The 128,026-nt window shown below is 45.3% G+C and overlaps 6 protein-coding genes across 10 annotated transcripts in view; 2 read left to right on the forward strand and 4 right to left on the reverse strand.

Annotated features, from left to right (window-relative positions):
• The window catches only part of YLPM1 (YLP motif containing 1), a 41,704-nt gene extending 32,312 nt beyond the window's left edge, over positions 1-9,392 (reverse strand). The window contains exons 1-4 of the mRNA XM_063439996.1: positions 8,964-9,392; positions 4,283-4,477; positions 3,051-4,198; positions 1-716 (exon numbers count right to left, since the gene is read on the reverse strand). The exon at positions 1-716 is cut by the window's left edge and continues 2,299 nt beyond it. Of these exons, the coding sequence (XP_063296066.1) occupies positions 1-716; positions 3,051-4,198; positions 4,283-4,477; positions 8,964-9,392 (2,488 nt within the window). The remainder of the gene's footprint in view (positions 717-3,050; positions 4,199-4,282; positions 4,478-8,963) is intronic.
• Positions 9,393-22,681: 13,289 nt separating this feature from the next.
• Positions 22,682-31,709, reverse strand: FCF1 (FCF1 rRNA-processing protein). 3 transcript variants are annotated; one of them, XM_063440492.1, is made up of 8 exons: positions 31,640-31,709; positions 28,772-28,839; positions 28,185-28,256; positions 27,458-27,606; positions 27,241-27,313; positions 26,588-26,675; positions 23,863-23,957; positions 22,682-22,857 (listed from the first exon to the last, which is right to left on the reverse strand). In XM_063440492.1, exons 1-8 carry the CDS (start codon positions 31,640-31,642, stop codon positions 22,809-22,811), a joined length of 597 nt encoding a protein of 198 aa, XP_063296562.1. In that variant the 5' UTR covers positions 31,643-31,709; the 3' UTR covers positions 22,682-22,808. The 3 variants fall into 3 exon arrangements, with proteins under 3 accessions (XP_063296562.1, XP_063296563.1, XP_063296564.1); XM_063440493.1 differs by lacking the exon at positions 31,640-31,709 and adding an exon at positions 28,990-29,010; XM_063440494.1 differs by lacking the exon at positions 28,185-28,256.
• Positions 31,710-31,803: 94 nt separating this feature from the next.
• AREL1 (apoptosis resistant E3 ubiquitin protein ligase 1) lies at positions 31,804-61,190 on the forward strand. 2 transcript variants are annotated; one of them, XM_063439579.1, is made up of 19 exons: positions 31,804-31,947; positions 40,000-40,158; positions 41,558-41,784; positions 41,971-42,208; positions 42,319-42,482; positions 42,803-42,974; positions 43,896-44,104; positions 45,836-45,913; positions 45,996-46,137; positions 47,991-48,112; positions 53,370-53,445; positions 53,560-53,669; positions 53,829-54,008; positions 54,193-54,318; positions 58,614-58,743; positions 59,588-59,646; positions 59,788-59,877; positions 60,373-60,548; positions 60,641-61,190. In XM_063439579.1, the coding sequence occupies exons 2-19, from the start codon at positions 40,143-40,145 to the stop codon at positions 60,741-60,743; spliced, it is 2,418 nt and encodes an 805-aa protein (XP_063295649.1). In that variant the 5' UTR covers positions 31,804-31,947; positions 40,000-40,142; the 3' UTR covers positions 60,744-61,190. The 2 variants fall into 2 exon arrangements, with proteins under 2 accessions (XP_063295649.1, XP_063295650.1); XM_063439580.1 differs by having other exon boundaries at positions 31,804-31,943.
• NPC2 (NPC intracellular cholesterol transporter 2) lies at positions 61,150-67,983 on the reverse strand. Its single transcript, XM_063439585.1, has 5 exons — positions 67,901-67,983; positions 62,728-62,819; positions 62,541-62,648; positions 62,258-62,430; positions 61,150-61,441 (listed from the first exon to the last, which is right to left on the reverse strand). Exons 2-5 carry the CDS (start codon positions 62,810-62,812, stop codon positions 61,352-61,354), a joined length of 456 nt encoding a protein of 151 aa, XP_063295655.1. The 5' UTR covers positions 62,813-62,819; positions 67,901-67,983; the 3' UTR covers positions 61,150-61,351.
• Positions 67,984-68,027: 44 nt separating this feature from the next.
• Positions 68,028-78,237, forward strand: ISCA2 (iron-sulfur cluster assembly 2). Of its 2 annotated transcripts, none has more exons than XM_063439586.1 (4): positions 68,028-68,125; positions 73,888-73,978; positions 77,229-77,344; positions 77,982-78,237. In XM_063439586.1, exons 1-4 carry the CDS (start codon positions 68,079-68,081, stop codon positions 78,154-78,156), a joined length of 429 nt encoding a protein of 142 aa, XP_063295656.1. In that variant the 5' UTR covers positions 68,028-68,078; the 3' UTR covers positions 78,157-78,237. The 2 variants fall into 2 exon arrangements, with proteins under 2 accessions (XP_063295656.1, XP_063295657.1); XM_063439587.1 differs by lacking the exon at positions 68,028-68,125 and adding an exon at positions 73,410-73,775.
• Positions 78,238-80,581: 2,344 nt separating this feature from the next.
• On the reverse strand, positions 80,582-86,078 carry VRTN (vertebrae development associated). The gene is made up of 2 exons (XM_063439997.1): positions 86,016-86,078; positions 80,582-82,292 (listed from the first exon to the last, which is right to left on the reverse strand). Exon 2 carries the CDS (start codon positions 82,289-82,291, stop codon positions 80,582-80,584), a length of 1,710 nt encoding a protein of 569 aa, XP_063296067.1. The 5' UTR covers position 82,292; positions 86,016-86,078.
• Positions 86,079-128,026: the final 41,948 nt, after the last annotated feature.

Below are 128,026 nucleotides of genomic sequence, written 5' to 3' on the forward strand. Positions count from 1 at the left end.
ACCTATCTTTTAGAGATCGTTCACGACCACCCCAGCTACCCTCCAAAGATTGGCTAGGTTTTTCTTGTGGTCCACTTGGAATGTTTGATGGTCTATCCCACCTGCCACTACGGACACCCTGCTGCATGCCCATCCTTTCTTGCCCGTGTAGTGAAGGACCTAACTTCTTATCCCATGTTTGTTCTGAACATTTCCCTGACCTTTCCAAATTACCCTTTAGATGAGGCTCAGCCTGATCCCACCTACGCAGACCAGAACCATCTGAAGCTCTCTCCAAAGTAGTGCTCAAGCTGGAAGAATCTTTACCAGTTGCAGCAGACTGAGCCGCATTGTCATCGCTCTCTTTCTCAGATTCTTCCCCTAGCGATAGTCCAGGTATTTGATCAACATTATCTTTGTCATTTAGTGCTTTCACGTTTCCAGGGGCAAAACATTTGGATGCCTGATTAACCACAGATGGTGGTGCTGACATATCAGAACTGTCTGATTTCATCCAACTGGACTCAGGAACTTGTCCCAAGTTATTTGCAGTGCTTGGGCCCTGGCTGGATCGAACATCAGTACTTTGCGATTTGGGTTCAAGATTTGGAATGCTGGAGGCCTGACACCCAAAAGCTTTCCCATCAAATGTTGGACGAGGATCACGGAAACCTTGCGCTCCTGAGTTAGGCGTTTCAACTCTTTGTGATGAAAATCCATGGCCTTGGGAAGAAAATCTGCAATAAAACAAAATATATATCTAATGTATCAAATATTAATACGAATAAACAACATTTATGAATTAGGGACATCAATTTTATCTACTGCTAGACAAATATTAAAGGGACACTCCCTTTAGCTGGACAATCACTAAACTTAAAGTAACGGTTATACACAAACTCTATATTTAAAATTTTTAAAAATAAAGTTTTTGAAAACCATTTCCAACCCCCCAACAGACCCTATTTTAAAGTTTCATTAATGCAGAGAGTAGAATTGTGACAACTCCTGTTCAATTAAGTCTCCCTGAACAGAAGTTGCATTGTAGCAAGAAAATGATGGTGGTGCATGGAGAGGCAAGTATATAACCCATTATCTGCTCCCCTTTCTGCAACAATGTGGCTTTAAATAGTGCTACAGATTTCAAATATGTTATGATATTATGTGGCAAGATTCTACTTTGTAGCACAAGTTTATAGAAGTATATGGGGACTGTACAGAGTAAAGAATGCACAAGCAGCTTACACCCTAAATGGTAGTGAATTAGGGTTAACACAATAGAAAGATTACAGACAACACACTAGGCAACTATGTGCAATGTCAATAAGTAGTTGCCAAGGCCAGTAAGGTTTTGTCATGTATAAATAAGGGCATAAATTCTTTACATATCAATTGTAGGATCACACCTTGAGTATGCTTTGCAATTTTGGGCACCTGTTCTAAAGAAGGATATCATGTCACTAGAAAAAGTGCAAAGACGAGCTACATAATTAAAGGAAAGGAACATTTTAGTTATGAAGAAAGGTTAAATTTAGATCGGTTTAGTTTGGAAAAACGGCGCCTCAGAAGGCATACGATAGCATTATACAAATGTATTTAGAGCCAATACAAACCATTGACTGAAAATATTTTCATAAATATGACTATACATAAAGTCACACGTTTATACTTGAATAAAAGAGATTTAGTCTAAGGCAAAGGAAAGGTTTTTTGTTTTTACCGTAAGAACAATAAGGATGTGGAATTCTCTGCCTGACGAGGTGGTTTTATCAGAGTCTGTACAGTTGTTTAAATAGCTACTGACTGAATACTTGCAAAATATAATTTTTAGTGAGGTCATAACTTCTTGATCCAAGGAGAAATTTAACTGCTATTCTGGGGTCAACAAGTAGTTTTTTTTATAATTTGTTGCAAAGAGATTTAAACAGGTTTTAAACTTGATGGGCAGATGTGTCTTTTCAGCCTATGTAACTATCTGTAGTGACTTTGTATATAGGATTAAGAGTTTATTTTAATTTTAGGATTAATAGGGAAATCTAAAAAACACTTATTTTTGTCTTTTAGGTATAATTCTCTTTACCCATTTTATGGTAAAATTGTATATATTGAGCAATCACTCTAATTTTAAGTTCTTGCAGTGCTGAACTTTTTATTTACATTTCTTTACGACAATATCAAGCTTGACATTCACTGGGTACATATGCAAATGTTGACAAGTCACTCAGTTTCTTTAACACAAATATTTAGTGTTTCTGTCCTGTCCACCACTGCCATTAAAATTAAATGAAAGCACTGAATCAACGCTATTCTACAGGGGCTTCTGTGTCACATGCTTAAATGGACATTATAGTTACCAGAAGCCCAACTGATTCATATAGTGGTTCTGGTGTCTATAGCATGCAAAGTAAACATTGTCTTTTCAGAGAAAGACCAGGTTTACATTGCTGGCTAGTATCACCTCTACTGGCTGTCACTCCGTTATCTAGTTCAGTGTAGCAATGTGTGCAGAACCTACGTTCAGCTTCTCCAGAACACTCCCCATAGAGATGCATTGATTCAATGCATCTCTATGAGAAGATGTTGATGGATGTTTTCCTATAGGAAAGCATTGGATTGGCTGAGATCATCAAGAATGATCTCATCCATGGAGGCGGGGACAGCCACGGCAAGAAATAAGTGTTGGTGGAGAAAAGGTAAATAAACTACCTTTTAACTCCAAAGGGGCAAGTCACCTAAAAATGTAATCCAGCACTATAGATATAGTAATACATGTTTGTTTTCCTAGCTATATGTATTCATTTAATTTTACTTTGTCAGTGCTGCAGACACACCTCTAGTGACTGTACACAACTTCTCTTTACTTTTTCCATGTTTGGTGTACATTTCAATTCTTAATCACTTTTCATGGGATGCACTGCACATATTTTTATCTGGATAGGATGAATACATTAAAAACTAAAATAACCACCTTAGGAGTTTTCCTTTAGACTTTCAACAAAACCTATTAATGCATATCAACTACCGTGCAAAGAAATGATCAATAAATATAAACCATGATTCAAGAGCCTTACCTGGGTCCTCCTGGTCCTAAAAATTGCATTGAGTTAATAAGCTGATGGGGAGGAGGAGGAATGGCCTCAGATTGTCCAGCTGACTTGTTATGATCATTAGGTTTCTGATTGTTCACTTCTGCAGTAGGGAGGACTGAAGAAAAATCCGGGACAGTCTTGGCTGGATCAGTCATGTGAAATGGTGGATAAGTCATATTTTGGGATTGCGGTGTCTGAGCAGAAGGGATAGGTGGCAAGTACTGTCCAAATTGAGTCAAGTATGTGCTTGTGGAAATGGGCGGATTGGCTGGCATGTGTTCTGGCAGATAGGAAGTTGATGAGGCAGATGTAATATAGCTGAAAGTATCCAACTGAGGAGGAGGGGCAGGTGGATAGTGTATATTAGCTGGAGGCATAGGAGGGGGGCCGGGGTCAGACACAGTGGATAAAGAAGAAGAAATAGTAGTGGATGTATTTACGGACACAGGATAGGAATAGGTTGAAACTGAAGTTGGTGGTTCAGTACAAGCGGCACATGTGACAGGTGGCAGAGGAGGCGGTGGAAGCTCAGAATATGAATCAGACGGTGGTGGGGGAGGAGGAGCTTGATCAAGTGTTATGGAGTTATCTGGAGGAAGAGGAGGAGCCTCTGAAAAAGTAGCTGTGGTCACAGGCGGTGGTGGTGGGGGCGGTGGAGGTGGTTGTTCAGAATACGAGCTAGCAGTTACTGGAGGTAATGGGGGAGGCACTTCAGTAAAAGGAGTGGCTGTAACTGGCGGGGCGACTGAATATAGTGAGGTATCTGCTGTAAAAGGTGTGGGTATGGTCATTGCTGTTGGCAGAGATGGTTGAACTGGCGGAGGGATAAGCTGAGGGTATGCTGGATATGGCGGGATCATTGGAACCCCTCCCAAGTAGTGACTGCCTCCATACTGCTGCTTCATACTTTTCAAAGACGAAATTCTTTCCTTATAGTAAGATCTGGTGGTTTTCATTTGTGTATGCCATGACTTCCACTGCAATTGGTACTCCTGCATGTTGTCCTTGTGAGGATACGTCTGAAGTAATTCCTGCCACTTCTTGAACTGGGTCTCCCATTCCTGCTGCAGGGACTGGAACTGCTTATATTGCATTTCAAAGTTTTGCAGTTGGACATCCACAGACATAGCCTGAACAAAAAAAACAAACACTGTCAATACAAAATAATCTTACAGCAAGCACAGATCGCCTTACAGCAAATCGCAGTGACTCACCGCAAGGTGTGGTGGCTGCTGGGTAATCTGTTGGTAGCGCTGCAGAAGCTGCTGTAAAGCGGCATTCTTCTGCATTATTCCTTGGTACTGAAAACCCAGTCTGTGTTGTTCATGTTGCTGCCAGTGAGCTGCAGCCTCTTGTAGAGTTTTCAGCCTCTGCGCCTGTTCGGGATCCTCAGGTGGATTAATGTTTGGCTAGATGGAGAAGGGAAATCATATTGTATCATAATGAAACAGTATATGAAGCAGTTTTATGGCTCTATTGACACGCAAGCAAGAAAACGATTTTACATTTCTTAAACAAAACACTTACCGTATATACTCGAGTATAAGCCGACCCGAATATAAGCCGAGGCCCCTAATTTTACCCCAAAAAACTGGGAAAACTTATTGACTCGAGCATAAGACTAGGGTGGAAAATGCAGCAGCTACTGGTAAATTTCTAAATAAAATTAGATCCTAAAAAAGTTATATTAACTGAATATTTATTTACAGTGTGTGTATATAATGAATGCAGTGTGTGTGTGTATGAATGCTGTGTGTGTATGCAGTGTGTGTATGAATGCAGTGTGTATATAATGAATGGAGTGCAGTGCGTGTATATGAGTGCAGTGCGTGTATGAGTGCAGTGCGTATGCAGTGTGTATATAACGAATGCAGTGCAGTGTGTGTATATGAGTGCAGTGTGTGAGTGCAGTGTGTATATAATGAATGCAGTGTGTATGTATGAGTGCAGTGTGTATGTATGAATGCAGTGCAGTGTGTGTATGAGTGCAGTGTGTATATAATGAATGCAGTGCAGTGTGTGTATGAGTGCAGTGTGTATATAATGAATGCAGTGCAGTGTGTGTATGAGTGCAGTGTGTATATAATGAATGCAGTGTAGTGTGTGTATGAGTGCAGTGTGTATATAATGAATGCAGTGTGTGTATGAGTGTATGTATGAATGCAGTGTGTATGCAGTGTGTGTATGAATGCAGTGTGTATATAATGAATTGAGTGCAGTGTGTGTATGAGTGCAGTGTGTGTATGAGTGCAGTGTGTGTATGAGTGCAGTGTGTGTATGAGTGCAGTGTGTGTATGAGTGCAGTGTGTGTATGAGTGCAGTGTGTGTATGAGTGCAGTGTGTGTATGAGTGCAGTGTGTGTATGTATGCAGTGTGTGTATATAATGAATGCAGTGCAGTGTGTGTATGAATGCAGTGTGTGTGAGTGCAGAGCATTGGTGGGGGTGGGCATTTTATTAATTATTATTATTTAATTATTATTGTAATATATATTTTTTTTAATGTTGTTATTTTTTTTTTTTTTTTCGTCCCCCCTCCCTGCTTGTTAGCTGGCCAGGGAGGGGGGCTCTCACTCCCTGGTGGTCCAGTGGATGGGCTGTAGGAGGGGGGCTGTCAGGAAGCTGTAACTTACCTTCACCGCAGCTCCTGTCAGCTCCCTTCTCTCTCCTCCGTCCGTGCAGCTCCCAGGTCAGCTTCCTCAGCAACTCTCGCGGCCGCGCGGAGCGTTGCCACGGTAACCCGTGGCAACGCTCTGAACCCGCGGCTCTCGCGAGAGTTGCAGAGGAAGCTGACCTGGGAGCTGCACGGACGGAGGAGAGAGAAGGGGGGTGACAGGAGCTGCGGTGAAGGTAAGTTACAGCTTCCTGACAGCCCCCGGTCCTTGTCTGTATTATGGCAATGAAAATTGCCATAATACAGACAACTGACTCGAGTATAAGACGAGTGAGTGTTTTTCAGCACAAAAAATGTGCTGAAAAACTTGTCTTATACTCGAGTATATACGGTATGTTTCTAAACCATTGAAGACAAAGGACCACTATATAGTGCCAGGAAAACAAACTTGTTTTCCTGGCACTATAGTGCCCTGAGGGTACCCCCACCCTCAGAGTCCCACTCCCGCCGGGCTGAAGGGGGAGGAAGGGGGTTAAACACTCACCTTTCTCCAGCGCATTTAGCAAGCCCATATCCAATTGAGAATGCTTTCCTATGGACGCTGGTGTCTTCTCACTGTGAAAATCACAGTGAGAAACGCTGAAGCGCCTCTAGAGGCTGTCAATGAGACAGCCACAAGAGGCTGGATTAACCCATTTGTAAACATAGCAGTTTCTCTGAAACTGCTATGTTTAAAGCAGGCAGTGTTAATCTGAGATGGACCTGGCACCCAGACCACTTCATTGAGCTGAAGTGGTCTGGGTGCCTATAGTGGTCTTTTAATAATAATTTTTTAAAACATAAGGGTGCACAAAATAAAAATATATATTTTCATTTAAAATATTTATTTTCATTAATACTACAGGTACAATCCAAAACTCTGTTCACCTCAAAGAACGGGAATAGGTAAAGTTGCACAAGGAAAATATGATGATTCGATCGAGGAACACTGAAGCGAATGACAGATTGCAGTAATATCACTAACTAGAAATGTAGTGAAATACTTCAACTGATCAACAATAAAGAGAGTGAGTTCAGAAAACATACACTTCAATGAAAGGAAAAGAAAACACATGTGCACATCCTTTTTTCCATCTTAATAAAAAAAAAAAAAATCATCAGCAGCTCATAGATTGCATAAGTACTTATAGCTTTAGAGACTTTAAATTGGTGCTTGTTTTTTCCGTTTATAATGCTAGAGTTGTAAGTGGTTCACAAACATTTTAGGTTCAAGGCACCCTTAATATTTTTCCAAGGCGCCCCACGTCAAACAATGTTTTAGGTAATATATAACGCTGCGGTATATACTGGGCCCCTGTTCATCAAAAATGTTAACCGGTCAGGAGCGGATCTAGAAACTAATCTTTGGAGGGGCACTGGTAGATTATTTAAATCAACAACCTAGGCACAATAACCATTACACTCTGTGGGGCTGCGTTCTATCGGGGGCGCGGGGCTGCGTTCTATCGGGGGCGCGGGGCTGCGTTCTATCGGGGGCGCGGGGCTGCGTTCTATCGGGGGCGCGGGGCTGCGTTCTATCGGGGGCGCGGGGCTGCGTTCTATCGGGGGCGCGGGGCTGCGTTCTATCGGGGGCGCGGGGATGCGTTCTATCGGGGGCGCGGGGATGCGTTCTATCGGGGGCGCGGGGATGCGTTCTATCGGGGGCGCGGGGGCGCGTTCTATCGGGGGCGCGTTCTATCGGGGGCGCGTTCTATCGGGGGCGCGGGGATGCGTTCTATCGGGGGCGCGTTCTATCGGGGGCGCGGGGATGCGTTCTATCGGGGGCGCGGGGATGCGTTCTATCGGGGGCGCGGGGATGCGTTCTATCGGGGGCGCGGGGATGCGTTCTATCGGGGGCGCTGGGATGCGTTCTATCGGGGGCGCGGGGATGCGTTCTATCGGGGGCGCGGGGATGCGTTCTATCGGGGGCGCGGGGATGCGTTCTATCGGGGGCGCGGGGATGCGTTCTATCGGGGGCGCGGGGATGCGTTCTATCGGGGGCGCGGGGATGCGTTCTATCGGGGGCGCGGGGATGCGTTCTATCGGGGGGGCGGGGATGCGTTCTATCGGGGGGGCGGGGATGCGTTCTATCGGGGGGGCGGGGATGCGTTCTATCGGGGGGGCGGGGATGCGTTCTATCGGGGGGGCGGGGATGCGTTCTATCGGGGGGCGGGGATGCGTTCTATCGGGGGCGCGGGGATGCGTTCTATCGGGGGCGCGGGGATGCGTTCTATCGGGGGCGCGGGGATGCGTTCTATCGGGGGCGCGGGGATGCGTTCTATCGGGGGCGCGGGGATGCGTTCTATCGGGGGCGCGGGGATGCGTTCTATCGGGGGCGCGGGGATGCGTTCTATCGGGGGCGCGGGGATGCGTTCTATCGGGGGCGCGGGGATGCGTTCTATCGGGGGCGCGGGGATGCGTTCTATCGGGGGCGCGGGGATGCGTTCTATCGGGGGCGCGGGGATGCGTTCTATCGGGGGCGCGGGGATGCGTTCTATCGGGGGCGCGGGGATGCGTTCTATCGGGGGCGCGGGGATACATTATATTGGGGTGGACCCCATTATATGCACCCCATTATATTGGGGTGCAGGGATACATAATATTGGGGTGCATTATATTGGGGTGCAGGGATACATTATATTGGGGTGCAGGGATACATTATATTGGGGTGCAGGGATACATTATATTGGGGTGCACCATATTATATTGGGGTGCACCATATTATATTGGGGTGCACCATATTATATTGGGGTGCAGGGATACATTATATTGGGGTGCAGGGATACATTATATTGGGGTGCATTATATTGGGGAGCAGGGATACATTATATTGGGGTGCACCATATTATATAGGGGTGCACCATATTATATAGGGATGCACCATATTATATAGGGATGCACCATATTATATAGGGATGCACCATATTATATAGGGGTGCACCATATTATATAGGGGTGCACCATATTATATAGGGGTGCAGGGGTACATTATATTGGGGTGCAGGGATACATTATATTAGGTGCAGGGATACATTATATTGGGGTGCAGGGATACATTATATTGGGGTGCAGGGATACATTATATTGGGGTGCAGGGATACATTATATTGGGGTGCAGGGATACATTATATTGGGGTGCAGGGATACATTATATTGGGGTGCAGGGATACATTATATTGGGGTGCAGGGATACATTATATTGGGGTGCATCATATTGGGGTGCATTATACTGCGTTCTCTTACCTCCGATGCTGCCTGGGTTGATGCCGGTTGCTGGGGATCCTCCGGGGCGGGCGGGGGAGGTGGAGGGGGGGGCTGGCTGGGAGGGGGTGCCGGTTCCGGGGGCTGGGCGGGAGGCTCCGGGGGCGGGGGGAGCTGGGGATCCGGGGGAGGGTAGGTGGGGTAGACGGGCGGTCCGTAGGGCGGGGGAGGGTAGTTGTAGTACGGCCGGGGGGGTAGGGCGGCCGGGGGGGCCCCCGGGGGAGCTCCCGGTAACACGCTCTCGAGCTGCCGCTGGTGCATGCGCTGGAGCTGCTCGAGCTGGGCCCGGTGCTGGTCCCGGAAGCTCTCGAAGGCGCTGGGGGGCGCGGGAGCGGTGTCTGGAGCCGGCGCGGGCGGGGGGGCGGCAGGCGGGGTGGGGAACGAGCCATAGCGGCCCCAGACCGGATACATGGCGGCAAATCCTCTCAGTGTCCTCTCTCCGCCGCGAGCTCCGAGCAACTCGCACCACGTGACTCCGCCCGCCAATCACAGCTCGGGGGGAGGGGCCGAGCGTGACGTCAACGGCCGCCATCTTAGCAATGCCGAGAGTTAGCCAGAGGGGGCGCGCGAGAGAGAACCCTCACCCCATTCACTAACCCAGAGAGAGAACCCTCACCCTATTCACTAACCCAGAGAGAGAACCCTCACCCTATTCACTAACCCAGGGAGAGAACCCTCACCCCATTCACTAACCCAGAGAGAGAACCCTCACCCTATTCACTAACCCAGAGAGAGAACCCTCACCCCATTCACTAACCCAGCGAGAACCCTCACCCTATTCACTAACCCAGAGAGAGAACCCTCACCCTATTCACTAACCCAGAGAGAGAACCCTCACCCCATTCACTAACCCAGAGAGAGAACCCTCACCCTATTCACTAACCCAGAGAGAGAACCCTCACCCCATTCACTAACCCAGAGAGAGAACCCTCACCCTATTCACTAACCCAGAGAGAGAACCCTCACCCTATTCACTAACCCAGGGAGAGAACCCTCACCCCATTCACTAACCCAGAGAGAGAACCCTCACCCCATTCACTAACCCAGAGAGAGAACCCTCACCCTATTCACTAACCCAGAGAGAGAACCCTCACCCCATTCACTAACCCAGCGAGAACCCTCACCCTATTCACTAACCCAGAGAGAGAACCCTCACCCCATTCACTAACCCAGAGAGAGAACCCTCACCCTATTCACTAACCCAGAGAGAAAACCCTCACCCTATTCACTAACCCAGGGAGAGAACCCTCACCCCATTCACTAACCCAGCGAGAACCCTCACCCCATTCACTAACCCAGCGAGAACCCTCACCCCATTCACTAACCCAGAGAGAGAACCCTCACCCCATTCACTAACCCAGCGAGAACCCTCACCCTATTCACTAACCCAGCGAGAACCCTCACCCTATTCACTAACCCAGAGAGAGAACCCTCACCCCATTCACTAACCCAGAGAGAGAACCCTCACCCCATTCACTAACCCAGAGAGAGAACCCTCTCCCCATTCACTAACCCAGCGAGAGAACCCTCACCCTATTCACTAACCCAGAGAGAGAACCCTCTCCCCATTCACTAACCCAGAGAGAGAACCCTCTCCCCATTCACTAACCCAGCGAGAGAACCCTCACCCTATTCACTAACCCAGAGAGAGAACCCTCACCCTATTCACTAACCCAGAGAGAGAACCCTCTCCCCATTCACTAACCCAGCGAGAGAACCCTCACCCTATTCACTAACCCAGAGAGAGAACCCTCACCCTATTCACTAACCCAGCGAGAGAACCCTCACCCTATTCACTAACCCAGAGAGAGAACCCTCTCCCCATTCACTAACCCAGAGAGAAAACCCTCACCCTATTCACTAACCCAGGGAGAGAACCCTCACCCTATTCACTAACCCAGCGAGAGAGAACCCTCACCCCATTCACTAACCCAGAGAGAGAACCCTCACCCTATTCACTAACCCAGAGAGAAAACCCTCACCCCATTCACTAACCCAGCGAGAACCCTCACCCTATTCACTAACCCAGAGAGAGAACCCTCACCCTATTCACTAACCCAGAGAGAAAACCCTCACCCCATTCACTAACCCAGAGAGAGAACCCTCACCCCATTCACTAACCCAGAGAGAGAACCCTCACCCTATTCACTAACCCAGAGAGAGAACCCTCACCCTATTCACTAACCCAGAGAGAGAACCCTCACCCCATTCACTAACCCAGCGAATACCCTCACCCCATTCACTAACCCAGAGAGAGAACCCTCACCCTATTCACTAACCCAGAGAGAAAACCCTCACCCTATTCACTAACCCAGAGAGAAAACCCTCACCCCATTCACTAACCCAGCGAGAACCCTCACCCTATTCACTAACCCAGAGAGAGAACCCTCACCCTATTCACTAACCCAGAGAGAAAACCCTCACCCTATTCACTAACCCAGAGAGAAAACCCTCACCCTATTCACTAACCCAGAGAGAAAACCCTCACCCCATTCACTAACCCAGAGAGAGAACCCTCACCCTATTCACTAACCCAGAGAGAAAACCATCACCCTATTCACTAACCCAGCGAGAACCCTCACCCCATTCACTAACCCATAGAGAGAACCCTCACCCCATTCACTAACCCAGAGAGAGAACCCTCACCCTATTCACTAACCCAGAGAGAGAACCCTCACCCTATTCACTAACCCAGAGAGAGAACACTCACCCCATTCACTAACCCAGAGAGAGAACCCTCACCCTATTCACTAACCCAGAGAGAGAACCCTCACCCCATTCACTAACCCAGCGAGAACCCTCACCCTATTCACTAACCCAGCGAGAACCCTCACCCTATTCACTAACCCAGAGAGAGAACCCTCACCCTATTCACTAACCCAGCGAGAGAACCCTCACCCCATTCACTAACCCAGCGAGAACCCTCACCCTATTCACTAACCCAGCGAGAACCCTCACCCTATTCACTAACCCAGAGAGAGAACCCTCACCCCATTCACTAACCCAGAGAGAGAACCCTCACCCTATTCACTAACCCAGCGAGAACCCTCACCCTATTTACTAACCCAGAGAGAGAACCCTCACCCTATTCACTAACCCAGAGAGAGAACCCTCACCCCATTCACTAACCCAGAGAGAGAACCCTCACCCCATTCACTAACCCAGAGAGAGAACCCTCACCCTATTCACTAACCCAGAGAAAGAACCCTCACCCCATTCACTAACCCAGCGAGAACCCTCACCCTATTCACTAACCCAGCGAGAACCCTCACCCTATTCACTAACCCAGAGAGAGAACCCTCACCCCATTCACTAACCCAGAGAGAGAACCCTCACCCTATTCACTAACCCAGCGAGAGAACCCTCACCCCATTCACTAACCCAGCGAGAACCCTCACCCTATTCACTAACCCAGCGAGAACCCTCACCCTATTCACTAACCCAGAGAGAGAACCCTCACCCCATTCACTAACCCAGAGAGAGAACCCTCACCCTATTCACTAACCCAGCGAGAACCCTCACCCTATTTACTAACCCAGAGAGAGAACCCTCACCCCATTCACTAACCCAGAGAGAGAACCCTCACCCCATTCACTAACCCAGAGAGAAAACCCTCACCCTATTCACTAACCCAGAGAGAGAACCCTCACCCTATTCACTAACCCAGCGAGAACCCTCACCCCATTCACTAACCCAGAGAGAGAACCCTCACCCCATTCACTAACCCAGAGAGAGAACCCTCACCCCATTCACTAACCCAGAGAGAGAACCCTCACCCTATTTACTAACCCAGAGAGAGAACCCTCACCCCATTCACTAACCCAGAGAGAGAACCCTCACCCCATTCACTAACCCAGAGAGAAAACCCTCACCCTATTCACTAACCCAGAGAGAGAACCCTCACCCTATTCACTAACCCAGCGAGAACCCTCACCCCATTCACTAACCCAGAGAGAGAACCCTCACCCCATTCACTAACCCAGAGAGAGAACCCTCACCCCATTCACTAACCCAGAGAGAGAACCCTCACCCTATTCACTAACCCAGAGAGAGAACCCTCACCCTATTCACTAACCCAGAGAGAAAACCCTCACCCTATTCACTAACCCAGAGAGAGAACCCTCACCCTATTCACTAACCCAGAGAGAGAACCCTCACCCCATTCACTAACCCAGCGAGAACCCTCACCCTATTCACTAACCCAGCGAGAACCCTCACCCTATTCACTAACCCAGAGTGAGAACCCTCACCCCATTCACTAACCCAGAGAGAGAACCCTCACCCTATTCACTAACCCAGAGAGAGAACCCTCACCCCATTCACTAACCCAGAGAGAGAACCCTCACCCTATTCACTAACCCAGAGAGAGAACCCTCACCCTATTCACTAACCCAGAGAGAGAACCCTCACCCCATTCACTAACCCAGAGAGAGAACCCTCACCCCATTCACTAACCCAGAGAGAGAACCCTCACCCTATTCACTAACCCAGCGAGAGAACCCTCACCCCATTCACTAACCCAGCGAGAACCCTCACCCTATTCACTAACCCAGCGAGAACCCTCACCCTATTCACTAACCCAGAGTGAGAACCCTCACCCCATTCACTAACCCAGAGAGAGAACCCTCACCCTATTCACTAACCCAGAGAGAGAACCCTCTCCCCATTCACTAACCCAGAGAGAGAACCCTCACCCTATTCACTAACCCAGAGAGAGAACCCTCACCCTATTCACTAACCCAGCGAGAGAACCCTCACCCCATTCACTAACCCAGCGAGAACCCTCACCCTATTCACTACCCCAGCGAGAACCCTCACCCTATTCACTAACCCAGAGAGAGAACCCTCACCCCATTCACTAACCCAGAGAGAGAACCCTCACCCTATTCACTAACCCAGCGAGAATCCTCACCCTATTTACTAACCCAGAGAGAGAACCCTCACCCCATTCACTAACCCAGCGAGAGAACCCTCACCCTATTCACTAACCCAGAGAGAGAACCCTCACCCTATTCACTAACCCAGCGAGAGAACCCTCACCCTATTCACTAACCCAGAGAGAGAACCCTCTCCCCATTCACTAACCCAGAGAGAAAACCCTCACCCTATTCACTAACCCAGGGAGAGAACCCTCACCCTATTCACTAACCCAGCGAGAGAGAACCCTCACCCCATTCACTAACCCAGAGAGAGAACCCTCACCCTATTCACTAACCCAGAGAGAAAACCCTCACCCCATTCACTAACCCAGCGAGAACCCTCACCCTATTCACTAACCCAGAGAGAGAACCCTCACCCTATTCACTAACCCAGAGAGAAAACCCTCACCCCATTCACTAACCCAGAGAGAGAACCCTCACCCCATTCACTAACCCAGAGAGAAAACCCTCACCCTATTCACTAACCCAGAGAGAGAACCCTCACCCTATTCACTAACCCAGCGAGAACCCTCACCCCATTCACTAACCCAGAGAGAGAACCCTCACCCCATTCACTAACCCAGAGAGAGAACCCTCACCCTATTCACTAACCCAGAGAGAAAACCCTCACCCTATTCACTAACCCAGAGAGAAAACCCTCACCCCATTCACTAACCCAGCGAGAACCCTCACCCTATTCACTAACCCAGAGAGAGAACCCTCACCCTATTCACTAACCCAGAGAGAAAACCCTCACCCTATTCACTAACCCAGAGAGAAAACCCTCACCCTATTCACTAACCCAGAGAGAGAACCCTCACCCCATTCACTAACCCAGAGAGAGAACCCTCACCCTATTCACTAACCCAGAGAGAAAACCCTCACCCTATTCACTAACCCAGAGAGAGAACCCTCACCCTATTCACTAACCCAGAGAGAGAACCCTCACCCCATTCACTAACCCAGAGAGAGAACCCTCACCCTATTCACTAACCCAGAGAGAGAACCCTCACCCTATTCACTAACCCAGAGAGAGAACCCTCACCCCATTCACTAACCCAGAGAGAGAACCCTCACCCTATTCACTAACCCAGAGAGAGAACCCTCACCCTATTCACTAACCCAGAGAGAGAACCCTCACCCTATTCACTAACCCAGAGAGAACCCTCACCCTATTCACTAACCCAGAGAGAGAACCCTCACCTTATTCACTAACCCAGAGAGAGAACCCTCACCTTATTCACTAACCCAGAGAGAACCCTCACCCTATTCACTAACCCAGAGAGAAAACCCTCACCCCATTCACTAACCCAGAGAGAACCCTCACCCTATTCACTAACCCAGAGAGAGAACCCTCACCTTATTCACTAACCCAGAGAGAAAACCCTCACCCTATTCACTAACCCAGAGAGAAAACCCTCACCCTATTCACTAACCCAGAGAGAGAACCCTCACCCTATTCACTAACCCAGAGAGAAAACCCTCACCCTATTCACTAACCCAGCGAGAAAACCCTCACCCCATTCACTAACCCAGAGAGAACCCTCACCCTATTCACTAACCCAGAGAGAGAACCCTCACCCCATTCACTAACCCAGAGAGAGAACCCTCTCCCCATTCACTAACCCAGAGAGAGAACCCTCACCCCATTCACTAACCCAGAGAGAGAACCCTCTCCCCATTCACTAACCCAGGGAGAGAACCCTCACCCTATTCACTAACCCAGAGAGAGAACCCTCACCCTATTCACTAACCCAGAGAGAGAACCCTCACCCTATTCACTAACCCAGAGAGAGAACCCTCACCCCATTCACTAACCCAGAGAGAGAACCCTCACCCCATTCACTAACCCAGAGAGAGAACCCTCACCCTATTCACTAACCCAGAGAGAGAACCCTCTCCCCTCATTCACTAACCCAGGGAGAGAACCCTCACCCTATTCACTAACCCAGAGAGAGAACCCTCACCTTATTCACTAACCCAGAGAGAGAACCCTCACCTTATTCACTAACCCAGAGAGAACCCTCTCCCTATTCACTAACCCAGAGAGAAAACCCTCACCCTATTCACTAACCCAGAGAGAGAACCCTCACCCTATTCACTAACCCAGAGAGAGAACCCTCACCCTATTCACTAACCCAGAGAGAGAACCCTCACCTTATTCACTAACCCAGAGAGAAAACCCTCACCCTATTCACTAACCCAGCGAGAAAACCCTCACCCCATTCACTAACCCAGAGAGAACCCTCACCCTATTCACTAACCCAGAGAGAGAACCCTCACCCCATTCACTAACCCAGAGAGAGAACCCTCTCCCCATTCACTAACCCAGAGAGAGAACCCTCACCCCATTCACTAACCCAGAGAGAGAACCCTCTCCCCATTCACTAACCCAGGGAGAGAACCCTCACCCTATTCACTAACCCAGAGAGAGAACCCTCACCCTATTCACTAACCCAGAGAGAGAACCCTCACCCCATTCACTAACCCAGAGAGAGAACCCTCACCCCATTCACTAACCCAGAGAGAGAACCCTCACCCTATTCACTAACCCAGAGAGAGAACCCTCTCCCCTCATTCACTAACCCAGGGAGAGAACCCTCACCCTATTCACTAACCCAGAGAGAGAACCCTCACCCCATTCACTAACCCAGAGAGAGAACCCTCACCTTATTCACTAACCCAGAGAGAACCCTCTCCCTATTCACTAACCCAGAGAGAAAACCCTCACCCTATTCACTAACCCAGAGAGAGAACCCTCACCCTATTCACTAACCCAGAGAGAGAACCCTCACCCTATTCACTAACCCAGAGAGAGAACCCTCACCCTATTCACTAACCCAGAGAGAAAACCCTCACCCTATTCACTAACCCAGAGAGAGAACCCTCACCCCATTCACTAACCCAGAGAGAGAACCCTCACCCTATTCACTAACCCAGAGAGAAAACCCTCACCCTATTCACTAACCCAGAGAGAGAACCCTCACCCTATTCACTAACCCAGAGAGAGAACCCTCACCCCATTCACTAACCCAGAGAGAGAACCCTCACCCTATTCACTAACCCAGAGAGAGAACCCTCACCCTATTCACTAACCCAGAGAGAGAACCCTCACCCCATTCACTAACCCAGAGAGAGAACCCTCACCCTATTCACTAACCCAGAGAGAGAACCTTCACCCTATTCACTAACCCAGAGAGAGAACCCTCACCCTATTCACTAACCCAGAGAGAACCCTCACCCTATTCACTAACCCAGAGAGAACCCTCACCTTATTCACTAACCCAGAGAGAGAACCCTCACCTTATTCACTAACCCAGAGAGAACCCTCACCCTATTCACTAACCCAGAGAGAAAACCCTCACCCCATTCACTAACCCAGAGAGAACCCTCACCCTATTCACTAACCCAGAGAGAGAACCCTCACCTTATTCACTAACCCAGAGAGAAAACCCTCACCCTATTCACTAACCCAGAGAGAAAACCCTCACCCTATTCACTAACCCAGAGAGAGAACCCTCACCTTATTCACTAACCCAGAGAGAAAACCCTCACCCTATTCACTAACCCAGAGAGAAAACCCTCACCCCATTCACTAACCCAGAGAGAGAACCCTCACCCTATTCACTAACCCAGAGAGAGAACCCTCACCCCATTCACTAACCCAGAGAGAGAACCCTCTCCCCATTCACTAACCCAGAGAGAGAACCCTCACCCCATTCACTAACCCAGAGAGAGAACCCTCTCCCCATTCACTAACCCAGGGAGAGAACCCTCACCCTATTCACTAACCCAGAGAGAGAACCCTCACCCTATTCACTAACCCAGAGAGAGAACCCTCACCCTATTCACTAACCCAGAGAGAGAACCCTCACCCCATTCACTAACCCAGAGAGAGAACCCTCACCCCATTCACTAACTCAGAGAGAGAACCCTCACCCTATTCACTAACCCAGAGAGAGAACCCTCTCCCCTCATTCACTAACCCAGGAGAGAACCCTCACCCTATTCACTAACCCAGAGAGAGAACCCTCACCTTATTCACTAACCCAGAGAGAGAACCCTCACCTTATTCACTAACCCAGAGAGAACCCTCTCCCTATTCACTAACCCAGAGAGAAAACCCTCACCCTATTCACTAACCCAGAGAGAGAAACCCTCACCCTATTCACTAACCCAGAGAGAGAACCCTCACCCTATTCACTAACCCAGAGAGAGAACCCTCACCTTATTCACTAACCCAGAGAGAAAACCCTCACCCTATTCACTAACCCAGCGAGAAAACCCTCACCCCATTCACTAACCCAGAGAGAACCCTCACCCTATTCACTAACCCAGAGAGAGAACCCTCACCCCATTCACTAACCCAGAGAGAGAACCCTCTCCCCATTCACTAACCCAGAGAGAGAACCCTCACCCCATTCACTAACCCAGAGAGAGAACCCTCTCCCCATTCACTAACCCAGGGAGAGAACCCTCACCCTATTCACTAACCCAGAGAGAGAACCCTCACCCTATTCACTAACCCAGAGAGAGAACCCTCACCCCATTCACTAACCCAGAGAGAGAACCCTCACCCCATTCACTAACCCAGAGAGAGAACCCTCACCCTATTCACTAACCCAGAGAGAGAACCCTCTCCCCTCATTCACTAACCCAGGGAGAGAACCCTCACCTATTCACTAACCCAGAGAGAGAACCCTCACCCTATTCACTAACCCAGAGAGAGAACCCTCACCTTATTCACTAACCCAGAGAGAACCCTCTCCCTATTCACTAACCCAGAGAGAAAACCCTCACCCTATTCACTAACCCAGAGAGAGAACCCTCACCCTATTCACTAACCCAGAGAGAGAACCCTCACCCTATTCACTAACCCAGAGAGAGAACCCTCACCCTATTCACTAACCCAGAGAGAAACCCTCACCCTATTCACTAACCCAGAGAGGAACCCTCACCCTATTCACTAACCCAGAGAGAAAACCCTCACCCTATTCACTAACCCAGAGAGAAAACCCTCACCCTATTCACTAACCCAGCACCCTATTCACTAACCCAGAGAGAGAACCCTCACCTTATTCACTAACCCAGAGAGAAAACCCTCACCCTATTCACTAACCCAGCGAGAGAACCCTCACCCTATTCACTAACCCAGAGAGAATTAAGGTGGGGGAGGCGAATTAACACTCTATACACCTACCCCTCCTGTTCCTTGTAATCAGACTCTACTAATATACCAGTTTACTTCCATTATCTCTATCATTGTATCTACCCCTACCTTTTATTCACCTTTTTGAATATCTCCAATATCTATAATCTAAATGCCAAGCGTTATTGTTCTGATCCCCATAGACTGCTGCTATTTAATTGGCTACATTCTAGCCTTCCACTTGGAATAATATTTTATTACTAAACAGCTGTCTTTCTGGATACTATATTTCTACTTGTGTTGATCAAGAAATGAGTGTATTTTCTCACACTTGCTGTGATTGATTTATACAAGCCAGATAGGCAGACCCCCTCGGTTTCTCCTTTTTAATATTACACTTTCAGAAGTCACTTTTGTGTTTTTCACTTTGCCCTTTTTTTTTTTTCTTTTTCACTTTTATGTAGATATGCCCTTTAAGTACTAAAAGTTTTTATATTTTAATTTTGTTTCTTACTAATTATAGTGGGTTACATGTTATATGTGGGTAATCTAATTTTGAGAATCGTTAACCATAGTCTTTTGATTTGGGACTTTCAAAGAAAGATTTCGTTTTTTTTCAATTTTGTATTTTCTGGGTTAAGCCCATATTACCCATTTAGTCCACTCTTGACTATGGGGTCAGGTTTTTCCTGACCTCTAGTTGTGTAATTATCTAACAGTACCATATGTCTATTATATGTGTAACAACGTATTTAGAACTGTACTGTCATGTTTATAACAATGCATCTATAATGGTACTGTATGTCTCCAGTTAAATGTGTAACAATGTTTCTATAACTGTACATGTCTATTATGTGCAGCAATGTATCTATACTGTGTATATGTCTATTATATGTAGCAATGTTTCTATAACTGTACTGTATAGGTCTATTATGTGTAACTGCATCTATAGTTATACTGTACGTATATTTGTAACAATTAATTTATAAGAGTACTGTGTCTGTTACAATGTCTCTATAATCATACATTGTTACACACAGACACAGTATCTATAATCATACATTGTTACACACAGACACAGTATCTATAATCATACATTGTTACACACAGACACAGTATCTATAATCATACATTGTTACACACAGACACAGTATCTATAATCATACATTGTTACACACAGACATACAGTATCTATAATCACACATTGTTACACACAGAATCTATAATTGTACTATGTATCCTATTGTATAACAATATAGCTAGACTTCTATTGTATAGAACGTAGTTTTAATTGCACTGTACAAGTCTATGCCAAGATGCATTTTGCCCCTCATTGCATCTTAACCTGTGTCTTGTAAACCATCCTTTGAATGTCTTAACCTCTTTAGAATATCTTACACTCTTTAGTGTATCCTATCCCAACTTTTGTGTGCAGTGGACCCGCTTGCATGTCTTACTCCCCTCCGCCCCTTTTTTCTATCTTTCTACTCCCATCTCCCTTGTGTCTCATACGTGAGCCCTGGCCCCTTTGTGCGTTTCATATTTAATCACAAGCTCTTTATGTATCCCTTACTCCCCCAGTCCCTTTGTGTGTCTTTCCCTTTTTCTGTCTTTCTTCCCCAACCCCTTTTGCGTGTCACTTTCCTCCCTAGCATAAAGATATACAGACAAATAGTCAGCCATGCAGTACCAGTTATTCAGGCACACAATCATGCAAACCGCACACAATCATGCAAACCACACACACACACACACACACTGTCATACAGACACAAGCAGAGAGTCAAACATACAGTCACAATTATATATTTACTCAGCTCTGTACAATCTGGTCCCTGGGGACCATGCTGTCTGGCTAGGTAAAGCCATGCTCCATGGAGTTACTGGAAGGAGGGAGTGACGCTCCAGCCAGTCATCTAGACATTGTGCCCCTGGGTTGGTGCCACCTCATGTCAGCGCTGGCCCTGTCTAATATGTTTAACTGTACTGTTAAGAACGCTGGTATATTAAGTACCTTGTTCGCCTCTTCCTCCCGAACAGCTAAGCTGTAGTGATTATAGTTGCAGTTTGGGTGTAGATAAGAATAGTTCCAGAAGAATGCAGCATCCGTAGTTTCTCCCCAGCAAGTAGATAGTTACCCAAACATGAGCCTAAACTTCATGAAGGGTACACCAGGAATGAATATTTATTGTGCCACACTGGCTTTTATGCAATTTTCCAGGCCAGAGGAACACCTCCCTGGACCTGATGGAAAACAGGGACATCACTTATTACAGCCAATGGCAATGAAGGGACAAACAGTGACACTCCCAGTACAAACAGTTAATTCCCTTCTCTCTGCCTGGAGATAATTGGGTCAGGTAAAGTAATGACTTAATTATCTACAGGCAGAGGGAACACAATTTTCACAAAACTTGGAAAACACCCCAAAACATACCCCCATAAATGTCACATCCCCTGATAGCCCTGATCTGGGTGACCAACATATCAAAAACTCACCCAGATCAGTTCAGGTTTTTTTTTTTTTAATTTCATGGAAGTCACATTTGACCGACCGCACACAAGGCTCCTGCCCAAAACAGTTCCATGAGTTTAGGCTGCGCGGTTGGTCTATTTCGAAATTGCCAATAAACAAATAAAAGCACAAACGAATTTTAGTTCCAGACACTCGACGACCAAGCCTCTTTTCGTGCAAACAAGATGGCCGCCGTTTTCGCTCACACGTGGCATCGGTTATACGAACAGCCACCCAGAGAGAGTTCCATTTGTACATAATGAGCCAGGGTGGTGGTCGGTGTTTGGTAGTTTCAACTACTAAACTAATAAAACATAAAAGACACAAATGGCCATAGAAGTCTCGAATTTTCTACACATGTACTTTATAGTTCTCATAACATTAAAGTGTCTGGATAACTGGTGTATATGTATGTTGTCAATACGTGTAATTACATTTTACCTATATGTGCAACAATGTATCTATAACTGTTCTGTATATGTGCCCTTATATTTATAACATCTAGAATTATGTATGTCTCCCCTTGTATTTGTACTGGCCAAAAACGTCCACTTACCACTAGTGTGACAAGTCAGCCATGGTAAGTGTGTTTTTAAACCTCCAACCTGCAGTGACAAAACGTAATACCTGGCTTAGGACTTTAACTTTTCATCTCTGCACTGTGTGTAAAAAATGGTTTCTCAATGACATACATGAAAACGAGTTATTTATACTTGATAAAACATTTATAAATGAATCGGGCGCCTACGGGTCCTGACTATTTCATCCAAACAGTAAGACACACGACAGGAATATCTACAATTGTGACATGCTGATCTGCTTAATGACAATTTAAAAATAATACATGTTCATATCTAGCTTAGCAGACAGTTTCCTAAAAAAAAAAAAATATATATATATATATTACAAATAAAATCTCACCATTCAGTCCAAAGATCTTTTTATTTTCCCTATTTACAAAATTTTCTAAGCAGTATTATAAAGATAATCATTTTTTTTTGCCTGTGTCAGAAGTGAAGAGATGTTCATTACACTGGAAAAACAGTCCGTATAGATTGAAGTCTTTTCATTGCTCCAGGGCTTGTAAAAAAAAAAAAATATCTACCAACACTGCAAATCATTTCAATAATAGGCACATAGGACAGTGTATTGTATAGATAGGCAAAAGAACATATAATATCTATGTAAACAGTTCACCAGAATGAGCTACTGCTGTTTATAAAAATATTAGGTTTAAAGAAATCTTAAAACCGAGGCGCTCCATAATCATCTGGCATTCTTTCTATATTATACCTGCGGAGTGGAGAGACACATAATTAGCATGTAAAGCAGATAATCATAGCATGGCTTCTGAGAACCCCAGAAGCAACATGTGCAATAACATTTTAATGGAAGCACGCATTATAAAACAATGATGTATAGCAAGGCACTCAGACTGTCATAAAAGGTAAAGGCAACATTTCTCGGTGCTCACTCACAGATGAACATGAAATGCAAACAGATGCAACAAACTCAAATTATCGTGTGGTTTAATTTCTCCCCTAATTTTTGGCAGTTTTTTTTAATAAAATGTTTTTTTGATATTCATTGGGATCTTTTTGTTTCAACAAATTCAACCATTTTCACATGGTTCAATTCAATATGGCAAAAAACAAAAATATTTTCCGCTGACCAAAATGAAAGCGTACTGAGCTGAATGGGTCCTGGCTCTTATCAATTGGGTCTGATGGCAGCAGTTAGATAGGTTTGAAATCACTCCAGCCAAAAGCAGATTAAATGGTTGCCTTATGTTCATGCTAAAAGAAATCATGGAAAAATACAAAACCACACTACTAAAGCAAACAATATGTGTAGGTTAGGGTAGTGTTAGGGCTCATATTTATGGCGACAAAATGTAATTATTCACTTGCCATTTTTTCATCTGTGAATAGCCAAACATATAGAGATTTAGCAGATTTAAACTGCAGGCAGAATGAAGAGCAAATACAGCTGTAAAATGGAATGTGCCAAATTCATTTCAATGACTAATCTTATGTTCAAAGCAGCTGAATTTGGACCAATAGATGTTTGGTGCTTCGTGAATGGACCCCAATTTCTTGCTAAATCACTGAATTCTAAAATAAAACCGATATAATATAATCTAAAGTGAAATGACTTTTTTCTTATTTTTTTTATTTGAAAAAGTCATAAGGTTGCATATTCTCCCAATGTTTAATTTGTCCATGACCATCTATATCAGACACAGAATTTAGACAAAGCACACGGATGGTTGCACACAGATGGTTGCCCACGCCTTACCTGTGGTTTGAGATGTACATGATGGGAACCCCAGGGATCTTCCGAATTCTCCTTTTAAGGTCTCTGTCCACTGTGGCTACAATGTAACATTTGTGCTGTGGAAATCAAGATGAGTTAGGGCCCATAACTGTTCCCAAACATGTCTCTCCAAGTTTCCAATAGAATCTAAAATCACATGAATGGATTCTAAGCCAAATATATTATTGGCCTTATACTCTCACACCTATTATTGGTCAACGATGAATAGAATATATATTTTGTCCAAAAGCATTTTTTTTTTTTTTTTTAATTCTTTATTTTTATTGTGCACAAAATGAACAAGTAGCCTTGCCGCGCCACAACAGCGACACCTGGGTGAATCGGCAGACATTTGCAATACAATGTGTGGCATTAGTTAGTCTGGCACATTTTTTTGTTAATTATCCAAGATCAACAATGTAGTTTACATTAATAAAGAAGTAATAGACAGAGGACACAAAACAGCTAGGCTAGACACAATACACTTTTGTCAGTAAATGAAGAAACAACAACAGTCCATGCTAACTGACAGCTTGCGACTGATTAGCCAAGGTGGGTATTTCAAGATGTGTATGCATATTTTTATGGCAGTCAAGACAGATGCTCATTTTTATGAATATAGTAACATAAGCTATGGTTTTTCAGGTTTGACTTGTGGCTAAACGTTTCATAATTGGTAAATTACAGTGTTGCTATAGAGTGAGCATAAACGATTGTCGACTGCATTGCCTTAGGTTACAGTATATTCTAAACTAACATGTCAGCTAGAGAGGCCCAGCAGTATGTCAAAATAGTAGTTATAGGGTTAAACTAAAGGTTATAATATGTCACAGCTCGACATTTTAAACGTCTTACACAAAACAAGATGGGAGAACTAAATCAAAAGAACTAACAATGTTTAAACGGCTGGATCTGACATTAATTGAGTATACTTGTTAGCAATGGCAATAAGAGCGTCTCAAGTCCTATTGTGTATCCAGGCTGGTAGTTGGGCAACGGGTATTTGTAAGTCCTCACCCGATGCCGCTGGTGTTCAACCTACGCCTGTGCTCTGGATCTCATTGAAGCAGCTGTGGGGCGGTAGAAGGCAGGGGCAGAGATCAGCGTCCCTCCAGCCCCAGGCTCTGCAGAGAGCTCGCATCTCAGCTCCACGGATTCGGTAGCTCGTGCTGGAGTCCGGATCCTTCCCAGGTTGGGGATAGCTGGAGCTCCTGGTGTTTCTACGCCGCCTGCGGCGTCAGAGCCTCCGCTTATGTGGACGATGCCGGGAGTGTGCCTCCCTGTGGGCTCTCAACCCAGGTGGGCCAGTGTATGCTGGTTCTTGCTGAGACGTGGTAGTTGCATCCTGAGGGGGCCTGCTTGCTCCCCGCTTCGCTCCGCCAGCCCAGGATCAGCCCAGCTAGAGTATCTCGTTGCGTCTGTGCTTTGACGGGCAGCTGCCGGGTTGAGAGTTCTTCTGCACCTTTGGTAGGTGAATGACTGTGTTGGCAGGGGAAAGCCTCTTAGCCTCAGCTCCAGACGGAGCCAAAAGGCTGCGAAGATGGCGTTGATACTGTCGAGTGTAGCGCGTGGCTGCGCTTCTGCAGGAGGCCCACGTGAGTGCTCCGCCATGCCAGGAGTAGTGAGTTGCGGTTGTTGCTTTAGAGCATGCGAGCGACCTCCTGGGACCGGGATAACCCCCTCCGATCCATACGGGGGAGGACAAGGGCCCGCAGTCAGCCTTCCAGCTTCGTTGGGCAGTGGGAGAGCGGCCGTCTCTCCCGTGACTGCCTTGCTTGTAGGCCTCATAGTACAGTCGGGCGGTTCTCGCTGGTAGGATAAAAGAGACATAGGCTGCGCCAAAATAAAACTAAATAAAATACAGTAAAATTAGTCCCAATAAAAAATGAAAGAATAATAAAATGTCTGTTTCACACGTTCCACTGGTAGGGTGTTCTCTCTTTCTATGATGCTTTTCTGCCACGTATCCCATACACTCTGCACAATTGGTCCTTTTCCCTTTTGTGTTTTCCATATCACGTGAGGATCCAAAGCATCATAGAAAGAGAGAACACCCTACCAGTGGAACGTGTGAAACAGACATTTTATTATTCTTTCATTTTTTATTGGGACTAATTTTACTGTATTTTATTTAGTTTTATTTTGGCGCAGCCTTTGTCTCTTTTATCCTGTACATTCTCACTCCAGAGGGTTAGAGGGTGACCCTCTGTAAGGTTGCTGCCTACTTTTTATATTATTAGCGCTAACCTATCTTCCACTTTGGTTCTCGCTGGTAGGGCTGCATGAGTGGTACCGTTGGATGCCCCTTAGTGTCACCGATTGCTTGGCAGCCTTATATGTCGAGTATAGACAATTTTGGAGCAGTTATGCCACAATCTTTGCCTCCGTGAGAAGAGCTGCTCTGCTTAGTGTCTGCTCAGCTCGGCGGTCAGGCCCCGCCCCCTTTCCAAAAGCATTTTAATAGCAGAATAAAAAAAAAAAAAAAAACTAATAAAATCCAAACCACAAACTGACAGACACTAAGCATAAATTTAGCCAGTCACTATTAGAACCTATTAAATAGAGCACTACATATGTTTAACATACACAACATTCCCCCTGGCTTTTTTCATTCCAATTACAAAGAGAGCCATGATTACATAGGACACTGAGCCCAGCAGTCACCACAGTAGTCCCTAGGCAACCCTCTGTGCAAAGTAGTAATTACCTGTGTGACCCTTTGTACCAAGCAGTCATCTGCGTAGGTTCCAGAGTGTGTGCAAGGCAGTCGCTCAAATGTTGGGTCCTTAGCAATCCTAAAGAACAAGAAGTATTATAGTTACAAGTTTAGCACCCCCTCCCATCATACACTGTTTTAATGATATCCAAATGTGTTCTTAGAGACAACAATAATTCACCATTTATAAAAGAGCATATTGATTACACAAGTAGGTGTTATATCCACCTCTCAAGCATTGGCTACAAAGCTTCTGTATGAGAAGCAATCCTACAATTCTAGAGTGAAAGAGTTGCTGTACATGTGATGTATGTCCCCAGTGCTTCTCTAGAGCAGAAAAGAGACTGTTTGTGAACTAGAATAAAAAGTATGTTTTATGTCTTATTGTTTTGTACATCTTAGAAAAACAAACAGAACACAAGTATGGATTATGAGGTTTAGCAGGAAGACAAAGTCCAGCAAATATTATTGTTTGTTCCTGATATTTAGCAGAATGAATAGAACCGTTTGCAACAGGCAGTGCATGCGGACATGCCAAACCTGCTCTGTTTGGAGTCCATGTGAGACTTACTCAGCAGAAATGAACCTAGCACTTACCCCCCAGAATACAGCACACATAATATGTATGTCCCTCTGCTACTCACCTTAACGCCACTCTGTATTTCTGCCCAAGTTTCTCTAGCTCTGCCATAACACAGTCTGTTATACAGGGGACACCTGAGAGGTGAATGGTATTAAGTCAAGCAAAAAGGTCACAGGGAGATCCAAGTATGTAGGAAAACATCGCTCATAATGAATACTTCATTCAGGATTAATTCCCCACAATCAGTGTTCTAATAGGAAAGTGACAGTGGTACTCACATTTTGCATAAAGGCAGTCCATCATGGATTGCACTAAGTCCAGCTTGGCTTTAATTGAGAAATTGATGAAGTTAGTATCCACCAGGATATGATAAGGAGGTCCCAAATTTGTGTTGTATTGGAAAAATAGACATGATGGTATCTGAGGTCTACGGAAGAAAAAAAAGGCATAAAAAAAACTGAAATTAAACATTGTTGGATACAGTTTCTCTTCAAATACCAGTGCCTCTCACAACTTCGTCATTATGTTTAAGATCGTCACACACTGCATCGTCAAGTCTTAATAATGCCGTCGCATTCTATGTTTCCAGAATGATTATGGATCGTCTGTTTATTTCTTTAAATGTTTTATGTATTACTGGTATTTATAAAGGTGTTCCTCCCTCCTTTTAATTTTAGTCAGATGGAAATGTGACAGACAACGCTGTCATTCTCCACATTTCAGAAGCACTGTGTAGGACATTGGTCCTCAAACTCCGCCCCCCCCAGATGTTGCTGAACTACAACTCCCATGATTCTTTGAATTACATAGATAGACAGAGATTCATGGGAGTTGTAGTTCAGCAACATCTGGGGGGCCAGAGTTTGAGGACCCCCGGTGTAGAATAACAGTGTCTTTATCTGTGGTAAAGAATGTAGCTAGTCAAAGACCAAACCTGGGTGTACAAAGAAGGACCTCCTCATAGTTGCAGATCTAGTGCTACCCTACCCCATCTCAATTACTCACACTTCTCTCTCCTTTAAAGCACTGGCATCTTCCTTCTTCTTTTGTTGCGTCTTTGCTCGATCCGCAGCTTTACTAAAAATGAAAAAAATGAGACTCTTTACAGCATTTACCACCTCAGGGCAGGATTTACAAGTAATTAAACATAATTAAAATAAATGCCTTCATTGCTTTAGAGGAGCAATATTGGGTCGCTCAAACAGACGTCACCAAGTCTTATTCACCATGTAGGTACAAGGAAACCGGTGAGGGAAGGTTCCTATTGTGCACAGTGCAAATATATAAGTGGGTGTTGTGGTGAAAAACACGACTTGCTCCAAAAGGTTCCAGAACAGATATCTCCATTTATACAGTAAGCTTTTTTTTCCCCCAGAGACGGGACACACGTAGAAATTATTCTAAATCTAGGCTTTAATTTCCATAGGTATCCGTATGTAGACATCGCTAATGACCTCAAGTGTGTCATTCAGTCTCTCCATCATGGTCTGACTGGGGCTCATGCGCAGATTAAATTCTGCCAGGGACCTTCTGTCTCTTAGAAACTGCTTTTAGAAATTTTGTGCCATAGCATTATATGATATTTTGCTTACATGCGCTCGTCTTTAGGGTTAATCCTCCGTTTCATTGTAGCATATTTCTTTGTTTTCTTTTGCTTTCCCTAAAAATAAAAACAATCACATGTACATAAGTGTGCCAAAGTGGTTGCTGTGGATTTGGAGAAGAAAAAATAGCCAAGTGTGTAAGTGTTAACAAGCAAGGAGATTGCAACAGTTTATAATAGCAAGTCAGCCCAACTCAGAACACATACTTTGTTTGCTACTGAGAATAGGAGACCACTACCAAGTATCCTCAAGTTCGCTGCTTGGTACACCTCACAGCTCTCAACAAATACTCAAATAGTTCCACTAACTTTTCAGGGGGTGTGCTCAGTAGCAAGCCCAGGACATTTTAAGCTGCCTTCAAAAAGTACAGATAATGGCCACGAGTGGGACTGGGATAGAATGGAGAGGTGATGGATATACTAATACACATTGCTGTGGAACTCTGTGATACACTCATCATAATTGAATATTATTGTGAGTTTTATTCCTGTGGAGCTCTGTGATAGTCCCATTGCTGGGAGTGTTATGGCTGGGGAGCTCTGTGATAGTCCCATTGCTGGGAGTGTTATGGCTGGGGAGCTCTGTGATAGTCCCATTGCTGGGAGTGTTATGGCTGGGGAGCTCTGTGATAGTCACATTGCTGGGAGTGTTATGGCCGGGGAGCTCTGTGATAGTCACATTGCTGGGAGTGTTATGGCCGGGGAGCTCTGTGATAGTCACATTGCTGGGAGTGTTATGGCCGGGGAGCTCTGTGATAGTAACATTGCTGGGAGTGTTATGGCTGGGGAGCTCTGTGATAGTCACATTGCTGGGAGTGTTATGGCTGAGGAGCTCTGTGATAGTCACATTGCTGGGAGTGTTATGGCTGAGGAGCTCTGTGATAGTCACATTGCTGGGAGTGTTATGGCTGAGGAGCTCTGTGATAGTAACATTGCTGGGAGTGTTATGGCTGGGGAGCTCTGTGATAGTCACATTGCTGGGAGTGTTATGGCTGGGGAGCTCTGTGATAGTAACATTGCTGGGAGTGTTATGGCTGGGGAGCTCTGTGATAGTCACATTGCTGGGAGTGTTATGGCTGGGGAGCTCTGTGATAGTAACATTGCTGGGAGTGTTATGGCTGGGGAGCTCTGTGATAGTCACATTGCTGGGAGTGTTATGGCCGGGGAGCTCTGTGATAGTCACATTGCTGGGAGTGTTATTGCCGGGGAGCTCTGTGATAGTCACATTGCTGGGAGTGTTATGGCTGGGGAGCTCTGTGATAGTCACATTGCTGGGAGTGTTATGGCTGAGGAGCTCTGTGATAGTCACATTGCTGGGAGTGTTATGGCTGAGGAGCTCTGTGATAGTAACATTGCTGGGAGTGTTATGGCTGGGGAGCTCTGTGATAGTAACATTGCTGGGAGTGTTATGGCTGGGGAGCTCTGTTATAGTCACATTGCTGGGAGTGTTATGGCTGGGGAGCTCTGTGATAGTAACATTGCTGGGAGTGTTATGGCTGGGGAGCTCTGTGATAATCACATTGCTGGGAGTGTTATGGCTGGGGAGCTCTGTGATAGAGTCACATTGCTGGGAGTGTTATGGCTGGGGAGCTCTGTGATAGTCACATTGCTGGGAGTGTTATGGCTGGGGAGCTCTGTGATAGAGTCACATTGCTGGGAGTGTTATGGCTGGGGAGCTCTGTGATAGTCACATTGCTGGGAGTGTTATGGCTGGGGAGCTCTGTGATAGTAACATTGCTGGGAGTGTTATGGCTGGGGAGCTCTGTGATAGTAACATTGCTGGGAGTGTTATGGCTGGGGAGCTCTGTGATAGTAACATTGCTGGGAGTGTTATGGCTGGGGAGCTCTGTGATAGTAACATTGCTGGGAGTGTTATGGCTGGGGAGCTCTGTGATAGTAACATTGCTGGGAGTGTTATGGCTGGGGAGCTCTGTGATAGTAACATTGCTGGGAGTGTTATGGCTGGGGAGCTCTGTGATAGTCACATTGCTGGGAGTGTTATGGCTGGGGAGCTCTGTGATAGTAACATTGCTGGGAGTGTTATGGCTGGGGAGCTCTGTGATAGTAACATTGCTGGGAGTGTTATGGCTGGGGAGCTCTGTGATAGTAACATTGCTGGGAGTGTTATGGCTGGGGAGCTCTGTGATAGTAACATTGCTGGGAGTGTTATGGCTGGGGAGCTCTGTGATAGTAACATTGCTGGGAGTGTTATGGCTGGGGAGCTCTGTGATAGTAACATTGCTGGGAGTGTTATGGCTGGGGAGCTCTGTGATAGTAACATTGCTGGGAGTGTTATGGCTGGGGAGCTCTGTGATAGTCACATTGCTGGGAGTGTTATGGCTGGGGAGCTCTGTGATAGTAACATTGCTGGGAGTGTTATGGCTGGGGAGCTCTGTGATAGTAACATTGCTGGGAGTGTTATGGCTGGGGAGCTCTGTGATAGTAACATTGCTGGGAGTGTTATGGCTGGGGAGCTCTGTGATAGTCACATTGCTGGGAGTGTTATGGCTGGGGAGCTCTGTGATAGTAACATTGCTGGGAGTGTTATGGCTGGGGAGCTCTGTGATAGTCACATTGCTGGGAGTGTTATGGCTGGGGAGCTCTGTGATAGTCACATTGCTGGGAGTGTTATGGCTGGGGAGCTCTGTGATAGTAACATTGCTGGGAGTGTTATGGCTGGGGAGCTCTGTGATAGTCACATTGCTGGGAGTGTTATGGCTGGGGAGCTCTGTGATAGTCACATTGCTGGGAGTGTTATGGCTGGGGAGCTCTGTGATAGTAACATTGCTGGGAGTGTTATGGCTGGGGAGCTCTGTGATAGTAACATTGCTGGGAGTGTTATGGCTGGGGAGCTCACCATGCTGCTGCTGGTAGTGCTGAGATCACAGCTGGTCGCACAGTGATGTCGTCAGACTCTGAGAGCCGGTTTCCGGTCCTGTGACCATGGGAAGTTAGAGCGATAAACGCTAGAGAAGACGCACTGTAGGCGTTTCCCTGCTCTCTGGCCAGTGACAGGGTGCTGGGGAGATTGTTCACGGACTCGAGCGCTTAGATCTCTGACCAGAAAACCCCGCCCAGCCGGCTCACGTGACTGGCTCCCACACAGGAAAAACACTCAGAGTCCCCAGGATAATGGGACAGAGCGAGGGATCCTACTGTGTGTTGGTAAATAAGGGGGAGGGATGGGGGGGCACTGACTGACTGGGGGGGGGGTGCTATAACTGACTGGGACTGAGTGAGGGGGGCTATGACAGACTGACTGGGACTGAGTGAGGGGGGCTATGACAGACTGGGACTGGGACTGAGTGAGGGGGGCTATGACAGACTGGGACTGGGACTGAGTGAGGGGGGCTATGACAGACTGGGACTGAGTGAGGGGGGCTATGACAGACTGGGACTGAGTGAGGGGGGCTATGACAGACTGGGACTGAGTGAGGGGGGCTATGACAGACTGACTGGGACTGAGTGAGGGGGGCTATGACAGACTGGGACTGAGTGAGGGGGGCTATGACAGACTGACTGGGACTGAGTGAGGGGGGCTATGACAGACTGACTGGGACTGAGTGAGGGGGGCTATGACAGACTGACTGGGACTGAGTGAGGGGGGCTATGACAGACTGACTGGGACTGAGTGAGGGGGGCTATGACAGACTGGGACTGAGTGAGGGGGGCTATGACAGACTGGGACTGAGTGAGGGGGGCTATGACAGACTGGGACTGAGTGAGGGGGGCTATGACAGACTGGGACTGAGTGAGGGGGGCTATGACAGACTGGGACTGAGTGAGGGGGGCTATGACAGACTGGGACTGAGTGAGGGGGGCTATGACAGACTGGGACTGAGTGAGGGGGGCTATGACAGACTGGGACTGAGTGAGGGGGGCTATGACAGACTGGGACTGAGTGAGGGGGGCTATGACAGACTGGGACTGAGTGAGGGGGGCTATGACAGACTGGGACTGGGACTGAGTGAGGGGGGCTATGACAGACTGACTGGGACTGAGTGAGGGGGGCTATGACAGACTGACTGGGACTGAGTGAGGGGGGCTATGACAGACTGACTGGGACTGAGTGAGGGGGGCTATGACAGACTGACTGGGACTGAGTGAGGGGGGCTATGACAGACTGACTGGGACTGAGTGAGGGGGCCTATGACAGACTGACTGGGACTGAGTGAGGGGGGCTATGACAGACTGACTGGGACTGAGTGAGGGGGGCTATGACAGACTGGGACTGAGTGAGGGGGGCTATGACAGACTGGGACTGAGTGAGGGGGGCTATGACAGACTGGGACTGAGTGAGGGGGGCTATGACAGACTGGGACTGAGTGAGGGGGGCTATGACAGACTGGGACTGAGTGAGGGGGGCTATGACAGACTGGGACTGAGTGAGGGGGGCTATGACAGACTGGGACTGGGACTGAGTGAGGGGGGCTATGACAGACTGGGACTGAGTGAGGGGGGCTATGACAGACTGGGACTGGGACTGAGTGAGGGGGGCTATGACAGACTGGGACTGGGACTGAGTGAGGGGTGCTATGACAGACTGGGACTGAGTGAGGGGGGCTATGACAGACTGGGACTGAGTGAGGGGGGCTATGACAGACTGGGACTGAGTGAGGGGGGCTATGACAGACTGACTGGGACTGAGTGAGGGGGGCTATGACAGACTGGGACTGAGTGAGGGGGGCTATGACAGGCTGGGACTGGGACTGAGTGAGGGGGGCTATGACAGACTGACTGGGACTGAGTGAGGGGGGCTATGACAGACTGGGACTGAGTGAGGGGGGCTATGACAGACTGACTGGGACTGAGTGAGGGGGGCTATGTCAGACTGACTGGGACTGAGTGAGGGGGGCTATGTCAGACTGACTGGGACTGAGTGAGGGGGGCTATGACAGACTGACTGGGACTGAGTGAGGGGGGCTATGACAGACTGACTGGGACTGAGTGAGGGGGGCTATGACAGACTGACTGGGACTGAGTGAGGGGGGCTATGACAGACTGACTGGGACTGAGTGAGGGGGGCTATGACAGACTGACTGGGACTGAGTGAGGGGGGCTATGACAGACTGACTGGGACTGAGTGAGGGGGGCTATGACAGACTGACTGGGACTGAGTGAGGGGGGCTATGACAGACTGACTGGGACTGAGTGAGGGGGGCTATGACAGACTGACTGGGACTGAGTGAGGGGGGCTATGACAGACTGACTGGGACTGAGTGAGGGGGGCTATGACAGACTGACTGGGACTGAGTGAGGGGGGCTATGACAGACTGACTGGGACTGAGTGAGGGGGGCTATGACAGACTGACTGGGACTGAGTGAGGGGGGCTATGACAGACTGACTGGGACTGAGTGAGGGGGGCTATGACAGACTGACTGGGACTGAGTGAGGGGGGCTATGACAGACTGACTGGGACTGAGTGAGGGGGGCTATGACAGACTGACTGGGACTGAGTGAGGGGGGCTATGACAGACTGACTGGGACTGAGTGAGGGGGGCTATGTCAGACTGACTGGGACTGAGTGAGGGGGGCTATGTCAGACTGACTGGGACTGAGTGAGGGGGGCTATGACAGACTGGGACTGAGTGAGGGGGGCTATGACAGACTGGGACTGAGTGAGGGGGGCTATGACAGACTGGGACTGAGTGAGGGGGGCTATGACAGACTGACTGGGACTGAGTGAGGGGGGCTATGACAGACTGACTGGGACTGAGTGAGGGGGGCTATGACAGACTGACTGGGACTGAGTGAGGGGGGCTATGACAGACTGACTGGGACTGAGTGAGGGGGGCTATGACAGACTGACTGGGACTGAGTGAGGGGGGCTATGACAGACTGACTGGGACTGAGTGAGGGGGGCTATGACAGACTGACTGGGACTGAGTGAGGGGGGCTATGACAGACTGACTGGGACTGAGTGAGGGGGGCTATGACAGACTGACTGGGACTGAGTGAGGGGGGCTATGACAGACTGACTGGGACTGAGTGAGGGGGGCTATGACAGACTGACTGGGACTGAGTGAGGGGGGCTATGACAGACTGACTGGGACTGAGTGAGGGGGGCTATGACAGACTGACTGGGACTGAGTGAGGGGGGCTATGACAGACTGACTGGGACTGAGTGAGGGGGGCTATGACAGACTGACTGGGACTGAGTGAGGGGGGCTATGACAGACTGACTGGGACTGAGTGAGGGGGGCTATGACAGACTGACTGGGACTGAGTGAGGGGGGCTATGACAGACTGACTGGGACTGAGTGAGGGGGGCTATGACAGACTGACTGGGACTGAGTGAGGGGGGCTATGACAGACTGGGACTGGGACTGAGTGAGGGGGGCTATGACAGACTGGGACTGGGACTGAGTGAGGGGGGCTATGACAGACTGGGACTGGGACTGAGTGAGGGGGGCTATGACAGACTGGGACTGAGTGAGGGGGGCTATGACAGACTGGGACTGGGACTGAGTGAGGGGGGCTATGACAGACTGGGACTGAGTGAGGGGTGCTATGACAGACTGGGACTGAGTGAGGGGGGCTATGACAGACTGGGACTGAGTGAGGGGGGCTATGACAGACTGACTGGGACTGAGTGAGGGGGGCTATGACAGACTGACTGGGACTGAGTGAGGGGGGCTATGACAGACTGACTGGGACTGAGTGAGGGGGGCTATGACAGACTGACTGGGACTGAGTGAGGGGGGCTATGACAGACTGACTGGGACTGAGTGAGGGGGGCTATGACAGACTGGGACTGAGTGAGGGGGGCTATGACAGACTGACTGGGACTGAGTGAGGGGGGCTATGACAGACTGACTGGGACTGAGTGAGGGGGGCTATGACAGACTGACTGGGACTGAGTGAGGGGGGCTATGACAGACTGACTGGGACTGAGTGAGGGGGGCTATGACAGACTGACTGGGACTGAGTGAGGGGGGCTATGACAGACTGACTGGGACTGAGTGAGGGGGGCTATGACAGACTGGGACTGGGACTGAGTGAGGGGGGCTATGACAGACTGGACTGGGACTGAGTGAGGGGGGCTATGACAGACTGGGACTGGGACTGAGTGAGGGGGGCTATGACAGACTGGGACTGGGACTGAGTGAGGGGGGCTATGACAGACTGGGACTGAGTGAGGGGGGCTATGACAGACTGGGACTGGGACTGAGTGAGGGGGGCTATGACAGACTGGGACTGAGTGAGGGGTGCTATGACAGACTGGGACTGAGTGAGGGGGGCTATGACAGACTGGGACTGAGTGAGGGGGGCTATGACAGACTGACTGGGACTGAGTGAGGGGGGCTATGACAGACTGACTGGGACTGAGTGAGGGGGGCTATGACAGACTGACTGGGACTGAGTGAGGGGGGCTATGACAGACTGACTGGGACTGAGTGAGGGGGGCTATGACAGACTGACTGGGACTGAGTGAGGGGGGCTATGACAGACTGACTGGGACTGAGTGAGGGGGGCTATGACAGACTGACTGGGACTGAGTGAGGGGGGCTATGACAGACTGGGACTGAGTGAGGGGGGCTATGACAGACTGGGACTGAGTGAGGGGGGCTATGACAGACTGACTGGGACTGAGTGAGGGGGGCTATGACAGACTGACTGGGACTGAGTGAGGGGGGCTATGACAGACTGACTGGGACTGAGTGAGGGGGGCTATGACAGACTGACTGGGACTGAGTGAGGGGGGCTATGACAGACTGACTGGGACTGAGTGAGGGGGGCTATGACAGACTGACTGGGACTGAGTGAGGGGGGCTATGACAGACTGACTGGGACTGAGTGAGGGGGGCTATGACAGACTGACTGGGACTGAGTGAGGGGGGCTATGACAGACTGACTGGGACTGAGTGAGGGGGGCTATGACAGACTGACTGGGACTGAGTGAGGGGGGCTATGACAGACTGACTGGGACTGAGTGAGGGGGGCTATGACAGACTGACTGGGACTGAGTGAGGGGGGCTATGACAGACAGACTGGGACTGAGTGAGGGGGGCTATGACAGACTGGGACTGAGTGAGGGGGGCTATGACAGACTGGGACTGAGTGAGGGGGGCTATGACAGACTGGGACTGAGTGAGGGGGGCTATGACAGACTGGGACTGAGTGAGGGGGGCTATGACAGACTGGGACTGAGTGAGGGGGGCTATGACAGACTGACTGGGACTGAGTGAGGGGGGCTATGACAGACTGACTGGGACTGAGTGAGGGGGGCTATGACAGACTGACTGGGACTGAGTGAGGGGGGCTATGACAGACTGACTGGGACTGAGTGAGGGGGGCTATGACAGACTGACTGGGACTGAGTGAGGGGGGCTATGACAGACTGGGACTGGGACTGAGTGAGGGGGGCTATGACAGACTGGGACTGGGACTGAGTGAGGGGGGCTATGACAGACTGGGACTGGGACTGAGTGAGGGGGGCTATGACAGACTGGGACTGGGACTGAGTGAGGGGGGCTATGACAGACTGACTGGGACTGAGTGAGGGGGGCTATGACAGACTGACTGGGACTGAGTGAGGGGGGCTATGACAGACTGACTGGGACTGAGTGAGGGGGGCTATGACAGACTGACTGGGACTGAGTGAGGGGGGCTATGACAGACTGACTGGGACTGAGTGAGGGGGGCTATGACAGACTGACTGGGACTGAGTGAGGGGGGCTATGACAGACTGACTGGGACTGAGTGAGGGGGCCTATGACAGACTGACTGGGACTGAGTGAGGGGGGCTATGACAGACTGGGACTGAGTGAGGGGGGCTATGACAGACTGGGACTGAGTGAGGGGGGCTATGACAGACTGGGACTGAGTGAGGGGGGCTATGACAGACTGACTGGGACTGAGTGAGGGGGGCTATGACAGACTGACTGGGACTGAGTGAGGGGGGCTATGACAGACTGACTGGGACTGAGTGAGGGGGGCTATGACAGACTGGGACTGAGTGAGGGGGGCTATGACAGACTGACTGGGACTGAGTGAGGGGGGCTATGACAGACTGGGACTGGGACTGAGTGAGGGGGGCTATGACAGACTGGGACTGGGACTGAGTGAGGGGGGCTATGACAGACTGGGACTGGGACTGAGTGAGGGGGGCTATGACAGACTGGGACTGGGACTGAGTGAGGGGGGCTATGACAGACTGGGACTGGGACTGAGTGAGGGGGGCTATGACAGACTGGGACTGAGTGAGGGGGGCTATGACAGACTGGGACTGAGTGAGGGGGGCTATGACAGACTGACTGGACTGAGTGAGGGGGGCTATGACAGGCTGGGACTGGGACTGAGTGAGGGGGGCTATGACAGACTGACTGGGACTGAGTGAGGGGGGCTATGACAGACTGACTGGGACTGAGTGAGGGGGGCTATGACAGACTGACTGGGACTGAGTGAGGGGGGCTATGACAGACTGACTGGGACTGAGTGAGGGGGGCTATGACAGACTGACTGGGACTGAGTGAGGGGGGCTATGACAGACTGACTGGGACTGAGTGAGGGGGGCTATGACAGACTGACTGGGACTGAGTGAGGGGGGCTATGACAGACTGACTGGGACTGAGTGAGGGGGGCTATGACAGACTGACTGGGACTGAGTGAGGGGGGCTATGACAGACTGACTGGGACTGAGTGAGGGGGGCTATGACAGACTGACTGGGACTGAGTGAGGGGGGCTATGACAGACTGACTGGGACTGAGTGAGGGGGGCTATGACAGACTGACTGGGACTGAGTGAGGGGGGCTATGACAGACTGACTGGGACTGAGTGAGGGGGGCTATGACAGACTGACTGGGACTGAGTGAGGGGGGCTATGACAGACTGACTGGGACTGAGTGAGGGGGGCTATGACAGACTGACTGGGACTGAGTGAGGGGGGCTATGACAGACTGACTGGGACTGAGTGAGGGGGGCTATGACAGACTGACTGGGACTGAGTGAGGGGGGCTATGACAGACTGACTGGGACTGAGTGAGGGGGGCTATGACAGACTGACTGGGACTGAGTGAGGGGGGCTATGACAGACTGACTGGGACTGAGTGAGGGGGGCTATGACAGACTGACTGGGACTGAGTGAGGGGGGCTATGACAGACTGACTGGGACTGAGTGAGGGGGGCTATGACAGACTGACTGGGACTGAGTGAGGGGGGCTATGACAGACTGACTGGGACTGAGTGAGGGGGGCTATGACAGACTGACTGGGACTGAGTGAGGGGGGCTATGACAGACTGACTGGGACTGAGTGAGGGGGGCTATGACAGACTGACTGGGACTGAGTGAGGCGGGCTATGACAGACTGACTGGGACTGAGTGAGGCGGGCTTTGACAGACTGACTGGGACTGAGTGAGGCGGGCTATGACGGACTGAGTGAGGGGGGCTATGACGGACTGAGTGAGGGGGGCTATGACGGACTGAGTGAGGGGGGCTATGACGGACTGAGTGAGGGGGGCTATGACGGACTGAGTGAGGGGGGCTATGACGGACTGAGTGAGGGGGGCTATGACGGACTGAGTGAGGGGGGCTATGACGGACTGACTGGGAAAAGAAACCTCCACAGTTTAATCCATAGAAAAAAAAATACTGTGAGACAGATTATTCATTTATAACATATAATCACTCTTTTTGCCCAACAAACCGTAAAATCGGTTAAGGAACACACTAAAAGAGGGGGTTTGAAATATTCGATAGCAATTACCCTTTTCTCTTTACGATGTGGATATATCAAAGACTCCTCTAAGTCTTCATAATATATAGAACACACATCAATATCTACAATAAAAAAAACACTAAAATATCCTAATACAGTTAGGTATAGACCTCAGGGTAAAATTCTATATTGCACTCACAAACACAAATTGATATGTTCCAAGGAAGAGAGAAGAGTCCTGTATTTGAGGAGCTGAAGGCCTACTATCAATTCGTGTTTGTGATTGCAATATATCATTTTATCCTGAGGTCTATACCTAACTGTATTCTGCTATTTTAGTGTTTTTTTTATTGTAGATATTGATGTGTGTTCTATAGATTATTCCTTATAATATCCTATATATTTTTTTACATTCTTCACCTTTAGGGGGTGCTTTTGTTTCTTAGCTTAGCGGGGAATATATGGGACAAGCTAGTTTAAATTTGAGAAGGTTTTATCACGTATTGGTGTAATCGAGGATTCAGTCAAGATGTTTTTCCATTTTATTTTCTGATAGGATCCTATTTCTGTCTCCCTGTAATTTGACTGAAGTTTGGTTTATTGGATCCCTCTTGGCATAACATCTCTGGTGTGGCAGCTGGGGAAAATGTCAAGGTGGAGATGCTGTAAGAAGAGGATCAGATCTCATACTGCACACTCATGTTTTACATTATCGGTAAGAACCCTGTTTTCCTTGCCTGTTCTTTCTTCACATAGTAAGTGTGTTCTCTTTACCTGTCTTTTTATTGTTGGTTAGATTTTATTATCCCAGCCATCAAAGCAGTGATAAGTTTATTAGCGCCAACTTCAGATATGGCATCATGATTATACACAGAGAAGAGCAGGACATCTCCCTGAGCCGGGGCCCCTCAGTCTCCTGCAGGTCTCTGTGAGCCGGGGCCCCTCAGTCTCCTGCAGGTCTCTGTGAGCCGGGGCCCCTCAGTCTCCTGCAGGTCTCTGTGAGCCGGGGCCCCTCAGTCTCCTGCAGGTCTCTGTGAGCCGGGGCCCCTCAGTCTCCTGCAGGTCTCTGTGAGCCGGGGCCCCTCAGTCTCCTGCAGGTCTCTGTGAGCCGGGGCCCCTCAGTCTCCTGCAGGTCTCTGTGAGCCGGGGCCCCTCAGTCTCCTGCAGGTCTCTGTGAGCCGGGGCCCCTCAGTCTCCTGTTGGTCTCTGTGAGCCGGGGGCCCTCAGTCTCCTGCAGGTCTCTGTAAGCCGGGGCCCCCCAGTCTCCTGCAGGTCTCTGTGAGCCGGGGCCCCCCAGTCTCCTGCAGGTCTCTGTGAGCCGGGGCCCCCCAGTCTCCTGCAGGTCTCTGTGAGCCGGGGCCCCCCAGTCTCCTGCAGGTCTCTGTGAGCCGGGGCCCCTCAGTCTCCTGCTGGTCTCTGTGAGCCGGGGCCCCTCAGTCTCCTGCTGGTCTCTGTGAGCCGGGGCCCCTCAGTCTCCTGCTGGTCTCTGTGAGCCGGGGCCCCCCAGTCTCCTGCAGGTCTCTGTGAGCCGGGGCCCCTCAGTCTCCTGCTGGTCTCTGTGAGCCGGGGCCCCTCAGTCTCCTGCTGGTCTCTGTGAGCCGGGGCCCCCCAGTCTCCTGCAGGTCTCTGTGAGCCGGGGCCCCCCAGTCTCCTGCAGGTCTCTGTGAGCCGGGGCCCCTCAGTCTCCTGCTGGTCTCTGTGAGCCGGGGCCCCTCAGTCTCCTGCTGGTCTCTGTGAGCCGGGGCCCCCCAGTCTCCTGCAGGTCTCTGTGAGCCGGGGCCCCCCAGTCTCCTGCAGGTCTCTGTGAGCCGGGGCCCCCCAGTCTCCTGCAGGTCTCTGTGAGCCGGGGCCCCTCAGTCTCCTGCTGGTCTCTGTGAGCCGGGGCCCCTCAGTCTCCTGCTGGTCTCTGTGAGCCGGGGCCCCTCAGTCTCCTGCTGGTCTCCGTGAGCCGGGGCCCCCCAGTCTCCTGCAGGTCTCTGTGAGCCGGGGCCCCCCAGTCTCCTGCAGGTCTCTGTGAGCCGGGGCCCCCCAGTCTCCTGCAGGTCTCTGTGAGCCGGGGCCCCTCAGTCGCCTGCAGGTCTCCGTTAGCCCCTTTTTCTGTTTTCCTCTTTCAGGCAGTGTTACGGGCTTGATGTGTGTGTTTTTGATCACCATTAAGTTCCTGTGTGAGCTCAGTTCTCGAGTTCTCACTTTCTGGCACCATGAGGGGCGTGAGCGTGGGACAGAACGTACTATCTATAACTATGTTCGTGGGAAATACCTGGAGCCCCGCTCCTGCTATGTGTCCTGGGACTGGAACGAACCATGTGAAGTGGGACAGTCCATGAGCTTTCGTGTACATGTAAGTATTTCATAATTTCTGCCTCGCATCTTATCACTCCTGCAACCATTTCACTACTTCCTAAGACTGTATTACCCCCTCCATCACATCCAGTTTCTACTTTCTCTCCTTTCTCTGCCACCCCACGGTATATCTTTTTCTTTATCTCTCTGTTTGGTCTCACCTCCCACGTGTCCCTCTGTCTAGTTATTTTACAGGAACGGTCACCCATACCCTCTCAGTAGTACTGTGTCTCTCCGGGTTCGGATGACACACACAGAGCTTGCTCTAGAGGTTCCAGTAACCCTGGAAGTTCTTCCAGATCCAGCTAGGAATGTGGTGAAAGGAGCTTTCACAGTCAGGAAATCTGGAAGGTACCAGATCAGCATCAGCATTGGCCGACTCAATGTGGGTCATAGCCCTTACTGCAAATTGTTCCACCCAGGTAAGCATCAGGAGCAGATGAGTTCGATGAGAACAGAAGGATGGTTTTATGTGGTTGATTAGTATAGTGGCTTTCATGAAAGGCATGTATCACTGTCCTCTCTTTGACAGGTGTGGTAGTACCAGCAAAGACACAGATTGTGTCTCACTTCTCCACACTAGTCCTGACATGCGGACAGCAGCACACGTTACAGATTGCACCATGTGACCAGTACAGCAATCCCACCGGTGACAATTTACAAGATCATGAGAACTACACCCTGAGCCTGAGCGAAGTGAGTCTCTCTTCTTTCTCTGGCCCTTTGAGCTTCCTCTATCTTTTTCCATGGACCCTTGTCATGGTGTTAATTTAAAAAAAAAAAAAAATCAATACCTTCTCTTTAAAGCCTTTAATGTTAATTTTAGGTGCACATGAAGAATGCAGCAATTTCATGTATAAATTTTAGCTCCGATTTACCAAAAATTATAATGTAAATTTACAGGTTTTTTTCTTTCTATTTCTGTCCTATTTATATATTTTACAATGCTCCTGTTACAATATAGCCTAGTGTTTCTCATATGAAATTGTAAAAGGGCTTTCCATTTCCTCCCTTAGCTTGGCGTGGTGGGCATGGCTGATGGATGCTGTCAATTTACCGTCTGTAATGGAAGTCAGAATCGTGTCCTCTTACACCTCATCCTTCTCCAGACTGGGTGCTTTCAGGCTACGTTACGTTACCTAGGACAGCCAATAAGCAATGGAAACTTTAATATCATTGTGCTCAGTGGTATGCTATCTCCACTGTTCTACAGACCACTGTACCATGTGTGCTGTGCCTCTTATTACTCTCTGTCTATAGACCCCTGTACTATGTGTGCTGTGTTTATTTCATTACTCCCTTTCTAGAGACCCCTGTACCATGTGTGTTGTGCCTCTTATTACTCTGTCCAGAGACCCCTTTACCATGTGTGCTGTGACTCTCCTTACTCTCTATATAGAGACCCCTGTACCATGTGTGCTGCGGCTCTCATAACTCTGTGTCTAGAGACCCCTGTACCATGTGTGTTGTGCCTCTTATTACTCTGTCCAGAGACCCCTTTACCATGTGTGCTGTGACTCTCCTTACTCTCTATATAGAGACCCCATTACCATGTGTGCTGCGGCTCTCATAACTCGGTGTCTAGAGACCCCTGTACCATGTGTGCTGTGCTTCTCATTACTCCCTGTCTCGAGACCTCTGTACCATGTGTGCTGTGCCTCTCATTACTCCCTGTCTGGAGACTGCCTGTACCATGTGTTCCACTTTCCTTGTTACTTTTTGTCTAGAGACTGCTTGTACCATGTGTTCTGCTCTCCTGGTTACTTTTTGTCTAGAGACTGCTTGTACCATGTGTTCTGCTCTCCTGGTTACTCTCTGTCTAGAGACTGCTTGTACCATGTGTTCTGCTCTCCTGGTTACTCTCTGTCTAGAGACTGCTTGTACCATGTGTTCTGCTCTCCTGGTTACTCTCTGTCTAGAGACTGCTTGTACCATGTGTTCTGCTCTCCTGGTTACTCTCTGTCTAGAGACTGCTTGTACCATGTGTTCTGCTCTCCTGGTTACTCTCTGTCTAGAGACTGCTTGTACCATGTGTTCTGCTCTCCTGGTTACTCTCTGTCTAGAGACTGCCTGTATTATTTTCTTACTGGAAACATTCATTTCTTTTAGAAAGTGAGAAAGCTGCTGTAGATAACAATGTGTCACGGTCAGGGGTTGGAGTTTTCTTTGAAGGTTATTTATACCCACCGAGTCCCCCTAATGTACCTGGGCAGCAATCCTCTTCTCCAGTTACTGATGAATGTGAAGTTTCCCCTATTGGACTCGCATTTGAAAAAATGAAGAAACCGAAAAAAGTATATTTTTACATTTCGCCCAAGGTGAGTGGGTGGGTTGTGTGCGCTTACACGGAGATCAGACCGTGTGTATAATGTGTGCGCTTACACTGAGATCAGACTGTGTGTATAATGTGTGCGCTTACACTGAGATCAGACTGTGTGTATAATGTGTGCGCTTACACTGAGATCAGACTGTGTGTATAATGTGTGCGCTTACACTGAGATCAGACTGTGTGTATAATGTGTGCGCTTACACTGAGATCAGACTGTGTGTATAATGTGTGCGCTTACACTGAGATCAGACTGTGTGTATAATGTGTGCGCTTACACTGAGATCAGACTGTGTGTATAATGTGTGCGCTTACACTGAGATCAGACTGTGTGTATAATGTGTGCGCTTGCACTGAGATCAGACTGTGTGTATAATGTGTGCGCTTACACTGAGATCAGACCGTGTGTATAATGTGTGCGCTTACACTGAGATCAGACTGTGTGTATAATGTGTGCGCTTACACTGAGATCAGACTGTGTGTATAATGTGTGCGTTTACACTGAGATCAGACCGTGTGTATAATGTGTGCGCTTACACTGAGATCAGACCATGTGTATAATGTGTGCGCTTACACGGAGATCAGACCGTGTGTATAATGTGTGCGCTTACACGGAGATCAGACCGTGTGTATAATGTGTGCGCTTACACTGAGATCAGACCGTGTGTATAATGTGCGCGCTTACACTGAGATCAGACTGTGTGTATAATGTCTGAGCTTACACTGAGATCAGACCGTGTGTATAATGTGTGTGCTTACATGGAGATCAGACCGTGTGTATAATGTCTGAGCTTACACGGAGATCAGACCGTGTGTATAATGTCTGAGCTTACACGGAGATCAGACCGTGTGTATAATGTCTGAGCTTACACTGAGATCAGACTGTGTGTATAATGTCTGAGCTTACACTGAGATCAGACTGTGTGTATAATGTCTGAGCTTACACTGAGATCAGACTGTGTGTATAATGTCTGAGCTTACACTGAGATCAGACTGTGTGTATAATGTCTGAGCTTACACTGAGATCAGACTGTGTGTATAATGTCTGAGCTTACACTGAGATCAGACTGTGTGTATAATGTCTGAGCTTACACTGAGATCAGACTGTGTGTATAATGTCTGAGCTTACACTGAGATCAGACTGTGTGTATAATGTCTGAGCTTACACTGAGATCAGACTGTGTGTATAATGTGTGCGCTTACACTGAGATCAGACTGTGTGTATAATGTGTGCGCTTACACTGAGATCAGACTGTGTGTATAATGTGTGCGCTTACACTGAGATCAGACTGTGTGTATAATGTGTGCGCTTACACTGAGATCAGACTGTGTGTATAATGTCTGAGCTTACACTGAGATCAGACTGTGTATAATGTCTGAGCTTACACTGAGATCAGACTGTGTGTATAATGTCTGAGCTTACACTGAGATCAGACTGTGTGTATAATGTCTGAGCTTACACTGAGATCAGACTGTGTGTATAATGTCTGAGCTTACACTGAGATCAGACTGTGTGTATAATGTCTGAGCTTACACTGAGATCAGACTGTGTGTATAATGTCTGAGCTTACACTGAGATCAGACTGCGTGTATGTCTGAGCTTACACTGAGATCAGACTGTGTGTATGTGTATTCATAAATTTGTGTGTAAATGTATAGTGTGACCTTATACTGTAATTTGGCAGTGATCCATTAATGTGTTTTTTTTTTTTTACTAATACAGCAACTATCAGTGAAAGAATTTTATTTGCGGATAATTCCTTGGCGATTGTACACGTTTCGAGTGTGCCCAGGTACCAAGGTTAGTGTTTTTGCTTTACTGATGATCGATATCATGTATGCTGCTGTTTAAGTGACTTAATTTTTCTCATTTTGTTGTTCAGTTCCTGTATCTGCCCCCAGACCCCCTGCATGGATTGCTGTCTTTGCAGGTGGATGATGGGCTACAGCCTCCCATAGAAATCAGCTGCAAAGAGAGAAATATAATGGCTGCAACCTTCACACGATTCTTGCATCTTAATATCGGTGAGGAGGGGCAGTTTGATGGTGTGAGGAGGGCCTGTGTGTGTATGTGATATGGTGTTAGGAGGGGTGGTGTGAGTAGGGACCGTGCGTGTGATGGTGCGAGGAGGGACCGTGTGTGTGTGTGTGTGTGTGTGTGTGATGGTGCGAGGAGGGACCGTGTGTGTGTGTGTGTGTGTGTGTGTGATGGTGCGAGGAGGGACCGTGTGTGATGGTGCGAGGAGGGACAGTGTGTGTGTGTGTGTTATGGTGCGAGGAGGGAACGTGTGTGTGTGTGTGTGTGTTATGGTGCGAGGAGGGAACGTGTGTGTGTGTGTGTAATGGTGCGAGGAGGGACCGTGTGTGTGTGTGTGTGATGGTGCGAGGAGGTACCGTGTGTGTGTGTGATGGTGCGAGGAGGTACCGTGTGTGTGTGTGTGTGATGGTGCGAGGAGGGACCGTGTGTGTGTGTGATGGTGCGAGGAGGGACCGTGTGTGTGTGTGTGTGTGTGTGATGGTGCGAGGAGGGACCGTGTGTGTGTGTGTGTGTGTGTGATGGTGCGAGGAGGGACCGTGTGTGTGTGTGATGGTGCGAGGAGGGACCGTGTGTGTGTGTGATGGTGCGAGGAGGGACCGTGTGTGTGTGATGGTGCGAGGAGGGACCGTGTGTGTGTGTGTGATGGTGGTAGGAGGGACCGTGTGTGTGTGTGTGTGATGGTGGTAGGAGGGACCGTGTGTGTGTGTGATGGTGGTAGGAGGGACCGTGTGTGTGTGTGATGGTGGTAGGAGGGACCGTGTGTGTGTGTGATGGTGGTAGGAGGGACCGTGTGTGTGTGTGATGGTGGTAGGAGGGACCGTGTGTGTGTGTGATGGTGGTAGGAGGGACCGTGTGTGTGTGTGATGGTGGTAGGAGGGACCGTGTGTGTGTGTGATGGTGGTAGGAGGGACTGTGTGTGTGTGTGATGGTGGTAGGAGGGACCGTGTGTGTGTGTGATGGTGGTAGGAGGGACCGTGTGTGTGTGTGATGGTGGTAGGAGGGACTGTGTGTGTGTGTGATGGTGGTAGGAGGGACCGTGTGTGTGTGTGTGATGGTGGTAGGAGGGACCGTGTGTGTGTGTGTGATGGTGGTAGGAGGGACCGTGTGTGTGTGTGTGATGGTGGTAGGAGGGACCGTGTGTGTGTGTGATGGTGGTAGGAGGGACCGTGTGTGTGATGATGGTAGGAGGGACCGTGTGATGGTGGTAGGAGGGACCGTGTGTGTGTGTGATGGTGGTAGGAGGGACCGTGTGTGTGTGTGTTTGTGTGATGGTGGTAGGAGGGACCGTGTGTGTGTGTGTTTGTGTGATGGTGGTAGGAGGGACCGTGTGTGTGATGGTGGTAGGAGGGACCGTGTGTGTGATGGTGGTAGGAGGGACCGTGTGTGTGATGGTGGTAGGAGGGACCGTGTGTGTGTGTGATGGTGGTAGGAGGGACCGTGTGTGTGTGTCATGGTGCGAGGAGGGACCGTGTGTGTGTGTCATGGTGCGAGGAGGGACCGTGTGTGTGTGTGATGGTGCGAGGAGGGACCGTGTGTGTGTGTGATGGTGCGAGGAGGGACCGTGTGTGTGTGTGATGGTGCGAGGAGGGACCGTGTGATGGTGCGAGGAGGGACTGTGTGTGTGTGATGGTGTGAGGAGGGACTGTGTGTGTGTGTGTGTGTGATGGTGTGAGGAGGGACCGTGTGTGATGGTGCGAGGAGGGACCGTGTGTGTGTGTGTGTGTGTGTGTGTGTGTGATGGTGCGAGGAGGGACCGTGTGTGTGTGTGTGTGATGGTGCGAGGAGGGACCGTGTGTGTGAGCAAGGATTATTAATTTTTCACTGGTTTCCTAAACTCCAGGTGGGTCTGAGACATTCCAGGATAAAGTCCTTTTTTTCCAAAAAGAATTGAGACTTCTTCACTGCAGAAAGACCCGCTGTAAAGTTACACTAAGAATCAACAGACACTTGCTGCTGGAGAGTGTGAGTATCTGTGAGGTTGAGCAGTCACTCACTGCTGGAGGGTGTGAGTATCCATAATGTCCCATGTGACCTTAAACCACTCCTCTTTCTTAATGAGCCGACGAATATCCCAGCAAAACCGAAAACTGTATGTCCAACTCTGTGCGAAGAACCATCGCCTACAGGACAAATCAACACTAGAAACTCCAACTAGGAGACTTGTATGCATCTGCTCGACCGTGTAGAAATTGATGTTGACTGGTGTGCAAACCAATTAGGAGGCTGTAGGAGATAGAGTTGGGGGAAATTGTAAAATGTGTTCCTGGACATAGGATTTATCGACAATGTATCAATAAACATACAGTATGTCCAATGTTTCAAACATTAATATCAAACAGACTTGTTCATGAAAAATAACAAGCAGAACCAAAGGACTGTAAACCCTCAGTTCATGGAAATATAAAATGTATATCTATACTCTAGTGAGGGTGCAACATACCTTTATCGGGTGGGATTATACACGCCTCGGTGTCCGTGTAGGGTCGCGTAATGAAGAGGTCCTCTCTTTATATTCCTTGAGACAGTACACTGGGCATAGGTTGATATTATGTGGGAAAGCTTGGTTGAAGTCTGAGGTAATAATGTCTTCGTGCGTCTTGAAATGTCAAAAGAAACTCCATTTGGAGTAAAGGAACGTGTCGAAATATCCATGGCACGAACATCTGAGACACATTTACAGGAAATGAGACAAAACAGAACTAGTTTTGCTGTAAGCTGCTTAAACGAAAGGTCTTTATTCTGAGGCCAATTTGCAAAAAGTCTGAGAACTAGGCCCACATCCCATAAGGAGAAATATCTAGGATGTGGCGGGCGTGCAAATCTGATGCCACAAAGGAATCGACATACAAAGATATGTTTACCTGATGGAAATCCGTTCCAACCCTAAAGACCTGCTGAGATGGCTGATCTATATTGGTATGGTGTATTGTGTTTAAAAAAACAAAGTTAGGAAACTCAAGACATATAACTCACAGGTGCAGAAATGGGTTTCACGTGTTGTTCCATGCACCAACCGTTCCATGAGTTCCAGGCATGGAGGTAGGATTTCCTTGTTCCCGGTGCCCAAGCTCCCGCCAGGAGATCCAGAGTTGCTCTTGGAACGTTTGGGACGAAACAATATCTCCGGAGAGGAGCCATGCCAGTTATTTGAGATGTCCCTGAAGTAGAAGGGGATGCGAGTTCCCGTTGGGGTCTAGTAATCTTGGGTAGTCCATGGACATTTCCATGAGTGTAGGGAACCATGGTTGAGCTGTCCAAAACGGGGTTATGAGGATCAAGGAAGTCTGATAATGTCTGAGGTGTAGTAGATTCCGGGCAATCAGAGAGAATGGTGAAAAAGAGTAATGGCACCTGTTCGGCCATGGTTGCAGGAAGGCATCCAATGCCAGGGCTTCTGGATCTGGTCTCCAGCGGAGAAACTTCGGTAGTTGGGAGTTCAAACGAGATGCGAATAGGTCAATGTCCAGAGGGCACCAAAGTGGCTGCAAACGGAGGAAGACGGAGGGATCCAGTTGCTGGCATCCCGCAGGTGTCTGTAGTCCCAATCCAGCACATTCCCTAAAGGTACTCCACATGAACTTCCCTACATAGGAGCCTAACTCCTTAACAAAATTGTCTCCAAACAGGAGGCCTTTTGCCTTTCAGGCTCTGAGATCGTTAGATTTACTAGCTTAGGTTCTATCTTAATAAGTATTGCCTTCCGTCTCTCTGTGGCTAATGCTGTACTGGTGTTGCCAGGTAAGCATACGGACCGTTGGATCCACCCCCTGATGGCTAGCAAGTCTGCAGGGGTCCCATCTGCTAAGGCTGTCTCGACCATATTAAAAGTCTTTGCACTTGGCCCCAGGGCGTCCAGGATTTTATCCTGCTAGTTGCGCAAGGAAAAATCCAGTCCTTTCTTGGCCTTCCACTCTTTTTTTCCCAGGAATTGGGCGATTTTTGGGTCCACATCTGCCGTGGTGCAGACCATATCAGGGAGTGTGGGCCGTGGGCATTCAGCCCTAAGTTTGCTAACCACAGCATCTCTAACAGGACGTACCCTTTCGGTCTGAAAATTTTTAAAGCATCCTCGTCTAAGTGACGGGAGTTTTTTGGGCGCATTTACACCCACTGGGAGCAACCGGTTTACTCTCTATAAAGGGGTTAGGAGAAAGGAGAGTAGGTGGCTTCTAGGTGGACGTTGGGGCCCATGTAATATGTTACCAGACATAGTCCCTATAGCGGCAGAAATATCTTGTTACTGATTTTGCCATCATGGCTTCCAGGAGAGAATTAACCTCTTCAGAGTTCATTTGCTCCTGTGACGCTTCATCTGACACGGTTTGTCAAAGGAAATAAGAGAATTAAACAGTGTTCCCAGAAGAATAACAAAGGAAAACCGCAAAAGTTGTTATAACAAACACTAAAATAAATAGTTAATATCTGAAAATCCTACAATTAATACAGAGGGTTTGGAAAATTTTACTTAGCTGAGGAGGCAGCAGCAAAGAAAGAGGAGTGACTTAAGGTCACATGGGACATTATGGTGCTAGGAACCATCTCATTGGATAACATGTTTATATTGTCGTTAACCTCTTGGGGTACATGCTTTATTTTTCTTGTGAATATTAAGTATCCTTTATTTGCTGCTGAGGAATAAAAGGAAGAGATAAGCACAATGAGCCTCCGTGGCCTTTAACCCCTTAAGGATGTGTGACATGTCATGATTCCCTTTTATTCCAGAAGTTTGGTCCTTAAGGGGTTAATAAAATCATAACTTACTAACTAAAAGCACCCCTCCAAGGGAAAAAAACAAACAAACAATTTCACTCACACACTCAGTCCCCCCTCCCCCCCCCACCCCATTCTTATTCAATCTCATACCTTCACCCTTCTTCCTGTCATTTCCCCATCCAACTGCTTTCTCTGCCAGTTTCTTCAACTCACACCACTTCTATTTACCCCCTTCACTCTCACTTTCCTTTATTTGCCCCCTTTCTCTGTGGTTCTCCTTCACTCTCCCTTTTCTCTGTGGTTCTCCTTCATTCCCCCCTTTTCTCTGTGGTTCTCCTTCATTCCCCCCTTTTTCTGTGGTTCTCCTTCATTCCCCCTTTCTCTGTGGTTCTCCTTCACTCCCCTCTGTCTCTGAGGTTCTCCATCACTCCTCCAAGGGCCATCTTAACAGCACCATAGGTCCCCCCTTTTTCTGTGGTTCTCCTTGACTCCCCTTTTTTCTGTGGTTATCCTTTACTCCCCTCTTATTCTGTGGTTCTCCTTTTCTCCCCCCCTTATTCTGTGGTTCTCCTTTACTCCCCCCTCATTCTGTGGTTCTCCTTTACTCCCCCCTCATTCTGTGGTTCTCCTTTACTCCCCCCTCATTCTGTGGTTCTCCTTTACTCCCCCCTCATTCTGTGGTTCTCCTTTACTCCCCCCTCATTCTGTGGTTCTCCTTTACTCCCCCCTCATTCTGTGGTTCTCCTTCACTCCCCCCTTATTCTGTGGTTCTCCTTCACTCCCCCCTTATTCTGTGGTTCTCCTTCACTCCCCCCTTATTCTGTGGTTCTCCTTCACTCCCCCCTTATTCTGTGGTTCTCCTTCACTCCCCCCTTATTCTGTGGTTCTCCTTTACTCCCCCCTTATTCTGTGGTTCTCCTTTACTCCCCCCTTATTCTGTGGTTCTCCTTCACTCCCCCCTTATTCTGTGGTTCTCCTTCACTCCCCCCTTATTCTGTGGTTCTCCTTCACTCCCCCCTTATTCTGTGGTTCTCCTTCACTCCCCCCTTATTCTGTGGTTCTCCTTCACTCCCCCCTTATTCTGTGGTTCTCCTTCACTCCCCCCTTATTCTGTGGTTCTCCTTCACTCCCCCCTTATTCTGTGGTTCTCCTTCACTCCCCCATTATTCTGTGGTTCTCCTTCACTCCCCCCTCATTCTATGGTTCTCCTTTACTCCCCCCTTATTCTGTGGTTCTCCTTCACTCCCCCCTTATTCTGTGGTTCTCCTTTACTCCCCCCTTATTCTGTGGTTCTCCTTCACTCCCCCCTTATTCTGTGGTTCTCCTTTACTCCCCCCTTATTCTGTGGTTCTCCTTCACTCCCCCCTCATTCTGTGGTTCTCCTTCACTCCCCCCTCATTCTGTGGTTCTCCTTTACTCCCCCCTTATTCTGTGGTTCTCCTTCACTCCCCCCTCATTCTGTGGTTCTCCTTCACTCCCCCCTTATTCTGTGGTTCTCCTTTACTCCCCCCTTATTCTGTGGTTCTCTTTCACTCCCCCCTTATTCTGTGGTTCTCCTTCACTCCCCCCTTATTCTGTGGTTCTCCTTCACTCCCCCCTTATTCTGTGGTTCTCCTTCACTCCCCCCTCATTCTATGGTTCTCCTTTACTCCCCCCTTATTCTGTGGTTCTCCTTCACTCCCCCCTTATTCTGTGGTTCTCCTTTACTCCCCCCTTATTCTGTGGTTCTCCTTTACTCCCCCCTTATTCTGTGGTTCTCCTTCACTCCCCCCTCATTCTGTGGTTCTCCTTCACTCCCCCCTTATTCTGTGGTTCTCCTTTACTCCCCCCTTATTCTGTGGTTCTCCTTCACTCCACCCTTATTCTGTGGTTCTCCTTCACTCCCCCATTATTCTGTGGTTCTCCTTCACTCCCCCCTTATTCTGTGGTTCTCCTTTACTCCCCCCTTATTCTGTGGTTCTCCTTTACTCCCCCCTCATTCTGTGGTTCTCCTTTACTCCCCCCTCATTCTGTGGTTCTCCTTCACTCCCCCCTTATTCTGTGGTTCTCCTTCACTCCCCCCTTATTCTGTGGTTCTCCTTTACTCCCCCCTTATTCTGTGGTTCTCCTTCACTTCCCCCTTATTCTGTGGTTCTCCTTCACTCCCCCATTATTCTGTGGTTCTCCTTCACTCCCCCCTTATTCTGTGGTTCTCCTTTACTCCCCCCTTATTCTGTGGTTCTCCTTTACTCCCCCCTCATTCTGTGGTTCTCCTTCACTCCCCCCTTATTCTGTGGTTCTCCTTCACTCCCCCCTTATTCTGTGGTTCTCCTTCACTCCCCCCTTATTCTGTGGTTCTCCTTTACTCCCCCCATATTCTGTGGTTCTCCATCACTCCTCCAAGGGCCATCTTAACAGCACCATAGGCTCCCGCGCAAAGCAGTGCTCTGGGCCCTGCCTACACAACCACTCACAGGGGGAAAAAAAGTGAATTATCAATAAATATTAAATCTTCTTTCTCTTTCAGTCTCTAAGAGCAACAAGGAATTTCTCTGCCTCTGATTGGACTAAAAACTTTGAGGTCATTTTTCAGGATGAAGAAGGTAAGTAGGATAAACGAGTCAGGAATCGGGGTCTGTGCAGAAAGGTTTTGTAAGAGTCCTTGTAGCTGTTTTTGAGAACGGTTATGTAGGGTCTTTGTATGTTTCTGTCTGCAGCTTTGGACTGGGGTGGGCCACGCAGAGAGTGGTTTGAATTGATCTGTAAAAGTTTATTTGACACAAGCAACCAGCTCTTCACTCGTTTCTGCGATACTAATCAAGGACTGGTAAGTGTTCTGTCTCGTTCTGACTTTTCAATTACCTAACTATTATTCTATCCATTCTCCTATCTTGCTGCCTTTTGTGTCCCCAATGTCAAAAATGCCTGGTATGTTTCAGATTAGGTACTTTTTGTTGATTGTGGATTTTTATGATCCTTGTTTAAGGTGCACCCAAACCCTAACCGCCCAACTGGGGTGCGATTAAAGCTGTATGAGTTTGCAGGCCGGATAGTGGGAAAGTGTTTGTTTGAGTCGTCACTCGGGGGAGGATACCAACAGCTTGTGAGAGCCCGATTCACACGCTCTTTCCTTGCCCAAATTATTGGTCTGCGCATGCACTATAAGGTAAGCCTGGCATCATATGTGACCATGTAATATTTTGTATGAAAAGCTATAATGGACATCCTATGTACACAGTGCATGGAGAGTTATATTGACCAAATAGCACCCAGGACCTCTGAAACCCTTGTATTCCAATGGCATTATCTATTGCTTCCAGTCACTTTGTTCCATGTTCTTTTCTTCCCAGTACTTTGAGACAGATGACCCTGACTTCTTCCAGTCTAAGGTGCTTTATCTCCTATCAAATGATATTTCAGACACAGACCTCGTGTTTGCAGAAGAGAAATACAGTCGTCAAGGCCAACTAGAGAAGGTGAATACTGTCTATAGATTTATATACAATGTTATTTACTAAAATGAAAATGCAAACTGAATTACGCATTTAAGGCCAGAGTAGCTGAATGGAAAGCATTACTGGTTTAGAGAATTGTTCTAGTTCAGCTCTTTTCACCTTATGAAATGCTCACTTTAGTGAAAAACTGATAGTATTTAAACAGAGCAAGCCCTGCTTCTTTCTATCTATGGATTTTTATAGTGTATAAACAGAGCGAGCCCTGCTTCTATCTATCTATGGATTTATATAGTGTATAAACAGAGTGAGCCCTGCTTCTATCCATCTATGGATTTATATAGTGTATAAACAGAGCGAGCCCTGCTTCTATCTATCTATGGATTTATATAGTGTATAAACAGAGCGAACCCTGCTTCTATCTATCTATGGATTTATATAGTGTATAAACAGAGCGAGCCCTGCTTCTATCTATGGATTTATATAGTGTATAAACAGAGCGAGCCCTGCTACTATCTATCTATGGATTTATATAGTGTATAAACAGAGCGAGCCCTGCTTCTATCTATCTATGGATTTATATAGTGTATAAACAGAGCGAGTCCTGCTTCTATCTATCTATGGATTTACATAGTGTATAAACAGAGCGAGCCCTGCTTCTATCTATGGATTTATATAGTGTATAAACAGAGCGAGCCCTGCTTCTATCTATCTATGGATTTATATAGTGTATAAACAGAGCGAGCCCTGCTTCTATCTATGGATTTATATAGTGTATAAACAGAGCGAGCCCTGCTTCTATCTATCTATGGATTTATATAGTGTATAAACAGAGCGAGCCCTGCTTCTATCTATCTATGGATTTATATAGTGTATAAACAGAGCGAGCCCTGCTTCTATCTATCTATGGATTTATATAGTGTATAAACAGAGCGAGCCCTGCTTCTATCTATCTATGGATTTATATAGTGTATAAACAGAGCGAGCCCTGCTTCTATCTATCTATGGATTTATATAGTGTATAAACAGAGTGAGCCCTGCTTCTATCCATCTATGGATTTATATAGTGTATAAACAGAGCGAGCCCTGCTTCTATCTATCTATGGATTTATATAGTGTATAAACAGAGCGAACCCTGCTTCTATCTATCTATGGATTTATATAGTGTATAAACAGAGCGAGCCCTGCTTCTATCTATGGATTTATATAGTGTATAAACAGAGCGAGCCCTGCTTCTATCTATCTATAGATTTATATAGTGTATAAACAGAGCGAGTCCTGCGTCTATCTATCTATGGATTTATATAGTGTATAAACAGAGCGAGCCCAGCTTCTATCTATCTATGGATTTATATAGTGTATAAACAGAGCGAGCCCTGCTTCTATCTATAGATTTATATAGTGTATAAACAGAGCGAGCCCTGCTTCTATCTATGGATTTATATAGTGTATAAACAGAGCGAGCCCTGCTTCTATCTATCTATGGATTTATATAGTGTATAAACAGAGCGAGCCCTGCTTCTATCCATCTATGGATTTATATAGTGTATAAACAGAGCGAGCCCTGCTTCTATCTATCTATGGATTTATATAGTGTATAAACAGAGCGAGCCCTGCTTCTATCTATCTATGGATTTATATAGTGTATAAACAGAGCGAGTGCTGCTTCTATCTATCTATGGATTTATATAGTGTATAAACAGAGCGAGCCCTGCTTCTATCTATAGATTTATATAGTGTATAAACAGAGCGAGCCCTGCTTCTATCTATAGATTTATATAGTGTATAAACAGAGCGAGCCCTGCTTCTATCTATGGATTTATATAGTGTATAAACAGAGCGAGCCCTGCTTCTATCTATCTATGGATTTATATAGTGTATAAACAGAGCGAGCCCTGCTTCTATCCATCTATGGATTTATATAGTGTATAAACAGAGCGAGCCCTGCTTCTATCTATCTATGGATTTATATAGTGTATAAACAGAGCGAGTCCTGCTTCTATCTATAGATTTATATAGTGTATAAACAGAGCGAGCCCTGCTTCTATCTATGGATTTATATAGTGTATAAACAGAGCGAGCCCTGCTTCTATCTATCTATGGATTTATATAGTGTATAAACAGAGCGAGCCCTGCTTCTATCCATCTATGGATTTATATAGTGTATAAACAGAGCGAGCCCTGCTTCTATCTATCTATGGATTTATATAGTGTATAAACAGAGCGAGCCCTGCTTCTATCTATCTATGGATTTATATAGTGTATAAACAGAGCGAGCCCTGCTTCTATCTATCTATGGATTTATATAGTGTATAAACAGAGCGAGTGCTGCTTCTATCTATCTATGGATTTATATAGTGTATAAACAGAGCGAGTCCTGCTTCTATCTATCTATGGATTTATATAGTGTATAAACAGAGCGAGCCCTGCTTCTATCTATCTATGGATTTATATAGTGTATAAACAGAGCAAGTCCTGCTTCTATCTATAGATTTATATAGTGTATAAACAGAGCGAGCCCTGCTTCTATCTATCTATGGATTTATATAGTGTATAAACAGAGCGAGCCCTGCTTCTATCTATGGATTTATATAGTGTATAAACAGAGCGAGCCCTGCTTCTATCTATCTATGGATTTATATAGTGTATAAACAGAGCGAGCCCTGCTTCTATCCATCTATGGATTTATATAGTGTATAAACAGAGCGAGCCCTGCTTCTATCTATCTATGGATTTATATAGTGTATAAACAGAGCGAGCCCTGCTTCTATCTATGGATTTATATAGTGTATAAACAGAGCGAGCCCTGCTTCTATCTATCTATGGATTTATATAGTGTATAAACAGAGCGAGCCCTGCTTCTATCCATCTATGGATTTATATAGTGTATAAACAGAGCGAGCCCTGCTTCTATCTATCTATGGATTTATATAGTGTATAAACAGAGCGAGCCCTGCTTCTATCTATCTATGGATTTATATAGTGTATAAACAGAGCGAGCCCTGCTTCTATCTATCTATGGATTTATATAGTGTATAAACAGAGCGAGTGCTGCTTCTATCTATCTATGGATTTATATAGTGTATAAACAGAGCGAGCCCTGCTTCTATCTATCTATGGATTTATATAGTGTATAAACAGAGCGAGTCCTGCTTCTATCTATCTATGGATTTATATAGTGTATAAACAGAGCGAGCCCTGCTTCTATCTATCTATGGATTTATATAGTGTATAAACAGAGCGAGCCCTGCTTCTATCTATGGATTTATATAGTGTATAAACAGAGCGAGCCCTGCTTCTATCTATCTATCTATCTATGGATTTATATAGTGTATAAACAGAGCGAGCCCTGCTTCTATCTATGGATTTATATAGTGTATAAACAGAGCGAGCCCTGCTTCTATCTATCTATGGATTTATATAGTGTATAAACAGAGCGAGCCCTGCCTCTATCTATCTATGGATTTATATAGTGTATAAACAGAGCGAGCCCTGCTTCTATCTATCTATGGATTTATATAGTGTATAAACAGAGCGAGCCCTGCTTCTATCTATCTATGGATTTATATAGTGTATAAACAGAGCGAGCCCTGCCTCTATCTATCTATGGATTTATATAGTGTATAAACAGAGCGAGCCCTGCTTCTATCTATCTATGGATTTATATAGTGTATAAACAGAGCGAGCCCTGCTACCATCTATCTATGGATTTATATAGTGTATAAACAGAGCGAGCCTTGCTTCTATCTATCTATCGATCTATCTATGAATTTATATAGTGTATAAACAGAGCGAGCCCTGCTTCTATCTATGGATTTATACAGTGTATAAACAGAGCGAGCCCTGCTTCTATCTATGGATTTATATAGTGTATAAACAGAGCGAGTCCTGCTTCTATCTATGGATTTATATAGTGTATAAACAGAGCGAGTCCTGCTTCTATCTATCTATGGATTTATATAGTGTATAAACAGAGCGAGCCCTGCTACCATCTATCTATGGATTTATATAGTGTATAAACAGAGCGAGCCCTGCTTCTATCTATCTATGGATTTATATAGTGTATAAACAGAGCGAGCCCTGCTTCTATCTATCTAGTACTGCATTAAACCAATTATCTCCAGGCAGAAAAAAAAACACAATTTACAAAACCCCAAAAGTACCCCCAGACGTGCTGTTCTATTCTGCTGCTTGTCTGTATGGGTATACTTTTCTTCTAACACAAACTGCAGTTGGTCTCGTACATTAGTTTATAATGAAGGCAGATTAAAATGTCTCCTATACTACACCTGGGTTTACTTTTTAATTTTACCAAACAGGTGATTGAGCTCATCACAGGCGGTTCCCAGGTTTCAGTTACCAATGAGAACAAGATTTATTACCTCAATCTCTTGGCTCAGCATCGACTGTGCAATCAGGTGCGAGAGGAGGTGGATCATTTCCTGAAGGGTGAGTGCGATGGGCAACTATGGGAATCTGCAACCAAACTGGATTGTGCAGCAAATGCTACCCACACCACCTATAACCCACACTACCTGAGCAGCACACTCACTGCACCTCCCCACACCACCTATAACCCACACTACCTGAGCAGCACACTCACTGCAGCTCCCCACACCTCCTATAACCCACACTACCTGAGCAGCACACTCACTGCACCTCCCCACACCACCTATAACCCACACTACCTGAGCAGCACACTCACTGCACCTCCCCACACTACCTGAGCAGCACACTCACTGCAGCTCCCCGCACCTCCTATAACCCACACTACCTAAGCAGCACACTCATTGCAGCTCCCCACACCGCCATTAACCCACACTACCTGAGCAGCACACTCACTGCAGCCCCCCACACCTCCTATAACCCACACTACCTGAGCAGCACCCTCACTGCATTTCCCCACGCCACCTATAACCCACACTATCTGAGCAGCACCCTCACTGCAGCTCCCCATGCCACCTATAACACACACACTGCACTTTTCATTACGGACACCAACAAGGAAGCAGGTCAACAAGCATCTTCTATATTGCTTCTTGAATAAACTTTTATAAGCTTCAAACATTTGTCTCACAGTATTTTTAATCAGAGCGCTGCATTAACTGATGCTATTGTACTGGATACAGTAATCCTATTTTAAATATGAAACATTGTATTTTTATGTTTTTTGGTGCTCTTAGAACGTCCTGGTTCTTTACTATATAAATATTAGAGTGCCTCATATCTCTAGCTAATTCCGGTTTATTAATAGATTAGCATTGCCAATGAGGATATTTGGTTCTCTCCATAGGACTCAATGAGCTCGTTCCTGATAACTTGCTTGGGATATTTGATGAGAATGAATTGGAGGTGAGTATTATAAGGGCATCATGGACAGTCCAAAGGTTGGGGAATGCGGTATTGGGGTATGATACAGTAATAGCTGCTCTTTACTATTGGGGATTGTTGCCAATATTGGAGATTCTAATACAGATATGATCTGTTCCTTAGCTCCTGATGTGTGGCACAGGACACATCGCAGTGCAGGACTTTCACGCACACGCAGTTATCATTGGAGGGTCATGGCATTTCCGTGAAAAGGTGAGAATCTGTTCTACAGTGCTTGCCACAGATAGTGATAATTTTGGGAGTTGAAAAACCTCAGGGAGGCTGCCATGAGGTCTCCTCCTGTGTATAGGAAATGTTCATTTAAAGCAGATTGTCCAAGAGTAACACAAAGCCTCTCCAGCATGGCAAGTATGTGAAGAGGGAAAGCCAGTCTGATGGGATTCATGCTTTACATTATTGAATACATTGTAGGTAATCAGCAGGTATACACCCTGCTTCAATGGAGCCACACATTCCCTGATCCTCGGAAATTAATGTATAGGGCCTGGCTCAGTGTCTTAGTCATTGAAATACCTAAATTAGGTAGTTGGCTGCTGTTAAGCGCATATTCTCAATCTAAAACCTGCCTGCTTTGGTGACTAATCTTAAATAGCAAAGGATTCCAGTCCCAAGCATTCACAGCGAAATAGCGGGTAAGTTTTTCTTGCCCATACAGTATTTTGACTGGCTCTCTTGTCCCCTGTGCAGGTGATGAACTGGTTCTGGGCTGTGATTTGCAGTCTGACTCAGGAAGAACTAGCCCGACTTCTGCAGTTTACAACTGGTTCATCGCAGCTGCCCCCTGGAGGCTTTGCTGCTCTGTGTCCCAGCTTCCAAATTATCAGTTCACCAGCCCACGGGACACTGCCTACTGCTCATACATGGTGAGTAAACAACCCTACTCTGCAATACACACAACCGTACTTACATGTGCATGGTGACTCATTTACAATCCGGTAACACTTTACCTCTCTAGTTTTAACCAGCTTTGTCTACCGACCTACGACTCTTACGAAGAAATGCACAAGATGTTGAAACTTGCCATCAGTGAAGGCTGCGAGGGATTTGGGATGCTCTGATGCTCATTGCACTATGTGCTCTGGAGGATTACCCTACATGCGGCCGGTTACTCTAATATTTGGACTAAATCAGCCCTCCCACAATGGACTGAAACAACTGAAGGTTACAGAGTGCACACTGGATCATTCCCTGCACTGGATGGAATACAATAGTGGTGGTTAAGGATCATTCCCTGCACAAATTCACCCCCTTTTCTACTGTGACAGATGATATACATTGTGATAATGGGTGGAATCCATAACTTAATCATTCACACACAAGGACCAAACTTGCTTCCATTTTAATGGCCTCTATTCAGTGAGTCCCCAAAAAGGTTCACATTATAATTTGTAAGTAAATCAATACTTTATTTTTTTTAAAGAGGTATCAGGGTGGTTTGGCACACTGTTAATAAGCAGCTAGTAGCAGGGTGAAAAGGCCTTTATTAAAAACATAAGCAAAGACAATCAGTGGTGTATCTTATTTCTGGAATTACCCTAAAATTTAAGTTACAACTGCACAGCAGTTAGAGGAGGAAGATTAGAATAGAATCACGGGAAGGAGTCAATCAGGGAACTCTTCTCCACCAGCTCAGTGCTTGTCTGATCCGAGATTAAGGAATATTGCCTCAGTTGTCAGTGATTTTGACAGGAATGGCCCAGCAGAAGAGGTCTTTTCCACTTGAATCCTTCAGCTGCCATTGGACAACCACCTCTAACTGTAAATATAAAAATGGGTAAATAATAACCAATCTCTGAAAATGTGCAATTTAGCACTCAATGCAAGGAGGAATGTGCTCATGTTAATATATTGGGGGAGAGTTATACTCCGTATTAGAGGGTTCAAGATGTAAGACTTAAAACTCTTTGTACGTTCTGACACATTTGCAATTTCGTTATGTTCCCTTAATAATTTGCGCAACCCAAAAGTAAGTGGGAAATAAACCTATAATTTAAACCAAAAGAAAAGCACAAGATTTATCAATAAGCAAACTCTCTGCAGAAACTGAAACAAAGGATATAACACTCACCATGCCAAGGACCACCACAACATAACAGGGAATACAAACATTCTGCACATAAAATCTAGTGGATGCACAGAATTGGAGTTTACTGGCTTGCAGTTAAAACATGGACAAGACTCACTGAAGGAATATAGATATAAAGCTGCCAATGTAACAGCCACGGTATCCCATGTTTTTACAGAAGTCTCTCCTACAGTTGTAGATTTTTTTTTTTAGAGAAATGTTAAATAAAAAGTGTATTTCCACACTGAAAAGGGTATTTTCCCCAGACAAAATAGGTGCTATTCTAAGTACAAAATGTTACGTGGCCATTGACATTCTATTGGCTTCCATGAACATCTAGAACAGCATTATTTATGCCTTGGCAAATCTCCCCATGTCTTAAAGTCCTTCATAGGAAACTTCAGAGTGTGAACGGTAAGAGATTGGCATGATTTGTGACTATTCTATGAACCTCCCGCATGCATTATACATCTCATAGTTTAAGGACATTAAAGAGTAAAAACTCACAGATGGGTATTTGGTGCTGATTGGCATCTTGGTAACGTAGCTGTAAGTCTGCCCGCTCTTGATTGGGCATGAGATTCCACTTTTACATCCATCTGGTTGTGGAATAGGAAATGGAACTGGAACTATACCCAATATGCCATGAACTACAGCAGTGCAGCTGTCACTGTCCTCCTCTGCAAAGGGAAACGGGCAGCCATTATAGGAGAGCAAGCATGGGGGTGAGAGACTGGGCATAGTTTATACATATCAGGAGCAACAAGAGAGATATGATTAAACTGCTCACTGCTTGTGAAGGTCGCATTGACAGTATACGTTTGCCCTTTCACCAAATGACATGGTTGCATTTGGCATGGAGACACATCCACGGTTATTATTGTTCCTTCTGTGCATCCTGCAAACAAACAAACAAAAAAATTGAGTTGAGGATGGAATATTATTTCTAACCCCTAACAGGAATCCCCAATACGTACCACAGTCCTTAAACACCAAGGGCTCTGCCAACACAGTAGGCAGAAGACACACTGCCAGCAGCCATGCCAGCTTTCCCAACGCCATGGTCACCCTGAAAGAGGAAAATGCCCTAATTAGAATAAAAGGTGTCCGTTGAATATCTCTCTAGATGTCAGAATTAGCACAATAATCTAACATTAACGCCCTCCACGTGTGTACACACACAAAATCTATTGTGGCCTTCCAGCACGTCAATGTGTATATTAAACATCAGATCTCTCAATTAAAGCATGCTACATGTGCAATCTCCCACACAGTATATTTATAGGCTGCATGACCGTATCTGATCCAGACACAGAGTCGAACAGTCCATAGATTACTTTGCTGTATATGAAAGGGACAGTTTCTAACAATTAGGCCATCCACATCTAGCATCTCACGGGATGTATTGTCAATGGACACAGCTTGTTTTGGTTTTCTTTTAAATACCTGTAAACAGGTACACCTGGTGAGAGGATATAAATGCCAAGTAGAAGTTGTACCACCACAGTGTATAATTCAACAATTAATGTATATTTAATTATAAAGTATTTTACCAGGAAGGAAACATTGAGATTTTCTCTTGCTTTCAAGTATGTCCTGGGCCCACAAACATTGCATTGATATAATAGGGTACAATCAAATACAAACCCAAAATTAATACAAAATGTAACATAGAACAGGTAGGAAATATAATCAACCATGACAGGTGCATTCTGTTTTGAGATATGTAGAGAGGGATCTCTTACAGGATTTTAGGTCTGGGGAAGATTTGAAAGTGTGCGCGGGAGGTTGTTCCATAATTGTGGTGCTCTGTAGGAGGAGGAGGATCGGGCTGCTTTTTTTTGTATTGAGGTAGACTAAATAAAGTGCTGGTACTGGATCGGAGGTTATAGGAGGTGGGAACAGCCGAGGACAGCATTCTGCTTAGGTAGGGTGGGAGCTTCCCAGAAAAGCTCTTAAACACAAGGCTGGAAAGATGCAGGGTGCGTCGGGATTCCAGCAATAGCCAGATTAGCTCTTTGAGCATGTCACAATGGTGGGTCATGAAAATACATTGTAGCACAAAGAGTTATACAATGTATTTTTTTTACGGTGGGGTTGCAGTGAAGGGGCATATACTACATCCCCATAATCAATGATTGGCATCAACATTTGCTGTACAATCTTTTCCTTTACTGTAGGGCTAAGGCAGGATTTATTTCTGTACAGGGCACCTAGTTTTGGATAAAGTTTTTCTATGTGGAGGCCAAAAGACAGATTGGGGTCTAACCACATACCCAAGTATTTGAAAGTGTATTGGTAGTGTTTTACATTAAGACATAGGAGCTCTGCAATATCAATAGTATGATTAGCCGATTACAGGCAGTGTGCATTATAAATGGTTATGTAAAGTCAGAAATAGGTGATCAGATCTCTGAACATATCAGCTAGCACTGTCTAAGGGTAGTAGGTAAAGAAAGAGGAACTTCAGAAAATACCATTCCTTTATTATCCCACTTCCTCTCACAAGACTATAGTCAGTGGGGTAAATCACATGACCGACCACTAGAAGAACTATGGTCACAACTCATGACATCATTCCTCCTGCTGTCACCCACTCCCATCACACTAGCCAGCCATTCCCAATCCCACTTTGTATCATGGAATCCATTGTGATTCACTGCAGCCTAAACAAGTCTATTTAAAGCATTAGTCAGTAAGAATCGATTTAAATCATGAATTTTAAACAAACATGGCTATTCACTGAAGGGATAGTTCTGAGTGAATTTTACTTTCACGGCCAAGATAACCAAACTGGTGCATAGCAGGCGTAAAAAAATGGTTTGGGCCTTAAAATTAGTGATTAACTTTGAATTCTCCCTTTGATAAACAACCCTGTCAGACTCATTCTTGCAGGATGTTATACTTCTTGTTACTGTTTACAAACAGATGAAGATTCCAATGTTAGAATAATAACTATTCAGATTAGTTTAACAGTTCTATTAGTACGAATTATGTTAAATACTATTAGATATACATGGACAATTCTGAAAACATCTCCAGTTTATTAGGCTAATCACTCATGTTTGGAGAACAACTTTTATAGAAGTCTTCATTGTGTCTACATAGATTTGAAGAACAACAATAGAATTAAAGCTTACTCTACCTTTTTTAGGTCCACACCCCCCCCCCCCCCCCCCCCCCAAAAAAATATGACGTCCTACCTCTCCATGGTCTAATCAAAGGCTTCGCATAGAGAAGCATTTCATGGTTGGTTGGTATTTTTATTGAACTTTGTACGTTCATTAAATTTTTGGCTATAAAAAGGTGCATGTTATCTCACAGACACACGTTCAATTAATTTGGATTAATGAAATTAATTTATCAAGAATGTACCAAATACTGCAAAAAAAATAAATAAAAAACCCAGCCTTATGCTGCATAACGAATACATATTGCTTGCTGTATAACTCCTTTTCTTCCTCCAAAATCGCTTTATTAAGAAATCTGCTTTAATATATATATATAAAAATGAATACAAGTTTGTTTTATTTTATATAAAGAATTGATTTGTATCCAACCAATTCTGATTGGACAGCAAGAAGCAGGGCCCCAATCACTAATTTCTATAGCAATATACTGTAAAAACAGACTTATTCAGCAAACAGTGACCTGATAGAATAATGGAAATCACAAATTTACACCAAGATACGGAGCTGGACAGGGTCATTCCCTTCTCTCTGCCGCAAATCAGAGTTTAGTAAATCAAGCCCTGTATGTGTTTATATTGGTAAACAGAGGATATGGAAGGAAAAACAGGAACTTGATTAGTCAACAGATTCTCCTACACATATCCAAAGCAACGACTGAGTAACCTACTTAGAGCACAAACATCTCCTTGACCCAGGGTTATTTAACTAATCCTCCCAGCACAAACTGCAGGCTTCTTATCTCTCTATCAGCCTGGGGGGCCCCACACATGCAGGGAGTACCAATGGCAGACAGGCAGGAACGGGTTTTCATGTTTGTTCCCTCTTGAAGAAGGAGAGGAATGTGTAGTGAGGGCCGGGAGGGGCCATAATTCAGGACAGACACCTTACAGGTCCCACAGGCTGACATTCTGAGGAACAGAAACTGGATTCAGCCATTTTTAACCAACTAGTAGTTTAATGTTCATGAACTAAACATTCCTTAGTAGTCACTATGACACCTGCCATCTCCTCAATGCCTGGATCCCACCTCTCCACTCCCTGGACCCACTCCCCACCCTCCCCACTCCCTGGACCCACTCACCACCCCCCCTCTCCACTCCCTGGACCTACTATCACCCCCCCTCCCCACCTCCCCCCTCTCTCCAATCCCAGGACCCACTCACCACCCCCACCCTCTCCACTCCCTGGATCCACTCACCCCTCTCCACTCCCTGGACCCACTAACCCCCCCCCCTCCTCCTCTCCACTCCCTAGACCCACTATCCCCCCCCCTCCACTCCCTGGACCCACTATCCCCCCCCCTCCTCTCCACTCCACTCCCTGGACCCACTATCCCCCCCTCCTCTCCACTCCCTGGACCCACTATCCCCCCCCTCCTCTCCACTCCCTGGACCCACTATCCCCCCCCTCCTCTCCACTCCCTGGACCCACTATCCCCCCCCCCCTCTCCACTCCCTGGACCCACTATCCCCCCCCCCCTCTCCACTCCCTGGACCCACTATCCCCCCCCCCCCCTCTCCACTCCCTGGACCCACTATCCCCCCCCCCTCCTCTCCACTCCACTCCCTGGACCCACTATCCCCCCCCCCTCCTCTCCACTCCCTGGACCCACTATCCCCCCCCCTCCTCCTCCACTCCCTGGACCCACTATCCCCCCCCTCCTCTCCACTCCCTGGACCCACTATCCCCCCCCCTCCTCTCCACTCCCTGGACCCACTATCCCCCCCCCTCCTCTCCACTCCCTGGACCCACTATCCCCCCCCCTCCTCTCCACTCCCTGGACCCACTATCCCCCCCCCCCTCCTCTCCACTCCCTGGACCCACTATCCCCCCCCTCCACTCCCTGGACCCACTATCCCCCCCCCCTCCTCTCCACTCCCTGGACCCACTATCCCCCCCCCCCCTCCTCTCCACTCCCTGGACCCACTATCCCCCCCCCCCCCTCCTCTCCACTCCCTGGACCCACTATCCCCCCCCCCTCCTCTCCACTCCCTGGACCCACTATCCCCCCCCTCCACTCCCTGGACCCACTATCCCCCCCCTCCACTCCCTGGACCCACTATCCCCCCCCCTCCACTCCCTGGACCCACTATCCCCCCCCCTCCACTCCCTGGACCCACTATCCCCCCCCCTCCACTCCCTGGACCCACTATCCCCCCCCTCCACTCCCTGGACCCACTATCCCCCCCCTCCACTCCCTGGACCCACTATCCCCCCCCCTCCACTCCCTGGACCCACTATCCCCCCCCTCCACTCCCTGGACCCACTATCCCCCCCCCTCCACTCCCTGGACCCACTATCCCCCCCCTCCACTCCCTGGACCCACTATCCCCCCCCCTCCACTCCCTGGACCCACTATCCCCCCCCCTCCACTCCCTGGACCCACTATCCCCCCCCCTCCACTCCCTGGACCCACTATCATCCCCCCCCCTCCACTCCCTGGACCCACTATCCCCCCCCCCCTCCACTCCCTGGACCCACTATCACCCCCCCCCCTCCACTCCCTGGACCCACTATCACCCCCCCCCCCTCCACTCCCTGGACCCACTATCACCCCCCCCCCTCCACTCCCTGGACCCACTATCACCCCCCCCCCTCCACTCCCTGGACCCACTATCACCCCCCCCCCTCCACTCCCTGGACCCACTATCACCCCCCCCCTCCACTCCCTGGACCCACTATCACCCCCCCCCTCCACTCCCTGGACCCACTATCACCCCCCCCCTCCACTCCCTGGACCCACTATCACCCCCCCCCCCTCCACTCCCTGGACCCACTATCACCCCCCCCCCCCCCTCCACTCCCTGGACCCCACTATCACCCCCCCCCTCCACTCCCTGGACCCACTCACCCCCCCAGCCCAGATCCCCTGGACTCACTGTCCCCCCCCTGGACTCACTGTCCCCCCCCTGGACTCACTGTCCCCCCCCTGGACTCACTGTCCCCCCCCTGGACTCACTGTCAGCCCGGATGTCTCGGTGGATGTTGCGTTCCGTCTCACTCTCGGTCTTGTGATAGTCTGAGAACTAGTGCAACTGACGTCACTGGTAGAAGCAGCCAATAGGGGCCGAGCAGGGTTTGATGAGGCGTTAGAGCGTCAACCAATAAGCTCTGAGTGGGCGGAGCTAGGCAGGAAGATGGCGGCGGTGAGGCTTCTACTGTCACTGACGGCAGCGGGGCGGCGGTGAGCGACTTCCGGTCACATGACCGTGTTACTGCCCTGCGTCTATTCCCATCATCCCCAGCCTGTATAGACACCAATACCTATCATCCACCGCCTCTATAGACACCAATACCCATCATCCCCAGCCTGTATAGACACCAATACCCATCATCCACCCCCTCTATAGACACCAATACCCATCATCCACCCCCTCTATAGACACCAATACCCATCATCCACCCCCTCTATAGACACCAATACACATCATCCACCGCCTCTATAGACACCAATACCCATCATCCACCCCCTCTATAGACACCAATACCCATCATCCACCGCCTCTATAGACACCAATACCCATCATCCCCAGCCTGTATAGACACCAATACCCATCATCCACCCCCTCTATAGACACCAATACCCATCATCCACCCCCTCTATAGACACCAATACACATCATCCACCGCCTCTATAGACACCAATACCCATCATCCACCCCCTCTATAGACACCAATACCCATCATCCACCGCCTCTATAGACACCAATACCCATCATCCACCCCCCTCTATAGACACCAATACCCATCATCCACCCCCTCTATAGACACCAATACCCATCATCCACCGCCTCTATAGACACCAATACCCATCATCCACCCCCCTCTATAGACACCAATACCCATCATCCCCAGCCTCTATAGACACCAATACCCATCATCCACCCCCTCTATAGACACCAATACCCATCATCCACCCCCTCTATAGATACCAATACCCATCATCCACCCCCTCTATAGACACCAATACCCATCATCCACCCCCTCTATAGACACCAATACACATCATCCACCCCCTCTATAGACACCAATACCCATCATCCACCCCCCTCTATAGACACCAATACCCATCATCCCCAGCCTCTATAGACACCAATACCCATCATCCACCGCCTCTATAGACACCAATACCCATCATCCACCCCCTCTATAGACACCAATACACATCATCCACCCCCTCTATAGACACCAATACCCATCATCCACCCCCTCTATAGACACCAATATCCATCATCCACCACCTCTATAGACACCAATACCCATCATCCACCGCCTCTATAGACACCAATACCCATCATCCACCGCCTCTATAGACACCAATACCCATCATCCCCAGCCCCTATAGACACCAATACCCATCATCCACCACCTCTATAGACACCAATACCCATCATCCACCCCCTCTATAGACACCAATACCCATCATCCCCAGCCTCTATAGACACCAATACCCATCATCCACCCCCTCTATAGAAACCAATACACATCATCCCCAGCCTCTATAGACACCAATACCCATCATCCCCAGCCTCTATAGACACCAATACCCATCATCCACCCCCTCTATAGACACCAATACCCATCATCCCCAGCCTCTATAGACACCAATACCCATCATCCACCGCCTCTATAGACACCAATACCCATCATCCACCCCCTCTATAGACACCAATACCCATCATCCACCACCTCTATAGACACCAATACCCATCATCCACCCCCTCTATAGACACCAATACCCATCATCCACCCCCTCTATAGACACCAATACCCATCATCCACACCCTTTATAGACACCAATACCCATCATCCACCGCCTCTATAGACACCAATACCCATCATCCACCGCCTCTATAGACACCAATACCCATCATCCACCCCCCTCTATAGACACCAATACCCATCATCCACCCCCTCTATAGACACCAATACCCATCATCCACCCCCTCTATAGACACCAATACACATCATCCACCCCCTCTATAGACACCAATACACATCATCCACCGCCTCTATAGACACCAATACCCATCATCCACCGCCTCTATAGACACCAATACCCATCATCCACCGCCAATATAGACACCAATACCCATCATCCACCGCCTCTATAGACACCAATACCCATCATCCACCGCCTCTATAGACACCAATACCCATCATCCACCGCCTCTATAGACACCAATACCCATCATCCACCGCCTCTATAGACACCAATACCCATCATCCACCGCCTCTATAGACACCAATACCCATCATCCACCGCCTCTATAGACACCAATACCCATCATCCACCGCCTCTATAGACACCAATACCCATCATCCACCGCCTCTATAGACACCAATACCCATCACCCACGCCTCTATAGACACCAATACCCATCACCCCCCGCCTCTATAGACAACAATACCCATCACCCCCCCGCCTCTATAGACACCAATACCCATCATCCACCCCCTCTATAGACACCAATACCCATCATCCACCGCCTCTATAGACACCAATACCCATCATCCACCCCCTCTATAGACACCAATACCCATCATCCACCGCCTCTATAGACACCAATACCCATCATCCACCGCCTCTATAGACACAATACCCATCATCCACCCCCTCTATAGACACCAATACCCATCATCCACCGCCTCTATAGACACCAATACCCATCATCCCCAGCCTCTATAGACACCAATACCCATCATCCCCAGCCTGTATAGACACCAATACCCATCATCCCCAGCCTCTATAGACACCAATACCCATCATCCACCCCCTCTATAGACACCAATACCCATCATCCACCGCCTCTATAGACACCAATACCCATCATCCACCCCCTCTATAGACACCAATACCCATCATCCACCCCCTCTATAGACACCAATACCCATCATCCACCGCCTCTATAGACACCAATACCCATCATCCACCGCCTCTATAGACACCAATACCCATCATCCACCCCCTCTATAGACACCAATACACATCATCCACCCCCTCTATAGACACCAATACACATCATCCACCGCCTCTATAGACACCAATACCCATCATCCACCGCCTCTATAGACACCAATACCCATCATCCACCCCCTCTATAGACACCAATACCCATCATCCACCGCCTCTATAGACACCAATACCCATCATCCACCGCCTCTATAGACACCAATACCCATCATCCACCGCCTCTATAGACACCAATACCCATCATCCACCGCCTCTATAGACCCCAATACCCATCATCCACCGCCTCTATAGACACCAATACCCATCATCCACCGCCTCTATAGACACCAATACCCATCATCCACCGCCTCTATAGACACCAATACCCATCATCCACCGCCTCTATAGACACCAATACCCATCACCCCCTGCCTCTATAGACACCAATACCCATCATCCACCCCCTCTATAGACACCAATACCCATCATCCCCAGCCTCTATAGACAACAATACCCATCACCCCCCACCTCTATAGACACCAATACCCATCATCCACCCCCTCTATAGACACCAATACCCATCATCCACCGCCTCTATAGACACCAATACCCATCATCCACCCCCTCTATAGACACCAATACCCATCATCCACCCCCTCTATAGACACCAATACCCATCATCCACCGCCTCTATAGACACCAATACCCATCATCCACCCCCCCTCTATAGACACCAATACCCATCATCCACCCCCTCTATAGACACCAATACCCATCATCCACCGCCTCTATAGACACCAATACCCATCATCCCCAGCCTCTATAGACACCAATACCCATCATCCCCAGCCTGTATAGACATCAATACCCATCATCCCCAGCCTCTATAGACAACAATACCCATCACCCCCCCCTCTATAGACACCAATACCCATCATCCACCGCCTCTATAGACACCAATACCCATCATCCACCGCCTCTATAGACACCAATACCCATCATCCACCCCCCTCTATAGACACCAATACCCATCATCCACCCCCTCTATAGACACCAATACCCATCATCCACCCCCTCTATAGACACCAATACACATCATCCACCCCCTCTATAGACACCAATACACATCATCCACCGCCTCTATAGACACCAATACCCATCATCCACCGCCTCTATAGACACCAATACCCATCATCCACCCCCTCTATAGACACCAATACCCATCATCCACCGCCTCTATAGACACCAATACCCATCATCCACCGCCTCTATAGACACCAATACCCATCATCCACCCCCTCTATAGACACCAATACCCATCATCCACCGCCTCTATAGACACCAATACCCATCATCCACCCCCTCTATAGACACCAATACCCATCATCCACCGCCTCTATAGACATCAATACCCATCATCCACCGCCTCTATAGACACCAATACCCATCATCCACCGCCTCTATAGACACCAATACCCATCATCCCCCGCCTCTATAGACACCAATACCCATCATCCCCCCCTCTATGGACACCAATACCCATCATCCCCGCCTCTATGGACACCAATACCCATCATCCACCGCCTCTATAGACACCAATACCCATCATCCACCGCCTCTATAGACACCAATACCCATCATCCACCGCCTCTATAGACACCAATACCCATCATCCGCCGCCTCTATAGACACCAATACCCATCATCCACCGCCTCTATAGACACCAATACCCATCATCCACCGCCTCTATAGACACCAATACCCATCATCCACCGCCTCTATAGACACCAATACCCATCATCCACCGCCTCTATAGACACCAATACCCATCATCCACCCCCTCTATAGACACCAATACCCATCATCCACCCCTTCTATAGACACCAATACCCATCAACCACCGCCTCTATAGACACCAATACACATCATCCACAGTCTCTATAGTCATCTATTCTCATCATCCACAGCCTCTATAGACATCAATACCATCATCCACAGTCTCCATGGACATCAATACTAATCATGCACAGCCTCTATAGACCTCTATACTCATCATCCACAGCCTCTACAGACAACTATACACATTATTCGTAGCCTATATAGACATCAATACACACCATCCACCCCTGTATACTGATCATCCATAGCCTCTATAGACATCAATACACATTATCCATAGCCTCTATAGACATCAATACTGATCATCCACAGCCTCTATAGACATCAATACACATTATCCATAGCCTTTATAGACATCAATACACATTATCCATAGCCTTTATAGACATCAATACACATTATCCATAGCCTTTATAGACATCAATACACATTATCCATAGCCTTTATAGACATCAATACACATGATCCATAGCCTCTATAGACATCAATACACATTATCCATAGCCTCTATAGACATCAATACACATTATCCATAGTCTTTATAGACACCAATACACATTATCCATAGCCTCTATAGACATCAATACACATTATCCAGAGCCTCTATAGACATCAATACACATTATCCAGAGCCTCTATAGACTCCTTTTGCTGTAAACACTGTATTGTCAGAGAAAATGCAGTGTTTACATTACAGCCTAGGAATACCTCCAAGTGGCCACTCCTAACATGGCTGCTAGAGGTGCTTCCTGGGGCAGTGCTGCACAGTGTGACTGACATTCAGTGTCTCCTCCCACTGCATGCAGACACTGAACTTTCCTCATAGAGATTCATTGATTCAATTCACCTCTATGAGGAGATGCTGATTGGCCGGGGCTGTGTTTGAATCATGCTGGCTCTGCCCCTGATCTGTCTTCTTGTCAGTCTCAGCCAATCCTATGGAGAAGCATTGTGGACTAGATGGTGGTTTTAACACTATAGGGTCAGGAATATGTTTGTGTTCCTTTAATAATATGAGGCTAAGCTGTATAATTATAATGTGCGTCTCTGTGTATGTAGTGTAATAATTATTGTTCCATTATGTCCATTTTCAGGTTTGTTTTGCCAACTGTAAATGTGCCTGTTAGACATCTTACTGAAAAAGCAGAGGAAGGAGATATCCGCTTGGCAGAGAGCGCAGTGACGGTGTGTAATTGTTGTTTTTAGTCAACATACTTTGTATGAAATAATGTGCGTAAATATACAATCAGCGTGATGTATATATCTGGATATAATAATACCACACAGCCCTGAGCTTCTTACATGTTTGTCATCTCTGTATTGTGGGGAGATTTATGGGATGATAATAGTAAACAGTTGAGAATTGCCCACTATTTCAATTCTCAGATCCCAAAGATCGTTATCGTGTAAGTGAAATGTATTCCATATAAATAAAATCACAATTTGTTATAAAAATAGATAAAATTTATTGTGACAATTTAAATAATAATAATATGTAACATGCGTGATAATAATCAATGAATATTTAGTATAACATGGTATGCAATACAAATGGCAATACACATTCCATGGTTAACACAGTCAATCTACAACATTAGCTGTCAAGACAAGATTTATGACGGGCTTCACAGAGAACGAAAGTGAAACTTACACACACAGAAAAGCTTTCTTTCACACAGCTTGCAGCGTAAGGCCATAAAACTTTAGCTAGCAGTTAACTGAATAACTGAGTAACCCTTTCAATGCTGGTTAGATCTTTCTGGACATATAAGATCTATTCCCATGTAATTTTAAATAAAATAACACCTAGACCAGCTCATTAGTCATCCAATAAGAGTAATCTACCATGTTCTATAAGCAGAATTTTAACTTGCCTAAACAGATATTTTATCTTATTTTAGAGCAAATCAATACACCTGGATAAATATCACGATATGCTAACATGTGATATGTCACATTAATACATAATTATTCTAATTCCATCTGCAGAATGGAATGGTTATAACTATATATTTCTTAGTTAACTAAGATTTCTAAATATCGAAATCTGACCGTGATTTATCCAGTCATATATCATGCTACTAGAAAATTTTTAATTGATTTAGATTATTTAAATGAAACCAGTATAATTACCAGTTGAGTAGACATTCTCATCAGATGAGTAGGTAGTCTCAGGAACTGAATGGATGTGAGATTGGTGTGTAAGAAATTCTGAGTGCCCTGGAGTGGATATCTGTTATGGATTTCTCTGCATGGCCGAATCTGAAACCCAAACTCCAACTCACTTCAACTCCGACTCTTTGACTTAGCCTCCCTCTTCCCTTTGTCTTAACTTTTTAAAGGGAAAAATTCTCTGTTCGTCACTAGGTGATAGACCAATAGAAAACTGGAGGTGTGGTTACCTTCCAGATAGCAATTTAAGTATTTGGTCTATAGAGGGCAGTCTCGTCCCACTAAACATTCATAGTTACATAGTTACATAGCTGAAAAGAGACTTGCGTCCATCAAGTTCAGCCTTCCTCACATATGTTTTTTGCTGTTGATCCCAAAAGAAGGCAAAAAACCCAGTCTGAAGCACTTCTAATTTTGCAACAAGCTAGGAAAATTCCTTCTTGACCCCAGAATGGCAGTCAGATTTATCCTTGGATCAAGCAGTTATTACCCTACATTGAAAGATTCTATCCTTGAATATTCTGTTTTTGCAAGTATGCATCTAGTAGCTGTTTGAACATCTGTATGGACTCTGATAAAACCACTTCTTCAGGCAGAGAATTCCACATCCTGATTGTTCTTACAGTAAAAAAACTTTCCTTTGCCTTAGACGAAATCTTCTTTCTTCTAGTCTAAACGCATGACCTCGTGTCCTATGTAAAGTCCGGTTTGTGAATAGATTTCCACACAATGGTTTGTATTGGCCTCGAATATATTTGTATAATGTTATCATATCCCCTCTCAGGCGACGTTTTTCTGGTGGCTATTCTGACGTCATTTAGCTTATCTTTATGGTTATCTATAACTTAAGCTTTCTGTCAGTTCAAAGAGTTTCTTTGAATTTTCTTCAGACAGTGTGTCTCCAATTCCTGCTGTAATTTCTAAAATGACAGAAACTCAGTCTCACCTTTCACTTACAATGGGAATCTTGTAAAATTAATTACTAACCTTCTCTGTCACTAATGTCTGGGTTTAGAATTATTTATATTCCATTAACATCTAGGCAGAGCATCCATCCCCCTATATTACTGCATATCACTTGGTTTGTTTATACAAAGCATTCCTTAGCTCAGTTAGTGTTTGGTTACAAAGAGGATAGAAATTTGTGTCTTTGTTAACTTGAAATCCAAAATGGAGTCTGCTCTGTTCAGAGTGATTCTGACAATATACATTTTAATTTCTATCATAGCACAAAAATGTCTGCCGATATAAATATCCTGACAGTATGTACTCCACAAACCAACTTAACATTTTTGCATTCTCTAACTGATAAACTTACTGTATTTTTAGATTTCAAAGGATGAATTTTATCTTTATTTAACTTATAAAGATTAATGGGACACTGTATGACAGGGATTTACAATTCTACTTTGAATCGATGAGCTAAAAACTACAAAGCTTGTTTATAATGACAATTTTTTTTTTTTTTAAAGGGACCCTATAGTCACCAGAACTACTGCAGCTTAATGTAGTGGTTCCGGTGTCTAGAGCCTTTCCCTGTAAACACTGCGTTTCCAGTGAAAAGGCAGTGTTTACATTACTGCCTAGTAACACCTCTAGTGACGGCCACTAGGGATGCTTCCTAGTCCAGTACTGCCTACATTGAGCGTCTCCACATTCTGCTTGGAGACGCTGAATGTTTACCATAGAGATGCATCTCTACGAGGCGATGCTGAATAGAACAGCACTACGTTTTGCCGCGCATGCGCAATAGCATTCCAGCAAGGCCCGCTGATGCAAGTCCGGCACAGCGTGGGAAAAAATGTGAGTAAAAACACTTTTCTCATGTGATTGGAGGAGGGCTGGTCACCTAAACAGACCCAGACACTGACAGACTTACAGATACACACACTCACTGACAGACACACTTATACTGACGCACACAATGCCAGACGACTTCAGACACTATAACCACTTCAATGACAAGACATGGTTTAACAGCGAATGGAGGGACAGCGCTATGGGACTCCAGACACTATAACCACTTCAATGAAATTCTGTGGTTATAGTGTGTACAGTGTCCCATTTAATGAGAAGATTTAGATGGCATTTGTCATGGTTTGTGAAGAGACTAGCGACCCTTTGGTGGTTAGTGTAGGGATTTAGGGCTTATTCATATATTCTTGGAATTTATTTTATGGTTTTTTTTAACAGGGCTTCCTATTACTTAATATTATGAAACTTCATCCAGTGCTCGTGTGTGATGATATTTTTCTCTAAACAGAGGCTTCGAGAGGTCACAAAGGATTCCGAATTTCTTCGCCTGCAAGTGGAGAGTGGCGGCTGCTCTGGATTTCAGTATCGATTCTCCTTTGATTCGGAAATAAATGAAGATGACAAGTGAGAGCAAATAGGAGATTGGGGGGGTGCGTTGCTTAGGGCAAGCGCAGACGTTAAAAATGGTGGCTTTTAAATAACTATAACCATTTATACTATTGTTCTTTTACGCTCCAAAACATGGCAGGACACAAAAAGCCAGAGAGAGGAGAATGAGCTTTCACACCAAACACAATGAAATTATAAAGCAACAACAGAGCAGCTCAGAGAGGACCAAGTGTGACAGTGCGTGGCTCAGTACAAAGAAATATTGTGAGACGATCCCTCATATTAAACTCTAATCCCAACCCCTGAATCTAGGCAGAGAGAAATAGAGCAAAGCCAGGATGAGAGCCAATATGTCTTACTCTACACTTACATCCTGCGAACCCCGATATCACCAGACCAGCAGTGTATTAAATAAAAGAGGAGGATTCACATATAAATCTGATTTATTGGATATCTTTGCTTTCGTTTTGCGCTTGGCCTGAAATGTCAGACGTTATTGGAGGCTGTCTGACTCCCTACTGTTTGTACTGACAGAGAATGTACAGATGCAGAGAGAATTCTGGGTAGTAAACCCATTTAAAGGAGCCGAGGGTTTAATAGGCAGAATGTGGTTGTGGGTGTCAGTGGTTTATGCCTCTATAACTCTTTGCAGGGTGTTTGGGGAGAGCGGTGCCCGTGTGGTGGTAGATGTGCAGAGCCTGGAGCTGGTAAGAGGCAGTACGGTGGAGTATTGCACAGAGCTGATTAGAAGTTCCTTCCAGCTGCTTCACAACCCACAAGCCGCACAGGGGTGCTCCTGTGGGGCGTCCTTCTCAATCAAACTGTGACTGACTGACTCCCACGAAGTTACGCTCTTCAATGCAAAACTCTGTATATTTTTGTATGTAAATAAAGAGTATTAATCCTGATGTCTTCTTTACATTCCTGTCTTCTACCTGCTTTAGCTCAGGTGTATCAGTTGGCCATTCTGCCGTTCATTGTGGTGTAAGATGAAACGTTAGAGATTGTTCCACTAATGAGCAGCCTGAGTTATATCTATATATTTTGGGTACAAATTCAAGTTAATATGATATGACTATGATAGATTAGAGAGAGGTTACAGGGACTGGAATAAAATATGGACAGAACTGATTAGTTCCGGGCACGTCTGACGGTGGTATAACTAACCCCCAGCACACAAGTGCAAATATCTGCATATACAGAAACACTACACTTCCAGACTCGGGGCTCGCCCATCCATAGGTCCTGGTGGAACCATGGCTCCAGGAGACACCCCCTAAATAGGCAGATGCCTAAGGCCTCATGCTAACTGGGGCCTCGCAACTATCTAAATCACCTTAGGGCAGACTGACCTGTTCGGTCCGCACACTGTCACCCTTCAACACACTTACCCCCCACACTGTCACCCTTCCACACACTGCCCCCTTCCCCCCCATTGTCACCAACGCACACACATTGCCTCCCACACTGTCACCCTACCACACACTGCCCCCTTCCCCCCCCCCCCCCATTGTCACCACACACATTGCCTCCCACACTGTCACCCTTCCACAAAACAAGTCTTTTCTCAGTGCCGTTTCATTACCAATTTCCGATGGATGAGAGGTGAAGATTTTTGGATGAACTTGTTATTGCTTTTTTCAGAATTTTAAAATGTAAAATAAAAATATAAAATAATTACAATATTAAAATTGTTTTTAAAATATTAAATTGATGTCTATATTAGAGTCGTGACTCTTTGCTGCTTAGTGATTATCACTAACCCTGACAGCTGATCCCAGCATGCACTGCTCAGCCCTAGTGTCAGCTGTCAATCACAGCCTTACAAGACTGTCCAGTCATATATTCCATTATTTCTTAGGGTTCCTTTATTTAACGGCAGCACCGATACATGCACGTCCCCGGTCCCCGCTGGTATCTGCAGCTACGCCCATGGATCCAGCTCAGGAGAGAGCTGCCATCCAGCTATGTAACTCCCAGCACACTCAGGCAGGCAGGGACCTCAACTGAGATAAGGCCCAGGAACTGCAGAAAGCACGCACAGTGAGGCAAAGGCCAATTGACATTTGAATGTATTTATTGGGGCAAGATGAAATCAAGTAAATCAAATACAAACAAACAGTTACAATGAGAAAATTCATTAATATATTATGTTAAACTTCTTAAGGGAATGTTGCCTCGTTTTGTGTATGTGTGTGTGTATATATATATATATCGTTTTAAAAATCTTCTGAACATTGACACAAAAAGCCAAAAAAACAAAAACCTGTTAAATTTGTTTGTGAATTCTCGAATTTCCCGGGGCTGGTTATAGTCGGCGTCTGAATGCACAGTGACAGCAGCAGTCACATAGTTTGGTTCTTAATAACTAGTGAAAGTGCAGATACGGAGGATTTGAACAAACAGAGCTAACGATCAAAACCAAAATGTTCCAATCATATAACAATCAGTAGGGCTACAGGGATCATTCATTTCACTCCCGGTTATTGCTGTACTTTAACTGCATTATTTACAGAAGTGAGAATTCTAGTGATTTCCAAAGTCTGCAGCAAAATAACCGAACTGGCAGCGCGGCAATATAACCCAACTGGCAGCGCGCCAAAATAACCCAACTGGCAGCGCGCCAAAATAATCCAACTGTCAGCGCGCCAAAATAACCCAACTGGCAGCATGGCAAAATAACCCAACTGGCAGCACGGCAAAATAATCCAACTGGCAGCACGGCAAAATAATCCAACTGGCAGCACGGCAAAATAACCCAACTGGCAGCGCGCCAAAATAACCCAACTGGCAGCGCGCCAAAATAACCCAACTGGCAGCGCGCCAAAATAACCCAACTGGCAGCACGGCAAAATAACCCAACTGGCAGCGCGCCAAAATAACCCAACTGGCAGCACGGCAAAATAACCCAACTGGCAGCACGGCAAAATAACCCAACTGGCAGCACGGCAAAATAACCCAACTGGCAGCGCGCCAAAATAACCCAACTGGCAGCACGGCAAAATAACCCAACTGGCAGCACGGCAAAATAACCCAACTGGCAGCATAACTTGGTGGGAGAGTTTCTCCATTCCTGTACTTTGGTCTTTCTCTATGTGCACGCCATACATCTGGGAGCCAATTCTCCAGTAATATCATGTGGTGCCCCATGCTGCCTTCACACATGAATATACAGTACCAGCTTACACACATGTACATTCCTGCACTGTTTTATCAGATAAGCAATATTTGTGGCAGCATCTGAATGTCTGCTCAGGGGTTTATGAGAGAGAGGCCGTTATGCAGGGCGCGTTTCCACATGTAATACGTGGATCGAGCAGTGGTTGGATACAAGGCTTGGCACTCCCGAAAGGAGGGGAAATTTCGTGCCTCGTATCTTTTCTGCAGAAAGAGTTTTGCCTCTGCTTTCAAGTGCGCCGTACCTGGAGCGTTGTGCAATGATTTCTGAACTCTCGATTCGGGCACAAGGAGAGCAGCTGGAGACATAGATTCACTTAGTTCTGGAGATGTTGGTTTGGCAGGGAGAGTCCTGCGTGCAGTCCCACCTGCTGCACGCCAAAAGCTATATGTAGAGCCAGAGATATTTGGATATCGCAGTCGAAAGCGGCAATATGGCATACGCTGTTCCATCACCTTTCTGCGTGTCGTCTGGCGGTGAAAGTACTTTTCCCGAGCTCGATAATGCAGTGTAACTCCCTGTGGTTGCTTCATATTCTGAGATTTGGTGGAACATTTCAAAACATTCTTGCGCCACATATTAAAGTTCAGTTGTGAGATATCTGCAACACTCTGTCTGAGGACCTGACATTGCGTAACATTGTTTAAAAAAGTGCAACTTTCTCCATAACTTTGCTTCGCACCCAGAATCCCTGCTGTGCCCCCGGGATGGTCCCCTCCCTCTGGAGTATTTGGAGGACTCAGGAATGGGGAGGATACAGACCCCTGTACCAGCTCGTTTTTCCAGGCATAATATGTTGTTCGTGAGATGTTGGGAAAGAGCCGACGTAGGTCTGCAAGCGTCACCATAGACTGTGTTTTCTGGAAGCAATACTGAAGGTAGCGCTTTGCTTCATGGCGTGTGATAGCTCGTTCTCGATACTCGTGACTTTGACGTTTCCAGCGGTACAAGGTGCTTTTTGTTACACCATACTTTTGGTGTAGGTGTGAGTAGGTAAGCCTGGGGTCCCAGTGCAACATCTGCAGAGTCTCCACTGTGGGGGATTCATCCACATCTTCCAGACCAACAAGTGGCACAAAACAGTGTGGCCGGAAACCACTAGGTGGCAAAGTCTGCCCAGACCACATGATGTGAAGAGTCGGTGGATCCGGGGCCCCACAGCGTGGGCGGATAGATCGGTTAAAGTAGGGGCGGATGGATTGGTTGCGTAGGGGGTAGATGGAACAGATATTTACTTGCAGTACTGATGCCAGCGCATATAAATGCCACATGTTGGAAAATGTACCCGGGAAACAGCTGGCTCTGATATCCGCATCATACATTGCGCAGAGTACGTGAACAGGAAGGTGTTTAAGATCTGCGCAGTCATCGGTGCTCAAGGCGTAACGTGCAGCTTGCAGCATTACCTCGCAGTCGGCCATTTCTCTCAGATAGAAGCTCTTCTGCAGCAGCATCTCAATCACGGTCCGTACCTGGAGCTCTGGTGCCAGCCTTTCGTGCCCACATTGCAGGACGCTCGCTGCCTCAAACAAACGATTACCAGGCCCACTGCATTTCAAAGGAAGCATCTTCCTGGGACCGTCTCCGGGGTACAGGCTAAGAGCGTTGGAGTCCACCTCCAGTTCCCCCTGAAACTGGCGCATGCAGGACCGGGGCAGGCTCAGGGAACGCAGGATTCGGTCTGACTTGTAGGCGGCATTGATGAGATTGTCCATGTTACAATCATTGGCCGCATCCTGCAAGTCATGCAACAAGCTCTGAACCAGCAGCTGCCGTGGAGTCATCCTGACGGAGAGAGAACAAGTTTAATGAGCAAAACAGCCGTAACAGATACACATCTCTCAGTCTCAGTCAATGCATTTTAGGCAGCCATGACCCAGGAAGGATCTCTAACAGCCATCTGAGGAGTGGCCAGTGAAGTTATCACTAGGCTGTAATGTAAACACTGCATTTTCTCTGAAAAGACAGTGTTTACTGCAAAAAGCCTGAAGGGAATGATTCTACTCACCAGAACAAATTCAATAAGCTGTAGTTGTTCTGGTGATTATAGTGTCCATTTAATAAGAATAAAGATTATATTGTCATTGTTTTACAGTAATACAGCTCGTTTTACAACATTCACTTATAAGAGAAATTATAAAAACTCTGAATATAGATTCTAGTGAACTCAGATTCCCACAATACCAACAGAATGGCGCACAGTGTGACAGTACGTGGCTAGAAGATGGGTACAAGGACAGTACGTGGCTAAAATATGGGTACATGGACAGAATATGGGTACGTGGACAGTACGTGGTTAGAATATGGGTACATGGACAGTACGTGGCTAGAATATGGGTACATGGACAGAATATGGGTACGTGAACAGTGCGTGGTTAGAATATGGGTACGTGGACAGTGAGTGGTTAGAATATGGGTACGTGGACAGTGAGTGGTTAGAATATGGGTACGTGGACAGTATGTGGCTAGAATATGGGTACATGGACAGAATATGGGTACGTGGACAGTGAGTGGTTAGAATATGGGTACGTGGTTAGAATATAGCTTATAGTGTTGCTGCTTATAATATGCGCTGGTTATTAGAATTGCCTCATTAGTCACCCCTGGTTTGTTTGCTTTTTTTAGACAATGCACGGTTTATACCTAAAATAGAGTGACCGCACGTTATCAAGACAGGCTCAGAGAGCGCTGGGTTTATGTCTAATGTAGGGGATCTGAACGCATGTTATCAGGACAGGCTCAGACAGCAATGCATTTATAGCTAATGTAGGGGATCTGACCACACATTATCAGGACAGGCGCAGACAGCGCTTGGTTTATATCTAATGTAGGGGATCTGACCGCACATTATCAGGACAGGCTCAGACAGCGCTGGGTTTATATCTAATGTAGGGGATCTGACCGCACGTTATCAGGACAGACTCAGACAGTGCTGGGTTTATATCTAATGTAGTGGATCTGACCGCACGTTATCAGGACAGGCTCAGACAGTGCTGGGTTTATATCTAATGTAGTGGATCTGACCGCACATTATCAGGACAGGCTCAGACAGCGCTGGGTTTATATCTAATGTAGGGGATCTGACCGCACGTTATCAGGATAGGCTCAGACAGCACTGGGTTTATGTTATCAGGACAGGCTCAGACAGCGCTGGGTTTATATCTAATGTAGGGGATCGGACCGCACGTTATCAGGACAGGCTCAGACAGTGCTGGGTTTATATCTAATGCAGGGCATCGGACCGCACATTATCAGGACAGGTTCACACAGCGCTGGGTTTATATCTAATGTAGGGGATCGGACCGCACGTTATCAGGACAGGTTCACACAGCGCTGGGTTTATATCTAATGCAGGGGATCGGACTGCACGTTATCAGGACAGGTTCACACAGCGCTGGGTTTATATCTAATGCAGGGGATCGGATCGCACGTTATCAGGACAGGCTCAGACAGCGCTGGGTTTATATCTAATGGAGGGGATCGGACCGCACGTTATCAGGACAGGCTCAGACAGCGCTGGGTTTATATCTAATGTAGGGGATCTGACCGCACGTTATCAGGACAGGCTCAGACAGTGCTGGGATTATATCTAATGGAGGGGATCGGACCGCACGTTATAAGGACAGGCTCAGACAGCGCTTGGTTTATATCTAATGCAGGGGATCTGACCGCACGTTATCAGGACAGGCTCACACAGCGCTGGGTTTATATCTAATGCAGGGGATCTGACCGCACGTTTTCAGGACAGGTTCACACAGTGCTGGGTTTTTATCTAATGTAGGGGATCTGACCGCACGTTATCAGGACAGGCTCAGACAGCGCTTGGTTTATATCTAATGCAGGGGATCTGACCGCACGTTATCAGGACAGGCTCACACAGCGCTGGGTTTATATCTAATGCAGGGCATCGGACCGCACATTATCAGGACAGGTTCACACAGTGCTGGGTTTATATCTAATGTAGGGGATCGGACCGCACGTTATCAGGACAGGTTCACACAGCGCTGGGTTTATATCTAATGCAGGGGATCGGACTGCACGTTATCAGGACAGGTTCACACAGCGCTGGGTTTATATCTAATGCAGGGGATCGGATCGCACGTTATCAGGACAGGTTCACACAGCGCTGGGTTTATAGCTAATGCAGGGGATCTGACCGCACATTATCAGGAAAGGCTCAGACAGCGCTGGGTTTATATCTAATGGAGGGGATCGGACCGCACGTTATCAGGACAGGCTCAGACAGCGCTGGGTTTATATCTAATGGAGGGGATCGGACCGCACGTTATCAGGACAGGCTCAGACAGCGCTGGGTTTATATCTAATGTAGGGGATCTGACCGCACGTTATTAGGACAGGCTCAGACAGTGCTGGGATTATATCTAATGGAGGGGATCGGACCGCACGTTATCAGGACAGGCTCAGACAGTGGTGGGTTTATATCTAATGGAGGGGATCGGACCACACGTTATAAGGACAGGCTCAGACAGCGCTTGGTTTATATCTAATGCAGGGGATCTGACCGCACGTTATCAGGACAGGCTCACACAGCGCTGGGTTTATATCTAATGCAGGGGATCGGACCGCACGTTATCAGGACAGGTTCACACAGCGCTGGGTTTATATCTAATGCAGGGGATCTGACCGCACGTTATCAGGACCGGCTCAGACAGCGCTGGGTTTATATCTAATGCAGGGGATCTGACCGCACGTTATCAGGACAGGTTCACACAGCGCTGGGTTTATATCTAATGTGTGGAATCTGACCGCACGTTATCAGGACAGGCTCAGACAGCGCTGGGTTTATATCTAATGCAGGGGATCTGACCACACGTTATCAGGACAGGTTCACACAGCGCTGGGTTTATATCTAATGTGTGGAATCTGACCGCACGTTATCAGGACAGGCTCAGACAGCGCTGGGTTTATATCTAATGCAGGGGATCTGACCACACGTTATCAGGACAGGCTCACACAGCGCTGGGTTTATATCTAATGCAGGGGATCTGACCACACGTTATCAGGACAGGCTCAGACAGCGCTGGGTTTATATCTAATGCAGGGGATCTGACCACACGTTATCAGGACAGGTTCACACAGCGCTGGGTTTATATCTAATGTGTGGAATCTGACCGCACGTCATCAGGACAGGCTCAGACAGCGCTGGGTTTATATCTAATGCAGGGGATCTGACCACACGTTATCAGGACAGGTTCACACAGCGCTGGGTTTATATCTAATGTGTGGAATCTGACCGCACGTTATCAGGACAGGCTCAGACAGCGCTGGGTTTATATCTAATGCAGGGGATCTGACCACAAGTTATCAGGACAGGCTCACACAGCGCTGGGTTTATATTTAATGCAGGGGATCTGACCGCACGTTATCAGGACAGGCTCACACAGCGCTGGGTTTATATCTAATGCAGGGGATCTGACCGCACGTTATCGGGGTGATATAAGGCTGGACCGGTTGAGTTAGATTAAGTTGGATATTAGGGTTTCTTACCTTCTGTTCTGGCATGAATTACAGCTTGTCCGATGTCTCCTCTCAGCTCACACTGAATGTGAGACTAAACCCCCCAGGAAATGAGTCCAGAGAGGAGCCTGATCAGGTTATCCCACCTCTGGGTCACACCCATGGTGGGGACATTGTGTTCCACAGCAGGGGGGACTTCAAGGGGGAGGGGGACAGAACACCAGGAATATACAATGGGTTTTCACTAAACTCTGAACTGAATTCAGACTAAAATAGCCCAACTTTGACTCTCGCTGACCTGGAGCGTCTTTGCAAATCAGCTATTTTTGCCTTAATATTACAATTCAGAGTTTCATTATTTACCATCTGGATTTTAGTGACTATTTTGGTGTTTTTATCACAGAACTGGGAATCATAGAGAACTGACAGCAAATTGTGTGTTTTAGGACAAATACCTGAGCAGGAAAAACAGCTGTTTGGCCTCAAATTTGCAATTCACAAAATACAGATTTTGGTCACACATTCGGACCTTAGTAAATATAAAGAGACATCTAGTGGTCAAAGAGAGCTATGACAATTAAACTCACTTTAAAGCGTTAAGGATTTACATCGCCCTCTTGTGGTTTTGTATCATTATTACAGGGACATTATCGTTCTTGTTTATATGAATACTGTTCTGGCGCCATCGTGTGGACAATTATGAAAATAACATTAGTTCCTAAATTCTCAAAATAGAACAGTGCCTTCTTGTGGTAATTTATTGTTATAGCAGATCTAGTAAAGTTCTCATTTAAATTAATAACTATAGTTATAAATAGTATTCAAGTAGAGATTGTAGCCGTATTAGTCCAGTTTTGTATCTTGTAGTACCTTTTTTTATTGGACTAACAGAATTTTTTAATGACAAGCTTTCGGGAGAACCTCCCTTTCTCAAGTCTAAAGTATTTCTGAGCAAGACGACACATTGAATTCAAAGTTGAGTTGTGCCGCTTTAACCCCCGTATCACAACTCAACTTTGAATTCTATGTGTCGTCTTGCTCAGAAATAGAAACATAGAATGTGACGGCAGATAAGAACCATTCGGCCCATCTAGTCTGCCCAATTTTCTAAATACTTTCATTAGTCTCTGGCCTTATATTATAGTTAGGATAGCCTTATGCCTGTCCCACGCATGCTTAAACTCCTTCACTGTGTTAACCTCTACCACTTCAGATGGAAGGCTATTCCATGCGTCCACTACCCTCTCAGTAAAGTAATACTTCCTGATATTATTTTTAAACCTTTGTCCCTCTAATTTAAGACTATGTCCTCTTGTTGTGGTAGTTTTTCTTCTTTTAAATGTAGTCTCCTCCTTTACAGAAATACTTTAGTCTTGAGAAAGGGAGGTTCTCCCGAAAGCTTGTCATTAAAAAATTCTGTTAGTCAAATAAAAAGTATAAAGAAATTAATATTCGTCCACCCACTGTAAAGCACTGCGGAATTTGTTGGCGCTATATAGATAATAACATAATAATAATAATAATAATAATAATAATAATAACAGTAAATCGTTCTAGTGCCATCGTGTGGACAAACAGGAAAATAACCATGGCTTCTTAATTCTGAAATTAGAACAGTGCCCTCTTGTGGTAATTTATTGACATAGCAGATCTAGTTAATAACTATACAGTCGTTACTAATAGTAATAGTTATGTATTAATAGTTAAATAGTAATGGCGCCATCGTGTGGTAAAATGTGATCATAACATGATCTTGTTATTGCAAGATTCACCGGGTTATGAAAGTGAGGAGGATTTCAAGTGAATTTCAGGAGTTTCTGAACGTCAAGCTGACTTAGAGATTTGATTTTTATTTACTTTTTCACAGTTCAGCCACATTTTGACCATTGAATTCTCACTTTAATAACTCTGTTACAGTTAACATTTTGTGGATGTTTTTAAACATCATATAATGTCTAACTATTATAATTATAATATCTGTATTCATTCCATGTTGTATCGTTTAAATAATTATCTGGCTCCCTTTTCATAATCTGTTAATTGCTTAAGGAAAACTCCAGACTCCTAAACCATATTAGCTTTGCTGAAATGCTTTATGTGGGAAGAGCGTGCACCGTGGAACTAAACGCGAGAGACAGCAATTGCTCAGAGCACCTGCCTTGCAAAGACTTCTCATTGAGCTGCATTGGGAAGTCTGTGATTGGACAGTCACAGCAAGTGTGGGCGGGGTTAGAAGGGGAGGGTTTGTAAAGACTGCAGATAAGAGATCTTAGGCTTTTGCAAGCTGTTATTATATATACCTGCAATAAAAAATGCATAATGAGATTTTTGAGGGGCAGTGGAGTGTCCCTTTAAATACTGTGTCCTAAGACCCCCGTATTACCAGAAAGGATCTGTCATTTGTTTCCTCTTTAAAGAAAAAGGATCTTATAGTAAACAGTGCAGCCAAGGGATTGGCACCTAGCACCTGGGGGTCAAGCTGGCCTGTGCCCATTTTTGTAAGAAAGGGGAAAAGGGCACAAAATGTTCATGCAATTTAACCTTTCCCTAGCTAGTATTGCACATTTGTATTGCATATTTTGTGTGTTTGTTTTGTATGTTTGTATTGCGTGTTTGTCACTGGTTCCTGGTGTTTGGCACAATCTAACAGATAACAGATTATGGTGACTAAAGGGGTTAATTTCTGTTCAGCTATATTAAGGCTTTCAGCTTTGTACAATGCAAGGACGTTCAGGACACATGCATAGATTTGCACATGGCCATTCTTGTTCCCCTTCTTCTAAGAAGACACTAACCCTACACCCTCCTGTTCTACAGCGTCCCCATCTAGTATTGCCCCCAAGATTAATGTTAGAGCTAAATTTCATTACGTGCTTGCTTGAGCCGTCCATTCTGTTAAATATTGTCATTATTTGGTTGGTAATTAAATATACTCCCCTAGACTCCCCTTTATTGAGTTTTATTATAAAACCTTTGTTCTGTTTCATAAAGATGATGCATTTTCTAATCATACGTCATTGCATGTTTTGCATGAAGTGTCTCCAAGTGCAGTCTGGATAGAACTATGCTTTAATACAGTAACATAGATATTATTATTATTATTATTGCCATTTATATAGCGCCAACAGATTCCGTAGCGCTTTACAATATTTTGAGAGGGGGGATGTAACAATAAATAAGACAATTACAAGAAAACTTACAGGAACAATAGGTTGAAGAGAACCCTGCTCAAATGAGCTTACAGTCTATAGGAGGTGGGGTATTAGAAACATTAGGATAGGAAATATCAGGTAGGAGTGAAGCAGAGCTGGAGAAGAGAGCAAAGCACTATCCCATAGGAGAGAGCAAGAGACAGGTATGTAAGGGAGAGATTACTCTGGGAGGCCATACGCTTTCCTGAAGAGATGGGTTTTAAGGCCCTTCTTAAATGATTGAAGACTAGGGGAGAGTCTGATGGCAGTAGGCAAGTTATTCCAAAGGAGAGGAGCCGCCTGTGAGAGGTCCTGCAAGCGCGAGTTGGCCGTACGGGTGCGAGCAGCGGTCAGGAGGTGGTCGCGGGCAGAGCGGAGGGTACGAGGAGGGGCATACCTCTGGATCAGTGAAGAGATATAAGAGGGGCTGGAATTGTTCAGTGCTTTAAATGTATGGGTTAGCACTTTGAATTGACTCCGATAGGATACAGGGAGCCAATGTAAGGACTGGCAGAGGGGCGAGGTGTGAGAGGACCGACTGGATAGGAAAATCAGTCTAGCTGCAGCATTCATTACAGACTGTAGCGGGGCAGTACGGCTTTTGGGGAGACCAATCAGGAGAGGGTTACAGTAATCCATGCGGGAAATTACTAGAGCATGGACAAGCATTGACGCAGTCTGGGGATAGCGTGTAACGGTGTATTTAATACAGTAACATAGATATAACGCAGTCTGGGGATAGCGTGTAAAGGTGTATTTAATACAGTAACATAGATATAACGCAGTCTGGGGATAGCATGTAAAGGTGTATTTAATACAGTAACATAGATATAACGCAGTCTGGGGATAGCATGTAAAGGTGTATTTAATACAGTAACATAGATATAATGCAGTCTGGGGATAGTGTGTAAAGGTGTATTTAATACAGTAACATAGATATAACGCAGTCTGGGGATAGCATGTAAAGGTGTATTTAATACAGTAACATAGATATAACGCAGTCTGGGGATAGCGTGTAAAGGTGTATTTAATACAGTAACATAGATATAACGCAGTCTGGGGATAGTGTGTAAAGGTGTATTTAATACAGTAACATAGATATAACGCAGTCTGGGGATAGCGTGTAAAGGTGTATTTAATACAGTAACATAGATATAACGCAGTCTGGGGATAGTGTGTAAAGGTGTATTTAATACAGTAACATAGATATAACGCAGTCTGGGGATAGCATGTAAAGGTGTATTTAATACAGTAACATAGATATAACGCAGTCTGGGGATAGCATGTAAAGGTGTATTTAATACAGTAACATAGATATAACGCAGTCTGGGGATAGCGCGTAAAGGTGTATTTAATACAGTAACATAGATATAACGCAGTCTGGGGATAGTATGTAAAGGTGTATTTAATACAGTAACATAGATATAACGCAGTCTGGGGATAGCGTGTAAAGGTGTATTTAATACAGTAACATAGATATAACGCAGTCTGGGGATAGCGTGTAAAGGTGTATTTAATACAGTAACATAGATATAACGCAGTCTGGGGATAGCGTGTAAAGGTGTATTTAATACAGTAACATAGATATAACGCAGTCTGGGGATAGCGTGTAAAGGTGTATTTAATACAGTAACATAGATATAACGCAGTCTGGGGATAGTGTGTAAAGGTGTATTTAATACAGTAACATAGATATAACGCAGTCTGGGGATAGTGTGTAAAGGTGTATTTAATACAGTAACATAGATATAACGCAGTCTGGGGATAGCGTGTAAAGGTGTATTTAATACAGTAACATAGATATAACGCAGTCTGGGGATAGCGTGTAAAGGTGTATTTAATACAGTAACATAGATATAACGCAGTCTGGGGATAGTGTGTAAAGGTGTATTTAATACAGTAACATAGATATAACGCAGTCTGGGGATAGCGGGTAAAGGTGTATTTAATACAGTAACATAGATATAACGCAGTCTGGGGATAGCATGTAAAGGTGTATTTAATACAGTAACATAGATATAACGCAGTCTGGGGATAGTGTGTAAAGGTGTATTTAATACAGTAACATAGATATAACGCAGTCTGGGGATAGTGTGTAAAGGTGTATTTAATACAGTAACATAGATATAACGCAGTCTGGGGATAGCGTGTAAAGGTGTATTTAATACAGTAACATAGATATAACGCAGTCTGGGGATAGCGTGTAAAGGTGTATTTAATACAGTAACATAGATATAACGCAGTCTGGGGATAGCGTGTAAAGGTGTATTTAATACAGTAACATAGATATAACGCAGTCTGGGGATAGTGTGTAAAGGTGTATTTAATACAGTAACATAGATATAACGCAGTCTGGGGATAGCGTGTAAAGGTGTATTTAATACAGTAACATAGATATAACGCAGTCTGGGGATAGCGTGTAAAGGTGTATTTAATACAGTAACATAGATATAACGCAGTCTGGGGATAGTGTGTAAAGGTGTATTTAATACAGTAACATAGATATAACGCAGTCTGGGGATAGCGGGTAAAGGTGTATTTAATACAGTAACATAGATATAACGCAGTCTGGGGATAGCATGTAAAGGTGTATTTAATACAGTAACATAGATATAACGCAGTCTGGGGATAGTGTGTAAAGGTGTATTTAATACAGTAACATAGATATAACGCAGTCTGGGGATAGCGTGTAAAGGTGTATTTAATACAGTAACATAGATATAACGCAGTCTGGGGATAGCGTGTAAAGGTGTATTTAATACAGTAACATAGATATAACGCAGTCTGGGATAGCGTGTAAAGGTGTATTTAATACAGTAACATAGATATAACGCAGTCTGGGGATAGTGTGTAAAGGTGTATTTAATACAGTAACATAGATATAACGCAGTCTGGGGATAGCGTGTAAAGGTGTATTTAATACAGTAACATAGATATAACGCAGTCTGGGGATAGCGTGTAAAGGTGTATTTAATACAGTAACATAGATATAACGCAGTCTGGGGATAGCGTGTAAAGGTGTATTTAATACAGTAACATAGATATAACGCAGTCTGGGGATAGTATGTAAAGGTGTATTTAATACAGTAACATAGATATAACGCAGTCTGGGGATAGTGTGTAAAGGTGTATTTAATACAGTAACATAGATATAACGCAGTCTGGGGATAGCATGTAAAGGTGTATTTAATACAGTAACATAGATATAACGCAGTCTGGGGATAGCGTGTAAAGGTGTATTTAATACAGTAACATAGATATAACGCAGTCTGGGGATAGTGTGTAAAGGTGTATTTAATACAGTAACATAGATATAACGCAGTCTGGGGATAGCGTGTAAAGGTGTATTTAATACAGTAACATAGATATAACGCAGTCTGGGGATAGCGTGTAAAGGTGTATTTAATACAGTAACATAGATATAACGCAGTCTGGGGATAGTGTGTAAAGGTGTATTTAATACAGTAACATAGATATAACGCAGTCTGGGGATAGTGTGTAAAGGTGTATTTAATACAGTAACATAGATATAACGCAGTCTGGGGATAGTGTGTAAAGGTGTATTTAATACAGTAACATAGATATAACGCAGTCTGGGGATAGCGGGTAAAGGTGTATTTAATACAGTAACATAGATATAACGCAGTCTGGGGATAGTGTGTAAAGGTGTATTTAATACAGTAACATAGATATAACGCAGTCTGGGGATAGTGTGTAAAGGTGTATTTAATACAGTAACATAGATATAACGCAGTCTGGGGATAGCGTGTAAAGGTGTATTTAATACAGTAACATAGATATAACGCAGTCTGGGGATAGTGTGTAAAGGTGTATTTAATACAGTAACATAGATATAACGCAGTCTGGGGATAGTATGTAAAGGTGTATTTAATACAGTAACATAGATATAACGCAGTCTGGGGATAGTGTGTAAAGGTGTATTTAATACAGTAACATAGATATAACGCAGTCTGGGGATAGCATGTAAAGGTGTATTTAATACAGTAACATAGATATAACGCAGTCTGGGGATAGCGTGTAAAGGTGTATTTAATACAGTAACATAGATATAACGCAGTCTGGGGATAGTGTGTAAAGGTGTATTTAATACAGTAACATAGATATAACGCAGTCTGGGGATAGCGTGTAAAGGTGTATTTAATACAGTAACATAGATATAACGCAGTCTGGGGATAGCGTGTAAAGGTGTATTTAATACAGTAACATAGATATAACGCAGTCTGGGGATAGTGTGTAAAGGTGTATTTAATACAGTAACATAGATATAACGCAGTCTGGGGATAGTGTGTAAAGGTGTATTTAATACAGTAACATAGATATAACGCAGTCTGGGGATAGTGTGTAAAGGTGTATTTAATACAGTAACATAGATATAACGCAGTCTGGGGATAGCGGGTAAAGGTGTATTTAATACAGTAACATAGATATAACGCAGTCTGGGGATAGTGTGTAAAGGTGTATTTAATACAGTAACATAGATATAACGCAGTCTGGGGATAGTGTGTAAAGGTGTATTTAATACAGTAACATAGATATAACGCAGTCTGGGGATAGCGTGTAAAGGTGTATTTAATACAGTAACATAGATATAACGCAGTCTGGGGATAGTATGTAAAGGTGTATTTAATACAGTAACATAGATATAACGCAGTCTGGGGATAGTGTGTAAAGGTGTATTTAATACAGTAACATAGATATAACGCAGTCTGGGGATAGCATGTAAAGGTGTATTTAATACAGTAACATAGATATAACGCAGTCTGGGGATAGTGTGTAAAGGTGTATTTAATACAGTAACATAGATATAACGCAGTCTGGGGATAGCATGTAAAGGTGTATTTAATACAGTAACATAGATATAACGCAGTCTGGGGATAGTGTGTAAAGGTGTATTTAATAAAGTAACATAGATATAACGCAGTCTGGGGATAGCGTGTAAAGGTGTATTTAATACAGTAACATAGATATAACGCAGTCTGGGGATAGTGTGTAAAGGTGTATTTAATACAGTAACATAGATATAACGCAGTCTGGGGATAGCGTGTAAAGGTGTATTTAATACAGTAACATAGATATAACGCAGTCTGGGGATAGTGTGTAAAGGTGTATTTAATACAGTAACATAGATATAACGCAGTCTGGGGATAGCGTGTAAAGGTGTATTTAATACAGTAACATAGATATAACGCAGTCTGGGGATAGCGTGTAAAGGTGTATTTAATACAGTAACATAGATATAACGCAGTCTGGGGATAGTGTGTAAAGGTGTATTTAATACAGTAACATAGATATAACGCAGTCTGGGGATAGCGTGTAAAGGTGTATTTAATACAGTAACATAGATATAACGCAGTCTGGGGATAGCGTGTAAAGGTGTATTTAATACAGTAACATAGATATAACGCAGTCTGGGGATAGTGTGTAAAGGTGTATTTAATACAGTAACATAGATATAACGCAGTCTGGGGATAGTGTGTAAAGGTGTATTTAATACAGTAACATAGATATAACGCAGTCTGGGGATAGCGGGTAAAGGTGTATTTAATACAGTAACATAGATATAACGCAGTCTGGGGATAGTGATGTGGAATTATTAAAAATTATTATTGTACTTGTATTGAATTATTGTACTAACTCCATTTTAACCTTATATTGTGACAATCCTCCATTTTGTCCTCCTAACCTGACTTCTTCAAATCCTCCATTTTGTCCTCATGACTTAACTTGTTCATTTTAAAACTACCTTACGTGACTGAATTTCCCAACCCAATTAATACAGTAGACAAAGACCGTGTTTCCTTCAAGGACAAGTACCAGGAGGTGCTGGCTACTCCTTAAGACTTGCTGGCTACTCCTTAGAGCTTGTAAGATAGTACAGTTTGAAGGCCACAGAACACAGTAGTAATGAAATGTTCTATTCATAAGAGACCTTGCACCTGGACATAAAGCCTGATATCATTGACCGTGTAAAATGACGCTTAGGACCCCCTTGTCCCCCACCCGTGTCCAGAATAATCCCACCTCTGATGGGTGGGCACGGGACTAACCTCTTAATTTTACGAACCAATAGGTAAGACACTAACCCCGTCACTTAACAATTAATCCAATTGATGATGTTTATTTGCTGATATTCTAATAATCAATGATGACGCAAAATGCCTCTTAAAAGGGCCTGCGCGCCCGCTTTTACTTCACTTGCCAATAAACTTTCTCGAAGTTATTTTAACCTGAACCTCGTGTGTCAGACTTAATTACTTCAGCGTATATACGCAATTTAATTTTATTGATTTGGACAGGAACAGATAGACTTTGAACATTTTGGTTTACTTTCAAAAAGTACCATAACAACTTGGCGCCCAACGTGGGGCATCGGGCTATGTCCGGCCGGTGAGCCGTCCTAAGGAAGACAAGGGTGGACGGAGGAATCCAGGGGGAAGGAAGGGAGATTGATCACCTCCAGATACACGGTAGAGACTTCTGCAGAGCCACCGGTACGTTCCGGCCCCTTTGATTGACCCGTCCACGTGTCTGTGACTGCTTCCCGGGAGGACATCAAAGACAGGTAATATCTTGCCCGGTGTCTCGTTACTCACTTGTTTACCTGCATTTTAGTCTATCTGTTGCCTGGGCGTGTTTGAATTGTGTTTGAATTGTTTGCCTGTTTCCCCATTTTGAGATAAAGGGGGGGTGGACCTGCAGGGGATTTGCCTGGGGTTCTGTCTTGCTTGTTTTCCCCTTTTTGGGATAAAGGGGGGTGGACCTGAGGGGATTTGCCTGGGTCTTCTGTGTGTCTGTCTATCTGTTTGTATTTTACCCCTTTTGGGATAAAGGGGGGTTGACCCGTGGATGTGTTCCTGGGGGGTCTTCTTTGCCTGTTTACTTCTTTTAGGAGCCTCGTGGCTGTGGCTGTAAGGAAAAAGAAGTTTGTGGAACTGTGGGATCTCTGTAGAATCATAGTTTCCTGTGATCCAAGTTTGTGTCACTTTGATAGCCTAGCTAGCTTCACTGTGCGCGTTCGGACTATCCAGCTCTAGTTGAGTTGGGGACGTCCTGACCCGGACCATCCAGCTCTAGTTGAGTTGGGGACGTCCTGACCCGGACCCTTCGGCTCTAGTTGAGCTGAAGGTCCACTGATTATTTAATCGTGGTAGGAGACTTAGCCTTGTGGCAGGGGACTTTGTTTCCTGGGGGAATTCAGGCAGGTATTGCTTGTTTTTCGCATCACGTGGTAGTGAGACTTATAAGTGGGTTTTATAGGGGCACTACGGGAGTGAGGATAGACGTGGCCACATTCTTGTGGACTGCAGAGTAGAGGGAGGCTGGAAAGGATTTCGGACCGGTGTTAGCTGTTATCCTTGGCCGCTGGTAGTGAGACTTACGAAAGTCGTTCTCCGAGCGGGAACACTACGAGGTTGAGAAAGGTGACTTTGGAGTAAGCACATGTAGAAGGAAAGGGATTATTGTTGATTTTATTTGAACTGTAATGCATGCACTGTATTTCAATTGTATTGTTGTCTTGTCTGTTTTATTAGGAGTCTCATGAACTCCTGTGTCTGTCTCTAAGGATTTTTCCTTGCCTTTCATCTTTTCTAAACTTCCTATATTATTATACTATCCACTCCCATTTCTCTTGAAAGAGAAGTGATTGGTCACACACTTCTCACCTCGCTCCAATCCGTGTCTACCACCCCGGGTAGGCGGATTCAGTGACTAGTCTACGTTTTGGGAAGACGCACCTGAGAAAGTCCCACGATTCTCGGGTGGCAGTCGAGCATTGTAGACGTTCTTGTTCAGTTTTCCTTCTCTCTCCCTATATCTAGGACGCTGGTATAGGGGTAAAGGGATTATGGGACAGGATTTAAGCAAGCCCAGTAAGGGCTGGTTAGCATGTGATTTAGTCGAAGACAGAGAGGGTGAGGAAATGGTTAAAGGTGTTGAAAAGATTGCGAAAGTATGTAGAATTGCTGTACCGACATGTGGAAGATTGCAACCAGAAAGTTGGCGTAGGTTACTGACAGAAAAGAAAGGCAAACTTACAGATAATGGTTTATTAAAGACTGCTGAAGCATGGTATAGAGTAGCGAAGGCTATTCAGCTAGAAGGTTGGGTTGAGGAAGAGATAAATCACAAAGGTGTGAAATTGTTTGTGTATCATAATAATTGTGTTGCTGGGGTCTATCCTCAGCCAGCGCCCAAAACCGGCGCCCAGGGAATGTCTATCCCCAAGGTTCAGTCAGCAATAAGTGATAGCCAGCTGACTATGTTCCCCACTCCCAATACCCATCCCATCACCTCCCCTGTCTGCCCGGTCCTGAATTCTGATGGATCTTTCTTTTACCCTGCCCCATCTTTAACATTCCCATCATCCTCATCCATCCCTACGCTACCTGCTATACCTTCCCCTAACATTTCATCTGCCATTCCTGCCCTACACTCTCTCTCTGTTCATGACCCCCTCCCCTCTTCTTCCACCCAACTAACCACCTCCTCCGCCCTTGCCCCGGCTCCTCCCTCTACACCCACCCCTACCAATCCCTCTCCGTTCCCTCCCATCTCCACCCCAGCTCAATACCCCACCTCCTTCCCCTCCCCAGCCTGGCCCTACCCCTTCCCATATCCCATGGCCCTGCCCTATCCCGGATATCCACTCCCCACTCCCCAAGCCACGCCCCAGGTTCCGGTCATGCCCAGTCCGGCACAGTCTGCCCCGGATGTGCCCTCTTCCAACATGGCCGCCACTTCTTCCCTTAACCCTAATGTAGTACCTTCTCCGGCCACCAATATGGCGGCCCCCAGTTCGGCCCTGATGCCGGTAATTCCCGGTGACTACCTATCCCCAGGTTATGACTCGCTAGCCACCCCTGCATCTGGGGCTCGTTCCCAACCACCGATCCTTTCACCTCATTCAGGCCCTGCACCACGCAAAAGAGCCAATATCATAGAATTCGATGATGACGAGATGGACAGGGTGTCCCATGTCTCATCGGAGCTTGCCGCGGGAGCCCCAACTCATCGTTCTATCGATGACCCCTTTGGCCACAAGGGTCGGGGAGAACAGGCCCCTCCTAAATATGTTGCTTTCAATCCCACTCAAGCTAGTGCTCTAATGAAATCACTCCCTGACCCAGAAAAACAGCCTATGCCCTTCTACCGAGGGATAGTTCAAATTCAAAAGACTTATTCCGCAGCATGGCGTGATCTACTGAGCATTTGTGCTATCAAAGCAGGGGATGCATATTGGCCAAGTATGGCCCGACACCTCAGTACAGATCTGCTCAGCAGTGATGTTGATTACCCCTCTGGAGTAACTTTTTGCACCCAATTAAGAGAATGGGCTAAGGACAAACTTGCGGATCAGGCTGCTGGCCTTACTGATGTTATTCAAGATAAAGGAGAATCAGTGGAAAGGTTTCATGCAAGGCTGTATCAAATGTTCACAGATTTGGGGTTTGATCTTACTGACAAGATTCATTCACAAATGCTGTCAGGTGCGTTTGTCCAAGGTGTTAAAGACTCTATACGCAAGGGAATCATTGCTGCACGTCCTGAATACAAGGTTGTTCCCTTGGATACCCTGCTTTTAGTTGCTAGAGGTCTGGAATCTGTTCAGACCCCAAGAAGACCCAATCCAGCTCCACTCATGGTGGCCCGCGCTACCCCCATCACCTCTGGCACCAAGGGTGCCAAGCTAGAGGATGTAACTTGTTTTAATTGTGGGGCTCAGGGACACTACAGAAGTGATTGTCCGGAACCTAAAAAGGAACCTGGGGCACCCAGAAAGTTCTCTAAACCTGCCCCAGGCCCCAAGACCGAGAAAAAGATTCCAATTATTGAAGAACCAGATGATTAGGAAACTGGCAAGCCTGTGTCTGTAACCCCTGTAATGGCAGCGTCTACAGGGGATAAGGGAGGGCCACTTGCCACAGTGACTTTGCCCATTGAAGACCATCCTACTACATTTCTAGTTGACACAGGTGCAGCCCGTAGTGTTCTACGAGAACAAGACCTGCCAGACCCATCCTTCCTGTCCAGTATTGATGTCTCTTGTGTTGGAGTGGATGGCCAGCCAAGACGTAGCCCTTTAACAACTCCACTACGAGTTGGCTCTAGCCTGCTTGCTCGCTTTGTAGTATCCTCCACATGCCCCATTAACCTGTTAGGTGCTGATGTTCTCTCACGCCTGCAAGCATCCATCACCTTTACCCCGGATGGGCAGGTAGAAATGTTTACACCTCTGTCTGTATCAGACACTTCAGCCCTATGCTCTTTGCCTCTGATGCTGCATATAGAAAAGCCCCGTGAGGAGGCAGCAGAATTAAGGTCCAATTTCCCAGAGGAATTAAAAACACAGGTGCCCGCTAAGTTATGGTCCTCAGGCCCAGAGGACATAGGTCACCTAAATGTTCCCCCTGTGGTGGTAAAGCTTATTTCAGGAGCTAAGTTACCAAGAAAACCACAATATCCATTAAAACCAGCACAGTCTGCTGCAATTTCTGTCCACATCAAGGCACTCTTGGGGAAGGGTGCCCTTGTCAAATGTAAATCTGAATGCAACACCCCGTTATTTCCTGTGAAAAAGAAAACTCCAAAGGGTGAGCCAGAGAAGTACAGGATGGTTCAGGATCTCCGTGCTGTTAATGAAGCTACCGTCCTGGACACCCCTCTTGTACCAAATCCTCATACTCTGCTCTCCGGAGTCCCACCATCTGCAAAATTCTTCACAGTTATTGACCTGGCCAATGCCTTTTTCAGTGTCCCACTGGACCCATCCTGTCAATACCTGTTTGCTTTCACTCATGAAATGCAACAGTATACCTGGACTGTCATGCCCCAAGGGGCACAAAATTCTCCAAGTCAATTTGCTAAGGCCATGGGCACCATCCTTGACCCATGGCAAGCTGAGCACCCAGAAGTTGTCCTACTTCAGTATGTGGATGATCTACTGCTGTGTGGAGATGATATTCCCACTACTGAAAGGTGTTCAATCAGTCTTCTTTCCTATTTGGCAGAACAGGGATGCAAAGCTTCACTCATCAAGCTACAATTCTGTCAATCTTCAGTGATCTTCCTTGGACATTGCCTATCTCAAGGTACCAGACATCTTACTCGGGACCGGGTAAGAGCTGTTCTGGACATTCCACCTCCAAGGACTTCAAAGTCTCTTCATGCCTTCCTAGGCCTCATTTCCTACTGCAGAGCATGGATCCCAGAAGCCTCTCTGCTTATGCAACCTCTCTATGACGCTCTTAAGTCTGACCCGTTTTGTCTGACCAATGACGCCCTGGACAATTTCGATGCTTTAAAACGTGCCATTGCTTCAGCTCCTGCCTTGGGCCTACCTGACTACTCCAAACCTTTCAAATTATTCGTCTCTGAAAGACAAGGCCATGCTACAGGAGTCCTCACCCAAACTAATGACTCAAGAGGCCGCCAGAGGCCTATTGGATATTTCTCATGTCAACTGGACATTGTGGCCAGATGGACTCCTTCCTGTCTCAGGGCTGTTTTTGCTGCAAGAGAACTCATAGAAAGAACCTCAGACCTGGTCCTTGGCCACCCTCTGGTTGTTTTGGCCCCTCATGACATTTCTGCCATCATCAACCAAGTCCAGCTCAAGCACGTGTCTCCAGCCAGACATCTGCGCTTACAGTGTCATCTTCTTTTGCCTGACAACATTTCCATTCAAAGATGTCAAGTGCTTAATCCGTCCACTCTTCTTCCACTCCCTGAGGGGGGTATCTATTATGGATTTATCACGGATGAAACCTACATTCACCTGCTCTGTGGATGTATTAAGAAAGTCATGCATCCACATTTGACATTTTATGAAGGCGAAAAACCTCTCTGTGAAGGCCCAGATCACGCCTTCTGCACCATGTGGTACAAACCGAACATTACTCCTGAACCTTGCTATGAAGATGAGCTTTACCACCGGACCGATGTAAAGCTCACTGCACAAGACTTCTATTGTGACTCTGAAGGCAATAGCATGGTCTTGATCCAGCTACCTCAACAACTTAACTACCTTTACCGTCATTGGGATACTGCTATCCCACATATTCCTGTTACCAAGTTGAAGACAAGGTCATGGAATGATCTTGGGCCCATGGCAAAACTATGGGCCACCATGAACGAAGAACAGCTACAGGAAAATGGTATTGTCAAATACCCAACAACTGACCTTCTAGAAGCATGGCCACGCCATTTCCTGGAAAAGGAATTCCAAGATCTGGTCATAAAGAATGATTATGACCCAGAAACACCTCATGACTGTTTTGAACAGATGAAAATGGAAACAGTGCACTTACCAACTGTGCATGAGAACCCATTACCAGATCCGGATTTTACCCTGTTTGTGGACGGATCGAGATATGCCGATGAAGGAGGAACATATCACACAGGATATGCCGTAACCACAACAGATGAAGTCATTAAATCATCATCCTTACCGCCAGCAATGTCTGCGCAAGAAGCTGAATTACAGGCTCTGACTTCAGCATGCAAAATTTCCGAAGGAAAACGTGCCAACATCTATACAGATTCAAGATATGCTCTGGGTGTGGCACATGACTTCGGCCTAATTTGGAAGACTAGAGGATTTCTTACCACCGCCGGTACACCAGTCAAACACAGCACTGCAATCAAGGAGCTAATGGATGCCCTCCTACTCCCCAAAGAAGTGGCCGTTTTGAAAGTCAAGGCCCATGGGAAATTGGATACAGATGAAGCAAAGGGCAACCATTTGGCTGATCAAGCTGCTAAGTTAGCGGCCAGGGATCTGCAGGAAGTGGATGAAGAAGTGTCCGGACAAGAAGAAGAAGAAGAAGAAGTCCCTATTTTTGCTTTGCAAACTCTTCCTACTGATTTGCGAATTTTACAAGAACAACAAGCTGCAGTCACTCCTGAGGAAATCCAGAAATGGAAAAAGAAAGGAGCTGTCCAAAAGGACGGAATATATTACAACAACTTCAAATTTTGTCTTCCCAGAAATTTATACCCAGCAGTGGTCCAATGGGCACATGGGCCTGCACACCTGTCAAAAGAACTGATGGCCGCCCTCATACAGAAGTATTATGAAGCACCCGGAATCACAACATTGATAAGCAACTTCTGCAAAGCCTGTGTTATTTGTGCAAAATGCAACCCGGGAAGACCAGTCAAGGTGCCTGCAAAGAACCTGGCAAAGCCCATGTACCCCTTCCAACGAATTCAAATTGACCACATCCAAATGCCCAAGAGTGGGCCCCATGAATATGCACTAGTAATAGTGGACATGTTCTCAGGCTGGCCAGAAGCCTACCCAGTGGCCAATATCACTGCAAAGACAACCGCAAAGCGCCTAATTACAGATATTGTATGCAGATTCGGACTCCCAGAAGTCATTGAGAGTGATCAAGGCCCAGCCTTTACAGCAACTGTGACTAAAGAAATTTGGACTGCTCTAGGGGTGACTCTAGCCTTCCATACCCCTTACCACCCACAAAGTAGTGGTAAAGTGGAGCGCATGAATGGCACTCTAAAAACCAGAATGTTAAAAATGTCACAAGAAACAAAGATGCCCTGGCCAGAAAGCCTACCAATAGCTCTATTTAGTGTTAGGCACACACCTAGAGGGAAGCATTCACTGTCCCCATATGAGGTTCTATTTGGGACAGCACCCAGACTAGGTTGTTATTATCCGCAGCAGTTGCAACTCCAATCAGATGTTTTAGTAGACTATGTAACTGAACTTGCAAATGTCCTAAACAAAATACATGCCCAAGTTTTCTCTTCAATTCCAGATCCCGAATTGGATACAGGTTCCCATAACCTACTCCCCGGAGATTGGGTCCTGGTTAAGAAGTTTGTGCGGAAAAATACCCTAGAACCGAGATTTGACGGTCCATTCCAAGTTCTCCTGATTACCGCAACCTCCGTCAAATTGGCCGGTAGGCCAAATTGGATCCACGCTTCCCACTGCAAGAAATCTCCTGCCCCAGAGGAGGCGAATATCGCACAAACATGTATCTCTGGTACATCTTCTCCTTAATCAGCCTTATGAAGGCCCAGCAAGTAGCCATTACCAAAGACATTAGTGGGTACACCTTCTGGTATAATTCATCATGCACCCAGGTGGCTACTTATACCTTTGACTACTGTGATATTGTAGAATGCCCATTTCCCACACCACAAATCCAGAGCATCTATAGAGATATCCCTCATTCGAAAGACCCATATGTTTGTGTAGTTGACAAGCAATGGGGGCACAATTGTGACCATTGGGGGGCGGCGGGGTGGAATGCCGGGCCTGCCTGGGGTTACAAACCAAAAAGTGCCGTAGCTAAAGTAGATGATCATGGTAGATCGCTTCTCCAGAGAATGACTTTAAGAAAGCCTGGGGGGAGCACACCAATTAAATTAATCCTTAACATTGAGCGCCCAAGCCCAACAGATGCAGACCAGTATGTGATGGGAATGTACTGGAAAAAGGGTTCCTACCAGAAATTAGGGCATTTCTACCTCAAAGATATGTGCAACTCTTCTGAGTGGCAAGGGGCCACCCATATGGTCCCTAACCCATTAAAACCTGAAACAGGTTTTAATGATGTAAATTTATGGTTAGAATGGATGAAATATAATGCTAATAAGCATAATAGAACCGCATGTTATGTGTGTGGAGGTGCCCGGCCTCACCTGGGTACCGTACCTTTAATCCTACCCGTAGATATAGAAGAATGTGTTTTAAGCCTTTTTGCCTATCACTATAATTTTAACAGGTCCATATGTATTGCATGGACAAAGGAGTATCCTCTTCTAGCCAAAGACGTCAAACCCCCTGATGGTATTACCGTATATAAAGGTAATTACACTTGCTATGCCATGTACGATGGTATTGGTAAATTTGTAGGTAACTTTTCCAAAGGCTATTGTGCTACATACAGAACTGTCCCTGTACGTTTGCTGCAACATCACACTAGGTCACTAGGAGACATTTATTGGTTGTGTGGGGATTTACAGCTAAGATCCAGAATGGACACAGAATGGTGGGGAGAGTGTACTTTGACTAAGGCCATTATGCCTATACATATTATTTCTGACACACACCTCAACACCCATGAGTTCAGCCACACTAAGGTTAAACGTGACGCCCCAGTGAAAGGAAGTTTTGATCCTCATGTATATATTGATGCCATTGGAGTGCCCAGGGGGGTGCCCAATGAGTTTAAAGCTAGGGATGAAGTTGCTGCAGGATTTGAATCAATTTTTACCATAGTTACCGCAAACAAGAATCTAAATTGGATAAATTACATTTATTATAATCAACAGCGTTTTGTCAATTACACCAGAGACGCCCTCCAGGGGTTGGCCGAACAGTTGCAGGCCACATCCCAAATGACTTTCCAGAATAGAATGGCCCTAGATATGATCTTAGCCGAAAAAGGAGGGGTTTGTAAGATTTTGCCCGACACTATGACATGTTGTACCTACATCCCAGAAAACACAGGCCCTAATGGTAAAGTCACACTAGCTATAGAAAAATTAAATGACCTGTCTGAAGAGTTAAAAAGGAATTCTGGGATAAAAGATCCCTGGGAAAGATGGTTTGGTTGGATGACAGGATGGCAAAAGGCTTTAATGCAGATTGGTATGGCTATACTAATTTTTCTTTTTATTTTTGCTCTTCTCTTTTGTTGTGTCCTCCCATGTCTGAGAAAATCCCTCATGAAGACTGTTGACCAAGCAGCACCCACTTTGACCCATCTCGAAGTTGATGACCAAGAGTTCCAAGACATCAACTCACCCTGTCTGCCGCTGCAAACATTCCCTTTTGTTGATAAAGTGCAGGAATTCTAGGAAGGGACTAGCTCAGGGACAGCATCTGTCAGTGAATGGTAAAGGCCCCATGTGGAGAAGTGGTGGGTTAGCTGCCATGGGATACCCTTGGGTGTGAAGCGTTCGAGAGCCATACTGACGGATGGTTAGCCTATTAGGGTCAGATCTAGGGACAGCCTTGCACTTTGCATTAACACCTAGCTAGCGGCCACGGGGTTTCTGTGCCTTTGGGTTAACACGTCTTCTGATACTAATATAATAAAGTTTTATCTCTTAGAATCTAACATTTCATAGGGGGGACTGATGTGGAATTATTAAAAATTATTATTGTACTTGTATTGAATTATTGTACTAACTCCATTTTAACCTTATATTGTGACAATCCTCCATTTTGTCCTCCTAACCTGACTTCTTCAAATCCTCCATTTTGTCCTCATGACTTAACTTGTTCATTTTAAAACTACCTTACGTGACTGAATTTCCCAACCCAATTAATACAGTAGACAAAGACCGTGTTTCCTTCAAGGACAAGTACCAGGAGGTGCTGGCTACTCCTTAAGACTTGCTGGCTACTCCTTAGAGCTTGTAAGATAGTACAGTTTGAAGGCCACAGAACACAGTAGTAATGAAATGTTCTATTCATAAGAGACCTTGCACCTGGACATAAAGCCTGATATCATTGACCGTGTAAAATGACGCTTAGGACCCCCTTGTCCCCCACCCGTGTCCAGAATAATCCCACCTCTGATGGGTGGGCACGGGACTAACCTCTTAATTTTACGAACCAATAGGTAAGACACTAACCCCGTCACTTAACAATTAATCCAATTGATGATGTTTATTTGCTGATATTCTAATAATCAATGATGACGCAAAATGCCTCTTAAAAGGGCCTGCGCGCCCGCTTTTACTTCACTTGCCAATAAACTTTCTCGAAGTTATTTTAACCTGAACCTCGTGTGTCAGACTTAATTACTTCAGCGTATATACGCAATTTAATTTTATTGATTTGGACAGGAACAGATAGACTTTGAACATTTTGGTTTACTTTCAAAAAGTACCATAACAATAGCATGTAAAGGTGTATTTAATACAGTAACATAGATATAACGCAGTCTGGGGATAGTGTGTAAAGGTGTATTTAATACAGTAACATAGATATAACGCAGTCTGGGGATAGCGTGTAAAGGTGTATTTAATACAGTAACATAGATATAACGCAGTCTGGGGATAGCGGGTAAAGGTGTATTTAATACAGTAACATAGCTATAACGCAGTCTGGGGATAGTGTGTAAAGGTGTATTTAATACAGTAACATAGATATAACGCAGTCTGGGGATAGTGTGTAAAGGTGTATTTAATACAGTAACATAGATATAACGCAGTCTGGGGATAGCGTGTAAAGGTGTATTTAATACAGTAACATAGATATAACGCAGTCTGGGGATAGTATGTAAAGGTGTATTTAATACAGTAACATAGATATAACGCAGTCTGGGGATAGCGTGTAAAGGTGTATTTAATACAGTAACATAGATATAACGCAGTCTGGGGATAGTATGTAAAGGTGTATTTAATACAGTAACATAGATATAACGCAGTCTGGGGATAGCGTGTAAAGGTGTATTTAATACAGTAACATAGATATAACGCAGTCTGGGGATAGCGTGTAAAGGTGTATTTAATACAGTAACATAGATATAACGCAGTCTGGGGATAGCGTGTAAAGGTGTATTTAATACAGTAACATAGATATAACGCAGTCTGGGGATAGCGTGTAAAGGTGTATTTAATACAGTAACATAGATATAACGCAGTCTGGGGATAGTGTGTAAAGGTGTATTTAATACAGTAACATAGATATAACGCAGTCTGGGGATAGTGTGTAAAGGTGTATTTAATACAGTAACATAGATATAACGCAGTCTGGGGATAGCGTGTAAAGGTGTATTTAATACAGTAACATAGATATAACGCAGTCTGGGGATAGTGTGTAAAGGTGTATTTAATACAGTAACATAGATATAACGCAGTCTGGGGATAGTGTGTAAAGGTGTATTTAATACAGTAACATAGATATAACGCAGTCTGGGGATAGTGTGTAAAGGTGTATTTAATACAGTAACATAGATATAACGCAGTCTGGGGATAGTGTGTAAAGGTGTATTTAATACAGTAACATAGATATAACGCAGTCTGGGGATAGCGGGTAAAGGTGTATTTAATACAGTAACATAGATATAACGCAGTCTGGGGATAGCATGTAAAGGTGTATTTAATACAGTAACATAGATATAACGCAGTCTGGGGATAGTGTGTAAAGGTGTATTTAATACAGTAACATAGATATAACGCAGTCTGGGGATAGCGTGTAAAGGTGTATTTAATACAGTAACATAGATATAACGCAGTCTGGGGATAGTGTGTAAAGGTGTATTTAATACAGTAACATAGATATAACGCAGTCTGGGGATAGCGTGTAAAGGTGTATTTAATACAGTAACATAGATATAACGCAGTCTGGGGATAGTATGTAAAGGTGTATTTAATACAGTAACATAGATATAACGCAGTCTGGGGATAGCGTGTAAAGGTGTATTTAATACAGTAACATAGATATAACGCAGTCTGGGGATAGCGTGTAAAGGTGTATTTAATACAGTAACATAGATATAACGCAGTCTGGGGATAGCGTGTAAAGGTGTATTTAATACAGTAACATAGATATAACGCAGTCTGGGGATAGTATGTAAAGGTGTATTTAATACAGTAACATAGATATAACGCAGTCTGGGGATAGTGTGTAAAGGTGTATTTAATACAGTAACATAGATATAACGCAGTCTGGGGATAGTGTGTAAAGGTGTATTTAATACAGTAACATAGATATAACGCAGTCTGGGGATAGCATGTAAAGGTGTATTTAATACAGTAACATAGATATAACGCAGTCTGGGGATAGTGTGTAAAGGTGTATTTAATACAGTAACATAGATATAACGCAGTCTGGGGATAGCATGTAAAGGTGTATTTAATACAGTAACATAGATATAACGCAGTCTGGGGATAGCATGTAAAGGTGTATTTAATACAGTAACATAGATATAACGCAGTCTGGGGATAGTGTGTAAAGGTGTATTTAATACAGTAACATAGATATAACGCAGTCTGGGGATAGCGTGTAAAGGTGTATTTAATACAGTAACATAGATATAACGCAGTCTGGGGATAGTGTGTAAAGGTGTATTTAATACAGTAACATAGATATAACGCAGTCTGGGGATAGCGTGTAAAGGTGTATTTAATACAGTAACATAGATATAACGCAGTCTGGGGATAGTGTGTAAAGGTGTATTTAATACAGTAACATAGATATAACGCAGTCTGGGGATAGCGTGTAAAGGTGTATTTAATACAGTAACATAGATATAACGCAGTCTGGGGATAGTGTGTAAAGGTGTATTTAATACAGTAACGTAGATATAACGCAGTCTGGGGATAGCGTGTAAAGGTGTATTTAATACAGTAACATAGATATAACGCAGTCTGGGGATAGTGTGTAAAGGTGTATTTAATACAGTAACATAGATATAACGCAGGCTGGGGATAGCGTGTAAAGGTGTATTTAATACAGTAACATAGATATAACGCAGTCTGGGGATAGCGTGTAAAGGTGTATTTAATACAGTAACATAGATATAACGCAGTCTGGGGATAGTGTGTAAAGGTGTATTTAATACAGTAACATAGATATAACGCAGTCTGGGGATAGCGTGTAAAGGTGTATTTAATACAGTAACATAGATATAACGCAGTCTGGGGATAGCGTGTAAAGGTGTATTTAATACAGTAACATAGATATAACGCAGTCTGGGGATAGTGTGTAAAGGTGTATTTAATACAGTAACATAGATATAACGCAGTCTGGGGATAGTGTGTAAAGGTGTATTTAATACAGTAACATAGATATAACGCAGTCTGGGGATAGCGTGTAAAGGTGTATTTAATACAGTAACATAGATATAACGCAGTCTGGGGATAGCGGGTAAAGGTGTATTTAATACAGTAACATAGCTATAACGCAGTCTGGGGATAGTGTGTAAAGGTGTATTTAATACAGTAACATAGATATAACGCAGTCTGGGGATAGTGTGTAAAGGTGTATTTAATACAGTAACATAGATATAACGCAGTCTGGGGATAGTGTGTAAAGGTGTATTTAATACAGTAACATAGATATAACGCAGTCTGGGGATAGTGCGTAAAGGTGTATTTAATACAGTAACATAGATATAACGCAATCTCGGGATAGTGTGTAAAGGTGTATTTAATACAGTAACATAGATATAACGCAGTCTGGGGATAGTGTGTAAAGGTGTATTTAATACAGTAACATAGATATAACGCAGTCTGGGGATAGCGTGTAAAGGTGTATTTAATACAGTAACATAGATATAACGCAGTCTGGGGATAGTATGTAAAGGTGTATTTAATACAGTAACATAGATATAACGCAGTCTGGGGATAGCGTGTAAAGGTGTATTTAATACAGTAACATAGATATAACGCAGTCTGGGGATAGCGTGTAAAGGTGTATTTAATACAGTAACATAGATATAACGCAGTCTGGGGATAGTATGTAAAGGTGTATTTAATACAGTAACATAGATATAACGCAGTCTGGGGATAGCGTGTAAAGGTGTATTTAATACAGTAACATAGATATAACGCAGTCTGGGGATAGCGTGTAAAGGTGTATTTAATACAGTAACATAGATATAACGCAGTCTGGGGATAGCGTGTAAAGGTGTATTTAATACAGTAACATAGATATAACGCAGTCTGGGGATAGTATGTAAAGGTGTATTTAATACAGTAACATAGATATAACGCAGTCTGGGGATAGTGTGTAAAGGTGTATTTAATACAGTAACATAGATATAACGCAGTCTGGGGATAGTGTGTAAAGGTGTATTTAATACAGTAACATAGATATAACGCAGTCTGGGGATAGCATGTAAAGGTGTATTTAATACAGTAACATAGATATAACGCAGTCTGGGGATAGCGTGTAAAGGTGTATTTAATACAGTAACATAGATATAACGCAGTCTGGGGATAGTGTGTAAAGGTGTATTTAATACAGTAACATAGATATAACGCAGTCTGGGGATAGCGTGTAAAGGTGTATTTAATACAGTAACATAGATATAACGCAGTCTGGGGATAGCGTGTAAAGGTGTATTTAATACAGTAACATAGATATAACGCAGTCTGGGGATAGCGTGTAAAGGTGTATTTAATACAGTAACATAGATATAACGCAGTCTGGGGATAGCGTGTAAAGGTGTATTTAATACAGTAACATAGATATAACGCAGTCTGGGGATAGTGTGTAAAGGTGTATTTAATACAGTAACATAGATATAACGCAGTCTGGGGATAGTGTGTAAAGGTGTATTTAATACAGTAACATAGATATAACGCAGTCTGGGGATAGCGGGTAAAGGTGTATTTAATACAGTAACATAGATATAACGCAGTCTGGGGATAGTGTGTAAAGGTGTATTTAATACAGTAACATAGATATAACGCAGTCTGGGGATAGTGTGTAAAGGTGTATTTAATACAGTAACATAGATATAACGCAGTCTGGGGATAGCGTGTAAAGGTGTATTTAATACAGTAACATAGATATAACGCAGTCTGGGGATAGCGTGTAAAGGTGTATTTAATACAGTAACATAGATATAACGCAGTCTGGGGATAGTGTGTAAAGGTGTATTTAATACAGTAACATAGATATAACGCAGTCTGGGGATAGTGTGTAAAGGTGTATTTAATACAGTAACATAGATATAATGCAGTCTGGGGATAGCGTGTAAAGGTGTATTTAATACAGTAACATAGATATAACGCAGTCTGGGGATAGTGTGTAAAGGTGTATTTAATACAGTAACATAGATATAATGCAGTCTGGGGATAGCGTGTAAAGGTGTATTTAATACAGTAACATAGATATAACGCAGTCTGGGGATAGCATGTAAAGGTGTATTTAATACAGTAACATAGATATAACGCAGTCTGGGGATAGTGTGTAAAGGTGTATTTAATACAGTAACATAGATATAACACAGTCTGGGGATAGTGTGTAAAGGTGTATTTAATACAGTAACATAGATATAACGCAGTCTGGGGATAGCGGGTAAAGGTGTATTTAATACAGTAACATAGATATAACGCAGTCTGGGGATAGTGTGTAAAGGTGTATTTAATACAGTAACATAGATATAACGCAGTCTGGAGATAGTGTGTAAAGGTGTATTTCATACAGTAACATAGATATAACGCAGTCTGGGGATAGCGGGTAAAGGTGTATTTAATACAGTAACATAGATATAACGCAGTCTGGGGATAGTGTGTAAAGGTGTATTTAATACAGTAACATAGATATAACGCAGTCTGGGGATAGTGTGTAAAGGTGTATTTAATACAGTAACATAGATATAACTCAGTCTGGGGATAGCATGTAAAGGTGTATTTAATACAGTAACATAGATATAACGCAGTCTGGGGATAGCATGTAAAGGTGTATTTAATACAGTAACATAGATATAACGCAGTCTGGGGATAGTGTGTAAAGGTGTATTTAATACAGTAACATAGATATAACGCAGTCTGGGGATAGCATGTAAAGGTGTATTTAATACAGTAACATAGATATAACGCAGTCTGGGGATAGCGTGTAAAGGTGTATTTAATACAGTAACATAGATATAACGCAGTCTGGGGATAGTGTGTAAAGGTGTATTTAATACAGTAACATAGATATAACGCAGTCTGGGGATAGCGTGTAAAGGTGTATTTAATACAGTAACATAGATATAACGCAGTCTGGGGATAGCGTGTAAAGGTGTATTTAATACAGTAACATAGATATAACGCAGTCTGGGGATAGCGTGTAAAGGTGTATTTAATACAGTAACATAGATATAACGCAGTCTGGGGATAGCGTGTAAAGGTGTATTTAATACAGTAACATAGATATAACGCAGTCTGGGGATAGTGTGTAAAGGTGTATTTAATACAGTAACATAGATATAACGCAGTCTGGGGATAGTGTGTAAAGGTGTATTTAATACAGTAACATAGATATAACGCAGTCTGGGGATAGCGGGTAAAGGTGTATTTAATACAGTAACATAGATATAACGCAGTCTGGGGATAGCGTGTAAAGGTGTATTTAATACAGTAACATAGATATAACGCAGTCTGGGGATAGTGTGTAAAGGTGTATTTAATACAGTAACATAGATATAACGCAGTCTGGGGATAGCGTGTAAAGGTGTATTTAATACAGTAACATAGATATAACGCAGTCTGGGGATAGCGTGTAAAGGTGTATTTAATACAGTAACATAGATATAACGCAGTCTGGGGATAGTGTGTAAAGGTGTATTTAATACAGTAACATAGATATAACGCAGTCTGGGGATAGTGTGTAAAGGTGTATTTAATACAGTAACATAGATATAATGCAGTCTGGGGATAGCGTGTAAAGGTGTATTTAATACAGTAACATAGATATAACGCAGTCTGGGGATAGTGTGTAAAGGTGTATTTAATACAGTAACATAGATATAATGCAGTCTGGGGATAGCGTGTAAAGGTGTATTTAATACAGTAACATAGATATAACGCAGTCTGGGGATAGCATGTAAAGGTGTATTTAATACAGTAACATAGATATAACGCAGTCTGGGGATAGTGTGTAAAGGTGTATTTAATACAGTAACATAGATATAACACAGTCTGGGGATAGTGTGTAAAGGTGTATTTAATACAGTAACATAGATATAACGCAGTCTGGGGATAGCGGGTAAAGGTGTATTTAATACAGTAACATAGATATAACGCAGTCTGGGGATAGTGTGTAAAGGTGTATTTAATACAGTAACATAGATATAACGCAGTCTGGAGATAGTGTGTAAAGGTGTATTTCATACAGTAACATAGATATAACGCAGTCTGGGGATAGCGGGTAAAGGTGTATTTAATACAGTAACATAGATATAACGCAGTCTGGGGATAGTGTGTGTAGCGGAGTAGAGGTATGATCCAAGGTATCTCCGCTGGTAGACAGGAACAGCAATCCAATACAGGTATCAAACGGGTAGCGTGGTTACAATCCCTTTCCTCCAAGAACTAGACGACACATAGCTTGGAGGTCAACTGTCAGCTTTATTCACACAATTTCTTTTATGGCTTTTTCCCATGCAAGGGCGGTAACTCAAAACAACCAATCACCTCACAATCCCCTCCCCTCCCTCTCCTCCCCTTAGATTAGCAGGTAAATTAATTAGAGGGAACCGAGTTTTCCCCAGTTTCTGAATGTCCCCTAAATACGGGGGGTACGAGGATAAATGAGGGGTCCCCTGGTAGGTCTGCTCTGGGTGAGAAACATACTCAAATTTCACCCAGATCAGACCAGGGGTTCGGGAGTTACAGAGATTTTAAGATTTGACCGACTGCAGGGACACAGTAGCCGAAAACAGCTCCATAGATCCTGGCCCTGCAGTCGGTCTACTTCACTGAATAAAAAGTGCCGAACGGCTCAGCCATCCGACCCCAATCTTTGGTTCGGATGGATCCCCTAGACTGGGGAATGCAAACTACCGAACGGCGGGCCGTTCGGTAGTTTGGATCATACGGTTTTGTGATCCTGGAGGTCTGAGCGGTGTCTGGGTAGTCGAGCGTCCGATTTTAGTTCCAGACGCTCGACGACCAAACACCGCTGTTCGGCAGTTAAGATGGCCGCCGCCACGTGGAGATTAGGCGAACGGCGGCCACCCACGGACCCAGTTAACAATACGTGTAACATTGTGTCTCTCTGAACAGGAGACACACGACCACAGCAGGGTGGTCTGGCATTTCGGTACTTTTAATCGGTTCCCGAACCGGGTAAGTGTATCTGGCTCGGGGACCGATTACATTAACCTGCTGGACAACATACATTATATACATAGACACATAGAGCTAAGTACAACGGCATTATAACTAAGAGTCTCTGGTGGCTGCTTCTGCCACAATGCTCCCCCAGAACCGAGCCAGCATACACAGTCTGATCCCAACGGATCGGCTTGGGGATGTCTGGAGGAGTACCCACAGATCACTTGTCCAGTTCTGTTTGTCGAGATAACCCGTCAGCATTTCCATTGAGCTTCCCCGGGCGATATTGGATATTGAAATCAAATGGCTGAAGCGCTAAGCTCCAGCGCAGCAGTCTGGCATTGTCTCCTGACACCCGGTTCAGCCAGACCAACGGGTTGTGATCTGTGAGCAGGGAAAATGTTTGTCCATACAAATAGGGCTGTAGTTTCTTGAGGGCCCACACCACGGCAAGGCATTCCTTTTCGATGGCGGCGTAGCTTACTTCTCTGGGTAAAAGTTTTCGGCTGAGGTAAGCTACGGGGTGTTCACCGCCATCGGCTCCGATCTGGCTCAGTACTGCTCCCAATCCGAACATTGAAGCGTCTGTATGGACGAGAAAGCGTTTAGTCGGATCGGGAGCAGCCAACACAGGGGCATTAACAAGGGCATTTTTTAGGAGTTGGAAGGCCTGTTCACACTCTGGGGCCCATACTACTAATTTGGGAAGGTTTTTGCGGGTTAAGTCGGTAAGGGGCTTGGCTAGGGCGCTGTAGTTAGGTACAAACTTTCGGTAATATCCTGCCGTCCCCAAAAAGGCGAGTACCTGGGTTTTAGTGCGGGGAGTTGGCCATTTAGCTACGGCCTCTATTTTGGCTGGTTCGGGTTTTTGGTGGCCGCTGCCTACTCGGTGTCCGAGGTATTGGACCTCGGCCATCCCTATATGGCATTTACTGGGCTTGAGGGTCAGCCCGGCTTCCCGGATGCGGTCTAGTACTGCTCCGATATGGTCTAGATGATCGGCCCAGGAGTAGCTAAAGATGGCTATGTCGTCTAGATAGGCGCAAGCGTATTCCTGAAACCCGTCCAATAGTCGGTCCACCATCCTCTGGAAGGTGGCCGGGGCGTTCTTCATCCCAAATGGCATGACCCGGAATTGGTACAGGCCAAATGGGGTGACGAAGGCCGACTTGGGAATGGCGTCCTCGGCTAGAGGAATTTGCCAATATCCTTTACAAAGGTCAATGGTAGTTAAGTATTTCCCCCCAGCCATTTTGTCTAATAGCTCGTCTATCCGGGGCATGGGATAGGCATCGGATATAGTTTTATCATTGAGCCTCCGGTAATCTACACAGAAGCGGGTAGTTCCATCCCGCTTTGGCACGAGTACTACGGGGGATGCCCAGGGGCTATCTGAATGCTCAATTACCCCTAACTGCAACATTTCCTTCAGTTCCTTGTACATGTTCCCCCTCACTGCTTCAGGAATGCGGTAGGGCGGTTGACGGAGTGGGACCGGATCTAGGGTTTCTACCCGATGGGTAGCTAACGGGGTATATCCCGGGAGGTTGGAAAAAGTGGCTCCTTTTTCCCTAATTAAACTTTGGGCCTGAGCTTTTTCCTGGGGATTCAAGCGGTCTCCTAGCTGTACGGCTGCGAGATCCTCTTGTAGCGTTTCTCGGGCCAGCATGTCAGGGAGGGGTAGGTTATCTGTGTCCTCTGCAGCCGAGGCGCAGATGGCGGATACTTCCTCTGTGCGCTCGTGGTAGGGCTTCAGCATGTTCACATGGAACATGCGTCGGTCCCCGGTCCCGGCGCAGGGGCCGATTATATAGGTGGTATCGCAGACCTGCTCTACCACCTTGAATGGGCCCCGCCAGGAAGCCTGCAGCTTGTCAGTAGGGACGGGGCGTAAGACTAGTACTTTCTGGCCGACCTGAAAGCTGCGGTCCCTGGCTCCCTTATCATACCAGTGGCGCTGGCGTGTCTGGGCCGCCTGGAGGTTGTTGCGCACAGCTCGGGTCAATTCCTCCAGGCGGTTCCGAAACTCCAACACATATGGTACGATAGGGGTGCCGTCAATGGTCGTCCCCCCCTCCCAGTGTTCCCTTATTAGGTCTAGGGGTCCCCTTACCCTCCTTCCGAACAACAGTTCGAAGGGAGAGAACCCAGTGGACTCTTGGGGCACCTCTCGGTAGGCGAACAGGAGATGGGGTAAGAACCGCTCCCAGTTCTTCTGAGTGGCTACGAACGTGCGGATCATTTGTTTTAAGGTCCCATTAAACCGTTCGCAGAGGCCATTGGACTGGGGGTGGTATGGGGAATTAAGGATAGGTCGGACCCCGCATACTTTCCAAAGCTGTTGCGTGACCTCGGCCGTGAATTGGGTACCCTGATCTGAAATGATCTCCCGGGGGATCCCCATACGGGTAAAGATACGCATGAGGGCGTCTACTATGGTCTCTGCGTGTACATTCGTTAGGGCTACTGCTTCGGGGTATCTAGTGGCATAATCTACCACGGTCAATATGTATTTCTTACCAGACGGGCTTTTTTGTTTCAGTGGTCCGATAATGTCTACCGCTACTCGGCTAAAGGGTTCTTCAATAATGGGCAGGGTGTGTAGTTTGGCCTTGTATCGGTCCCCCCGCTTTCCCACTCTCTGACAGGTATCGCAAGTATTACAGTATTGCTTAATATCCTGTGATATCCCTGGCCAGAAGAAGTTCTGTAGCAGCCGATGTTTGGTTCGGCTGATCCCTAGGTGTCCAGACAGGGGAATGTCGTGGGCGATTCGCATTAACTCTTGTCGATACTTTCGAGGCACAATTAACTGTTTAATGGGTACAGGAATCGACCCGGCTACTACCTTTTCTGCATACCGGTATAATAACCCCTTATCCCAAGCATATCTCTCTCCCTCTCTGCCAGTCTGGTCTTTATCTATTCTGTCCTTGTAAACCTGTAGGGACGGGTCCAGGGCGACCTCGCTACCAAATTCTAATGGGGCAGCCCAGGGTAATACAGTGTGATCAGGGGGGTTTGTGCTTACCTGAGCCTCAGAGTCAAGGTGGGGTGCCGTGGTGCGAGCCTGTTGGCGGGTGACGACCGGGTAAGCTTCCTGTGGAGGAGGCCGGGTAACAAACGCGGAAGTTAGCTCCCCCAAATCGTTCCCCAAAATCACATCGGCAGGTAGGTCCTGCATCATCCCTACTTCAATTTGTCCTGCCCCCGCTCCCCAGTCCAAATGTAGTTTAGCAGTGGGTACCTTGTATATAGCTCCCCCTGCCACTCGAACTGCAATGCACTCCCCAGTGAGATGGTTCGGGGCCACTAAATGGTTCCGTACCAGGGTGATGGTGGCCCCAGAATCTCTTAACCCCTCCAGCCGCTTGCCCTCCACATGGACCACTTGTCGGTGGCCCTGGCGGTTGTCTGAGGCCGCCTGGACCGGGTTTACCTCATGGAGGGTGCCCAAGGGTTCTGCTATTTGGGTAGGGGTGAAAGGTTGAGCCCAGGGCCTGCCCTGATAGCAGTGTACCGCGGCTCGGGGGGTGGTTGGTGGTCGTTGAGGGGTCCAGGCTGGTCTGGCCCGGTTTTGGGGACAGTCTCGTTGCATGTGACCCAGCTGGTTACATGCATGGCACCGGACAGATGCCCGGTTGTTGTACCGGGGGGTTTGAGACTGGTAGGTCCCCCCTGGTCGGGGCGTATTTACTGGGGTAAGCTGGGGAACAGCTGGCGTAGATTGCACTCTACTGGATACATGCTGTTCCCGTCGGGAGTCCTGATGCTCATCTGCTAGTTGAGCGGCCTCATGCAGAGTATGGGGCTTACGTTCTCTTACCCAGATCTGTAACTGTGGAGACAAACGTCGGTAGAACTGCTCCAGCATCATCAATTGCTTGATCTCTTGGGCCGTGACGGCTTTGGCTGCCTCAAGCCACCCATCAGCTGCCCGTTGTAGGCGGTGTGCAAATTCTGCATGTGAGTCTTTTTCTGATTTGGGTAATTCCCGGAACTGTGTTCGGTATGCTTCAGGTGTAAGGGCATACCGTGCGAGCAAGGTTTGTTTTACCTTTTGATAGTCCCTGATATCCTCTGCCGGCATAGCTCGGTAGGCATCTGCTGCGCGGCCGGATAGGTTACCCGCTAGCACTCGTACTTGTTCTTCAGTGCTAATGGCATGTAGCTGGCACAAAAGTTCAAAGTTCTGTAAATAGCCATCAATGTCCCCCTCGGTATCATTAAATGCTTTGAATACCTGGTACGGTATTTTAGCTTTCACTGGCGGGGTGGGGGCCGCTGTTGCGCTTCCCTGCGCTGATCGCTGCATAAAGAGAGCCTGTACATCATTGTACACCTGGTCTGCTTTCTGTGCTGCCATGGCTGGTGAGAATAGAGCCATCCTGGCCCTATATTCTCTGGTAAACTCAGTTTCTTCCCCCTCCCTTGGAGGTGCTGCAGCAGCTGCGGCTCTGTCTCCTTCCATGAGTTCTGCGATTAGGATAGCCTTTGTTTTGTTGCTTGCTATCCTCCCTCTCGCTTCCAGTAACTCTTTTAGCGTGTCCCGTTTCAAGAGGGTATAATCTGTTTCCATTCAGTCCTTTTTAATTCCTGCTGAATGCCTCTTGCTGTGTAGTACGATCCCGTCGCTTGCCACCAATTGTAGCGGAGTAGAGGTATGATCCAAGGTATCTCCGCTGGTAGACAGGAACAGCAATCCAATACAGGTATCAAACGGGTAGCGTGGTTACATTCCCTTCCCTCCAAGAACTAGACGACACATAGCTTGGAGGTCAACTGTCAGCTTTATTCACACAATTTCTTTTATGGCTTTTTCCCATGCAAGGGCGGTAACTCAAAACAACCAATCACCTCACAATCCCCTCCCCTCCCTCTCCTCCCCTTAGATTAGCAGGTAAATTAATTAGAGGGAACCGAGTTTTCCCCAGTTTCTGAATGTCCCCTAAATACGGGGGGTACGAGGATAAATGAGGGGTCCCCTGGTAGGTCTGCTCTGGGTGAGAAACATACTCAAATTTCACCCAGATCAGACCAGGGGTTCGGGAGTTACAGAGATTTTAAGATTTGACCGACTGCAGGGACACAGTAGCCGAAAACAGCTCCATAGATCCTGGCCCTGCAGTCGGTCTACTTCACTGAATAAAAAGTGCCGAACGGCTCAGCCATCCGACCCCAATCTTTGGTTCGGATGGATCCCCTAGACTGGGGAATGCAAACTACCGAACGGCGGGCCGTTCGGTAGTTTGGATCATACGGTTTTGTGATCCTGGAGGTCTGAGCGGTGTCTGGGTAGTCGAGCGTCCGATTTTAGTTCCAGACGCTCGACGACCAAACACCGCTGTTCGGCAGTTAAGATGGCCGCCGCCACGTGGAGATTAGGCGAACGGCGGCCACCCACGGACCCAGTTAACAATACGTGTAACATTGTGTCTCTCTGAACAGGAGACACACGACCACAGCAGGGTGGTCTGGCATTTCGGTACTTTTAATCGGTTCCCGAACCGGGTAAGTGTATCTGGCTCGGGGACCGATTACATTAACCTGCTGGACAACATACATTATATACATAGACACATAGAGCTAAGTACAACGGCATTATAACTAAGAGTCTCTGGTGGCTGCTTCTGCCACAGTGTGTAAAGGTGTATTTAATACAGTAACATAGATATAACGCAGTCTGGGGATAGTGCGTAAAGGTGTATTTCATACAGTAACATAGATATAACGCAGTCTGGGGATAGTGTGTAAAGGTGTATTTAATACAGTAACATAGATATAACGCAGTCTGGGGATAGCGTGTAAAGGTGTATTTAATACAGTAACATAGATATAACGCAGTCTGGGGATAGCGCGTAAAGGTGTATTTAATACAGTAACATAGATATAACGCAGTCTGGGGATAGTGTGTAAAGGTGTATTTAATACAGTAACATAGATATAACGCAGTCTGGGGATAGTGTGTAAAGGTGTATTTAATACAGTAACATAGATATAACGCAGTCTGGGGATAGTGTGTAAAGGTGTATTTAATACAGTAACATAGATATAACGCAGTCTGGGGATAGTGTGTAAAGGTGTATTTAATACAGTAACATAGATATAACGCAGTCTGGGGATAGTGTGTAAAGGTGTATTTAATACAGTAACATAGATATAACGCAGTCTGGGGATAGTGTGTAAAGGTGTATTTAATACAGTAACATAGATATAACGCAGTCTGGGGATAGCATGTAAAGGTGTATTTAATACAGTAACATAGATATAACGCAGTCTGGGGATAGTGTGTAAAGGTGTATTTAATACAGTAACATAGATATAACGCAGTCTGGGGATAGTGTGTAAAGGTGTATTTAATACAGTAACATAGATATAATGCAGTCTGGGGATAGTGTGTAAAGGTGTATTTAATACAGTAACATAGATATAACGCAGTCTGGGGATAGCGTGTAAAGGTGTATTTAATACAGTAACATAGATATAACGCAGTCTGGGGATAGTGTGTAAAGGTGTATTTAATACAGTAACATAGATATAACGCAGTCTGGGGATAGTGTGTAAAGGTGTATTTAATACAGTAACATAGATATAATGCAGTCTGGGGATAGTGTGTAAAGGTGTATTTAATACAGTAACATAGATATAACGCAGTCTGGGATAGCGTGTAAAGGTGTATTTAATACAGTAACATAGATATAACGCAGTCTGGGGATAGCGTGTAAAGGTGTATTTAATACAGTAACATAGATATAACGCAGTCTGGGGATAGTGTGTAAAGGTGTATTTAATAGAGTAACATAGATATAACGCAGTCTGGGGATAGCGTGTAAAGGTGTATTTAATACAGTAACATAGATATAACGCAGTCTGGGGATAGTGTGTAAAGGTGTATTTAATACAGTAACATAGATATAACGCAGTCTGGGGATAGTGTGTAAAGGTGTATTTAATACAGTAACATAGATATAACGCAGTCTGGGGATAGCGTGTAAAGGTGTATTTAATACAGTAACATAGATATAACGCAGTCTGGGGATAGCGTGTAAAGGTGTATTTAATACAGTAACATAGATATAACGCAGTCTGGGGATAGTGTGTAAAGGTGTATTTAATACAGTAACATAGATATAACGCAGTCTGGGGATAGTGTGTAAAGGTGTATTTAATACAGTAACATAGATATAACGCAGTCTGGGGATAGCGTGTAAAGGTGTATTTAATACAGTAACATAGATATAACGCAGTCTGGGGATAGCGCGTAAAGGTGTATTTAATACAGTAACATAGATATAACGCAGTCTGGGGATAGTGTGTAAAGGTGTATTTAATACAGTAACATAGATATAACGCAGTCTGGGGATAGTGTGTAAAGGTGTATTTAATACAGTAACATAGATATAACGCAGTCTGGGGATAGCGTGTAAAGGTGTATTTAATACAGTAACATAGATATAACGCAGTCTGGGGATAGTGTGTAAAGGTGTATTTAATACAGTAACATAGATATAACGCAGTCTGGGGATAGCGCGTAAAGGTGTATTTAATACAGTAACATAGATATAACGCAGTCTGGGGATAGTGTCTAAAGGTGTATTTAATACAGTAACATAGATATAACGCAGTCTGGGGATAGCGTGTAAAGGTGTATTTAATACAGTAACATAGATATAACGCAGTCTGGGGATAGCGTGTAAAGGTGTATTTAATACAGTAACATAGATATAACGCAATCTGGGGATAGCGTGTAAAGGTGTATTTAATACAGTAACATAGATATAACGCAGTCTGGGGATAGTGTGTAAAGGTGTATTTAATACAGTAACATAGATATAACGCAGTCTGGGGATAGCGTGTAAAGGTGTATTTAATACAGTAACATAGATATAACGCAGTCTGGGGATAGTGTGTAAAGGTGTATTTAATACAGTAACATAGATATAACGCAGTCTGGGGATAGTGTGTAAAGGTGTATTTAATACAGTAACATAGATATAACGCAGTCTGGGGATAGCGTGTAAAGGTGTATTTAATACAGTAACATAGATATAACGCAATCTGGGGATAGTGTGTAAAGGTGTATTTAATACAGTAACATAGATATAACGCAGTCTGGGGATAGTGTGTAAAGGTGTATTTAATACAGTAACATAGATATAACGCAGTCTGGGGATAGTGTGTAAAGGTGTATTTAATACAGTAACATAGATATAACGCAGTCTGGGGATAGTGTGTAAAGGTGTATTTAATACAGTAACATAGATATAACGCAGTCTGGGGATAGCATGTAAAGGTGTATTTAATACAGTAACATAGATATAACGCAGTCTGGGGATAGTGTGTAAAGGTGTATTTAATACAGTAACATAGATATAACGCAGTCTGGGGATAGTGTGTAAAGGTGTATTTAATACAGTAACATAGATATAACGCAGTCTGGGGATAGCGTGTAAAGGTGTATTTAATACAGTAACATAGATATAACGCAGTCTGGGGATAGCGTGTAAAGGTGTATTTAATACAGTAACATAGATATAACGCAGTCTGGGGATAGTGTGTAAAGGTGTATTTAATACAGTAACATAGATATAACGCAGTCTGGGGATAGTGTGTAAAGGTGTATTTAATACAGTAACATAGATATAACGCAGTCTGGGGATAGTGTGTAAAGGTGTATTTAATACAGTAACATAGATATAACGCAGTCTGGGGATAGCATGTAAAGGTGTATTTAATACAGTAACATAGATATAACGCAGTCTGGGGATAGCGTGTAAAGGTGTATTTAATACAGTAACATAGATATAACGCAGTCTGGGGATAGTGTGTAAAGGTGTATTTAATACAGTAACATAGATATAACGCAGTCTGGGGATAGCATGTAAAGGTGTATTTAATACAGTAACATAGATATAACGCAGTCTGGGGATAGCGTGTAAAGGTGTATTTAATACAGTAACATAGATATAACGCAGTCTGGGGATAGCATGTAAAGGTGTATTTAATACAGTAACATAGATATAACGCAGTCTGGGGATAGCGTGTAAAGGTGTATTTAATACAGTAACATAGATATAACGCAGTCTTGGGATAGCGGGTAAAGGTGTATTTAATACAGTAACATAGATATAACGCAGTCTGGGGATAGTGTGTAAAGGTGTATTTAATACAGTAACATAGATATAACGCAGTCTGGGGATAGTGTGTAAAGGTGTATTTAATACAGTAACATAGATATAACGCAGTCTGGGGATAGTGCGTAAAGGTGTATTTAATACAGTAACATAGATATAACGCAGTCTGGGGATAGTGTGTAAAGGTGTATTTAATACAGTAACATAGATATAACGCAGTCTGGGGATAGTGTGTAAAGGTGTATTTAATACAGTAACATAGATATAACGCAGTCTGGGGATAGCGTGTAAAGGTGTATTTAATACAGTAACATAGATATAACGCAGTCTGGGGATAGTGTGTAAAGGTGTATTTAATACAGTAACATAGATATAACGCAGTCTGGGGATAGCGTGTAAAGGTGTATTTAATACAGTAACATAGATATAACGCAGTCTGGGGATAGCATGTAAAGGTGTATTTAATACAGTAACATAGATATAACGCAGTCTGGGGATAGTGTGTAAAGGTGTATTTAATACAGTAACATAGATATAACGCAGTCTGGGGATAGTGTGTAAAGGTGTATTTAATACAGTAACATAGATATAACGCAGTCTGGGGATAGCATGTAAAGGTGTATTTAATACAGTAACATAGATATAACGCAGTCTGGGGATAGTGTGTAAAGGTGTATTTAATACAGTAACATAGATATAACGCAGTCTGGGGATAGTGTGTAAAGGTGTATTTAATACAGTAACATAGATATAACGCAGTCTGGGGATAGTGTGTAAAGGTGTATTTAATACAGTAACATAGATATAACGCAGTCTGGGGATAGTGTGTAAAGGTGTATTTAATACAGTAACATAGATATAACGCAGTCTGGGGATAGCATGTAAAGGTGTATTTAATACAGTAACATAGATATAACGCAGTCTGGGGATAGCATGTAAAGGTGTATTTAATACAGTAACATAGATATAACGCAGTCTGGGGATAGTGTGTAAAGGTGTATTTAATACAGTAACATAGATATAACGCAGTCTGGGGATAGTGTGTAAAGGTGTATTTAATACAGTAACATAGATATAACGCAGTCTGGGGATAGTGCGTAAAGGTGTATTTAATACAGTAACATAGATATAACGCAGTCTGGGGATAGCGTGTAAAGGTGTATTTAATACAGTAACATAGATATAACGCAGTCTGGGGATAGCGTGTAAAGGTGTATTTAATACAGTAACATAGATATAACGCAGTCTGGGGATAGCGTGTAAAGGTGTATTTAATACAGTAACATAGATATAACGCAGTCTGGGGATAGTGTGTAAAGGTGTATTTAATACAGTAACATAGATATAACGCAGTCTGGGGATAGTGTGTAAAGGTGTATTTAATACAGTAACATAGATATAACGCAGTCTGGGGATAGTGCGTAAAGGTGTATTTAATACAGTAACATAGATATAACGCAGTCTGGGGATAGTGCGTAAAGGTGTATTTAATACAGTAACATAGATATAACGCAGTCTGGGGATAGCGTGTAAAGGTGTATTTAATACAGTAACATAGATAAAACGCAGTCTGGGGATAGCGTGTAAAGGTGTATTTAATACAGTAACATAGATATAACGCAGTCTGGGGATAGCGTGTAAAGGTGTATTTAATACAGTAACATAGATATAACGCAGTCTGGGGATAGCGCGTAAAGGTGTATTTAATACAGTAACATAGATATAACGCAGTCTGGGGATAGTGTGTAAAGGTGTATTTAATACAGTAACATAGATATAACGCAGTCTGGGGATAGCGTGTAAAGGTGTATTTAATACAGTAACATAGATATAACGCAGTCTGGGGATAGCATGTAAAGGTGTATTTAATACAGTAACATAGATATAACGCAGTCTGGGGATAGCGTGTAAAGGTGTATTTAATACAGTAACATAGATATAACGCAGTCTGGGGATAGTGTGTAAAGGTGTATTTAATACAGTAACATAGATATAATGCAGTCTGGGGATAGCGTGTAAAGGTGTATTTAATACAGTAACATAGATATAACGCAGTCTGGGGATAGCGTGTAAAGGTGTATTTAATACAGTAACATAGATATAACGCAGTCTGGGGATAGTGTGTAAAGGTGTATTTAATACAGTAACATAGATATAACGCAGTCTGGGGATAGTGTGTAAAGGTGTATTTAATACAGTAACATAGATATAACGCAGTCTGGGGATAGTGCGTAAAGGTGTATTTAATACAGTAACATAGATATAACGCAGTCTGGGGATAGTGTGTAAAGGTGTATTTAATACAGTAACATAGATATAACGCAGTCTGGGGATAGCGTGTAAAGGTGTATTTAATACAGTAACATAGATATAACGCAGTCTGGGGATAGCGTGTAAAGGTGTATTTAATACAGTAACATAGATATAACGCAGTCTGGGGATAGCGTGTAAAGGTGTATTTAATACAGTAACATAGATATAACGCAGTCTGGGGATAGTGTGTAAAGGTGTATTTAATACAGTAACATAGATATAACGCAGTCTGGGGATAGCGTGTAAAGGTGTATTTAATACAGTAACATAGATATAACGCAGTCTGGGGATAGTGTGTAAAGGTGTATTTAATACAGTAACATAGATATAACGCAGTCTTGGGATAGCGCGTAAAGGTGTATTTAATACAGTAACATAGATATAACGCAGTCTGGGGATAGTGTGTAAAGGTGTATTTAATACAGTAACATAGATATAACGCAGTCTGGGGATAGCATGTAAAGGTGTATTTAATACAGTAACATAGATATAACGCAGTCTGGGGATAGTGTGTAAAGGTGTATTTAATACAGTAACATAGATATAACGCAGTCTGGGGATAGTGTGTAAAGGTGTATTTAATACAGTAACATAGATATAACGCAGTCTGGGGATAGTGTGTAAAGGTGTATTTAATACAGTAACATAGATATAACGCAGTCTGGGGATAGTGTGTAAAGGTGTATTTAATACAGTAACATAGATATAACGCAGTCTGGGGATAGCATGTAAAGGTGTATTTAATACAGTAACATAGATATAACGCAGTCTGGGGATAGCATGTAAAGGTGTATTTAATACAGTAACATAGATATAACGCAGTCTGGGGATAGTGTGTAAAGGTGTATTTAATACAGTAACATAGATATAACGCAGTCTGGGGATAGTGTGTAAAGGTGTATTTAATACAGTAACATAGATATAACGCAGTCTGGGGATAGTGCGTAAAGGTGTATTTAATACAGTAACATAGATATAACGCAGTCTGGGGATAGCGTGTAAAGGTGTATTTAATACAGTAACATAGATATAACGCAGTCTGGGGATAGCGTGTAAAGGTGTATTTAATACAGTAACATAGATATAACGCAGTCTGGGGATAGCGTGTAAAGGTGTATTTAATACAGTAACATAGATATAACGCAGTCTGGGGATAGTGTGTAAAGGTGTATTTAATACAGTAACATAGATATAACGCAGTCTGGGGATAGTGTGTAAAGGTGTATTTAATACAGTAACATAGATATAACGCAGTCTGGGGATAGTGCGTAAAGGTGTATTTAATACAGTAACATAGATATAACGCAGTCTGGGGATAGTGCGTAAAGGTGTATTTAATACAGTAACATAGATATAACGCAGTCTGGGGATAGCGTGTAAAGGTGTATTTAATACAGTAACATAGATAAAACGCAGTCTGGGGATAGCGTGTAAAGGTGTATTTAATACAGTAACATAGATATAACGCAGTCTGGGGATAGCGTGTAAAGGTGTATTTAATACAGTAACATAGATATAACGCAGTCTGGGGATAGCGCGTAAAGGTGTATTTAATACAGTAACATAGATATAACGCAGTCTGGGGATAGTGTGTAAAGGTGTATTTAATACAGTAACATAGATATAACGCAGTCTGGGGATAGCGTGTAAAGGTGTATTTAATACAGTAACATAGATATAACGCAGTCTGGGGATAGCATGTAAAGGTGTATTTAATACAGTAACATAGATATAACGCAGTCTGGGGATAGCGTGTAAAGGTGTATTTAATACAGTAACATAGATATAACGCAGTCTGGGGATAGTGTGTAAAGGTGTATTTAATACAGTAACATAGATATAATGCAGTCTGGGGATAGCGTGTAAAGGTGTATTTAATACAGTAACATAGATATAACGCAGTCTGGGGATAGCGTGTAAAGGTGTATTTAATACAGTAACATAGATATAACGCAGTCTGGGGATAGTGTGTAAAGGTGTATTTAATACAGTAACATAGATATAACGCAGTCTGGGGATAGTGTGTAAAGGTGTATTTAATACAGTAACATAGATATAACGCAGTCTGGGGATAGTGCGTAAAGGTGTATTTAATACAGTAACATAGATATAACGCAGTCTGGGGATAGTGTGTAAAGGTGTATTTAATACAGTAACATAGATATAACGCAGTCTGGGGATAGTGTGTAAAGGTGTATTTAATACAGTAACATAGATATAACGCAGTCTGGGGATAGCGTGTAAAGGTGTATTTAATACAGTAACATAGATATAACGCAGTCTGGGGATAGCGTGTAAAGGTGTATTTAATACAGTAACATAGATATAACGCAGTCTGGGGATAGTGTGTAAAGGTGTATTTAATACAGTAACATAGATATAACGCAGTCTGGGGATAGCGTGTAAAGGTGTATTTAATACAGTAACATAGATATAACGCAGTCTGGGGATAGTGTGTAAAGGTGTATTTAATACAGTAACATAGATATAACGCAGTCTTGGGATAGCGCGTAAAGGTGTATTTAATACAGTAACATAGATATAACGCAGTCTGGGGATAGTGTGTAAAGGTGTATTTAATACAGTAACATAGATATAACGCAGTCTGGGGATAGCGTGT

This window comes from Pelobates fuscus, chromosome 13 (assembly GCF_036172605.1).
Source record: "Pelobates fuscus isolate aPelFus1 chromosome 13, aPelFus1.pri, whole genome shotgun sequence".
Classification (NCBI taxonomy): domain Eukaryota; kingdom Metazoa; phylum Chordata; class Amphibia; order Anura; family Pelobatidae; genus Pelobates; species Pelobates fuscus.

Bases quoted from the DNA above. Each gene is read 5' to 3' on its own strand.
- AREL1 (XM_063439579.1), top strand. The intron at 54,009-54,192 runs GTAAGCCTGGCA...TTTTCTTCCCAG, and splicing joins GTCTGCGCATGCACTATAAG to TACTTTGAGACAGATGACCC. The intron at 54,319-58,613 runs GTGAATACTGTC...TTTACCAAACAG, and splicing joins GTCAAGGCCAACTAGAGAAG to GTGATTGAGCTCATCACAGG.
- FCF1 (XM_063440492.1), bottom strand. The intron at 27,607-28,184 runs GTGAGTAATTGA...TTTCTTCCGTAG, and splicing joins GCTTTAAAGGAGAGAGAAGT to ACCTCAGATACCATCATGTC. The intron at 23,958-26,587 runs GTAATTACTACT...TGATTTCCACAG, and splicing joins TGGTACAAAGGGTCACACAG to CACAAATGTTACATTGTAGC.
- VRTN (XM_063439997.1), bottom strand. From the start codon at position 82,291: ATGACTCCACGGCAGCTGCTGGTTCAGAGCTTGTTGCATGACTTGCAG.
- NPC2 (XM_063439585.1), bottom strand. From the start codon at position 62,812: ATGGCGTTGGGAAAGCTGGCATGGCTGCTGGCAGTGTGTCTTCTGCCT. The intron at 62,649-62,727 runs GTACGTATTGGG...GTTTGTTTGCAG, and splicing joins CTTGGTGTTTAAGGACTGTG to GATGCACAGAAGGAACAATA. The intron at 61,442-62,257 runs GTGAGTTTTTAC...TTATATTTACAG, and splicing joins TCAGCACCAAATACCCATCT to TTAGAGGTGGTTGTCCAATG.
- ISCA2 (XM_063439586.1), top strand. From the start codon at position 68,079: ATGGCGGCGGTGAGGCTTCTACTGTCACTGACGGCAGCGGGGCGGCG. The intron at 68,126-73,887 runs GTGAGCGACTTC...GTCCATTTTCAG, and splicing joins CTGACGGCAGCGGGGCGGCG to GTTTGTTTTGCCAACTGTAA. The intron at 73,979-77,228 runs GTGTGTAATTGT...TTCTCTAAACAG, and splicing joins TGGCAGAGAGCGCAGTGACG to AGGCTTCGAGAGGTCACAAA.